The sequence below is a fragment of the Pleurodeles waltl genome, chromosome 10 (assembly GCF_031143425.1).
Source record: "Pleurodeles waltl isolate 20211129_DDA chromosome 10, aPleWal1.hap1.20221129, whole genome shotgun sequence".
NCBI lineage: Eukaryota > Metazoa > Chordata > Amphibia > Caudata > Salamandridae > Pleurodeles > Pleurodeles waltl.
In genome coordinates, this window is record NC_090449.1 from 842163009 (window position 1) to 842307187 (window position 144179).

The window sequence follows — 144179 nt, forward strand, 5'->3', positions numbered from 1 at the left end:
GTGCTTCTAATTGGGTGTGGTGACTCATCCACATGTGGAAACTCAACTGCTTTCCTGATTGGCTATAAATAGCAGAGTGAAGCATGACTCACTGCTTGGCTTTGTTTTGCTTCCTGATCTCAGCATCTGATTCGGCAGTCCAGCCCCTGCTGTCATCCTCTGTCAACACCAGAGCATTACGCACTCTATTGGCGACTAGAATGCAAAAACCCAGCACTCTCAAAACACCGTAATTTATGGATTTTGCTGATATGTTGTGGTTTAACCTTTTGCATTGCAGAGTTCAATTCTGAAGACTGATTTTGAATATGCTTACAAATACTGTTCCTTTGCAATGTATTGTTGCAGGTTTTCAAAGTGTGTTAGGGTGTGGTCCTTTCCATGGTCTTACAGAGACTTTCCCTGCAGCATGGCTGGGCGTGGTTGTGGGCTGGGCCAAGACTCTATAAAAGAAGAGCCAGCCCAAATCCCAGTGCTCACTATTCAGAGGTCCCGGTGCAGAACAGCAGCTATTTCCAGAGTTCCTATGCCTGGTGGCCTATTTGATTTTCCAGTCCTCTGCTTTTCATGCTTCATTGGTAAATCTTGTTCTTGGGCGGTAAGACGGTAGTTGGGTTTATTCCCAACACTATTTATTTTCAGAACTATCGTATTCTAGGGTCTAATTATTTATTTGATTAACATATTGCTTTGAGCTCAGAAAAAGTGCACTTGAGTCTTTTGTAGTGTTTACATGGGAGTTTGTGAATCGGCAAGACGCGCGATTCGTTTTGTGGAAGTTTGGAACTTGTGTTTCATTGCGCGCTGTCATTTTTTAGCATATACATGGACGCTTACGAATCGGCAAGAGGCGCGATTCGTTTTATGAAAATTTAGAACTTGTGTTTCATTACGCGCTACTATTTTTAACATGTACATGGACGTTTATAAATTGGCAAGACGCGCAATTCGTTTTATGAAGCTTTAAAACTTGTGTTTCATTACGCACTACCATCTATTGACATTTACATGGAGGCTACGAATCGGCAAGACGTGCAATTCGATTCAAGATAATTTTAAAGCTTGTTGTTTATTGTGCGCAACCATTTCTTGACATTTACATGAAGGTTTACGAATCGGAAAAACACACGATTTGTTTCATGATGATTTAAACCTTGTTGTTTATCACGCGCTACCATTTCTTGACATTTTGCATGGTGGCATTCGAGTCAGTAGGACGTGCGATTTTCTCCTCGAGTTTATTTTATGTTGTTCATTGTATACTACCATTCTAGGACATTTGTTTGGTGGTATTTCGAGTTGACAAGTGTGTAATTTATTTCTTGAACTCATATAGTATTAAGTCATTAAAACACAATTCTTCCATAGTGTTTACTATATACAAATATATATATATATCTGTAAAGTATGTAATCTGTGTTGAAAACATTTCAAGAAAACACAAAAAGGTCAGTGTTTCTAAATGTAATATTGTATGCTTCTATTATGCATGTTTTTTTCTGATTCATGCTTGAATAAGAAAGTTTTCATTTAATTCATCTTGATTCCATTACAGGTATCCAACCATCTTGAAACCTAGTCATTTTAAACTTCATTCTTAGATTGCTCATGTTTTCAGAATGACTATGCTTAAAATCTTAGTCTAGTGTTGATTTCAGGTCATATTGTGTGTTCTAACCTTTTTTCTTACTATAGGTCTCCCTCCCAGATGTTCCCTTCCTAATTCCCTCTTCCCCTCTTGAACTCTCTCAGCCTCTGTGATTTATCTATCAGAGTCTTGGAGCTGTTCAGTGGTGGACATGTTGGGAACGTGCACAGACCTCGAGGATCTGGTGACTCTGACATCCTCATATTTGGGACTTTTGAGGCAATTCTTTTCTTCGTTCCTGTACCAGCTGACACCAGGCATTCCTCCAGCACTCCCGAAAAGACTGCAGTTAAGTGACTAATATTCTCCAGGGAGTTTGTTCTTTGAGCGCTGCGCTTTCCTAGAACAGCTGGTGTATTTTAGACCTCGTATTTTGGAGTGCTTATCTTGAAGAGCCAAATGCATTTCTGAACATTCTACATTATTATTGTAGTTACTTGCCTAAATGTGCTTCAGGAAATCTGCTTGAGCTCAAGTACTACAAAAAGTGACAGTGCAATTTTAAAAGAGCATTTACGTGACTTTTCTTTCTCTAATAGCATAACTCTTGGATTTAAATTGTGTCATTCATGCCTGTGTTTCAGGTTTGAGGAATTTGCTTTTGACTGGCTTTTCCCACACACAGTGAAACCAAACCAAACTGTGCCACCCTAACTGTTTATACCCAGAGTGGACATCTGTATTTCTTGGATTGTTTTTGTTCCTTTTAGTTTAACCCTATGCATGCAGGAAAGTTATACGTGATATAATTAATGCCCGTGATTGTCTTTCTTGTGCGTGGTAAGTGCAACCACAGTTCTAATTGTAGTGTGCAACAGTGAATCTCTGTGAAGCCAGCCCTAGTGTCGCAGTACTTATTGTTATGGTACTCAGCTTGAGGTTTTGGTAATGCAGTGTTAGTAATTGTGCCAACAGTTATTATTATCCAAGAAAAGTGCTGGAGCATGCCGGTGTTCTTCTACCGCTCCCGTGCCCATATCAGAAAGAGAGATTCAGTTTCAAGGAAGCCCCCTCGAAGATACATAGTGCCTAGCTGGACTGGCCTAGCAGACGCCCTTGACTCCCTTCTCGGGCAGCCATGGATTGTGTGGTTATACAGACCCACTAAAGCAATCCCATCATCTCCAAATGAGACTTGAGCTCTACCACCTTCCAGGCAGTGTGCTCCAGGTTGTTGCCCAACAGACAATCAACAGGAATGGCAGGGCTCATAGAAACTTTCAGAGGACCTGAGACCTTAACCCATTCAAAGGGATCTAGAGCCATAAGTAGAAGGCTCTTGCGATTGTCGGATACTATGATTGGTTGAAATGAGTTCGGTAGGTCCTGCTCCGCAGACACCAGCTAACACGTAACAGTTGTTATGCTGGCTCCTGTGTCTCACAGAGCCTCCTACCATTGCCCATTAATGATGACCCAATGTCTTTACTTTGAAGTATTTGCAGATATGTGGGCCTTTGCCACTATTTCCCTATACCCAGGAAATCTAGAGTCATCTCTGTCTGTTCCTCCAAGCTAACTGGGACCACTTCCTCCCCGAATGTTACACTTGCCAACCCAGGTGTCTGCCCACCTGTGGGCAGCTGTGCCCTCTTGTGACATTTGGAGTCACCCTCACAGTGCCCATACTTGTAGCACGCAGTACATTGGGGTACAAACCTCCCTCTCTGGTGATCAAAGGACTCCTTCTTTTTAGGATCAGACTGGGACTGATTACCACTACTCCCTTAGAGTTATTTTGGGGGCCTTTTGAGAACTTCTTGTTTTTAAGCTTTTTTTCCCCGTCTTTCTTCTGTTGAGAATCTTGACCACCTTTATGGTTGCCCCCCAGATACCTATTTGGACACACTGGTGCAAGCCCACAGGTCTGCTTCCTCAGCAAGCATCCTAGGGTCAGTCAGCTTACTAGCAACTAGGTGCTGGTGCGCGCAGCTTTGTATGTGCTCTCTCATGATGAAATTGTATAACCCAACATAATAATTAACTTTGATGCCCCTCCCTCAACCATTCACTGTCTTACTGGGCAATCAATAAAACTTACCCAGCATTGGTTGGGGAACTTCTGTCTGTCCCTGAATGTGATACTTCTCAGGGGTGAGCCCAGGTTTGGCAAGTAAGATGTTTTTCATGGGGACATACCCCCCCCCCCTTTCAGAAGAGTATCACTCCCCACAGTAGGCATGTGTTTTCACAGACCCCCTCAACTCACAGTTCTCCTTGGGAACCTCGTTAACCCTCAGTGCAACTTCATACGCAGAAAACCACTTGTCAGTGTCATCTCTCACCACATAACTGGGCACCAAATCCTTGGGTATACAAACCCTTGTTTTTTATCAGGTACTGCATTTATGCTGCCACAACTGCTGGACTCTGATTGCGTTGCCCTCAGTTCCAGCTCTTTCTGGCTCCTCTCATAAGCCAACTTTTTCAAGGCATGTTTCTCTTCCAGCTTTAATTTTGCCATCTGCAACCTGAATTCTTGATTTGGGGACACACTCCGGGCCATCCATCTCCTCATCCTATCCTGGGGACAAAAAAAATGCCAATCAGGGAGAATTGAAAATAATTCAAACTGGTCCTAGATGTGGATGGGTAGTGTACACCACGTTAATGTATGGCACTGCACAAATACAATTCTGACCTCACCTCAGATCACCAATGACAGAGACTGGGTTTCTGGTTAGCAGAGGTATGCATCCGATCCAAGCAGGGACCACATTCCTAGGCAGGGGAAGTCCGATACACACCATAACTTAACCTGTGCTCACCCTCTGGTAGCTTGGCACAGAGCAGGCAGGCTTAACCCCTTCGCTGCCAGGCCTTTCCCCCCTCAGGTGCCATGCGTTTTTTTGGCTATTTGAGGCAGTTCGCGCTTAGGCCTTCATGACGTTTTGCCCACATAAGCTACGCATGCCAAATTTGTGTCCTTTGTTTCCCAACATCCTAGGGATTCTAGAGGTACCCAGAGTTTGTGGGTTCCCCTGCAGGGAGACCAAGAAATTAGCCAAAATACAGCGAAAATTATGTTTTTTTCAACAACAAAAAAAAGGGATAAAAGGGCTGCAGAAGAAGGCTTGTGGGTTTTTCCCTGAAAATGGCATCAACAAAGGGTTTGCGGTGCTAAAATCACCATCTTTCCAGCTTTCAGGAACAAGCAGACTTGAATCAGAAAACCCAATTTTTCAACACAATTTTGGCATTTTACTAGGACATACCCCATTTTTATGATTTTTTGTGCTTTCAGCATCCTTCCAGTTAGTGACAGAAATGGATCCCAGATAGCTAAATATTTCTGAAAAGTAGACAAAATTCTGTATTTAGCAAGTGGTAATTTGTGTAGATCCTACAAGGGTTTCCTATAGAAAATAACAGCTGAAATGAAAAAATATTGATATGGAGGTGCAAAAACAGCCATTTTTCTCCACGTTCTACTCTGTAACTTTTTCCTGCGATGTCAGATTTTTTAAAGCAATATACCGTTACGTCTGCTGGACTCTTCTGGTTGCAGGGATATATAGGGTTTGTAGGTTCATCAAGAACCCTAGGTACCCAGAGCCAATAAATGAGCTGCACCTTGCAATGGGTTTTCATTCTATACCGGGTACACAGCAATTCATTTGCTGAAATATAAAGAGTGAAAAATAGGTATCAAGAAAATCTTTGTATTTCCAAAATGGGCACATAATAAGGTGTTGAGAACCAGTAGTTATTTGCACATCTCTGAATTCTGGAATGCCCATACTAGCATGTGAATTACAGGCCATTTCTCAAATAGATGCCTTTTTTACACACTGTCTCACATTTGGAAGGCAAACATGTAGAGAAAGACAAGGGGCAATAACACTTGTTTTGCTATTCTGTCTTCCCCCGAGTCCCCTGATAAAAATGGTACCTCACTTGTTTGGGTAGGCCTAATGCTCGCGACAGGAAACTCAACGTGGACACATCACATTTTCCCAAAGAAAACAGAGCTGTTTTTTGCAAAGTGCCTAGCTGTGGATTTTAGCCTCTAGGTCATCCGGCAACTAGGGAAACCTACAAATTTTTGAAAACTAGACACCTAGGGGAAACCAAGATGGGGTGACTTGTGGGGCTCTCACCAGGTTCTGTTACCCAGAATCCTTTGCAAACCTCAACATTTGGCCCAAAAAACACTTTTTCCTCACATTTTGGTGACAGAAAGTTCTGGAATCTGAGAGGAGCCACAAATTTTCTTCCACCTAGCGGTCCTCCACGTCTCCCGATAAAAATGATACCTCACTTGTGCGGGTAGACCTAGTGCCTGTGACAGGAAATGCCCCAAAACACAACGTGGACACATCACATTTTCCCTAAGAAAACAGAGGTGTTTTTGCAAAGTTCCTACCTGTGGATTTTGGCCTCTACCTTAGCCGGCACCTAGGGAAACCTACCAAACCTGTGCATTTTTTAAAACTAGACACCTAGGGGAATCCAAGATGGGGTGACTTGTGGGGCTCTCACCAGGTTCTGTTACCCAGAATCCTTTGCAAACCTGAAAATGTGGCCAAAAAAACCAACACCTTTTCCTTACATTTCGGTGACAGAAACTTCTGGAATCTGAGAGGAGCCACAAATTTCCTTCCACCCAGCACTCCCCCAAGTCTCCCAATAAAATGATACCTCACTTGTTTTGGGAGCCCAGGTGCCTGCAACAGAAAAAGGCCAAAAACCTGTACCGATTGAGGGGATAGCACAGCAAGTTGATAAGCACATATTTTTCTTTTATACATCTTTCGGCTGACTCTGCTTTGGGGACCCACACAAGTGAGGTATCATTTTACCTGGGAGCCTGAGGGGAACACTGGGAGTAGGAATTTTGTGCCGGAGCGGTGATCCTACAAAGAAAAGTCAGTAACATATGCTTTTTTAAGCAAATTTTGAGGTTTGCAGAGGAGTCTGGGTAAGAAAATGTTGGGGGATCCATGCAAGCCACACCTCCCTGGACTCCTTGGGGTGCCTAGTTTTAAAAAATGTCAGGGATTGGTAGGTTTCCCTAGATGAAGGCCACATCTGGGACCAAAAACATTGATGCCGCCCCCCCCCAAACACACATGTAGTTTTGTAATACATCATTTTGATGTGTCCATGTACTTCTGTGATGTTCCAAACACTAAAATTGGGAAAAGAAACGCACTTTGGTTATGTTAAAAAGACCATTCACCCACCAACCAAGTTGGTGGCATGCTTCATCATCTGGGTCCCACCTGAGACACCTAGCGTGTCACAAGTGTGCTACGACACATGATTACAGCGAAGCAGGTTTTGTCATTTTTACCACACATACTGGTTGGATTTCGCATGAGGGTGAGTGATGGTTCAGTAGATCAAATTTTATTTACGAGATTTCACAAAAGTGAAATGCACTGTTAATAACTGAAAGGACAAAAAACGGAATCAATGACTCACTGCTCGTGAGCTGCAAAGCCGCGTCAAGGCACCAACCGTTTTAAAGTCCATTCACACACCTTTCATGCAGAAGACCATTCACGCCGCCAGCCACGGGCCCAGCACATTACAACACTCGCATCGACAGGCAGCGCCACTCAAGAGCCCATCACTTACATATGCCCACATGCCTGATACAGCAATCACACTAGCTGATGGGAGTGTGTGGACTGATATTTGGCTAGCACCGTCAGCCAAGCGCCACTCCACACACACTGCCAGCCAAGCGCCACCCCACAAACCCCCAGCCAAGCGCCACCCCACACACCGCCAACCAAGCGACACCCCACGCACACCGCCAGCCAAGTGCCACCCCACGCACACCGGCAGCCAATCGCCACCCCACGCACACCACCATCACTTTCTTTTTGTTTATAAACAAAGAAACCACTAATTCTAAAATAAGTACAAAACTACAAGCACAAAAACTCTAACTGAAAACATGAAAGAAATGTGAAACTGAACATCTGAAAATATAAAACAGGCAGTTTATGCTCACGGTATTTCCCCAAAAATGTTTTGGGTGTGGTAACTCGTGAATCAGCCAGCCACACACAGCCCAGGATTTAAAGGGCAATCAGGGCAGTACATCCGGCGCTCCCTCCGGATACCTCTTCGGGCACATACTCTACATTTCTTAGTGGGCAAGTCTTTTTTGGGAGTTGGAGGAATGTGATCTGGAAAGTGGCGATCTTTCAATCTAGCCACATCCTCCACCACTGCTACTCTAGAAACTCTTGCCTGTTCCACCACAATAAGGCTTCTATCACTAATTCCTGAAATTTACAAATTTCATCCTTGACCCAGGTGAACAATCCTTGAACACAATAAAAGCATTAAAAGTTGCCAAATTAAATAAAATGGCGCCAACTTTTTATACCACACGTAAGACTTACGAAGAGCAGTGTAAGGTTCCAACCTCTGATCTACTATATCAACCCCACCCATGTGCTTATTGTAGTCCAAAATGCACACAGGTTTGCGTACTTCGGCAATCTGATCCCAAACAGTCACAGGGGAAGTACTCTCATCATGGATGGTAGATAGCATGTACACATCCCTCCTGTCTGAAAACGTCAGAGCTAGCAGCTCATTATTCCGCAAGGCACTGCACTGTCCCCTCTTAAGTTTTTTGGATAGCCTTTCCGGTTAGAACGGATTGTGCCACAAGCAACAGTGTCCACTCTAAACAACTCCTTGAACAACTGCAGTCCAGTGTAGAAATTATCTACGTACAAATGGTGACCTTTGTTAAACAGTCGTCTACCAAGTTCCCACACAATTGTCTCGCTAACTCCAAAATTGGGCGGACAACCAGGGGGTCAAAACTGGAATCCCTACCAGTGTAGACCCAGAAATTATACACATATCCTGTACTACTTTCTGAAAGAATATACAATTTAATTCCATACCGTGTCCTCTTACTAGGAATGTACTGCTTAAAAACCAAAAGCCCCTTGAACAGGACCAAAGAGTCGTCCACACTTATCTCTTTGTCTGGAACATACACCTCTGAAAAATGATCTACAAAATGATCAAGGACAGGCCTAATCATAAAAAGATGGTCAGAATCAAGGTGATCTCGTGGCAAGGCTAAAGCACTGTCTACAAAATGCAGCATACGAAGAAGAATCAAATAGCGATTACGAGTCATAGTTGCAGGAAATAAAATCGTTGCCATCAAGGGACTAGTAGACCAACCAGAAGGCAGTGACGGCTTCCTTATTAACCCCATCCAAAAAGTCAAACCTAAAAACTTTTTCATCTCTTCCAGATATGTGGGAACCCACTCAGTGGCTCTAAACTGAGGCCTAAGTCTGGCAGTGTTGTCCCTCAAATATTGCTCCGCATACAAATTAGTCTGTTCAACAATCTCTTCTAAAAATACATCGTCCATAAACAAGAGAAAGAAATTGACAGGCAAAAAGTTTTCTGTATTGACTCTACACCCAGGGAGACCAGTAAATGCAGGTAACTGTGGCTGCTCCATGTTTGGGGCAATCCAGGTGTCAGGTCTTCTAATGGGAAACCGTTCAGCCCCAGGCTGCAGCACTCTTGGTGCATCAATGTCCTCTTCTAAAGCAGGCCCTTCTTCTTCACTGAGAGTGGCATCCTCATCAGAAGAATCCTCTTGGACAGAAAACTTGCTGCCAGAATCTCTCACTTCCTCCTCAGCTTCAGATGCAGAGTCAGTCTCATAATCATGGTCAGAAGACGACTCAAAAAGCATGCCAACAACCTGCTGAGCAGTCACTCTGCGGCTAGCCATGATCCTTTCTAACAAATGGATTGCCAACAACAACCAGCACTGTCTAAAATAAGTAATAAACAAAGTGTAGCTTAACCACTCACTTGCCTGAAAAAGCTACTCACCAGCAACTACTCTGCACAGACACAGCAATCACCAATGATATCCCACTAAAATGAAACAAAGAAAAGCAAATTAGAAATAAGACAACACAAATATCATTGTGCACAAATCTAAGGACAATTTCACACACAATCATGCATTTAATACACCACCTACAAACATGTCATTCATGCATGTCAACAATACTCCTTTGGAGTAAATTACTTTTACTTACCTAACTCATGCAACTATGCAAACCGCAGGACAACTACTGCCAAAACCACAAGGATCCACAGCAAAGGAAGCAAAAGATTTGAACTAGAACAAAAAGAAGAAATAAACTGTTATAATCACAAATACAAATACTTCGCCAATTGACAAACACCCCGCCACCAAGAACTTAGAAATTGTCCCTGGTGCCTAAGTGCTTCAACCCCCACACCCCCTGCCGGGGGCAGGTGGGCCTAAAAGAAAATAGGCTGATATACCCCCGAGGGGGACAGAAATGGCCAACAGCTCTGTGCCCCCTTTAGGGGGCGACCCTTGCCAAAGGGGCGAAAGGGGGTGCCTCCAGCACAAAAAAAACAAAGGGGAAAAAACAAAAATCCCTGGCGTATTGGTGGTTTCTTCCCTCCTTGGGGGAAGATGGGCCTAAAAGAAATAGGCCCAAGGGGGCAGAAATGGCCAACACTAATTGACCCTTGCCCACGGGGTGCCCCCAAGTCCCAAAACACACACACACAACACACAATCCCTGGGGCCTAGTGGGTTTCGACCTGAACCCCCCCCCCCCCCCCCCCCGGGACAAAATCGGACAAAAACATGGCCGAAACATATTTTTAAAAATTGCCCCCAGGGGTTTAAGGGTTCGCTGTCTGAAATCATCAAAAACATGTAGGGTTTCGACCACCCGGGGGCAGATCGGCCGAAAAAACAGCCGATCTGCCCCCAGGGAGGAGCGAAACACGGATTGTATATTGCGCACAGGGGAGGGACCCCAAAAAAACAAAACTAAGATCCCTGGTGCCTAGTGGAGGATTCCTGCTCCACGATCGCAGGCCCCACCTGCGATCGTGGAGCAGGAATCAATTGAAAACAGGCACAGGGGGAAAGGAAAAACTCTTTAGTTTCCCCCTGTGTCGGTTTCCACTCTCAAAACCCCCAAAAAGAAAAGGACTCACCTGTAGAGGGCCCTTTCTCTCCATGCGCTGGAAGCAAATAGCTTCCAGCGCATCCTTGGCAGCTTTTGATGATGTTGGCGCACTGGAACCGCAGGCCTGGGCGAGACCAGCTCGCCCGCGGCACCATAGGGGTTAACTTAAAAGGCAATCTGTAAAGTATTTGTGCAACACTTTAAACAGTAAAATAGTGGAAACACCACACAAAAAGGCCCCACACCTTTTTTTTTTAATAGAAAGCAGAGCTTTATTTTATGAGTAAACCAAGACTAAAAACGATGAAAATCAAAATAAGTAGAAGTCGAGATATTATTATTATTTTTTTGGTTTTAATCTTTTTATTGAAAATTGAGGGATGATACAGAATACGTTGTAGGGCATTGCCCATATGTTTTTTGACAAAGACTAATTCCTCGGTTAGCATACTAGTGAGTTTACCTGAAAGATAATATGAACAATAGGATATGGGGTCAGGAATAGAGAAGGGATAGGTAGAAGTGGAGAGGTGGGAGGGAGTATTGAGGAGGGGGTTGGGTGGGGGGGAGAGAAAGGGGGAGAAGAGGGGGAAGAACAGAAGGGGGGAGGGGGGAACAGAAGGGGGAGGGTTAGGTCAGCGTGCCAGGGTGGCTGGAAGAGTATATTGATGATTTCTTTCATAGAATGAACTATCATGTGGGGTTGTGTAGGAGTATGTATGTATTTACTTATGATGTGAGGCACAAGGGGGCGTGGCCAAGCCATTGTTAATGGCGGATGCGGGCTGAAGAAGCTCTGCGTCCCGCCCGGCTTATCCGGCGCCATTAGGGGGGTCCGGAGACCAGCGGCGCCCGGCCAGAGGAGGAGTGGCATCGATGGGGCCCCAGGCTGTGTCGGGGCAGAGTGCCGATCCTCCGGAGTGGCGTGCGGAGGATTTGTGCCGGGCCTACGTGGACCTGTGGCGCTCGGCCGGGCCGCGGGAGTGGACGTGCCACGGAGCGCTGGGCGCGCAGCGGCGGGGACCGGCCGCAGGAGCTGGCCTGGGGGGAATCCCCAAAGCAATCGGTGCCCTATCGGGGGCAAAGAAGAGCCCGTAAGGGCGATGGGCGCGTGGTTGGGGTGTCCGCCTGCCGTACCGGGCGCTTAGGCGCTGCGGGGGTGCCCCGCTTATCGCGTGGCCTGAATTGCAGGACTGTCTCCACCTTCAGTGCTTGCCTGGGGCCCCTGGGGGCTGGCATTGAGACCTGGTGACCTGGTGGCCGGCGGAAGGAAACAGGCCCTGGATCAGCTGGTGGCTGGGCTGCTCGTGCTGCCGCGCGGTGCTGGCTTGGACGCGCAGGCAAGCGGGCCCAGCTTGGTTCAAGGATTTGGCGCAGTGCCGAACGGATCGGCGTTGGAGGAGACTAAGTGGCGTAGTGGTTGCTGGCCACGAAGGTAACGGCGGGGAGCTGCCCCCCTTTGGTGCCTGGTGCAGAGGAGTCTGGTTAATGCGGTAACTCATGGTGTGGAGCTGGGGGGTGGACCCTGAGTGTCCATTTTGCTGCAGGACTGTCGTATCGGTCGCAGTGGACCCTTGGCCTGATATCTCTACGCCAGCTGCGTACATTAAAGGGCTCTGAGCTGCTGAAACTGTCACGAGTGGATGAGCTGACGCCGGTGGCGTCCCGTTTGGAGTCTGTGGTGGGGGATTCTTTGACACGTGTGGCGGAGCTGGAGCGCCGGGTGGAAGATGTGGAGGGGCGCACCAAGAGAAACAACATACTGGTGGTTGGATTGTCGGAAGGTGCAGAGGGCTGAGATGCAGTGGCATACTCTGAGAACTGGCTTCGGGGGCTGGTGCTGGTGGGCACACTAACACCCTTTTTTTCGGTGGAGCGGGCGCATTGAATCCCCACGCAGCCAAGGCCTCCAGGAAATGGCCCTCGTCCTTTAATAATTTGCCTACTCCACTATGCGGTCAGAGATATTATACTTAAAACTGAGATCCTCCCCGCCGCCTCGAGTGGACAGTGCGCAAATACTGCTGTTCCTGGACTACACGCTGGCGGTACAAAAGGACCTGGCCTCCTACATGCCCTTGAAGCGTAAACTCAGAGCTCTGGGCCTGGATTACTCTCCACTATTCCCCGCCAAACTCTGCATTGTGGCTGAGAATAAGTCGCACTTCTTCACCATGCCAGAAGCGGCATGGGAGTGGTTGGAGTCAACGGGCCGCGCCTCGGGTCGTGCAGTGGAGCGGAACGTGCCTGCATCGAAGGGCAGGCACAGTCGGACCAGACGTGGCCGCGGGGTGGTGATGCGCCCAGAGGCAACGACCCATGCTCCTGACCTGGACCAGCTCTTGCAGGAGTGGCGGGAGGCGATACACTCTGCTGCGCCCATTAGTGCCTCCCCGGCAGCGGAATCGGAAACTGAAATTTCACAGCCTCCCAGTGATCGGCCTGCCACGCCGGATAGGCTCTCGGAGTTGGGCTTTACGGAGTGCCCGCCTGTAATGCCGTCCACTGCGGACAAACTTTTCTAGGTGCTGCAGGAGTTGACCAGGCACTGTTGTGGCCATCTGGTGTATTGGGCTGCCTGAACTATAATGAGAATGTATTGCTTAGCATGTGCTGATGGCGGGCCTGGTTGCCGGGTGTTGGTTGCTCTCCTTGGCGGGCCGGGCGAGCCGTTGCTGGTATTGTAACAGTCTCCGATTGCTGTTAACCACTATAGCCAGCCGCTGCCCCCCCCGTTATCCACTACAGCCGGGTTGACTGGTTTTAGAAGGGTTTGTTTCCTTGTGTGATTGGCCTATCCCACTCTCCTACTAACGGAGAATTAGAATGTGTGATTGTGATGTTGAATGTTCAAGTTGTTGGGTTTGGGCGGAGACCAGTTGTTTATCTGCTCTGATGGTATTGGTTTTGTTTTGGTTATGCTGGAGGCTACATACATACATGGTAAATACGCCTGCTCGGGTGTTGGGAATCTGCTTCTGCTAGCGCAGCGCTACGCATGAGGGTGAGATGGGCGAGGGGTGGGTGTGCTAGGCTCTTGGCATCATGAATCCATACACCGCGATTACTTGGAGTGTGCATGGCATACATACGCCTAAGCGTAGGTACTCTATATATTCATATCTTAAAAGGCACTCAGTGCAACTAGCTTTTCTGCAGGAGACCCATTTGGCACACTCGGAGTTCCCACGACTGCAGAGGTGCTGGAGAGGGCAGCTATACGCAACAGGTCACTCCACTTACGCCAAGGGTGCCCTGATCTGGATTAGGGTGGGTGTCCCCTTTGTAGCAGAGGACCAGATCATAGACTCGCAGTGGAGATTTGCCCTAGTTCGCGGGAGGCTAGAGGGCCGGGCCATAGTGCTGGGCTCTATCTATGCCCCGAATGTACATCAAGCTTCCTTTCTGCATAGTTTGTCTCAGCGCCTGGCAGGTTGGAGTGACTTCCCTTGGTTACTGGGGGAGGATTTTAACAGTGTGCTAGACATTGACTTAGACCGTTCCTTCCCCCCACTGCGTATGTCCCCGGTTGTGGCAGCCGCGCGTGGTTTAGTGACTTGGATGCAGCACTGGCAGCTGATAGATGTATGGCGGCAACGGCATGCTGTGGACAGAGTTTACTCGTATTATTTTGCCCGCACTCCCTGCATGTGCACCTGGACAGGATGCTTTGCACGCGGAATCTGACCTCTGCGATCGTAGACATAGATTACCTGGGGCGTACGCATTCGGATCACAACCCGCAGCTTATGTGTCTGAGTTGGGACTCTTCTCCTCCAGCTGTCCCCACCTGGAAACGTAGGCCTGAGCTCTTAGAGGATGCTACCTTTAAGGCGTCACTGGACACGGCGATCCCAGATTTTTTTTAGCATAATGATGGTACTTCCTCAACGGGCTTGCTGGAGTGGGATGCCTTTAAGGTCTTCATTCGAGGGCATTGTTTGGGGACTCAGTGGAATTTGCGCCGCTCAATTGAACGTGACCTGACTCAGATAGAACTGGACTTGCTGCGACCGGAGAGGGAGGCTGCTAGAAGCCCCGCAGAGGAGGCATTGTTGTCCGAGGCCCGTGCCGAGCGTCTGTCGCTAATTGAACGGCTGCTCTGTCTGAATTATGCTGCACACTCAGCGAGAACGCATGCCTCAGCAGACAAGTCAGGCAGGCTATTGGCCTGGCTGGTCCGACGTGATTGCGAGAGTGGCCCGATTATGGAGGTTCGCTCGCGGGCTGGGGGTGTGTTGCATACACCTGGGGAAATACATTCGGAGTTTACGCTGCATTACCACGCGCTGTATGCCTCAAGAGCGCTTTCAGCTGAGCGGTCTTGTAGCGAGTTTCTCGCTGGAGTGGAACTCCCACGTCTGAAGGAGGAGCAGGTGAGGACGCTGGAGGAGCCTCTTGATCTTGATGAGATAAAGACCAGTATTCATGAGCTAGCGTCAGGCAAAACGCCGGGCCCAGACGGTCTACCAGCTGACTTTTACAAAGTTTTTACTTCAATTCTGGCACCCAGGTTACTCCGAGTTTATGAGGAGGCAGTTCAGAGGGGATGCTTGGCGACATCTCAGAGAGAGGCGTTGCTGGTGTCCCTTCCCAAGCCTGGTAAGGACCTGGTGGAGTTGGGCTCATACCGGCCACTGGTGATGCTTAATACAGACTATAAAATTCTGGCCAAAGCACTAGCAATGCGTCTTGCGCCGATAACGCCGGACCTGGTACACCCGGGTCAGAACGGGTGTTTGCCGGCAAGGGATACATCGCACAATATCAGACGGCTGTTTTGCGTCATGCAATATGCGAGACGGGACTGGCCGCGGGCAGGATGTCTTGTCCTGGATTTGGAGAAGGCCTTTGATTCCCCAGAATGGCCCTATCTGTTCAAGGTCTTACGGCGGTTTGGCGTTGGACCTCACTTCACTCGGATGATTAAGCTGTTATATACTAAACCACAGGTCCGGATTAATATGGGGGGGCATAGTATCAGAACCGGTTAGTGTATGCAGAGGTACGAGGCAGGGTTGCTCCCTTTCCCCGTTGCTGTTTTCCCTGGCCTTGGAGCCCCTGGCAGCGGCCCTGCGTGATAAGGGGGCTGAGTGGGGTATTACCCTGGGGGACGGCCTACATGTGGCATTGTTGTATGCTGATGATCTTTTGTTGTATTTTAGAGATGTTGCGCGGATCCCCCCAGAGGTTGGGACACTGTTGCAGCGATTTGCTTCGTTGTCTGGCCTCAGGGTCAATTGGTACAAATCATGCCTCTTCCCTTTTCACTCTACACTTCCGAACCCTGAGCTATGTCTTGCTGGGAGTATTGTCCCATGGCAGCTGCACACATTCCGGTATCTGGGTGTCCCTATTTATCACCGGGAGGGAGACCTAGTTGATGGCAACCTTAAGAGAGCGGTGTCTTTGATCAAATCCCAAATGGCTTTCTGGCAGACGCTGCCGCTGTTGGAGGCAGGTAGTATAGCGCTCCTAAAAATGATAGTCTTACTGCGCCTATTATATTACTTTTCCAACCTTCCGCACTATATCCCCCCCAGCTTTTTTATTAATCTGGAATAAACGTTGAGGGAATTTATTTTAAATGGGGGCCGCTGCAGAGTTGCGCTGAAAAAACTGTACTTGCCGTTGGAGAGAGGTGGCCTGGCGGTTCCTAATTTAGAGCATTACTACCTGGCCTCTCAGCTCCAATGGGTGTCCAAATGGCTGGCGGGCCTTCATCTCGCGGATACAGCGTCCACGCAGGGCTCTTGGTGCCTAATGCAGGAATTGCACTTATTTCATCCACTCGCATGCGTGACACCGCCGGAACAATTATTCCTCAAGGTGGCGTACAGCTGTTATCGCAGGTCCCGCCACCTCACTGGGGGGGGGGTGGGGGGGGGGGACTCCCCATTCGCTCCAGCCTTGGTGCTGTTGGGTACTCCGAGTGGCCCTAAGATCACGTCGGGCTCCGAGTTGCGCCCGTGGCATGAGGCGGAATTGTATACACTAGGTGAACGAGGATGGTAGGCTAATTCAGTTTTCTTGGCTTCAGTAGTCGGGGCTGCCTGCAGGGCAGTTTTTGCTATATAACTCGTTGTTGAGGGCCTTGATGTCCAGGTGGGGTGATGTGTTGGTGGCCCCTCCCACGCACTTGCTGATACAGTACATACAGGTGATGGGGCAGGGGCGGCACCCGATTAGATGGTTTACTGATGCACTGCGGGCGCACACAGTCCTAGAATGCGATGTGCTGCGTGCGGCCTGGGATGGGGATGCGGGCACCTCGGTTACGGATGCGCAGTGGAAGTTAGCCCTCTCTGGCCACACTAACATACCCCGCAACTCTAGATTTCATTTGATCCAATTTTATATCATTCACAGGGCCTACCTCACTCCGGCCCGAGTGAACAGATATTTTGCTCGTCAAGATACAGCTTGTCCCCGTTGCTCTTACATAAATGCAGACATGATACATATGCTATGGTCCTGCCCATCCTTGTGTTGCTTCTGGAGGGCAGTGGTGGGCAGCCTCTCAGAGTGTACGTCGAGACTGGTTCCGTTCACCTGGGAGGCGTGTGTGCTGGGCCTTTTTCCGAGAGGGGAGTGGCATAGAGCTGCAGTGCGATTCACGGACATGGGCATGATAACGGCTAAGCGCCTGATAACTCGTAGGTGGAAATCGACTGCCCCACCAGCTGAACAGGCCTGAAAATATTAATTTGAGGTGTGGGCAGGAGCGGAGGGAGTGGCGTTGAGAAGAGAAGACGCGTTGGGGCTGCGCAAATATCCGCTGTCGGATACCTGGGAAGAGATGTTGTTATGCCTGCGGAGTATGAGTGGGGGCCCAGCTGCAGAGGTACCAGTTTAACTGTTGAGGTGGATGTGCACCTGCTGAGGGAATGGAGCGGTGCGATGGGGGGGATGGTTGATGCCTGGTCGCTTGATTCGGTGCCTAGCTTGAAGTCGGAGTTAGAGGTTAAAAGGGTGATATGGATCTGTGGCCTGTATGAGCTCCCGTCCTCCACTGATATGATTGGATGATGCAGAGAGGTTCCCATGCCGATTGTAACGCGCCTGAATTGTAATCTACTGACTGTATAGATAGTACTCCAGCAGTTGTTACTGTTTGCACTGTTATTCACGATCGGTTTACGCTATATGCCTACCAGCCAGAAACAAAAACATTCAAATGTAGGTAGGAATGAGCTGATCCTCCGGAATGGTTTGCAGAGTTATGGAACTGTCTGTTATCCTTTTAAGGACTTGCAAGCTTCTAGCATATGAACCCTCTCTCGGTGACTAAGATGACATTTAATAATGAGCTGTGTGAGCTTGGGCAAACTATGGCTCAATATGTTGACTGGAGATGTGGTTATAACGCAATCTGACACCTACCTTTTTTTGAATGTGCGTATTCAAGTGAATTGTAATTGCACAAAGCTGTTATCCAGGTGCTGTTGATAGTTCAATGTTATGGTATGACAAAATAATAATAAACAGATTTGTGAGGAAAAAAAAAATGATGTGAGGCACAAGCTCCGTGATGTTAAGGGTGGAGTATGGGAGGGGGGTTCAAGGGATGTCTGCATAGGTGTCCTTAACAGTTTGAAACTCTTGGGGACGGGTCTAATAGTTCTGCACTGATCGAACTAATGTAAGTTGGATAGAGAGAGGAGGATTGGAAGGGAGGAGGGGGAGGGCATTGCAACCTGGGGGAGGAAGAAGGGGGCTATTGATTAAAGTTTTAAGCATTATGGGATTGAAGGGTTCTGTCCGGGATGGGTGATCTAGGAGTCGGGGAGAAAGGAAGAATAAGTTGGCGTGGGGATTAAGAATGGGAATGAGTAAAAGCAAAGTGTATGGTATAAGATATAAGAAGGGAACAGAAGGAGGAAAAGAGGAGGGGGAGGGACCTAGTTGGCATCTGTCAACTGTCCACCAGCTGGTATGAGGCAGGGGTGGTGTGAGTGGAAAAGGTGCTAAGTGTAGGGGTTGGGGGGTTGTCAATTATGGTCCTGTCAGAAAGGGACTCCAGACTTCTGTAAACAGGGCCGCCTGATCTTGTAGATTACCCGTTCATGAGTGGCAGTTTGTATCATACCAGTCATCCATTCTGTCGGTGTAGGGGTGGCGGTGGATCTCCAGTGCCGGAGTATGCAAATTTTGGCTGTGGCGATTGCCGTGTGTAGCAATCTCTGCTGTGATCGTGGCGGGGGGGTACGGGCGCATATCATGGAGAAGGATAAGTGATGGCGGGATCGGGTGCGGTATCTGAAGGGAGTCCACCAGGGTGTGGCGCACAGCGTCCCATAAGTTTTGTATCGATGGGCAGTGGCACAGGATGTGTAGTAAGTCACAGTGGGAATCTGTGCATCGCCAGCAATTCGCATGTGGTATCAGACCCGCTCTAAAGAGCCTCATAGGGTTCCAGTACCAGTCCCGGCAAAACTTCAGTCGGGCCTCGCGGGTGCCTCTCTCTCTCGAGGGCCTCCAGGATGTCCGACCAGTCCTCTTCGGTATATGTAGTCCCAAGCCGGTCTTGCCACTTGAAGCGTAAACTTTCAAGAAGGGGTTGTGAATAAAAGTGATCTGCTAGCACTCCGTATAAGCCTGCCATCAAACCTTTGTGGCGACCCCATGCCTGTAGATAAGCGATAATTGGCGAGGCCTTGACTTCCCGCGAAAGGGTTCCCAGTACTTTATGTAGACAATGCTTAAGCTGTAGGTATCACCATTTTTGGCTATTATGTATATCGAACTCTTCTCTTAAGTTGGCAAAAGGTCGGAGTCAGTAGCCATCAATGATTTGGGCTATGCAGCGGATGCCAGCATTGTTCCATTGGGGCCATTTTAGGGTACTTCCCCCTCTTTAAATGCTTTTGTTACCCTCTATAGGAGCTTGGGTGTGTAAAAAGGGGTGTACTCCTAGGAGACGATGAGCCCTAAGCCACGCCGCATTAGTTGCCGTAAGGACAGGATTAGGCAGTTGGGGGCGGTCAGTGTATATCCCTCCCAGGCCTTCACGCTGGTCCCGTAGGAGTTTCTCTGTGGCTACCCACTGTGGGGGGTCCGGAGTTCCGGGAAGTGAATATGCCAATTGCGATAGCTGTAGGGCTAGCGAGTAGTGTTCCACTAAGGGGAGACCTAAACCTCCACAGGATCATCGTGCCAGTATTTTTGCTGGCATCAGCCTCGGCATGTAGAGCCCCAAACAATATTGAGGCGTCAATCATCCGGAGCGAGGTAAGGGGCACATGCAGGGGAAGCATGCCCAGTATATACGTAAAGCGCGGGATGGTGACCATCCTGACCGCCTGCGTTCTGCCCCATATAAAAAGGCCCAATAATGACCATTTAGCGAAGTACTGTTTCATCCAGGATACATTGGGGTCTAGGTTATCCCTAACCATGTGCTCCAGGCCCCGGTTGACAAGTGTTCCCAGATATTTGAGGTGTGTCGGAGTCCATTTGAATGGGAGACCGTGCATTGCGGCCCTCGTCATTATTCGTGAAAGAGGCAGTGATTCGCTCTTGTCCCAGTTTACCCCGGTATCCAGATAAGGACGCAAAGTCCTCTATGATTGAAACAACGATGGCAGGGACCTTTCTAGATCAGACAGGGTTAGCAAAATATCATAACCATGAAGATAGATTTTGGAGGTGCTGCCTGTTAAAGGGATACCTTGTATCTGCTGGGAGTTTCGTATGGTAGCTGCCAGAGGTTCCATTGCTAGCAGGAACATGTGTGGTGACAAGGGGCAACCCTGTCTCGTGCCTCTTCCAATAGGGAACGGATCAGAAAGGAAACCCCTGCAGTTAACTTGCTCCGTAGGATGGTCATACAGTAAGCAAACTTTGGAAATAAATAGTTCTCCGAGGCCGAAGTGTTTCATAGTAGCAAACAGGTAGGGCCATTTGATGCGGTCGAACGCCTTCTCTGTATCGAGGGACAGGGCCAAGGCTTCCTCCGGCAAGTTTAATGATTCATATAGGGTATGACAGAGAGTGTGCATATGGTTTCTGGAGGTGCGGCCCAGTACGAACCCCACCTGGGTGTTATGGATCAAGGACGGTATCACTTTACGTAAGCGAGCCGCCAAGACACTGGGCAACAGTTTGACGTCTCCATTCAGGAGAGAAATAGGGCGATAGCTGCCGCAGAGTAGGGGGTCTCTTCCCGGTTTGGGTAGGACAGCGATCGTGGCCTTGTTGGGCAGTGTGCCTAAGGAGCCCTCTTGGCATGCCTCTGCGAGTGCCTCATGTTCAGCAGTGACTGCCTCTTCCCCTGCCCATCTGTAGAATTCAGCAGGGAAGCCGTCCTCGCCCGGGGATTTGTGGTAGGGGAGGTTCGTAATGGCTTGCACTATTTCTTCCCTGCTTATGTCGCCCTCTAGGAGAGCCTGGCCCACCTCTGAGAGGCGGGGTAGGTTGGCCGTAGTGAGAAAGGCCTCAATTTGTGCATTGTTGGCCGTTGCTTCAGGGGTATAAAAATGGTGGTAAAAGGCAGCAAATTTGTTTACGAGGTCTTGTGGGCGGGTTAGTACTGCTCCTGAGGGGGACGTTATGGCCGGGATGGCGGAGGCAGCTTCTCTCTGCCAGAGTTGTGCCGCCAAAAGTCGTCCTGCTTTCTCACCTTGTTCATATTGACGGCTGCGTAATCTTTGCAGTGCGTATTCCGCCTGCGAGGTGTAAAGCTCGTTGTGTGCCATTCGGGCTTGTTCGAGACAGCGGCGTAATGCGAGGGACTGTTGGGCGGTGTATTGTCTGGTGAGACTCTGGATGTCGTCTTCTAGGGCTCGTTGGCATGTCATCCTATCCTTATTAGCCAATGCTGCGTCACGCATCATATTACCTCTCAGGGTTGCCTTCGCCGCCGCCCAGAGAACTCGTTTGGAGGCCACAGTGCCGGTGTTGTCGGCCATGTATGTGGACACATGAGTCCTCAGTTGTTCTTTCCCTTGGAGGGAACAGTATCTATGCACCGCAAAGCGCCATGGTTTGCGACCAGGGGAAGCGAGGCCTGTTTGGATCTGGAGCAATATAGGGTAGTGGTCTGAAAGTCCGCTTTCAAGTATACTAGTATCTTGGAGTTGAGGGATCACGGTGTGCAACACAAAAAATAGTCTAGGCGAGATTGGGTGCCGTGGACAGGCGACAGGAATGTATATTCCTTGGCCTTTGGGTGTATCAGTCTCCAGTAATCAACCAAGCCTGCATTGGTGGTTAAGTCCGTCAGCAGTGCCCTGTTGTGATTGTTGCCCTTATCGATAGGGCCCGTCCTGTCTAATATGGCGTCTCGGGCAAGGTTCCAGTCTCCCCCTATGATGTAGCGGATGTCAGGAGGCGGTTTAATTTCCGGAAGAAAGATCGCTTAGTACCGGTCGGCGCATAGACTGAGCCCACACATAGAAAAGTGTTTCCTACATTCAGTTTTGCGAATACAAATCTCCCCTTCGGGTCGTTTCATGTTTTGATGATTATAACCAGAAGGGATTTACGCAGCAGTATCGCTACTCCGCATTTGCGGGGGGTGCCTCCTCTGGGTTCTTGGGCTGCTGGGCAGCAACTAAAGGAAACCCTTCCTACCCAGTCCCGACAGAGCTTGCTAGTCTCCGTACTGTCCAGATGGGTCTCCTGAATCAGAGCTATATCCGCTCTTTTAGATTGGAGATAGGATAGCACCTTTTTCGTGTGATGTAATTCATCATGCCGTGCACATTCCAGGAGATGATTCGTAGTGGGTGTGTCACGCAGAGGACAGCTCTCGGCATGCTGGATATAAGGGTAGGGTCTCAGCAATTCGAAGGGTAGTGTAGAGGGCTACCTCTATCGTTGGGGCAGGGGGAATGTCTTTGGCACCATAACGGCTAGCGGGGGAATAGCTGGTGGACGTCGAATGGTCCTTCAGAAGGGATGGAAGAAGAGGGTAGATAAGATTGAGAGAGGGATGGGAGGGTGGGTAGGGGGGAAGTGGGGAAAGGAAGGAAGAGGTGGTTAGCGTAGAGATATAGGGTAGAAGGCAAGGGGGGGAGATGCAGTCAGGAAAAGAGAGGGAGGAGAGGCGGGGAGGGGTGAGGATAGAAGAGCTAGGCTGGGAAAGCTAGGGGAACAATGTCCCCTGAGGGGGTAGATCTGTAGACTGCGGGTCCTTTTCCTATAGGAGCCCTCAGAGCCGTCGATCAGGTCCCGTTGCAGTGGGGGGGGGGGGGGGGGTTTAGAGGGGCAGGAGATATTAATTTTTAAAGATTAGGGGCCAGATGTAGGCCCTTTTTTTTTTTTTTTTTAGCAACTCGTAATTTGTGATCTTTTTGAGAATCACAAAATGCAAGTCGCAAAACAAAATGCACAACAGTGACACAAAGGACCTCCCTAATCAATATTCATGAGGTAGGTAGCAATTTGGAGCCCCACTGGGAATGGCAGCACTCACCGGGATGTGACTGCATTTTAAATAAAAGTTTTTTTTTATTTTTTTTATAATGCAGCCTGTTTTCCGTAAAGGAAAACCGGATGCATTACACAAAAACATGAAAAGTTTTCTTTTCATTTTTTCAGAGTAGGCAGTGGTCCATGGGACTGTTTGCAAATGGTTACCACCAACACGAAGTTAGTGGTAACTGTGAATGTTTTGCAACCATATTCATGGTCGCAAAACATTCATACATGCCAGTGCTATTCGGTTTTAGGAAGGGACTCCCTAAACACGCCCCTTCCTAATACCGAATTGCAAAAGCAAAATGTGATTACATAACCAGTTACTGAATCACGTTTTTGCCTTTTGTACATGGCAAAAAGCATTTTACTGGTCGCACCCAGACGGAAATTCAAAACTTCAGGAGGACCACAATGGAGCACAGGTCAGATACAGTCCCAACAAAGTTTCAACTTCTGAGAACTGAGCCAAGAGTCCCATTTGCGGGGAAGATGTTCGCTGGGAGCAAGGAGAGCATCGCTGGTAGTGGTCCGAAGGTGCGAAGTCAGTGCGTGTCGCAGACGGTCGGCCTGGAGCCTCTTGCTTGCTAGTGCCGATGCTCACTGTGTGAAGAGATGAACTTGCAGTGGCTCATGATTCTTCGTGCAAGCGGCACAGTTCCGGTGCGAATAGGCCTGTTTGCAGTCACAAAGAGACAAAAAGCTTGATTTCAGGAGACGCAAAAACACTTTTAAGGGCCCAGGACTAGAGGGGGGCCTGTTGGGGGGCAGGAGCTGGTTGAAGGCGGGTCCAGGAACTATAGCAGGAGTTTTGGAAGTCTTTTGTGTCCTTGAGACTTCAGAAAACAGGCGTCAAACCAGCAAGCTCCTAGAGTCACTTTGGTCCAGGGATGAAGAGTTGCAGGTCTAGTCCTTATCACTACCAGGAAAGAGAGTAGCAGTTCAGCTCAGCAAAGCAGGAGTCTAGCAGAGCAGCAGCTCAGCAGTCCTTGTAGCAGCATAAGCTCCCTTTTGTGTGTGGCTGTGTAGAGGGAATGCACAAGCCCATCTGTCATCCCACCCCAGACATGTATTGGAGAAGGCACCAAATGGTTAAAGTAAGAACATGCCAACTTTCTAGAAGTGGCATTTTCAGAACTGCAATTTAAAATAAGACTTCACCATAAGTTATGATTTTAAATTGTGAGTTCAGATGCACTAAACCTGACAAACGTATCTCTTCTATATTAGAAATTGTACTTATAAGATGTAATAAGGTAATCAGGTAATCCCAATGTTATCCCATGGGAAAGATAGGCCTGGCAATAGTGAAAAAACTATTTGGCAGTTTTTCACTACCATGGCACGTAAAACGTAAAAGTACATGTCCGGCCTTTTACATACATTGCAACCTACCCAGTGGGCCACATAGGGCCTACCTTAGGGGTGGCATATGTATGAAAAAAGAAGGTTTAGGCCTGGCAAGAGGTTTAACTTGCAAAGTCAGCATGGCAGTTTAAGATTGCACACAGGCTCTGTAATGGCACACCTGAGGCTTATGTAAGGGGCTAATCAAGTGGGTGGCACAATCAGTGCTGCAGGCTTATGGGTTACATTTAATTTACTTGACCTGGGCACATTTAGTGCACTTTACTAGTGACTTATAAATAAATTAAGTATGCTGAATGGGCATGAGCCAATGTTACCATGTTTATGGGGAGAGAGCTCAAGCACTTTATCACTGGTTAGCAGTGGTAAAGTGCACAGTTTTAAGGACAGCAAAAACAAGGTCAGAAGATAGGGGGAGGCAGGCAAAAAGTTGGGGGAAGACTACCATAAGGCTGTCAGGTCGAACAGTCCCCTGTTGCTTGAGTTACAAGATGGCTGCTCAGCCGGCCACAGAGGAGCTAGCAGTAAGAAGCCGAGTTTGAGCGAAGTCACCCCACTCCTTTGACGATTCAAGGCAGAGGCTGTGGGCCTCTCCAGAGTTATGCATAGCTGAGCCGGAGCGGTCAGCGTCCTCATTCCCACCCCACCCCCTGAATAGTCTCACTCTTCACGGCCTTACCCCACAAATTATTTCAGCAGCAGAGCCTTAGGGAGGGGGCTCCTTCAGATAAAGTCTCTGAAGGCTCACTCTATCTGGGACATGCTGGTCACCATAAAACCAACCAAAGCATTGGCCCAGAGGTTCTTGATGAAGCCTTATTGTGGGACAGATCTCTCCTCGCCTGTAACCACGGGGGTCATCCAATAGCTCCTTCAAGAAATGCGGAAGGACCTCCGTGCTATTTGTGCGGATTTCACAAAAGTGCTTACTGAACTAAATAAATCAGTAAGGGTGGGTCAAGTCCTGCCTGGATGTGGTGGAGGCGATGGTGGCACAGCAGTTCCAAGAGTATGTTGACTTTGCAGAGAGAGTGGCTGCTCTAGAGTTTCACCAACAAGTTCTGACAGATGCCCAGGAGGACTACGAAAATTGTTTCCACCACAATAATGTATGGATCAGAGGCATTAGCACTACAGTCCCTTATACCAGCTTTGAAAGCTGCGTGCAGGCTCTGTTCCGTCGCATCTTTCAGAATTCATGCAAGAGGGACCTAATTCTGGGCTACACTCATTGTATTGTCTCCTCTAACCAGCAAAAGAATCATCTCACGCCCTATGTGTTCACCAGGGTCCATTTGTATCAAGTCAAGGGAGAGATACTTAAGGGGGCCAGGAAGTTGAATTCCATCACCTTTCGGGGTGATAATATCACTCTCTTCCAAGACACGTAGACCCATATGCCAGCAAAACAAAGCAAATTCAAACATGCGCTGGCACACCTATGTGACTAATACATCCTCTATTGTTGGGGATTTCTGCTGAGCCTTATATTCACCATTGACAAACAAACAAGTTGTTGCTTTGACACCAAATGAGGCCCAGGTCCTGCTGCATATAGTCCCCCTATTGATGCGGACGCAGATCCGCCAAATGCACCAGGGTCTCCAAAGATAGCTAGATGTAAATGAGCCTCCACGCAGAAAACAAACAGGATATCCAAGAAAGCAGTAAGGGCACATTCAACGTTTTTAACTATCTTCAGTGGATAATGACTAATAAGACTGCAGGGAATCTCCTCCTTTGGGTCCTGCCCCTGGCCTACCTGCTCATTTACCAGTGAGCTGACCTGACTCCACATAGGGCTAAACTAGATATGCCCTCTCACCTTTGCTACAACAGACACTCGCTGACCTCCACAAACTTGTCTCCATAGGCTTTACAATGTTTGCCTGGTAGAAGGTTGAGGGCCCTGGAATAACCTTGCGAGCTAACCCTTTCCCAACGCTGATGGCTTCCACTCAGCCACTGTGTCCTGGTTATTTCTTTGTTCACGGTTATGTTCTTCCACCCTTATTAAGCTCTTGATCTGTTGCCGTTTTTTGTATTCCTTTCAATTTCCCAAGGTGTTCACCATTTATCCTAGTAGACGGGGCATGGGTGCTGAGCATCCTCAATCGGGCAACAGCCATAATGTTAAGTGGAGAGCTGGTCCATTCAACCAACATTTTTATCAAAGTATTAATAAAGACACCCCATCCAGTATTAAAAAGAAACCTCATCCATGCGTGAAGCACCAACTTAATATAGTATCCATAAATATTGAAGGGCTGAACTCACCGATGAAAAGGAAAGTGCTTCTGAAATGGCTTCATATTAAAGAGGTAGCTGTAACTATGATTCAAGAGACACGCCTCCGCTTGCCAGATGCCAAGTGGCTTTGCTTATATTAGTGTCTGCTCCAATTCCATGCTACCAGCTCTACCAAGACCAAAGGAGTAACCCTCATGTTCAACTGGGATCTGGCCATATCCTTACACCAGACATACAAAGATAGAGGTTAGGGTTGTGGGACTGAAACTAGTAGTACACGCAGTTACACTCTTCTGTATATACAGCGACAACGACAACTGGGAAGAGATCTATGGTTCACTGCTTGGGCTGATAGCGGAGTTCACCCGGGCTAATCTGATTATTGTGGGATACTTCAATATAGCCCTGAACTCCATAATTGATCATTCAGTAGCAGACAACAGTACATACCCAGTCCCCTCGACACTGACCCAGGGTAAGTGATCTAAACTTAATAGACATTTGGAGGGAAACCTATGGATGAGAAAGGGACTATACAGTTTATTCCAATGTTAACGACACACATGAGGAACATTTTTGATCCGCGATCTCTCCAACCATGAATCACAATGGCCTTGTTAGGTGCCGAAATATTATTCTATCATGCCTCGGTGTCTCTTCTGCTCGAAGTGAACACTCTTTTCCAGCGCCTTGCCCCCACGTGGTACATTAATGAAATTGCCTTCTGGGATCCAGCTCTGCAGGACTTGATACAAAAATCCTTAAAACAATATTTGAAAGAAAACTCCAGGTAAGTTTTTGGTGATACCCTGGGGGATACAGCTGAGGCTTCACTACATTAGATAAAACCAAGAAGATAGATCTCAAGGCCCGACTTTTTCGTCTAGAAGCTCAACATGAAGCCACAGGCTCCACCATAGCTTATAGGGAGGTACGATGAGTTAGGGGAGAGCGAGAACAGCTTTATATGCAGATGCAGCACGCAAGCTGCTGTACCTGAACCAAAATACTACGAGAAGGGAGATAAATCCAACAAACTGCTGCCATATAAACTGAGACAGAAAACAATGAGACCATATCTCCTCCATTAAGGATGATAAAGGTGCATCCTATATGTACACAACTGACTGATATCCTCAACTTCTTCATAGCCTACTACTCTGCAATTATCAGACCCATACTCCCATACTGTGATACCCAAGATCTATACCTACAAGGGTTCGCCTTCCCAAACTTAGACCTAATGCTAGTTAAAGGGTTTGAAGACCCCATCATGCAAGACGAAGTAAAGTCAGCCATTCACCAATTAAAAGCCAATAAAATCTCAGGGCTGGATGGGTTCTCCATCTCTCATGTCCTGCCCCTCTTACAGGCCCATCGCACTACTGAACTGTGAGGTCAAAGAGTCACTTCCATCTTACTCTCGCACCCGCACTCAATCTTGCATTGCTGTTGTCCTGCTGTTAATCCAGTATCAAACAATAGACAGCCTCAGGACAACTGGTGGTGAACACTGTTGACATGGTGGAGCAGACCAATTCCCTGGCTAGCCTTCTCTCGCTAGATGCAGAGGCCTTTGATCGAGTCGATTGGAAATTTCTCTGAGCTGTCCTCTCGAAAATGGGCCCAGGTCCCCAAAACAGCATATATGTTGGCCAACTATACCACTCCAAAGTCAACCTCCCCTCCCCCTCCCCTCTCCAATACCTCTATGTGAGGGCACAATTAAAGGGTCTCCCATCCCCTTTATTATTCACGCTTATGATGGAGCCCCTGGTTGACAGTCTAGTAACCAATTCTGAAGCCCTGGAGATAGTGTTTGACGGGAATCACTACAAATAAACTATAGTTGCTGGTAATTTACTGTGCTTCTCGACATGCCCTGAAACATTTGGCCCTTGTTAGCTAGATGAATTAAAGCAATTCAAAGCTGCCTCTTCATTTTTACATTAAGTATTCAAAGTCTACAGATATGGGAGTGGCAGGCCCACCATTTCCACACCTGGGCCACTGACAGTCAAGATACATTTCTCCTTAGGTGTAGTTAAACGAAATGCACTGTTTTAACCTGGATCACCCAGGAGCACAGAAGGCTGTCGTGGTAGAGTGATTCACGTTATTGATTTAATGTGGGAGACAATCTTTCAGCAAGTATGGGGATGGAAGGGCACTACCACTGTATGTATAGCAACATATCCCTTTCTCCAAAACCCTTCCCGCATATGCAATCTATGTTGCACACATACAGAAGATTTAGTGGCCCTTCTCTAAACTGCACACCAAGTTTCATGAGGGATCCCCTCTAAATTGCACACCAAGTTTCATGTAGGGTCTCCTTTCTCACATCTCTTTCCCGGTATGTTATATATTTATGTTTGGACTAGGTGCCCAATTCATGAACTGTAATGCCCTTGAGGTGTACATTACTTGGCAAAAAGGGATGCTAAATGGGTCAGATCTCCATTTACGTTTTCATTTGGTTGCATAGTTAACAACCCAATGTAATAACTGGGTGATTTGGAATTCAATAGGGCTAGTTTGTATTCTGCACCACTCAAAGTGATGCCTTTGATATCATGGTGAGCATTTAAGTACGAGATGTGAGAGGGCATCCTGGCTTCCTCAACGTTACTGGGATTTTAGCAGAGTATTCAATGTTGATCTTAATTTTGGTGGAGGGGTTTATATAAGGTGTCTGAATAAATGTTTACATTTTTTTGGCCCAATAATACCTTGTCTAGATTTTCATTTGGTATCCCAATCCACCATGTATAAGGCCTTCTCTGCTTGGACCAAGAGGACCATTGGTTGTTTAATTTGCTCGGCAAAGTCCTTTAGGGTAATAGCCAATTTTGTGTTGTCGCCGACTGTGTTTTTAATTAACCCAAACTGGTGCCTCACGATTAGCTTAGGCCACAGTGAGTGCAGCCTACCCACAAAGATGGAAGCAAATAACTTCACAATTTGAAAGTGGAAAGGGCAGTATGAGCCACAAGACTTTGGGGCCTTCACTGATTTTAGTAACTGGGTCACATTAGACACAAGCATGGTCTCTGTTACAGTTTTTGGCAAGAAACAGCTGAATACTTGTGTGTGCGGGGGGGGGGGGGGGGGTGGCAACAAGCAGATTCATATTTATAGTATGAGGTAGTGAAACCATACAGTCAAGGGGCCATATTATTAATGGACTCACAAAACCCATCTGTTTAGATATCTTCTTCTAGCTCTTTAAAGTCAAACCTAAATTCAAGAGGAGTATAACAAAGAAGGTAATCAACTTGTTGGGATGAGTTTAGCTCTAGGTTCTAGAAAAGGGAGGAATAGTAGGCGGAGAATACTGTGATTATTTCAGGGGTGTTTAAATATTGATTACCTTCATAAATGCGTAACTCTTAAATATGGTTACACATGTCAATTTAAACATGAGAATTTGATCAGCCTTTTCGGAGCAAAATTGTTTCACATAAAGAGGCTTCTTTCAATAGTTAATCAAATTCATCCCTTATTCTGTGTCGCTCCCTGAGGATCCTTACAGAACTGTTTAGTTTATGTTGAGCCTCTGCTAGTGAAAACTGCTTTTGCAAGTCTAATTTGGCAGCTAATATGTTTAAAATGTATCAGTGTGAGGTATAATCTCACCCCAAATGACCACCATCGCTGCTTCCCAAAATGCTAATTGGTTTACTACCCCATTCTCATTGACATATCGCTCTACAGTTTCTCTAATCTCTCAGACAACTGGAACTCTTAGAGCTATTTAATTTTTTTACTTTGGGTGAGGAAGGAACTGTGCGTTGGGAGGGGCTTATTTGTAACCGCACAGAAGCATCACCAGGTAGTGTTTTTATGCTAATCGTATAACCTAGAACTCTAGGTAGTGGCGTAGAGATAAGCAAGAAGTAAATTCTGGAATAGGTTTTACGTATATTGTATTTGACTGCCCTGTCCCTATCACATTTGTGCTGGTGACCCCGTATGTCTAACAGGTTAAAAATATGTAGTCCTTGGGCCAGAGTCTGTCATATGTGGATCTGGTGTAAAAAATAAAATAAATAAAAAAATAAAATAAAAAAAAATGGATCCAAAACGGTGTTAGTCACCTCCGATAAGCAGCTCTCAGGGTGAAAACTGGGCTGCTAGGAAGAAAAGGTGGCATAAAAGTGTCCCAACTGTTATTGGGGACATACATTGAGAACCAGAAGAGGGCAACTTGGCCTATTTTTCCTCCAGTTTCCATCACCCTTCCCTCTCTATGTATTTGTTTTTGTCTAAACAGTATTGCTACCCCTCTCCTTTTTGTGTAATAGTTGGAGTGGAATTGGAGGAAAACCAATAGGAGCATGTCTTTTGGAATAGTTTGTTAGATCAGTCTATATCCGCCTCTAAGTTTGAAGCACTGGAGCAGCACTCACGGTTTCACTAATTAGTGAGTTTTCACAGATAGTGGACGTCTAAATCTAACAGTCTGAATAAAACAATGTTTTCCAGAAACGCCAATTTATAGTCAACACCAAGCCCCAATATGCTGCTCCCTACCCCCAACCTTGTGCCCACCTCCCCCAATAGGATATGTAGCAGCTGAGCACCCTAAGTCATGGACATTTTTTTCATGGTGAGAGAGATTTCAATTTGAAATCTGCATATGTCAACAAGGCCAGGCCATCCATGTCTCATAAGACTGTACCAACATCCAGGCACAGGAAAAACAATGCAACCAAACTGCATTCTAAGACTATTCAATTTAGCACTTTTTTTTTTTTTTTTTAATATAGGTTTATGAAAATTTCTAACCTTAATAAGCCTTCTGATTCTGTAAAATATAAACGTTAATAAAATGCCTTTGAACATTCTTTATTTTGCTAGTTTATTCCACTAACTGCTTTAAACCTGGAATAATAATCTTTTCAAAGTTGTTTTGATTTGAAAGCCTTTTTGCAATCAGTTTCGAGCCTTTGATCTGCAACAACTAAATTTATGCCAATAACCTGATTTGTGAGTTTTTTTTTTTTTTAAGTCTACAAGATTTAAATACGGTTGCCTTTAGGAATGCAGTCCTGCCTTAATCTCCTAAAAGTTAATTTTGTTCCATTTATTCTTTGTCTCGAGTCTTAAACCCTGACTTGAGTGTGAAAAAGGTGAATCGGTTGTCTGAAATGCCAAATTCAGATTCCCAGAATCAGGATTTGGAGTTGCTTTTGTGACTGTAGAAAATGTGCAAGTAGTGTAAGTTAAGGTAGTTTTGTGGGGGAGGTGGCCATGCAATATGCTTAGAACATCCACACATATTGAACTCTGTGCCAATTCACAAACATTTTGTCCATCCTGACCCTGGGAACGCCTTCCTAAGAATATGGGGGCAAGATTGCAGGGTAGAAGAAAGTATGGAATACTCACGTTCCTTTGGCTTGCAGGGGAAAGGATATTTTTATCTGTAAATATTTTCTAGATGCCTGCCTCTCTGGACTTTCCTCCCCAAAGAATATAAAAATGTTTAGGGAAATGTAAGCATGGAAATCTGCAATCTGTGCAGATCACCATTCAAACTCTTGGAGGGGAGGGTGGGGTGGTGGGGGGGGGTTTAAAGAGTTGAGAATTCTGAAGAAGTCACAAATTGTCTTGCCTTTTGTCAGCGGATCAATCACACCAAATAAAGCACCACCGTCGAAAGCATGCATCAGTAGGAAGCTAAAAGCTGTAGAAAAGCCAAAGTGTTACCAGTCCTTATAAAAAAAGTATCAAATAGTTGTGAAGAGGAAGCAAGATGTGAGACACTACAGGAAGCATGTCAAAGTAATCATAGGTCCACATCCAACACGCTTTCTTAATGAGGGCTAGGTTAGTAAAAACAATCAAAAAGTGAGGCTATGAATGCAATACATACAGGTATCGGACGTTAGAACAACAGATTTGTTTTTCAATATACAAATAGCTCCAAAGAAAACAGAGTCACATCTTTTCCTTAAACATATTAAATTTAACACACCTAATTTAATATAGAAATCCACTTTAATATAAGACCACTTTTTCCATCAAGGACATGTGCCCCACATAATAACATTATGTTCCAATTATTAACTATAGCCTGATAGATAATATATTTCCTACTCTTACAGTAAAGAAATAAAATACTATGATGCAACAGTTTTCGGTTTAATTGGATAAGGAACACTAAGGGGTGACAGTAAAGTATTTCATCATCAAGCTACAAGCATTTCACAAGTGTAACGCGTGGAAAATAACTTTTATGAAAATACAGAAGAAAAAATTAAAGATATCTTAAAATAATTTTTAGATTGAGAGAAATACTTTCTTGGAACGACAGTGTTTACTACATAATTAGAGTGTATAGTCTGAATAGAAAACAATAAGTTAGATTCAGTTATACTCTGATAGATAGTGCAAATATAGACATACATTCTTTGGATCACTGTTTTAAACTATATCCTCTGACATAAAATCTCTTTGCCAAGTACCAAAATAGAATATTAACAAAGTATACATTTTTCTAGTAGCATTATTTTGGAGTAGAAGTTCAAATTAATAATATGTCACCACAATGGCTAACATACCGGAAATATTATTTCAACACCAATAAACCTCATCTGTAGTTGATAACATAGTAAACAATTTTAAATAATACATTTTCGAGGATGTAATATAAACTTACATTTTAGTGTGCCGAATATTACAATTTAACCTCACCGATATTACAAACTACAGCACTTTGTTTACTAGAAGACGTTAAAACACATGATTGTTTGCATACTATACGTGACTGGTACAAACTACCAATGAAAACCAGTACATACATACACAATGCATAACCTTGTAGTGGGAACTCGAACAAAAACATATTTCTTTTTGGAGGTGCATATGATAAAAAAAAAAGCCTGAAATAAAATGTACAGTAATGGATTCTCTGAAAAGCTATTTCCTGCTATCTAATGTTACTAGCTACTTGTATACGTTTACTTGTAGTGGCTGAAAGTATGTTCCCACTGGTGCTGTTGGTTGTATTAGTTGAAGGCCCATTTACTACATAGTCAACTTTGTTCTCCAGTTTCACAAGACGTAGTAAAATATCATCCAGGAGGACAGCTATAGTTCTTTTCAAATCAGCTGGAAGGAAGAAACAATGTTAATGTTAAACACTGAAAATAAAACTAAGTATTTTTGGGGGAAATTACACATTCAAAACAAACAAGGTTAATATACATTGCAATAAAGCTGAAAAGGGTAAACTGTCTTGTGCTTAAAGCTCAGAGGTGGATATTGCTAACAAAGCACAACCTGGACCATGTTCAAGCATAACTTTAACGTTTCACTCTTGATCTATAGCTTTCTCACTCGGTTGCCTTGTTGACTGTTCTAACATGTTTGGTTCACACAACGTATATATATTTAATTCTGTTACTGGGAGCTCCAAATCACCTTGTACGATGGAACACTTTGCCAGTAGTAAAGAAAAAAAGAGGAAAGTGCCCAAATACATAACTACACACACCAGTGATATAATTCCAATGGGTACAGTGGAACGTATGAGCTCAAATTGTATTAGACTATGGTGTTAAGGTTTAGGCACTATGTTTTAATTTAGAGCTTGGCCCAACAATTCCAGCTTCAGATGTCAGGACTTAATGAGAGGAACAATTTCCCTTGAACGTCTCTCCCTGCTAGGTCTTCTACACATGTTGCAGTCCTTCTCTTCACTGATTTGGTCTGCTGGGACCTTGCCTCTTGTGACCCACCTGTAAGTGAAACACTAATCAGATGTCATTGACAATTGTTTTGGGTATTCACTGTGCAAATTAGCCAGGTCATGTCACAGCTCAACTGAGATAATCTCTGGAAATAATCAAAGATACAGCTGCCTTTCATAGGCTGCTGACTTCTTCCTACTCACCTATCCTCTCTTATTCGGTGTACACTATGCATCCACGTCTCCCATAAAAGCTACTGGCCTTTAGCACACACTTCTAATTCTGCAAGCACCTTGATAAAGGGGTGAAAAGTCAACCCAAACCTCTACAATTACATCGGTCATATACCTCTTGTGTTCTTCATCCTTCAGTTTTGTAATGTCGTGCTGCATAAACAGTATAGTAGTAACAAATCTACTTTTGCATTCCCTTTAAGCCTCTGGCTTGTCAAAAGCCTTCTCAGATACATTTAACCACACATCACCTGAGTACCACAAATGTTGCTGAAGTTCTTCAGGAAGGTAGGGCTAGAAGGTAAACTCCAGCTTGTGTTGCATCTCCAACTGGTGCGGAGGTCAGTGCTCACAATTTAAACTCTAACAAACAACTTGAAAATTAGCTTATTTTTCTCTGTTTCCTCTGCCTATCCCTAACCTCTTGTGCTCCCTCACATTTCCATTACTCGCTGTCCTTGTGCTCATTCAACCTTGAGTCAGTCTCTGCGCCTTGTGCACTTCACACATTTTATAACATTCACAGATTAATACAACGTGAAAATAGGTCAATTACATAGCAAAAATATAAAGCTCAGTTAACCCCTTTGGTGCGTCCAACGGCCAATGGGCATCACATGCACACCCTCCCTGGTGCATCTGACAGCCACTGGCTATCACCAGGGGAGGCTTTAAAAAAAAAAAATCTGGTGGAAAGCACTGGAACATTTTTTTGTTGTTGTTTTAAAACCCTGGGGGACACGCGGAACAGCTTCTGCGCCTCTACACGCACCACTCCCGCCCATCTGTGATCGTGGTGCGCTGAAGTCACAATAGTTTTCCCCACTGGAGCAAAGACACATCAGGTAAGGCTGCTATCTAATCTGGTGGGGAAAAAATGGCCAACATGGCCTCCCCAGTTTTCAAGGAGACCTTGTTTGAAAGGGGAGAATTTCCCCTTTCAAACAAGGACTTCCTGAAATAATTTCCTGGCTGTGGATCGTGGCTGTGCTACGATCAACGACCATAAACTCCACTAGACACCTGGGATTTCATCTGGGGGGGTCAGTACTATTGGAAGTGGTTGTAATCGACCCCCAGGGAAACCACACATGAGAGAGAAACAGAGAGATCGGTCTCTCTGTCTATAGGAATATATATATCAGGCATATATAGCTTTCAGGCAGCAATAAAAATATCAAGATAACTCTTGTGATCATGTTCCTGCTAGACAGTGTGAGATGGAACTTTTGTCTAGAGGCAGCTTTGACACCATAAAGTTGTGCATAAGGATTATATGTCTGCTGCAAAGAACACAGCTGTCATTTATGCGAATAGCTGTATGGATTGGTAAAGCCAGAAGTTACCTGTGCTTTAAAACAAATTAAATGTATGTGCGAGAGGTGCCATGGAAAGATGATGGGCACTTTTGCTGGCTGGTAGTGAGGGAATGCAAGAAGGAGGTCATGAGAGGGGGAGGCGCCAAAAATTGTCACACTGGGCGCCACCAGTGCTAAAGGTGACAAGGTGAAGTAAAGCTGTATTTTTTTGTTTTTATAGCATCTTTGGAGAACCTGTTAATTGAGCGGAAAAAGACAGGGTAAGGTGACCAACATTATTTGCTGTTGCACACATCACACATGCACACATCACACACACATCACCCCGACCCACTGTTAGCAAACAACATACCTGCCTTCTACATAGGATAGTGTTTTAAAAGGACGATTTTAGCCAGCAGCAGAGATGGTGTCTCTTTGGATGACTGCTGCTCAAGCCTTTACTCATGTTATGGAGGACAACTCTGAGACCGGATTAGAGACTAAGACAACAAATACTAAGACAGAATTTGAGGGAGAGGACAGTGGAGCAGAATCTGGAAGTGATTTGCCAGTCGTTAGAGTCCCATCAGACGACTCCTCTTCCAGCGATTCTGAGGAAGACAATGAGGACAGTTGTGCTGTTCCTTCCCAAGCAGTCTGTGCAGAGGGACAACAGCAGCAGGTTAGACCAATCTAGAGAGCAGGCATATATGGCGGCAAGCACAGATAGAGTGCTCTTCTGGCAGCCCCCTAATTTAGTTCAGCCTCAAATTTTGCCTTTCACTGGCAACGCTGGATGTAAAAATCGATTCAGCCAACTTTTTAGCAATTGACTAAGTTCATCTCTTTTTAGATGTTGATTTCCTTGAGAAAACTGTATAGCAAACAAATTTGTGTGCCGAACAATTTCTGAGGTAGCATGGAGGCCCTATAGGGCCCTGTTCTAGGTGCACCAGTGGACTCTCACGTTACTGGAGGAGCTGAAGATATTTTTGGGCCTTACGCTCAAAATGGGGTTAGTGTAGAAACCAACCTTGAATTCCCCTAAGTCACCAGAGAAAATGCTGCCTCACTTGTGTTGGTGGGCCAAGCGCCCTTGACAGGAAAGACTTAAAATGTCTGTGGGACATCAAAATTATCTGTCACAAAACAACCTGATTTTGTAAGGGAAACAAGCAGTGCAATGCAGTGGGTCTCGTGTTTGCTGGAGTTAGAGTTATTAGCGTTGTAAATGCCTACCTGGACTTTTCTTGCCACATAAATTGTAAATGAAAAGTAAAACAGTTGACATAAGCAAGCCAATTCAAAGCACCACAAACGCCACGAGAGTGAAGGAGCGACACAAGAGGAAAGAGAAGTTTGCTTGCAGTCAAACGTATCCGCAAACATGCAATTATCCATGTAACTGGATCGATGGCCAAGGTGGTAACAAATCTGCCCCATGGAGGGATAAACCTAAAGCATTTACTGATAACAAAGGCTTTTTGAAAGGCAAGCTCATGAACGAGTGATAGTGATGGGCATGTTGTGGGTTTGATTAAAAGCCCACAGACAGATTACAATACGTCAAGAGCTTGCGTGCTCAACCTAAAAAGGTTCAGTGAAAAAATGTGATGCATCCATGTTGCGTTTTGGGCCATTTCCTGTTGCGGAAACTAGGTCTACACACACAAGTGAGGTACAATTTTTGTTGGGAGACATGGGGGAATGATGGATGGAAGGAAGTTTGAGGCTCCCCATAGATTCCCGAACTTTTCATCACAAAAATGTGAGGAAAATGTTTTTTTTTTTTTAGTCAAAGTTTGAGATTTGCAAGGGATTCTGGGTGATGGGCATGCAGTGGGTGTGGTTAAAAGCCACCAAATAGATCACAATACGTCAGAGCTTGCGTGCTCAACCTAAAAAGAATCAGTGAAAAAATGTGATGCGTCCATGTTGCATTTTGTGTTGTTCCCTGTTGCAGGCACTAGGCCTACCCACACAAGTGAGGCACCATTTGTATCAGGAGACTTGAGGGAGCATTGAACAGTAGAACATCAGTTACTACCTATTGGATTTTGCTGCATTTGTGCTTTTCAATGTAGGCTAGTGTATAAGAAAGATGACATTTTGAAAAATATCCTGTAAATCATACGCTAGTACAGCAGGGATGTGGAATTCCTATCGCCCGACGCCCGGGACATCTTGTTTGGGGTCAAGGGCAACAAGTTTTTATGTTTACTTTGTCCTTGGGACAAGTAGGCCCAACCCCCTGCAGCACAAACCCTTTGGCTGCCTGTTTACAGAGAGTTGAACTCTCTGCAGTTGAGGTAATGTGTTTCCAAAGGTTCATTATTTGAAAGCCTTCATTATTAGGGTGCGTGCTGTAAATAAATGTTTTAAGGTCACACTTCACTACTGACGTTGGTTCCAGTACAAAAAAAAAAAAAAAACGTGTACACACATGTTTGAAAAGTTGAGGCTAAGAGGCTAAGTATAATGCTCCCAGAATGCTCTCTGATTATATGCAAATGAAGTGTCATTTAGTAAAATGTGTTGATGCATGCTAGTATTTCCCAAAAATATTTCTAATGGAAAATCAGTGTAACCATTTTCAACACGATTATGGGAAGCATGAAAATAAACAAACACTGACAAAGCCAACTGATCTGACATATTTTTATAAGTCTTTTAGTTTCATCAATGCGTGTCTTGTTTTGACATGGCTTTTGTAACACTTTATTGTTGTGGGAGCTACCAGGCCCTCAACATTGTAACAAACATTGGCAAAACCCCCCCAAAAAGTTTTTGAACTCTTAAAGCACACGTTGCCACCAGCGGCATAACAAAGGCCCCGCAGCCGCCCTCCAGGGGGCCCCGTCAGCACAGCACCTGCCCTGAGTGAGTCTGGAGAGGGGGCTCCTCCATGTTCTTTGCAAAGGGGCACCCTCCAGTTTCGTTACGTCACTGATTGCCACTGTAGTTCCTGACACTGAACAAAACTACTTTGTGTGGCAATATGCTCCTTGTGGAAGAGCAGAATGCGATCACTCACAGTAAAGCCAGCCGAAAGAGAGAGAAATAGAAGTTTAATAAAAACAAAATGTCTTTGTTAACACCAGACCTAATTAGGGACCAAGACCCACATGTAGGTAGCTTTTTGCATGTCGCAAACAGCGACTTTCGCTGTTTGCGACGTGCAAAAAGCACATTGCGATGCACAAACCCAGTTTTGCGATTCAGTAACCTGGTTACCGAATCACAAAATGGGTTTGCGACTCGCAATTAGTAAGGGGTGTTCCCTTCCTAATTGCAACTCGCAGTGAAATGTAGGATTGTTTTGTGACCGCAAACGCGGGCGCAAACCAATCGCAGTTTGCACCCATTTCAAATGGGTGCTAACACTTTCGCAAAAGGGAAGGGATCCCCATAGGACCCCTTTCCCATTGTGAATGTCACTGTAAACATTTTTTCAGAGCAGGCAGTGGTCCTGCGGACCACTGCCTGCTCTGAAAAAATGAAACGAAAACGTTTCATTTTTCGTTTTTGTTATGCATCTCTTTTTCCTTTAAGGAAAACGGGCTGCATTACAAAAAAAAATGCTTTATTGAAAAGCAGTCACAGACATGGGGGTCTGCTGTCTCCAGCAGGCCACCATTCGTGAGTGGGTCGCAAATTGCGACCCACCTCATGATTATTCATGATGTGGGCATTTGCGAAGCCCTTGCGAATCACAGATGGTGTCAAGGACACCATCCTACTTTCGGATTTGCGACTCGCAATTTGCAGGTCACAAATCTGAACCTACCTACTTGTGGCCCCAAATTCTTAAAGAAAGTCACAAAAGTGCACCCATGGTATATGTCGTACCCCTATGAAATATTTGTGAACTGCATTTTAGCGTGGGTAAATACGATGTGTAGATTTGCTCATGTGAAAATCTATTGAGCATTTGCAAGTTCATTTTCCCTCCAGCCACTTTCTTCCCAACCCTGGAAGAAGTTCTAATTCTGCCACGGTCAGGAGTAAATGTCCAACCTTTCTTATTATGGGAAAATATTAGAGAGAAGCTGGTAAAAATCTTTAAAACATGCAGGTTAGTAGGTTTGCAGACTCAAAGGCATTCCAACCCTGGAACTATTGCTTACTGCTTCCTCCAGCCCCAGTATGCAGATCTGCAGAAAGGTGGCAAAATAAGGAAATTTCTACAGTAGGGATTGAAACTCCAAGTATTCAAGCCCTACTATGGTAGTAGCCCTGGCATAAATCAGAGAGGCTATTAATTGCTGCCATAATTTGTCGCCACACTACATGGCACCAAAGGGACAAGTAGATCTTTTTACAGGACAAGTAGATTTGAGAAGCAACCTGTCCCCTGGACAAGTAGATATTTTAATAAATTCCACACCCCTGTACAGGTACCCACAAATTCAGAGATGTAGAAATGACCACTGCTCCTAAACTCCATATCTTGGGCCAATTTCAGAAATACCCATGTTTCTTTGATACCCATGTTTCACTCCGCCTATTTCACTATAAGAATTGGTCTATACTTGGTACTCAATGAGAAACCATTGTAAGATGCAGCTCAGTTGTTGGCTCCGGGTAACTTGGGTTCTTGGAGAAACCTACAAACCTTATATGTCCCCACAACCACAAGGGTCTAGCAGACTTAACAGTATATTGCTTTTGTCAATCGGCCATTGTGATGAAAAGTTACAGTGAAAATGTTGTCGCAAATTCCCAATTTTTTCCTACTCATTTTCACTATACCTTTATTTCAACAATCCTTTTCCTTGACAGAACCGTGAAGGATCAACACATATGACTTCTTACTGAATTCTGAATTATTTCTACTTTTCAGAAATCTATAGCTTTTCTGGATCACCCACGGGTTTCAGACTGGTTTCCACCACAAACTGTAAGTAAGTTGAGAGCACAAAAAATAGGGAAAGCAGGCTACCTCTTGGAAAAATGCCAAAACTATGGTACAAAATTAGATTTTGCATGTTCCTGAAAGCTTGGAATATGGTGACTTTAGCACAGCAAACCATTTGTGGATGACACTCTTAGGGAAATAACACTTTTCCCTGCTTTTTTCAAAAACTCAAAATGTTGCTATATTTTGCCTATTTTCTCAGTCCCCTCCGGGGAAATTCACAAACCCTGGGTACCCTAAAAACCCTCACGATGTTGGATAAAAGGACGCACATTTTGCATGGATACCTTATGTGGGAAAAAGGTATGGAGCATAAGTGCAAACTACACAAAATAGCCAAAAATGGCTTGTCAATTTGAGAGGGGGCGGGGGGTGGGGGGGGATTGGCTGTGAAGGGAGGCCCACCAGATAAGGGGATAACAGATTTCTGTAAATACAAACAGTGCGTTATTAAAACATAACTATGTCAGCTCGTCAAGTTAGTACTATAATACACTTCAACAAATTGTCTGATATCCTAAATAGGCACACGTATTTGTCAGTACAGAATGTAATCTCAATACTTGGGCCAACTGCAGGGTCATATGCCTTAAGAATCTGGCTAACATCCAGACTATTATGTTGATGTACTACATTAAAATATATAATATTCCACGGTATGTTATTGATACTTATTTAGATAACGGGGTTAACGACTAATTATATAAACCATTGCAAACAACTGTACATCATGGTTTTCTTTGGCGCAGGTTCCTGTTAGTCCAGTCTACGAATCTAAGAGATCAATTTACGAATCTAAGAGATCAATTAAGTTATTAATGCGGACATTCGAAATAAAATGTACTGTATGTTATTTGTGTCTGTTCTACCTGAGGATTTCAAAGGCAGGTTTTGGCTAAAACTAGTTCAAGGCAGCATGTCTTCACAGCTGAAGAAATGACAGGACTTCTGGTCTAAGAAGGCGGAACTTGTAGTCGTGCAAGACTGGTGAAATTCAAGGTCCGTGCATGAAATCAATTAACTAAATGATAATTTCTGCATTTTGCAGACTTTCTCCCGTGATGACTTCTCTGAAACACAAGCTACACAGTGATTTCATCAACCGGGCAGATTCACCACTTGTGGTCTATTACAAATAAAAGGGAAACAATCTTCTACAAAGGATATGACATCATGAGATCATAACTGGAGATCAGAGTGGGTTTGCCTCTCTTTAATGTAGGTGCAACTGTCAAAAGCAAGGGGACTGGGAAACAGCCTTAGTGATCCTCCAATTTAACACAACCCCAGTATACAGTAAGTCATTACTGCCAAGTCTGTTGTATGGAGAACTTTGTCAAAGGATTTTACATCATACAGTGTCACCACTAATAAGTCTTGGCTTTGGTCAGTTTGATGAAGATTTGGAAAACCACTCAATCCTATCTTATCTGAAATGAGTGGTAATAAACATTTTACTAAAATCTGAACTAGTAAATTTCATCCAGATTAATAAGCAACAACAGCTTAGAAGACAAGTACATGTAAAGCTATTTACTTGGCTTCAATAAAAGGAAGACTACTGCCTCCAGAACGATTTGTGGCAGAACTCCCTTGCTGAAAACACTCATGTATTATCATACTAAGAAATGCAAGAATGCTCAATGGAACTCAACACTGAAGCAGCCAAGTCCCTTTGGCCTTATCTCAAAGAAGTCTTTCAGGACACATGCTATTACTTACTCCCAGATGGGTATACAGAATGCCTCTCCAATTGACGGTCTGTCCATGCTAGAGTGCTTTGGTTAAAATATAGTTTAACTTCCTCAAAATCATACATTAATACAGTAAGCCGATTTGTATTACTCCATGAAGACCAGGTTCATATCCTAGTTCACTGCATCATCATTCACTTAGAGCCCTTTGACAGAATGTGATCTTCCATCTAGAGTACTCCTGAAGGCCTGTCGTCACCACACCACCATCAACCTTGCAACAAATTCATTTTATTGCACGATGTGCAGCTGGTCTGACTGCATCCAAACGCTCAGATTCATGGGTCAACAGTTAACACAGAACAATGTTGAGATGTTTACCCCCCCACCTTTTGCCTGATATTGATGCTGACTTGACCGAGTGTGCTGGGATCCTGCTAACCAAGCCCCAGCACCAGTGTTCTTTCCCAAACTTGTACCTTTGTTAACACAATTGGCACACCCCAGGCACACAGCTAAGTCCCTTATAAAAGGTATCAGTGGCACAAAGGGCTCTCTGGCCAGGGAGAGTCTCTAGGGGCTGCAGCATGTATTGTGCCACCCTAAAGGACCCTCACCAAGTACATGCACAATGCCATTGCAACTAATGTGTGCTGGTGGGGAGAAAAAGGTAAAGTTGACATGGCTTCCCTCTTAGGGTGCCATGCCCATAACCCACTGCCTGCGGCATAGGTCAGTCACCCCTCTAGCAGGCCTTACAGTCCTAAGGCAGGGTACACTATACCACAGGTGAGGGCATAGCTGCCAGGGCAATACGCCCCTACAGTGTCTAAGTCCATTCTTAGATATAGTAAGTGCAGTGGGGCCCTAATGAATACATGGGCTGAGAGTATGTCATTACAAACTCCACAGCTCCATGATAGCTTCACTGAAGATTGGGAAGTTTGGTATCAAACGTCTCAGCACAATAAACCCACACTGATGCAAGTGTTGGATTTATTGTAAAATGCACTCAGAGGGCATCTTAGAGATGCCCCCTGTACCCCAACCAACCCTTTGGCGTTAGGCTGATCAGTCTGTGCCAGCCTGCCACTAACAGACGAGTTTCTGACCCCATGAGGTGAGGGCCTTTGTGCTCTCTGGGGTCAGAAACAAAGTCTGCTTTAGGTGGAGGTGCTTCACACCTCCCCCCTGCAGGAACTGTAACACTTGGCAGTGAACCTCAAAGGCTCAGGCCTCCTGTTACAGTGTCCAGGGGCACTCCAGCTAGGGGAGATGCCCGTCCCCAGACCTAGCCCCAGTTTTGGCAGCAGGTCCAGTGAGAAAATTAGGTAAATCAAGGAGGAGTGACCACTGCAGCCAGAACCACCCCAAAGGTGTCCAGAGCTGAAGTGACCCTGTCTCTGCAGAATCCTCCATCTTGGTTTGGAGGATAGGGACCAATAGGGATAGCGACAGGGATGTTCCTCCCCCCCCCCAACCTCCCCAAAGGGAGTTGGCACAAGGATGGATCGGCCACCCTCGGGTCTGCTGCCCTCTGACCCCTGTAACTCCCCTAAACCTAGTTGTTAGGGGAACCCTGAACCTTACTCACCAGATTCCTGGTGAGCTCAAGACAAGAAGAAAGAAGGACTGACATGGCATCAGCCCTATCCGCCTGTCTGGAACTTCAAGGACTCTGCAAAAAAAAAAAGGCGATGCAGCCTGCAGGACCAGCGACCTCTACAAACCCCACAGAGGACCAAGAACTCCAGAGGACAGCAGCCCTTTCCAGAAGAAACACCAACCAAGGACTCCAACAGTACCCTGGATCTATGAGCCCTGCCCACTCTGCGCCAGACACCCACGGCTTGAGTCCAGGAGGCCCACTGGTCCAGAGGAGGTCCCATCGCGATTCCGACCTCAAGTCCACCCTGGGTTGACTCCTCCTGGCCAACACGACGATGCATGCCGTCTAAATCTAGAGCCCTCCCCCGACCATGATAGAACTGGACGAAGCTACCTGACGCCCAAAGGTACCCCTGCCCCTACAGCCCCCTGTCCTTGGGGAATCCAGCAGGCGGTCCAGCAACATTCAGCATTCAACTCCTTGTCCAACATTTGGTTTTCCAGAACCAACCACTCTGGACCCGGACTGAAGCAGCTTTGTGACCCACAGGTCGTCTATTGAATAGCATTGGGAGCCCAACGCTGTGTTTGCACCCTGTACCCGACCGCCCCTGTGCCACTTAGGGTGTGTGTTTGATGCTACCCTGTGTCCCACTCAGTGTTCTCCTAAACCCCTCGGTCTGTCCTCCGAAGTCGCAGGTACTTACCTGCCAGCAGATCGGTTTCCGAGTGCCCCCAGTCTCCATAGATCCCATTCTAAATCCAACACCGACTTTCACCTCTGCACCCGGCTGGCCCAGTTTTGCTGGTGGTGCATGCTTGGGGTCATCTTGAACCTTGACCAGTGGACATCCAAACCCCCAGAGACTGGGACTGTAAGTCGAGTATTTACCTCAAAACTGCACTAACACTTTTCCTCCCCTAGGACTGTACTGAAAATTGCACTGTCAAGTTTTGAATGTGAAAAGTGTTACTTGCCTGTAAACTGTTTTATGTGCCAAACCCAAAACTAAGTACAACTGATACATATGTTGGATACTTACTTGCAAATATAATTACCTACCATAAGATTCTTTTGGTTCTAGAAATAAACAAAATATATTTTTGCTACATAAAAACATTGGCCTGGTGATGGTCATTCAGTGTGTGCCTCATTTCTTGACTGTGTGTGTACAACAAATGTTTTGCACTACCCTCTGATAACTGCTCGACCACACTACCACAAAAGAGAGCATTTGTATTCTCTACTTCAGCCTCTGTTAAGCTTCTGGGGAACCCCTGCACACTTACTAAGGGGGTCATTATGAACATGGCGGTAAATACCGTTCCCCGCCGTGGTGACGGTGAACAGAATCTCGCCATTGGGGGTGAACAGAAGCCTGCCATATAAAGATGCAAAAATCAGAATCCGTTAAATATTTTCCGGCCACCAGTCACCGCCAGGGCCTTGTCGGCGAAAAAGCTGCAAATCCCACCCTGCCACCGCCAAGCACACAAATTCCCCGCCCTCCAAATAATGATGTACAAATCACCGCGGCAGTCGGTGGAAGTCGAACGACCATTGGCAATACAGACCACCACTGCCAGCAAGAGAACCCAACAGAAAGAAATGCACACATTGGCAAGTTTGAAACCCACACACCTGACACACATCCACAACACTTTAAAACACTCACAGACACACCCCACAATCCTTTGCATTGCCAAGAGGAGAAGCCAGACGGACAACACAACAGGAAGACACTGAACGTCACATCACACGACACACACCCAACAGCACCTTCACCAAGATCCACACAACAAACCACCTACAATACACACCATGCCCCCCCAAGCACCCACGTTTCACAGAAAGGGAGCTAAGGACCTTGGTGGACGAGTTACTGAAGGTCGAGCCACCATTATTCGGGCCATAGGTCCAGCACATACCCATCGCCAGGAAGATGGAGTTATGGCAGACAATTGTCAACAAGGTCAACGCAGTGGGAAACCATCCACGCACGAGGGACGACATCTGCAAGAGATGGAACGACCTGCGCGGGAAGGTGAGGTCCATGGCATCCCGGCACAACATTACGGTCCAGAAGACTCGGGGGGGGGGGGGGGGGGGGACGACCTCCACCCACACCCCCCCGACTACACTGAGTGGGAGGAAAACGTACTGACCATCCTGCACCCTGAGGGCCTCACTGGAGGAATGGACTCGGGTAAGTCATCTACAATTACCCCATATCCATCACACCTGTAATGCATGCACCACCCCACCCCTCCAACAGCCACCTGAACCATTACCCCACCCAAGCCACGATCACTACATCCTGTCACCCTGCATGCCCACAAATCCACCAACAGGCCCACATCCCTCCCCCTGTGCACAGCCACCTACCCCTGCAAGGAATCACAGTGGCACTACAACAACCACAATGCACCTCCACATCCCAAGCAAAATGCAATGGCAACCTCACAAAAGCACCCTCCATGGCACAACAGTGGAAAGCCTACACAAAATAGCCTTGCCCGGTGCAACCCATCCGATTTTGCAATTGTAACATACATGTCCATTCCCCCGAACAGGCACCACCACCCATGACACCCTGATGGACAGGAGAAGGAGTGCAGTGCCCCACATGGAGACAGAGGCACCACTCAGGACGCTGGACAGGGAACTCTGAACAGTGAGGAATACCCTGGCCCGTCACACAGTTCTGGCCGGTCACCATCCAGCAGCCCCACCCAGGACACCACTGACACCCCTACCACCCAGCCACCAACATCAGCCCTGGGCAACCGGCTCCACACCTGTGTATCCAGGCCACAGACCGGTGGAACACAAGGACAGAGGCCACAGTCACTACCTACCAACAGGCAGGAAGACGATGGCCCCAGTATAAGTGGTACCACCAGACCTGTGCAGGGGACACAGGCACAGGAGGCTAGGCCCAGTGGGAGTGCATCAGTGGCCCGGGGGGGGGGGCCAAACGATGGATGCTGCAGCCCAGGAGGTGATCTCGGAGGTCCTGGGAGCATACCACTATACCCAGGACAGGATGGGCCAGATTGTGGCTACCCAGGAGCAGAGTCAAAGGCTGCAGATAGCACACCACCAAGAGGCCATGGAGCAGTGGAAACAGCTCAATACCACCATGGCCACCATAGCAGGTGCGCTGCTACACCACTTCCCAACCCAGCCGGAGACCCCCCACAGACCTAGAGACAGACCAGCTATCAACATCAGCAGCAGCAACCATCTGAGGACACACAGGAGACCAGCACCTCAACCCGTGCAGGCCAACACCAGGCACCAAAACGGTCCCTCAGGCCCAGAAATGGCACTGGAACACCTGCCAAGACCAAGGCACCCTCTAAGAAGTGACTAACAACAGCCGTCCCCCCCAAGTGTGCCACTGAACCACCATCCCCACCATGCAATAGTAACCCAAAAACGTATACAACATTGATGGATGTATTACCACTGCCAACAATCGCTGAGACCATGTACCCATTATGGACATCCACCAGTAGCCCACTCCCTATCACTGTAAAGAGCACCAATGCATCCCTGACAACAATTAAAACACATGTACACCAATTTCTATGTCCCCTGTCATTATGTTGAATCAATTTTAAGTGTGAATGCATTTGCCAGTTAAATTAAAATTCAGACCTTTTTGAAGGAATGGCACCCCATGCACAACATTGTGTGGAGTAGACAGAAATGTACACCATGTTGGTTATCATGTCACATGGCACCTGAAATTCATGTAACAGTGTCAATGACTACAGACCCCTCATCCCCATTGAGAATAAGCCAAGCTGACATTATGCAGTGCAGACAACATCATCAGTGAACAGTACCTCATAGCCACTGGAAGTATAGTTGGATCAGTTGGTTCCTGGAGTGAACATATTCCCCCTCTTCATCATCCCCATCACTCTCAAACCCTCTCAGAGGAAGCTGGTCTGGATATACAGCACCCTCCTCCTCCAGTAGGGGAATAGATTTCCTCACAGCCACGTTGTGCAGCATGCAGCAGGCCACCACTATTCTACACACCTTCTCAGGGCCATAGCACAGGGATCCCCGAGAGAGATGGAGGCAACGGAATCTAGCCTTCAGGAGACCTATAGTGCGCTCTATCACCTTCCTAGTACGTCCATGGGCCTCATTGTAATTCCTCTCAGAATGTGTCCTAGGATTCCTCACTGGTGTCAGGAGCCAATGCATGTTGGTGTAGCCAGAATCACCTGCAAAAGTGGGCAAAACAGGACTGTAACTCTCAACCCTCAGTTGCAGACAGCCTTGCTGTCAGCTATGTACCAAAAAAGTGTCAGACACACTTACCTATGATCTATCCTCTGTCCCCTTGTAGTTGTCCCATCATGTGTGGCACACTGCTGTTCCTCAGCCCAAAGGAATCATGGACTGATCCAGGGAACATGGCATTCACATGTGAAATGTACTGGTCTGCAGTACTCACAAACTGAATGTTCATGGAGTGAAAGTTCTTCCTTTTTCTGTACACCTGTTCACTTAGTCTTGGGGGGATGAGAGCTATGTGGGTGCCATCATTGGCACCTATCAGATATCAGATGGGGAATGTTGGCAAAGGCATAAAAGTCAGACTAAATGGCAGGGAGTTCAGCACTGTGTGGAAACCTCACATAGGACTGCAGGTGTTGTACAAATGCATTCAGGAATCTGGACAGTATGAGGCTAAACATTGGCTGTGAAAAACCTGCACCCATACCACAGTCACCTGAAATGAGCCCATGGCCAGGAAATGGAGTGCAGAGAGCACTTGCACTTCAGTAGGGATGGCATGCTGATTCTGATTAGCCGTCTCAGTGCTGGATCCAGTAATGCACAAAGTTCATGAATAGTAGCACAAGTGAATCTGTAATTGATAATGATTTTATGCTCCACCACGGTCTCCAAATCAACAAGTGGTCTGTACACCGAAGGGGTCCTCCTTCGCCACATGGGTCTGTATCTAGGAGGAGTGGAGAACACATGTGAGGGACACATACATCTGCTCAACATGTTGTTTGCCAGCAGTGCTGAATATTCAAGTCGATGACACATATGCATATTAGGATGTTAAACTGGAGTGACCTCCTCTATGATACATCTGGACTGTTGTGGTGAGTAAATGTATTTTTGTTCATGTGTTTGGGGGCTGGGGTCCATAGGGCCTGTATAGGGCCAATGAGAAATTAATAAATGCATAGTAGTATGCAAAATGTCTGCCCCCTGTAATCCAGATATGTAGCAGTGGAAGTGCCCTCATACCGCTGGAAGTTGTCATAATTGCGTAAGGCAGTGTTCACCGCAGTGTAACGATTCATTGGTTAACATGGTTGTCAATGGGGAATATGGGCCTATCATGATCGCCGCCGCCAGTGATGGTGCACACCGCCGCGGAGCGTACGCCATCTCGTAACCCCAACTTCACTTGACTCCCAGATTACGTGCATGCAGGTACTCCACTGAATGTGCTGCTGTGTCCTGACTCTGGTCCTGGAAATGGCAGGGGAAAGGGGCCTGGCCATCACCACGGAGGAACTGGAGAAGCTGGTGGACAGGGTCCTTCCCCTGTACGCCAAGCTATATGGTCGACCAGAGGTACAGGATGAGTAGGCGGATTGGGGTGCATGGACGTGTGTAATGGTGGTAGATGGCAGTAAACGTGTGCACGATTTGACACTTCACAGTCGTGGAATTCATGACATGCTGCATGTGTGAGGTGCTGTTAAGCTGTTTAAGTGTCTGTCCCATAGGGGGCCTATAGCCAGCTGTATCAAATGGGCATTGTCTGACCTCTGTGTTACTTTTTCTGTGTGCCCCCTACAGGTCCCATCAGAAGAGGGGACTATGGCAGGCCATTGCCAGGGAGGTGCAGACCCTGGGGGTCTAGAACCGGTGGAGCAACCACTGGAAGAAGTGGTAGGAGGACCTGCAGCGCTGGGCCAGGAAGACCTACGAGGCCCAGCTGGGGGAAGTCCTCCCAACGAGGAAGGGGTGCCCGTTGAGCACTGAACCCCACTAATGCGCTGCATTCTGGCGGTGGCGTATCCAGACCTGGATGGGCGCTTAAGGGCTGCACAGCAGACACAAGGGGGTGAGTACAGAGACCATTGTATGCCTCGTTGATGGATGTCTGATGGTGCTGTAGTATGTATGCTGTCTAGTGGCAGGGACTCTGACAGATGTCATTTGGCATTTTGGCCCCCATGGGCGGTTAGATGATAAGGGACAGGTCTGCAGTTCTTCAGGTCCTTCTGTGATGTATGTATACCAGGGTTGTGGCGACTAGTCAGGGGCATAGCCGTGAGTATAGCTGTAGGTGTTCCATGGTGGTATATTTGCAGGGTGGGAGTATGTGTGAACCAGTTTTGTACCTCCATTCAGCTATTTACAATTGTCTCTCCTGTTTGGTCTCCCCATCGCTGTTCTCTTGTGTGGTCTGTGTACATCAGCATCATCTGGTGAAGGAGCAGTGGCACCGGCGAGTGGGGATGCAGCAGCCCACGGTTCCAAGGAGGCAGAGTTGAGCGGCGCCAAGGGGACCAGTGGGTTGGAGGGCGAGGGGAGTACCACGGGGGAGGCAACTACCACTGGAGGTAGTGATTCTGACACCTCCTACGATGGGAGCTCTCCGTTGGTGGCGGACCCTAGTGGGGGAACCCAATCATTGTCATCTTCCGCCACCCCCCATACCATCACAGCCCTCCCAGTTGCTCCCCACCCAGTTGCTCGTGCCCGCTCACCCAGAAGGGTGGGTGTCTCCTTTGCCCCACGCACCTCATCCCCTGCCCCAGTCAGCCCTGCCGCCCTCATGGAGGAGGCTATTGACCACCTGAGGACCATCTCTGTAGGGCAGACAACCATTGTCAATGCCATCCAGAGGCTAGCATCCCAGGTGCAGCAGACCAATGCATACCTGGATGGCATTCACCGTGCTGAGTCTGTCCTACAGAGATCTTTTCAGGCTCTGGCCTCCTCTTTGACGGCAGCCAGTGTCCCTGGTCATTCCGTCCCCCCTCCAACTACCTCTACCCCTTCCAGCACCCCACTCCCTTCACCCGTCCCAAGCACACATTCTGACAGCCATGCACACACCTCAACACACAAGAAGCACACTGAAAAACACAAGCACCACGCTTCCCACCACAGGCATACACACAGCCAACATACAAAGGCACACACAACACCATCCACTTCCCCCACTGTGTCCACCTCATCCACCTCCCTGTCTGTCACCTCTACATGCACACTCACAAGCACTGCACCATCATTCACTGTTGCTGACCCCATTGTTGCAGTCACGACAACATCAGACATCAGGTCATACACCCCAGACACCACACCTGCACTCACCACAACGACTTTGAGTAACACTTGCAGCACACTCACCAAACTTGCAGACACCCAGACAACATCCATTTACACTGGCAGCCTGTCTTGTCCCACTGTGTCCACCCCCCTCCTCTCAAGACACTCAAACGTTCCCAGTCACCCACCCAACACACATCCACCACACCTCAGCATACTGTAGTCACCTGCATCCACGTCACGCACACTTACACCAGTTATGACCACTCACTCTACCTCCACTCCCACACCTTCCTCTGGGTCCACCACGAATGCCCCAAAGAAACTTTTCCTATCCCGTGTAGACCTTTTTGAACCCACTGGCCCACCCCATCCCTAAACGGGCCCACCTCCTTGCCTTGTCCACTCCTCCCACATCACAGCCCGCCCCTGTCTGCCCTTCCCATTCCTGTGCAACTTCCCCTGTGAGCAAGAGACCCCTCGCTGGCCCAGTTACATCGGCTGCACCCCAGTCCAAGGCCACTCCCCCACCTTCCAAGGCAAAATCCAAGCCCCCTCCACCTCCCAAACGTAAACCCAAGTCCTGCCTCCCAGACAGAAGTCCCAACTCCCGCCACCCCTGCCCCTGAGGTGCCTGGCTGCCCCATTGATGCCCTTTATGGTGGAGTACCATGTGCACTTGTGGAAGTCAAGTCGGGGGAATTTGGGCAAATCAGCCTTTTAGCTATGGAATGGCCATTGGCCTACTGTTGAAATGATGTTGCTCCTGGAGCTTTATTAAAGTTTGTGTGGCCAGTGTTGGTGTTGGCACACACTAAATCCGTGGTTCCTCGTTTCACTGTTGGGGGTTGTTGTGCACATGTGGGTACTTTGGGCAGGTTGTTTTGGCCTTGTGTCGGTTAAGTACCTCTTCCTCAGGTGTGTATGGTTTGTGCGGTTGTGAGGGGTTGTGGGTGCGTTGCGGGGTGGGTATGTAACTGTGCCCTTTCTTCCCTTGTTTTAGTAAGTTGAGGTACTTACCGTCATCGTCGGCGGTCTCGGTCGTGGAGGTATATGGCAAAAAGCAGGACTGGCATGATTTACAACTCTCTCTTCATGTCTGCTTCGGCGTGTTGTGTGAGCCTCCAGTGAGTGTTTCCTTTTATTTGGTTTGTTTCCGCCTGGCTTTGTATGGTGGTGGTTCCCGCCCCGGAACTGACGGCAGTCTAGTGCTTCATTATTTGATGGGCAGGTAGGGCCTTTCCATCGGCCTGTGGGCGGCCTCTTCGGTCGTTGTTGGCACTCCTCTGCTGGAGGTGAGTGGTATTCAGACTCCCTGTTTTTCATGTGCTTCATTATTTGGCGGCCCAGAATGCTTGACTGCTGGCGGTAGTTACTGCCACCGCCGACAGTGTGGTCTCTCCCGCCGTGTTCATAATGAGGGCCTATATCTCATTTTGGTATAGCATATACAGAGCCAGCTTCCTACAGTTCCTACTTAGCCTCCATTTCTTCCAATTGTCTCTCAAGTCTGTCTATGTCTTGATGCTGGCTTTTTGAGATGCCTTAGATGATCACTCTAAAGATATGTCTACCAACAACCTAACACTGTGGAGTTTTGCCCTGTATGGTATATCTCATTGCAGCACTTAATGTGGAGCAATTTTAAAACCACCATATGATTGGTGGGACTGTTTAGTGCAGAGGTGCGCCACCACAGTAGCTAGAGCCTTGAAATGACATCAGTATATGCAGCTTATATGTACATGCCTTACAATGTGAACAGATTGTCTCTTTCGGAAGATGCATAGTGGACAGTAAGGTATTGCATTCACAGAGGTTAAATAATTGTTTAGAAGGATTTGCTGCTGACTTCCAGAAAAGTAGAATTTCATTACTTCCTTATTTTTTAGCTTACAATCTGTGAATTTGATTGTGCATATTGCTTTTGCATTTAAGGAGTATGCCATCTTCCACACCGCTTAGTTCTTTGAATGTCTAACATGCAGATACTTACTTTGCATGCACTTGGTTTAGAGATAACATTTGCATACTTCAAAGTTAACCATGGAGCCAATTTAAAACATTTGCTAACAAGACCATCATTCAGTGCATATACAAAAGCTGGTGGATCGATACATTTGAATCGGCCTTCATTCAATTTCAGGTGCACTGTCAGACCTATAAGGCCAAGGGTCAATGCTTGGGCCTCCAAGTATAATGGCCATCAGACGTTCCTTGTACTTGGAAGAGTGGACAGATGCTCAGGGATCTGACTTTAGTAAAAGGTACCAGTCCTTCAAGCAAACGCTCTGTGACCACCTTCATTGAACAGCTAGTAGGTGTAACCCCACATTTCAGCAACTACAGATATGTTTAACAAACTCTGTTTAGCTTTCATAAAGCCCAGCTTCAGACCATCCAGGCTTACGAAGTGAATCATAGATCAGGCAGATAATGGCTAAGCACTGGACGGTAACAAAGATACAAATATCACATCAAATGTCTCTGGTACCAACATATCCAGTAACTTTCATAGGGATCCATCCAATAAGCCTTTCATGATATCCACTGAGCCAAAACAAAAGGATAGTGCATGGTATTAAGACAGGATACCTAGTCACTGTCGCACACATCTCACAGGTGCACACACCCACTAACTGATTTAGAACCATTCTGCCTTCTCCGTCGGCCAGTGTTTGAGAAGGAACGTTTTAGACAGTCAGAGATGGTGTTGCTGTGGATGACTGCTGCCCAGGCCCTAACTTGAGTTATGGAGGAGTGATCAGAGGAAGGATCAGAACCTGACAGCATCGGAGGGAGAAGAAAATTAAGCAAAATTCTGGAAGTTTCCATTACAGACATTTAAAGAAAATGTGTAGTTATAAGCAAAGTTTGAGATTTGCAAGGAACTGTTGGTAAGAAACCCTTGTGGGATCCACAAAAGTCTCTAGCCCATTCACAGAAGTAGGGTACCACTGTTATCAGTGGATGTGTGGGAACTCAGGCTGGTAATACATTTGTCGCTCTCCACAGATTCTAGAACTTTCTGTCACATACATGGGAGGGAAGTGTGTGTTTTTAGCCAAGATTTTGATTTGTAAGAGCTTCTGGGTAACATTACCTGGTAAGAACAAGTCATGCCACCCTGAACTCTCCCAGGTGTCTATTTTTCAGAAATGTTTGGGTTTGGTAGGTTTTTCTGGGTGGTGGGCGAGTTAGAGCCAAAAATACAGAGCCACCCACCTTTAACAAAAGCACAGAATCTGTTGAGTAAAACAGGATACCTCCTGTTCACGTTTTCAGGTGTATTGTGTCGTAGGAGCTGGGCCCAACCACTCAAGTGGGGTACTATTATTTTGCATTTCTTTGCAACCGTGCCTTGCAAATGAAACCCAGTGTGTAAGAAACAAGACATTTCGCAAAATGCTCTTTGAATCACATGCAATTATGGGTACCCACAAATTCAGAGATGTACAAATAACCACTGTTCCTTAACTTAGCACCTGGTTTACATTTCAGAAAGACATAGGTTTACTTCATGCCCATTTTCACTCCAAGTTTTACCATATGAATTGCTCTATACTCTGTACACAATGAAAAACCATTGAAAGGTTGCTGCTCAGATATTGGCTCTAGGTATCTCAGGTTTTTGGACAACCTAGCATATAAATAATACCACTAGAAGAGTCTAGCAGACGTACTGATGTATTGCTTTTGTAAAAATCGGCCATCGTGATAAGAAGTTACAGAGGAAAATGTTGTCACAAATGGCCTTTTCCTACCCATTTTTCATATTATTATTTTTTTTGCAAGTTACCTTATTTGGGAAAACCTGGAGGGATCTACACAAATGAAAATATTCTTAATCCAAAACTTAAGAAATTAAAATAAGGGATTGTGCTTCAGCAATTGTATGTGCTTTAGTGGAACCTTAATCAGCAAATTAAAATACACGAATGTGGTTTCAAAATGGATTTACTACATCCTATCTTCTATTTTAAAAGCATAATGCATGATGTCCACAGTGCAAGCACAATGCTTGAAAGGTTTAATCAACTATTAAACTACATATTTACCATCTCTATCATATCTTCACAAGCTTGATGCAAGTGTCTGAGAAGATATTGTTTCACAAAAGGGTACTTTTGTGTTCTGTTTACTTTAAAGAACCTGCAGAAACACTGCTGAAGGTTAATAGCTTTGTGATCACAGCAACTTAAAGACTATCTCTGGACATGTAGTTTCTTCACTTTGCTTGTGACAGTATGGGATTTGATAGGGATCTCACAGTCTGTAACTGGTGTTCTCCAATATCATTTTAAATTATTCACTTCATTGGATCTTGTGTATTAATATGTGACGTGTTTTGGGAAGAAAAAAAACCTTTTAACATCTGCCCATTTTACTTTTTTGTAATGATTTTAATTAGCTGTACAAGTAAACTACTTACATTACAAAAGACCCTGAAAGTGTATGTGGGACTACCAAAGGATCTTATGCATGATCTATTTCTGCTTAAATAGGCAAAGTGGGTACTTTGACAGTAATCTTTATTGTATGATTACAAAAACAAAACCATTGCAATACAGTGCAGTACATAATAAAATACTATAAAGACATCATGTAAAGATTCAATTAAATGAAAGACACAGAAAGACCTTCATCCAGTGACCTCGTTCTGGTAAAGTGCATGGTGTATTTTCCTCACAAAGTGCAGTTGCAACAGTCCGAACGTTTTAAAGGCCTAACGTAATCCTAAGAAGACACAGTCAACCCCTCATCCAGGGATATTCTAATAAAGTGCATGGTGTATGGTAACAAAAAGTGCTGGTGCAGCAGACCGGGCATCTAAAAGGCTTAGCATATAATGAGGTACAAAGCATATTGTAACTCGGGTGCGGAGACACTCATGTGCCGGGCAATAAATCATTGACAGAAAAGCAATAAAAACAACATGTTAAAATTCAATCGCACGAAAATTGCCGGCCAGCCGGGGTATCTAAGTAGCTTAATATATAACATAATGCAAGAGATGTCACAGAAAGTACTAGACGCTCAGGAGCCAACATATACCTGTTCGATGGGTATAATCGTCCCCTGAGGGCATTAAAGTAAGTAAGACGTCAGATGACCATTAAAACCTTGTGTTAAAATTCAGTCATATGGGAGACCCAGGTAAGCCTTTATCCAAAGACATTCTAGTAAGGTGCTAAGTGTGATGTCGCAGAAAGTGCTGATACAGCAACCAGGGCATCTAAAAAGGGTTGACATGTAAAAAAAATGAAAGAAGCATTGCCACAAAGAGTGCTAAAACACTCATTGGCCAGCGCGTGCCTTAAGAAACTAAGAAAGGTCTGCAATACAATTTGCAAACAGCAAGCAGAGAGGCAAAGAAAGTTAGAGTAAAGCTCCCAGAGGCAAAGGGCCCTTGTTAGGACAAGAAAAGCCCAAAATATCTGGGAGGGAAGCAGTACGACCTATAGTCACCCCGAACCCTTTCTACCTTGTGGAAGAGAATCTCTGAAAAAACTGCACCAGATCACAGTGGAGCATAGTGTCGGATGACTCCAAGCATACTATCACTGCCTCCCTGCAAGGACTGATGCCACGTGCGTTCCATGGTTGCCGGAGAAGCTCACATCGATCCTCCAAGAGAGCAGGACACAGGCAGAGTACGTGAACAATGTCTTCTTGACTCTGTGCGCATACCCGGCATGGCTCATCCGCCCCGATTTTTTACATGCTGGCAAGTGATTTGGGATTAGCAGTGGACCCACCTGTACTTCATAAACTGGGCGTTGGTCCAGTCATTAAAAGATTAATTTCGATACCTTTGGGTTTTACCCTTGTGTAGTTTTGGAGCGTCATCCAACCATAGCATTGGAGGGACAGAGAGTCCCGATCAGCTACCAAAGATAGCAAGTGAGAGCTTGCTTTTGCCAGGTTTTTAAATTGCTGATGGCTTATAGGTAAAACCCATGCGTTTGTTAGGCTAAGAGTGTTCAGAGCATGGCACAGGAAGACACTGGCAGGGAAGCGGGTGTTTGTATCCAATTTAGACCAAAGGAAGTGACTGAGTGAGCTTTCCTTTGCCAGTTTTAGCTTTTCGCTTACGGCAGCATATTGCAAAGGCCGCCATTCGCACGAATGACTGCTTAGCAATGTCAAACTCCAGTCTGATTTGCGCAGGGGAAGAAAATATGTCTATACATTTTAAGTAGCATTTTGTCCAGCATACTACTGTCTCGCCCCCTTAAGGCCTCGCTTCCATAGCCTAGAGTCGAAAGAACCTTTGCTTTTGTTACTTGCAGGTCAGTGTAAGCCTTTTAATTTTGTGTGGAGGCACTGCAGCCCATATGCCACGGCGAGACCCTTTTTCTTAATTTCCTCCATTTGGTCCCAAAATATCCCATTCTCACTAAATAGAACGCCAAGATACTTAAAGCATTTGGTGACCCCTATCTTTTCTTGGTTTAAAGCCCACATAGTTTATGTTGCCTAGGGCGATATACTACTAGGATCTTGGTCTTCTTACTGTGAATTATTAGCCTGTTCCTGGCTGATTAGACTGAGATCGCATCCAAAAGGCGCTGTAAGCCAACCTTAGTTCTACTGATCAAGACCAAGGTGTCTGCAAACAGATTTGACAGTTAGAAACCCCCCAGCTTGGAAGGATACAAATTCACTGTGTTTAAAGCTGGGGCCAGGTCGGACAGAAACAAGTCAAATATGGTTGAAGCATAAACAGCCCTGCTTGAGGCCTTGAGTAGTGTTAATGGGCCTGGACAGGCATGAGCCGTCCCCAATTTTAATTCTCACCTATGCGCCATTGTGTAACAATTCCAGGGCTCTTAGGAGATCACAGGGATGTTGAAAGCAGCCAGTTTGCACCAGAGCTTCCCCCTATTTACCTTGTCAAATGTGGACTTCTAGTCGAAGAAGTCCAAGTATACTAGGTGATTATTGAACTTGGTTTAACCAAAGAGCAACAGTGTCATAATGTTAGCAGAGGTGCCAACAAACTTTGTGAACCCAGTTTGGTTTGAGGGAATAGTGCGATTGGACTCAGCCCAATGTTGCCGCTTATCCAGTATGACCCCTGCAAAGTATTTGGTCTCGTGGTAGATTAAGGCTATCAACCTGTAGTTCCTATGAGCCCTTCTCTCTCCACCCTTGAATATTGATGCGAGAATCAAACTGTGGCATGCATTCGGAATGCAATTTTGATGCAAGATGTTGGGAAAGAGTGGAGTCAAGTATGTGGTCCACAAAGATGGATCTTCCTTATATATCGCAGAAGGAAATCCTCCCGGTCCTGGCTCCGCATCGCAACATCCCTTGGTGGTTTGTTTCTGAACTATGTTAATAGAACATATGGCCAAAAAATGAGCCGCAATCGCTGCTCCCCTGCTGGGCTAGCGGGGGTGCCAAAAAAGCTGGGCCATCATCCTTAGAGGAGGACCTGGTTAGAGGAGCCTGTGTGTTAAAGTGGGCAGACAAACAGTGATGCCAGGTTAACTCGGAGATATAGGAAGAGGCCACATTAGGGAGGGGTCACCCAACCGCATTTATGGTCTGCCTGATGTAGAGTATTTTCGCTCATAAAGTGTTCCGTCTCTCCTGCTGGAGGTTCTTTTGCTACTTATTTAGATGCCTTAAGGCCTCTCTTAGCTTTTCTAGAGTTATAGGATTCATTGAGGATTTTCTGAAGGCTCGTCACAGCAAATTAATCCTTTTTGTCATCCTTATTGGATGAGTTGTTCTTTGTGCTATCGGCCTATTGTTGGTGGAGACAGGCCTAGCGTGCAGTCTTGCAAATTCTGCTGTACACCTTGCCCATGATGACAGTGGATTTTTCAGCTGTTGTGCTGATGGATTCTACCAGCTGTTTGGCGTCGTTGGCAAGCCCCAACAGGGAGGCCAGGGTGTACATATCTGTTTCAGGTTGATTGAACATCCTTGGTGCCCACAATCAGCGGCGTGTGCATGTTCACCCGGGGTGATGTCTAGCATTATCTCTTGTGGATGGGGGTCACTGACCCTTTTCTCCCCAAAACCAAATGAGGCGGTCACGTCCATTAGCGGAAGGCTGATGAAAGTATATTCAATTAAGGATGCCCCAAAAGAACGTAAATATGAGATGCTGGCGAGTTTATCTGGAGAGACATGACCATTTAACACTCTGAGGCCAAGTTGTTCCAGTCTGCCTTGTAGGAACTGTCCTCTTCTATCTGCTTTGTGCCACCGTGGAGGATGCTGAGGGGGGACCAGTCAATAACCATCATGTGCCTCTGTAATCTCAATTGCAGGGAGGACACTCATTAGCCACATATGAAAATCTAATACAATGAGGCTTGCTCTCCGCGAACTCAGACTTGTTAAGATGTCAATCAGCTTATCAAAGGACACAGACCTTACTGTACCATTTGGATTGATGTAGACATTCACTAAAGTAATTTTTCTGGATCTGCCGCCTGATACTTAAAAGTGACAAATCGACAACCTGCGGACCATCTTTGTCACTGTATTTAGCCCCGGACTCGATTGTGCAGGTGACGGATACGTGGATAGCAAGACCACCCTTAAACCACAGGTACTTATGTTGCCTAGTTGCAAGTATAAAATGGTTTATATATCGCTCCTGTGACCAGGTCTCTTGGAGGAGCACTATTTGGAAGGACCATAGATATTGTTGGATTTCTTGGTCTTCCAACTTGCTTGCCAATCCGTTGATGTTCCAAGAATATGCCCTTAGTGAACATTCCAGGTGAGCAATTTTGTTGTTGTTCCGTCAATGTAACAGTCTTTTTGAGTTTAGGGTTTGAGAGCCAGCCCCAGTTTTCTTGATTCTTTGGACCTGCGTGCAGGTTTAACAACTGTTATGTCCTTGTGCTGGCTTCAAGGGGGTTGGAGACTTATTGAGGGTGTTTCCTACACAGGCTAGACTGTTTTTTGTCGAACCATTACAGGGGCTTCTTCAGATAAGTGCTCTAAAACATGTGGGCATCCTGAATCTCTTTAGGGGATAATTGTAATGCCCCCACTGCCTTAAGATGCCTGCATTCCCCAGGACCTTTTAAACCAGATCTGCTGATCTCCAGGTTATCTTAGTTATCCTGTTGCTCTGAATGGGCCCTGGATGAATGATTTCAATAGAGAGAATTTCTGGTGATGAGCTTTTGCCAAGGGAACCCAGAGAACGTAGGAGTTTTAGAATGTTACCACGGATTAGGATATCAAAAGGGCCCTTGCATGTGTAAAGTATCGCACAGGCTGTGGTGCTTAAAGGTCTTGAACCATTCAGAAGAGCAGGGCAGGATTCTAACGTTTTTTTAGCTCTCCGGCACTGCAGAACAGCTGCAGCACAGTATGTTGACCATTTAAGCCCAGACTTGTCATTGGGTCCCTGGGAGTTCCCTGGTGACTGGTATGGTGGAACTGGACTTATTCGGTGCACTCTTATAGTATAAGGCCAACATGTTCTCCCATTCCTTGGTGTGGGGATACAATAGGTCTTTTTACAGTGCTACAAGATCATACTCAGTATAGATAGATTTGTGTCATTATCATGAATGTGTCCCCCCCCCCCAATGGCCTACCACAGACCCTATTTAAACAGTGTGCATCAGGATGGGCGGCTTTTTTCGCTATAATGTTTAATTGTATTTTAGTAACAGGTTCCGCCCCAGACAATTGGACAGGCACCTACAGACCATACACGCAGCCTACGCAGCATCCTCAACAGTGAACTGACGATGAAACGAAAAAACAACGCAAGTCGCCTCTTTCTGCATCCCCACCCATTGCATGCTCCGAAGAATCTTCAGATGGATCCCAGGCAACACCAGAAAAGCAGACACTCAAGCCCTTGTCACCAGCCGCCTCAACTACAGCAAAGCTCTCTATGCCTGCATCTCCACCCAGCTCCTCAAAAGACACCAGACCATATGGAATACTGCAGCCAGACTCATCCTGGACCTCCCAAACAGACCCACATTACCCCTCCACCCCAGAAACCTCCACCGGCTCCCCATCCAAGAGAGATGCCAGTTCCAAACCCTCATGCACGCCTACAAAGCTTTGCATGATCAAGGACCCACCTACATCAACCATGGACTGAACTTCCACCTACCGCAAGACACATGCACTCCTCCTCAGTAGCTCCTGCGCAGCTGCAGCAGGGAAGGGGGTAGGGGAGGGGAAAAAAGAAAACGCGCCTTCTACTTCATCACCACCAACACCTGGAAGAACTACCCCTCCATTTTCCAACAGCACTCTCCCTGGCCGATTTCTGGAAGAAACTCAAGATGTCGCACCCACAGTGCCCAGATACCCCTACAGGTGACACTGCTGCACTATACAAATACTGATGTGATCAATCTGTGGATGATTCATGCATTTTTTTAAAAATAACTACAACATGGTAATTTAAGGTGGAAGACAAGATAAAAGACAGACCAAGCACACAGTGTAATCACAACAGAAATCACCAGGACATAGTAAAAGATACATTACAGCACATCAGTTACTAATAAAGTTATAATAAGATAATCAGTTCTCCCAAATTTTCCAGTGTTTAAGTGTGTAGTACCTTGCTTTGTAAAACAGTTCCTCCAATTTGGCACACCAATCCATTGCAGTCTTCCACTATGCCAAAGGCAGGGACTTAAAGGACTGCCAATATTCAGCAATGTCTTGTTTGGCTATTGTTCCACTGCCCACCAGGGTATGCTCCCTTCCAAGATCACCCACATCAGAGCAATATGGAGAGAACAGCCAACCGCCAGTTCCAGTATTCCAGAAGGTGCGTAGAAAATATTGGACCAGTAGCACCCCATTATAGGGCATACCAATACCATGTGAAAGAAGACACTCATCACTGGAGCACGCAGTTGGTTACTACTAAGATAACATATATCCAAGTACTTCAACTGTATAAGGTGCGAATAGGTGGGGATGACTAGTTCGCCCAAGGCCATCCTGCCATCCCTCCAGTCACTCATCTAGGGCGCCCACCCAACCTTCTCACACCTTCCTCTCAGAGCAATAAAAGAATGTAGCACATTTATTATCAGGGACTTCTAGAGGCACAAGAAGCATCTCCTGCCCAACAGGATTGGAATAATTTTAGAATATAGTAGATTATATTCTGGTGGGTCAAACAGTACAGACTGACAATCTGTTGGGGTGTGACACAGCTGTAAATTTTACATTTTGGAGTGTGAGCTCCTCCTGCTGTGCCTGAAAATGTTTCACCTGTGTGCAGTCCCCAAACCACTCAATTTGGAGATACCAATGACATTCCACCATTCACTTATGTGGCTGGGCCTAGTGCCAGCGACAGGAACGGATCCAACCAAGGTCAACAGGTGTCTCCACGCAAGCGCTCCCATTGTCCTTGGTTTTATCCGTTCCTTTTGCGGCACTAGGCCTAGCCACACAGGCGGAGGAGCGTTTTAATTGGCACAAGTGGGGCCATGCTGGGTGGTAGGAATTTTGTTGATTCCTACAGAAGTTTCCATCACAGATATGTAAGGAAAATGAGTAATTTCAGGAAATGTGTGAATTTTGCAGGGCATTGTGGGAAAGAAACCTATTGGGAACCACGCAAGTCACACCGTCCTGGATTCCCCTAGGGTTCGCTAGGTGCCAGCTGATGTATGATCCAAAACCTAAAGTTACCCACATCGGAAAAAGAGGGTCAGTTTTCGCTGGAAAATGTGCTGTATACATGTTGTGTTTTAGGCTGTTTCCTGTTGCGGGTACTAGGTCTACCCACACAAGTGAGGTACCATTTTTATAAGGAGACTTGGGGAAATGCCAGGTAGAAGGAATTATCTGGCTCCCCACATTTTCCAAAACTTCCAATCACAGAAATGTGAGGAAAATGTGTTTTTCTTTCCTCACTGTTAGAGGTCTGAAAGGGATTCTGGCAAAAAACAAAAAAAAAGGGAGAGACACTGCATCCCACCCCTAGGTGTCTAGTTTTCACTGCAAATATGAAAATGGTCCATCTCCCATTAAGGGTTTCTAATTCAAGTACGTCTGTACCTGAAAGCTGGGAAGATGGTGCACTGCAAATCCTTTACTGATGCAATCTGCAGGGGAAAAAAGATGCTTTTCTGCAACACTTTTTTCACATTTTCCCCAACCCCTCCCATATTTTATCTGTATTTTGGCTAATAGCTCAGTCCTATCCAGGGGAATCCACAAACTCTGTGTACCTTTAGAATCCCCAGGATGTTGGAAAAAAGGTAGTAAATTTGGCTTGGTATGTGGACAAAAAATTAAGGGGGGGGGGGGGGCGCCTAAGCGCAAACTACCCCAAATAACTTTCATTTTTGGATGTAGACAGAGGAAGAAGATAAATGGAAGTGATTTAATTATATGCAGGGCCGCTTGAATTATGGGGAAGGATAATACCAAATTAAATCTACCATGTTAAGTCCAACAGAGTACCACTTTCACCACCATACCATCCGAGTTGCTGGCTGGCTAACACCCCCCCTCCAAAAAAACAAGACAGCCAAGGAGAAGCAACAAGAGAAATAAACTAGAAGGGCCACCCAAATATAGAAAGAGTGTTCAGTCATTGTGTAATAAGGATGTTAAGTTGGCCTGAATCATGATCATAATTCCAAAAAAGAGAGATCAACAAAACATACACAATTGTCATAAAAAAAAACCCAAAAACCTTTACCAGAAGTAAACTTTTGGCACTGGACTGTAATGCTCAGAACAGACCCTAGAGAACACCACCAACAAAATAGCATTTGTAGGAAACATGGTCATGTAACCATATAGCTAGCCCCCAGAGGGCATAACCACATGAAAACAGAATGACAGAAAGTAATGCACTGCAATGCAACCATAGGTTTAGCCTATAGAGGACGCAGTGCATTACACATTTTCAGAGCTAGCACGCCTACAGGAAAATTATTACAAACAAGGCTGTTAAAACACAAAACACACTACTATCAGCTGCAAAACAAAAGTTTCAGCCATAAAAGAGCTCAAAAAAAGGTGGGAGGGATTATTTTGTGGTTCCCACTAACCTAGTGTAGGGGATTCGGAGATGACAGAAAGAGTATGTTGTGCTGCACCTTTTGGTGGTAGTCCCACTGTCCAAGGACCACCACAGGCCGAGTCGTGAGCAAGGCAAAAACAACAAGTGATGGACGGAATGCTGAACATTGTCAAACACTCACCCCCAGTCATAGATCTGGGTTTAATCCATCGTTCTTTTGCTCACCATGCCACCCCAGTTTGGACCCAGCCATATGCAAATCAGTCTTGACCCTGTTCCTCATGGGAACAGTCCAGACCGAACCGCCAAGCCAGGTCCTCACTGGACCGGAAACAAGCATCCTGGGACCGGTTTCGGGGTTTCACCCCTCATCAGCCAGGCTAGCTTGAATCCAGTGGCATGGGAAGCACGGGACCCACGTCTGGGCATACCCTTCCCACTTAGGGCGACAAAGCAAAAACAACAAGTGATGGACGGAATGCTGAACATTGTCAAACACTCACCCCCAGTCATAGATCTGGGTTTAATCCATCGTTCTTTTGCTCACCATGCCACCCAAGTTTGGACCCAGCCATATGCAAATCAGTCTTGACCCTGTTCCTCATGGGAACAGTCCAGACCGAACCGCCAAGCCAGGTCCTCACTGGACCGGAAACAAGCATCCTGGGACGGGTTTCACCCCTCATCAGCCAGGCTAGCTTGAATCCAGTGGCATGGAAAGCACGGGACCCACGTCTGGGCATACCCTTCCCACTTAGGGCGACAAAGCAAAAACAACAAGTGAGCAAAACATTTTTGAAAAAGGAATGCCCTGCAAACCATTATGGGACGAGTTTCTGAGTGCAGCGCATTTTGTATATCTTAACTGTAATGCTCAGAACAGCCCCTAGAGGACATCCCAATAGAAATAGCATTTGTAAGGAACATGGTCATGTAATCATATAGTTAGCCCATGGAGGACATAACCACATGAAAAGGGAATGGCAGACAGTATTGCAGTTTAACTATAGCTTTAGCCCCTAGAGGGCACAGTACCTTAAACATTTTCAGGCCTAGCAGGCCTACTTCAATACTATCACAAACAAGGCCCTTAGAACACAAACTACTCTAGGCTGTAAAACAAAAGTTCCAGCCTTGAAAGCGATTATATAAAAATAAAAATAAATAGTGGGAGGGGTTATTATTTTGGGGTCCCCACAAACCTAGTGTGGAACCCAGAGACGACCTAAATAGGAAGAGTGTGTTGTGCTGAACGTTTCTAGTAGTGGTCCCATTGTCCTAGGACCACCACAGACTGGGTCATGGGCAAAAATGTTTTAAAAAAGAAGGCTTGCAAAGCATTATGGGGCGAGTTTCCACAAGTACAGTGAATATTGCAGTATCGGCTCTACCGCTGTGTCAGGAGAGACGCTTTGAGGATTTCTGTATTTTTTTTACCTAAGGCATTTACCAATTACAAGTTTTAGTGAAAGATATGGAGCGTCAAGGGGAGAGCCAAAAGAAAGGACTCTGATTAGGTAACAGTGTGAACAATGTGATCAGTGCTTCAATACAGCCGATGGAGTTCGCACCTGTCTGCTGCAAGTGCCATGTCCACCATGGAGCACGAAGGGAAGAAACAAAAGGGGGGGAAAAAATAAAATTAAAAAAATAACACTTTCACTCACACAGTTTGTCAGCAATCATGCAATAATTCATGTAACAGGATCAGTCTGCAAGGCGGTAACGGAACCACCCCAATGCAGGACAAACGTAAAGCATTTACCAATAAAAACAAGGTAAGCCCACGAACGAGTGAAAGTGATGGACGAGAGATGGATGTGGTTAAAAGCCCAGAGAGATAACAGGTCGAAAAGCACTTGCGCGCTCAACCTAAAAAAAAAAGGCTTAGCAGCGTAGGGGGTAATGGTTGCATGTGGGCCATAAAATCTTACTGTAAAGAGGACTGCTAGGCAAGTACCTTCCACTACTGGACAGGGTTTGAATGGGTGTGAAAGAACACATGCCTGTTTTTAAGAAAGGGAAATACTTCTATAGGTCCAATTATAGAAAAAGAAAAAAAAAGTTGACATAGTCAGTCCCCTATGTCAAGCAATGTCAATTCTGACTGGTGCCACAGTAGGGTCGTCATTTTATGTCAGCACTTCAGAGCACGTAGAGTAATAATGATACAGGCAGTATGTAAAACAGGTGATTGGCCAAAATCTTTGTCCGAGCAAGCCAATTTGAAATTTCTCTATAATCTCAAGCAACCTAGTGATAAAAATGATCAACGTATCAGGAAATAAAGGTTAAATAATGTGGGCATCACCTGAGCATTCTTGCACAAACATTGTAATTAAGCTGCCTATTAGAGTATACAATTGCATTTTGAAGAACGTTTTAAAAGCTATGGTTTTCTGGCTGTAATGGACTCAAAATTAAACTCCACATTGTCAACTGGGGGAGCTGCATCCAACTGACACCATCCTCTGCAAAAAGACTACAATATTTAGCAAAATTTCCATTGCAGAAGGCAAAATTAAGTTGAATACTTTAAACAAAAACTGAAAGATCAAGGGAAAAAGTAAGTAGAGGCCCACATTAAATCTTGATGAATCCAACAATCAAGAATCTCCCCCCCCCCCCCCAAAAAAAAAAAACAGGCAGTGTTAAGACCTAACCACTTAAATGGTTTTTGAGTGAATGGATCTTAATAGTTTATAGATATTCTAGTGTAGCATGCAAAGCGAAACATGCAAAACATTGTATGTAGAAGGTTTTACCATATCCTGCCATGGAGCCTCCATTTCCACCATCAACTATGTCTTTATTTTCCTCTGCCAGTGCTCGCACGTACTTCTTACTCAAGTCCAGTATTTGTTCACGCAACTCTGAACTGCTTTGGTGCCTTGGATGCTGAAATGTATATCGCAGTAACATGACACCCCACATTAATCCAAAAGCAAGCAACAAAAGGCTCAGCTTTTGAGACATGTTTTTTCTACAAAATGATAGAAACATTGTACTTCAGAAGAAGGCGTCTGTTAGATTGTTCAGAGACCTGCAACGATTTTTGGTCACTACATGGTAGTTAAATAAAGAGACCTACTGCCATCCGGATTCCTCATGTAATACCACGTTGATATTCAAGAAGCAATGGTCAAATACTGTAAAATTATAAAATAAATAGAAACAATTAGTGTTTTTTTTCAAAATGAACACAAAAAATTAATTAGAAGTATTCGATTTTAATGGGTTAATTACAATGCATGAAATTAGTATATACGGGTAACAGCCAGTTCTGATCATAATATTCTGACGAATCTACAGATTAATATTTAGCTGATGAGTTGCATGGCTATATAACTGTGAAACCTATTAATTTTCTTTGTTCAAATATTTTAATAAATATCAAAGGAAAAGAGATGTAATTACTTGGTATTATAACTATCTGCAAATAGGTGAGCGCATTTACCAGCATATTTCAGTGCAAAGTCACACTCACTGTGGAACAGTACAAAACAAGCACTGGCAAAGCTAATAGTTCCTGCCTTTGAAAGTAGTTGGCTGAACTTTCAGCTCTGCCAATGCGGCCTCAGCAAATAAGCAAAAAAGTCAAAATGGTTGCCTGCAGTGTGATGACATCTATCACTACTCATGCGCAGGAATAAATCATGAGGCTGCTGTGGTCAATTTTTCTCCTTTATACATTTACTTTACTGGTAAAGGATGGCAAATTCAAATCTTTGAATGGACAATTAAAAAATAAATAATAACATTTATAGAGAAAAACAAACTGTTGCAAATTGCTACAAGGTCATTTGAAAAAAGAAAGTAATAGAAATAATAATGGAACAGGGAGGGGTGAACAAACAATTAATTGTAGAGACTGGTAGAGAGTGCCGAGCAACTCTACAGTGAGCAGGCAAAATGAGGGGGGGGGGGGGGGGGGGGGAAAGAGTTGAGGAGGAGACATGTTTAAACAAATCTGAAAGAAAACAGAGCATGCCGCGCAATGGATGAGCTTGGAAAAAGGACACACAGCATGGGTTGTGCAGGGAAGCAAAAAACATGCAAGCTCCCACAGAGTGCTGAAAGAAAAACAAGAAAGGGATCCCCTAAATGTAAGCAATGAAAAGATACAGCTCATCCAATCAAAACACAGAGACTGAAATACACCTAGGTTGGACAATCACAAGAGTAGGGAGGAAACATATTGAATCTAGAGTACGGAAGTGAGGTAAACAATACCGAAAAAGGAGCTGACAAATTAATTCCATTATGCATTGTATGGCATTGTTAATAACAAACAGGTCGTCAAGATACTCATATAAAAGCAGACTATAGGTGTAACCTACAAAAACAACAGTGTTCCGTCCCAACACAATACCAAATGGACTTCAAGATAGGGGAAGTGAAGGATGCAGTAGGCTCTCAACAAGGCTTCAATAACAGAGGTCTACAATAATTGTAACAAATACAGAACAACTCCGAGCTCTGTCGATCTGATTGTACGGTTACGAAGATTTTTCCACCACTTGGAGTGTGCAGTATCGGTGCAGCTATTTTATTCCTGTCCACCACTGCCATAAAATGCAAAAGGTTTTGGAAAAAAATAATTTAAAAAATCTGTGGTAGATCTTGTAAGCAGAATAATATTTACACTATGAAAGGAAGTGGACATATCGTCACATTTACAGTTTTGCACCAGTGCAGTGCAAGAGCAAACGCTGCCTGCATCGCAACAATGTAGAACCGGAAAGCACAAAGGATTGCTGTATTAAATAAAAAAGGCGGGGCGTACACAGAGTCCTATTACAGAAGCCGGGGTAGTGCCAACTGCATCTTTCACTTCGATGACTGTTTCAAGGTTAAGCAGAAGAAAGTTTATTCTGGAGTCTGTGTTGTTTTTCAAGTTTCTATTCAGAGTGTGGAACTATTTTCAGCAGACATTTATTTCATCTTCAAATTGCTCTAAATCATACCTTCAGTATTAATTCAAAAGACTTTGAAATCAAAGTCACCATCGAAGTCTGTTATTTTCTTTTAAAAATATTTGTATCGATCAATAAAGTGACAGTTTACAATAATTAAATCGACAGTTTACAATAATTCAATTAATGCTCTTAGAAAAATGAAATAAATACCCACCCTCCCCTTCGAATAAAGGTGGATCCAATGCATCACGGAACACAGTAGTGCATATTATGTACTTATTCTTTGTTTACAGAGTTTTTTATGCAAGGATTAGATCTCATGGCGTCACAGCACTAAGAAGCAATTTAGACAATCTCCATTGAAGAATGACAAGTGGGTAACACTGTAAAGGATCACATAGGGGATTTGGGAGAGCCAACAGTCATGCCAACACTGTGACTGATATCAGTCAGCACTGAGGGCTTGTTTCGGGAACGTGTCAAAAGAAACGAACGCTGTAAATCCAGTAAAGTCAGTGGGTGTCAAACAGCCTACAGGTAAAGGGTGGACAGGCCTCGAAAAAATTATAAAAATGTTACCAGACCTACAGGTCTAGTGACTTAAATAATCTACTCAACCCAACTGTAATGCTCTTGACCCATAAACTGGTTTCAAATTATGTAATCCTAGGCAAATATTTTAATTCAGTGAACCGCCATTTTCTTCATTATCACATGGTAGCAGCTTTAAATATGTTAGTGCAGCATGTCTGCTGTACAAAAACTCTTGGTTAATAGACTAAATGATTGCTCTATATATAATACAAATTTAGCTGCATATAGGCTATACATGACCCCCCGCCGACTTGCCTCTTAGGAGTGCTTGGAATTTATCTGTTTTGCCTCTTAGTCAGGGCCACTGTAATTATAAGATTGTGCGACTGGGCCAATTTTTGCATAGATCTAGATTTGCAGCATTTGCCACATAATCCATCATACGTTGCATAATCTGAATAGTTTAACAACAAAATGTGTCTCTAGTGCAAAAGTTACTAAATATACGACGGCACGTTTTGCTGCGAGGTGAAAGGCCCTTTGCACAGCTGAACTGGTCATATTTATGTTGCTTATTGCTATAGTTGGAAGTTAAATTGGTACCAATGAGGTGCACCCAATGCCCAGAGAGAGTTGCCTAGTTTAAAAAGGACAAAATAATGAAGTAATATTATTGCAAAATGTGCTGCACTATGCAGCATAATTTGGCTTTTATTGCTGCATAACGTACTCAACCCTGATGCATAATTTGGACCTCTCCTGCTGCATGATTCCAGTGGCCCTTCTCTTAGTTCATTAACAGCATTGTCATCGGGGCAGTGGAAGAATGTTTCTCTAATCATGGTTTATAACTAGTACTTTTAATGAATATGTAACTAAAGCATGAAGTGGTAGTGTACTGTCATTTCCAATCAGCACATTTTACATTGAAATAGCCCCAAAAGTTCCAAGTGACATGCAGTTTTACTGATACAACTGTATAGTGTACAAACAGTAATGTTGGGAAATCGAGTTTCTGCCAATATTTGTAATTTGGACATCACCAAGTAAAGTCTTCTAATTTGTTTTGCTCATATTTAAATCTTTGCTTCACAATTATGAATTACCAAAAAAGTGAATTTTTAATTCCTGATATACTTTGAAATATTTGTACTGTTTATTTAGAAATGTTTGTTAGAACAAAAACTGACATCCTACAGCCGTGTTTCACATGGATCAGGAGACAGCTCACTTTACAAAATCTTGTGAAGCAGCTACTCTTATAAGGTGTGCATTAGCTAAAAATCCTTAAACACGACCTACCTGGTAGTTTATAAGATACAAGTATTCTAGAAGTAACTGACTCAAGTCCTAGCCCTTCTACCACGTTCTAAACAGAGCATGATCAAACAACAAGAGTTTGGTTTCCATTCAACAAACTTAGGTAATGACACACCAAAGTTGAAAGTAAACTCTATTTGAGTGCGTTTTCTTTAGAAGGTTAGTAGGCAGTGCTTAATTTGTAAATAAAAACGTGCCAATGCCCAAAGCTCTCCTTTCAAACATGCAACTCCTACTATTTAGTCCATTTGCCACCACTCCCTCTCCATCCACCACACTATGGCAGAGTGTATTTTCTTTAGAAGGCTGGTAGGGCTGGGGTTCATTCAGTTCAATTTCAAACATATAATGACCAGTTACAGTGAAGCAGCTACTCTTTAGAGCGTGCCTTAAATAAAATAGTTTATAAATAACTGACACTTCCAATACTAACAGCCTTTCCAAACCAAAGCACAATCAAAGAACTGGAGTTTTATTTTAAAATCGGTAAGCTGAGGTAATTACATACCGTATATATTTGCGCAAAATCTGTCAGTTTTCAAACACAGCTGTAAACAAACAAACACAGTTTGTAAATAATTTAAGAATGTTTGCAGAGGAAAAAACATCACATGACCGAGTTTATATCATAATACTAAAAATAACAACAAACCTCAAATTACAGAAACAAGCTTAAAGAACAAAATGCAATCCCAAAAAACTCCTTTTAATCGGAAGGCAATCCTTAAACACAACCTAAATGGTAGTTTATAAGCTAAAGGATTTTAGAAGTAACTGACTCAATCACAGGACCAATTGCATTGCAAACACATTCCTATGGACAATCAAAAAAGAACACTAAGGCTTCAATGGCCAGATGGGAGGAGAGGAGGGACCATCACACGTTGTAACAGGAGGAAGAGTAAACATAGTCTGATGGCCAACAAAAATGTTCTCAGTAAAATCACCTGGGAGGGAACTAAGCACAAAAAGGAGGGACATTTAGAAAAATGCCCCAATAAAAAGGAAGCATTTAAGACAAGCACAGCAAAGAACGAATGGCAAAAGTGGGCGTGGTTAAAAGCCCATAGACTTAATACAACATGCCTTTCAAACAGCGCTGACCGCTGCCTAGGCTCGACCTAAAAAGTAAATACAATTTCTGAGGATAAGTTAAGCAGTACTTAGTAAAAAGACACACTGGCATTTGACCACTGTCCTTGAACAGACAGCAGGTGTGTCAAGATAAAACACGATTTAAAGGCATCTTTATTGCTCATGCATTTTCTGAATTAAAACAATACCTGTTCAAGTTCACTCGCCAGAACGGACCAGTAGGTCCTTAAAATAACTCACCATAGTGAGTGGGAGAGAAGACTTTGAGGCTATTTATTTTACAATCTGCACATGGAGGTTGGTGATTTGTAGACTAGTTGAAAGTTCTATCCTCTAGCTATCATAGACACTTCTTCTCCATCTCACTCAAAGAGGCATGAAATCTGGATCCACGTCGAAGCGGTTAAGGAATGTTGTTAGAGTGCTAGCCTTTGTGAGCCCAGCTTGTGTGCATATTCATGTCAACATAACAGGATTTGTATAGAGGGTCATAGTTCTCAACTGCTTGGGTAGTTATAGAGTGCCACGAAAGAGCAAACTAGGGCTAACAAACTACTGCTTGATTGACAAAAAAATACTATTTCCCAAATGCTTGTGTTCAAACCTTGATAAATGAAGGTATGGCTAGCAGATAGTACTGTTTTTCCATCAGGTCAAGCTGACCCCCTCTTTCACTGGGTGCCATACATCCCTGGGGATTTGTGGCAGTTTTCTTCCTCATCTGAACTGTGAGAGCAGGACTTCTTTATGCTGATGATATGGTTATGTTGTAACTTCGGTGGTGTTGCATAGGATACTAGATGCTTTTGACAAATATCACCAGGAGTACAAATTCACAATTTAAAGAAAACAAATACCTTTGTTATAGAGAAGGATTATAAGCATTTCTATTTTGGGAGATAGGGGGGTTTGGAGGACCAAAATCGGTGATGTTTTGGTGAACAAGGTTTCATCATATAAATATACAGGGGTATTGTTTAATACAGTGATACCCATAGTGCAGGCCTCCTGACCTTTACATGCGGCAGCTCGTCAACAGCAGCACTAGGAAGCTGTTTACTTGACTCAGCACTAACATTAAAAAGATGTTGTTATCTCAACAGGCAAGTATTAATTAAAAGGTTAATTGAAGTTAGAGGAAGGAAGTACTAGGGTGTCCGGCGTTGCTTAACTTTAGGAACACATTCATTTTTAAAGATAAGTTGAAGCAAATGCATAAACTATGATTAAATATTTTCTAAATTCAAAAAGCGTGTTTAATTTAATTAATATGCAGAACCGTTTCACCTTAGTATATCAAATTATATCAATGCTTTGATATACATATATATATATATATATATATTTTTTTTTTATGTGGACGTTTTCAAGCTAGAATTTAGAAGCATAAATTCCACCCTCTGCCCGGAGAACAATGCCAATAGGGAACTAAAAGGCAAGTCAGTTGTTACGTGCACTCTTGTTGTTTATGTATAATAGGAACTCAGGCTACCCAAACAACATTATGGTTTATTAAATCAGACGTAGATGAAGGTTTTGTAAAGCACACATCTTCAAGCCATGTATTTTGAGGTTCTCTCATATGTGATAGTGAAGAAAAAGGAGGGAAAGTGATATAAAACAAGTGCCTAGGGTCACACAAAGTGGTAAACTGGAAAAGTCAGGAATAATCCCAAGTTTTCTGGTTTCACACTGTGCAATTCAGCCACTAGATGAATATGCTTCTCTTTGCCTACACCCACTTCACTGACAAGTCCCCCCCCCCCCCAAAACCCCCAAAGCCTCCTTCCCACCACCCTACTGGCATCAATACGGCCCTCGGTCAAATCACAGACCCAACATTTGGCTCCTGGGAAAATGTTTGTGAGCACCCAAGGTGTAATAGTAAATTACAAAGAAGCATCTTGGGAGTGCTGAAAACGAGGGCGTTCGCCATAGTAGGAGGGGTGAGAAAATAAAAAAATAAAAAAGGATTTTTCAGTGGACCCTCTTTAGAACCAGTCATCGCAGCGTACAAGGCAATTGGTCAGTACCCCTGCCCCACTCCCCTAACTGGTATGGAGCAGAGCTCCTTGGCCTTGGTTATGGGCATGAGTGGGAGTGTCCTTAAAAACTCCTTGATCTTCCTTTGTGCTCCATGATTCAGAGTATCCGACTGGAAATAAAGCTAAATTCATGGAACATTACTTTCCTAACCCTGTGCCTGCGTTTCTGGCATAAACTGATGGGAGCTGCGTGCCAAAGAAATATGGATCAACAAGCTAAGCTGGCGAGGCTGGTAAAAGACCAGATGGTAAAACACGAATGCTTGTTTAAAATACAGAGCTATAAAGTGAAGGAACCATTGCCTCTTTCAAAAAGGGGTCTAGGTGACACAGAGGTTAAGTGTTTACTTACTAAGGAGTAAACTGGTTACTTGAGGGACTTTTGGGTTCTTCAATCAGCCTTTCTTTCTAGTTTACCCAACCTAGTTATGTGCTCTGCAGTGTTAATATTTTGGGTGGGGTTAAATCCTGTTTACTTTGGACATTTGAGAGTGTTAATGTTATGGGTTGAGGAAGAGATTTTTAACTGTGGGTTAGGGATGCGTTGTCTATCATTCATATTTTAATGGACTCTATACACTTTTTATCCTTAGATGTTGTGCTTTAAAACCTCCTTTTACAAAATATGGGACTGTCACACAGCACGAAGGAATGAGTCATGTATTTCACACAAATTTTTAGGATGTAACGTGTGCTGTGGATAGCCAGTGAGGGATAGGGGCTTTTAAGTGTTTTTTATTTTTATTTTATTTTTTAACTAATATATATTGTACTTACAGTATAGTTCAACAAACCACTGGTTTAAATAAACTTAATTTTCCTACTACTTCATCTGAGATGCGAGAGACAGGACTGTGGCCACTTGAACTCCTCTTAAGGGGCAAAAGAGTGTTTGGAAAAAATAAAGTAACCAAGTGAGAATTATTATTCTCACTTCTGTAGTCCAATACAACTATGAGATATAGACATCCCTCTGCTTTACATTTCCTGAACTGAGTTCCGTAAATAAAGTTAGTCATCTTTGTAAACTGGACCTATGTTATTTGTCAGATTAAAAATCAAGTACTCAAATCTCCCTTCTGCCAAATAGAAGTTGATGTCTTGCTGATAGACTTCTGGTCAATTTTAGATTATGTTAGATTGAGGTTTTCCTACTTGGTCAAATTCACTTCAATTCCACAGAGCCCTGAGAAGTGCTAACAGTTGTGGGAAAGTCCAATGGATCAGAGATATCCCAGGGTGAGAACACAAGTATGGGTGCACAAGTGCACCCTTCGGTGAGCCCGTAGTGGACAGATCCTCTTTTGGTCTTCTGAAATCATAGTCTAGAAGGGGTTTGTCCGCTCAACCCACCATCTCGCCACAGGATCTGGTTGGCGGAGGAAGATTACAGGATTTTGGGGTGCAGCTTCTGCACAAAGCCAACTGGCCTCTCCATGTAAATTAACACTGGTGCTCAGAGGCAGATGGTGCCTCTTTGTCTTGTTTAATGTTCATAAGTGTTTCAAATATTTGTGACCATTATAAATACATTTTTGCCACAGTGATGGCGAATACTGCATAAGTGCACAGATATTTCTTGGACACTAGCAATACACCTTCTGTTATTGTTTTGCAGACTGCTAACATTTATGTTTTTGCGTTGTGATTGCAAGATAGAAGATGGATCCTGCCCCCAAAAGAGTACTAAGGCCTGCTTATCCTTCATTTTCTCTTCCTCTTTCTAATACCTTTTTGAAGGGAATAAACTTAGTTTTCCTCAGCGTAGACACCTTTAGCTTACGTTGGTCTTAGTATGGCCAACACATACAGACAGTGGACACCACAATGCAATTTTCAGTGAAGGGAAAAAGTGCCTTTCTCAGCAGCCCCTAAAAATAGAGAAAGTCTGCTCCAACTTGGTTGATTGGATATATGAACCGTGTGAAATTCCCAGGCACTGCGTGGCAGAGTCTGGTTATGCTGCCCCAAGCCCCCCCCAACCCCCACCCCTACCAAGTACCAGGATGAGGAAATATAAAGGCGGAGCTTGTCTCCAGCAGATAAGATATCTTCTTAGGTACAGACATGCATGGGCCCCATAGCTGTTGGTACTTTCAGGACATAAGAGTGCAGTCTGTTTCTTTTGGTTGGGAAAAAGCTTAAACGCTAGACTGAAGCTCTTTCGACTGGCTTTGCTGCTGCTTCGAACCATCCCTTGTGGAAACCCTCAGCTTAAGGACCAAAAGAAGCTGGCAAAGCAATTTTGACCCCATTCTACCCCTTACCAGAGACTGGAAGAGGACTGCTTCAAGAAACTGCTTCTGGAAGTACAGGTGAACTGGGTTGTCAATCAGGATGTCAAGCACACCCCCTCCTATGACCATTTTCTGTTAATGTGGTCAGAAGAGGACAAGCAATATGGAAGCTGGGTGACCGGCTGCGATACCTCATCTGCATCTGGTATCTGCTTGTGAATGGACTCTGTGGGGGTGTGCAGCCTAAAGCTCTCCAGAGGGGAGCACTGTCAGGTTAACAAAATTTGAGACCAAACAGCTTCACTGTGCCTAACAACAACAGCTAGATACGTCTGAATGGGATATCTGCTTTGTCTGGGAGACACACCTACTCCTCGGAGGCTGGTACAGCCTCAAATCCACTTGGTTTCCTGGGTAATAGTTTTTTTTAATTGGGCCCGCTAAAAAGGAGGGAGCGGGTGTTCTGATGTCCCGCAGGCTACTGGTGGTGGTTAGGGCCAGGGTAATGAAGCAGAAGGGAAAGCTATTGGCCTTCCAGATGCATCTGTGGAAGGAGTTGTCACGTTCCAACTGAGAAATTGACTGGGTCAGGAAGTGTGTTTAACAGTGACTTTATTCATCTTGACGAACACCACCATGGTGAACTCCAGCTCCAGGCATCTGTCGGAAAAATCAACTGACTCGCGTGGAACCTTCACAGGTGTCCGTCTAACACAAACACATTCTGCCCACGAGCAAATAATACAAAAACCATGCACTCGGTAGACATAACACATCTTCCGCCTTATACATAACCACATAAAGTTGTGTCCTCAGAACAAACATGCTAACTCCCATACTAACACTACTAATGCAAAACCTGTGGAAAGAAATGAAATAAAATACATAATCAATACCAGACTATGGAGAACATAACTTTCTTCTGCAAAACCAGTGAAAAAAATGAAACTAATCCAACACATTTATATACTTTGGTGGACGTATCCTTCTATTCTCACCTGCAGGCACCAAAACTTCACCCTCAGCATCTGCCTGAAGACTTTCAATCTCAATAACCCTACTCCCATTACTCATGTCACCTGAACCTGAGAGCGATGGTGAAGGTTCCTCCATTTGCATTTCTCTAGTATCTTCATGGACACTTTGCTCAACAAACCACCATCCCAGAGCAGGAGAATCTAGCTTGTCTTAATGTTTAACCACCAACTCATCATCCACCAATACCACAGTTCTCTTGCGCAACCATTTTCTACTAGGACAGAATGTTTAGAAACCTTGATGATTTGTGTTTTAAGAAAGAATTTGGAGATGCTCTTCTTGGTACCCATGGGTCTTTTAATCTTGACAACATCCCCCACCTGAAAATGTACTTCTTTCACTTTCTTATCTTTGTCATATCTCACTTTGGCTTTCCGCTGGGGCTTTCCACCTTGTCGCGCACTTGTTCTAAATCAGGTAACCTGTTAGAACACTTGGTGCTTTCCAAAACCCATCTGGGGCTCAACTTTCAAGAATCATGTCTACCTTTTAATACCTTAGTGAGAGAATGTGGGGTATTGTGTTAACTCCAAATGTTCTCTTGGACAGTATCTAAAACATTCACACCTGCTGTAATAGCCAATTGAATTGTTTCTTTCAACATTCTGTTCACTCTTTCTACCAGGTCATTCCCTTGTGTGCTATACAGAGCTACTGTTAGGTGTTTAACATCAAACAATTTCAAGAATGAGTGCATGATTTATGACTTAAACTGGACACCATTGTCCGTTACAAGAGTATGGGGAACTACTTCCCGACAAAATATTTCCTTCAAAAACTTCACAACGGCTGATGTATATGGTTCAGGAAGACATTTGCACTCTACTCACTTTGAATAATAATCCAGTAATACCAAAGCATATCTCATCCCTGCCTGCAGATTGTACATAGGACCAATAAAACCAATCCCTAACTTTTCCCATGGACCATTGGGAAATTTTCCAAGATGAAGAGGGGTGTTGCGCATACTGTTTATCTGCTTCACAACAAGTTACACACATACCTATATACATTTCAATGTCAGCATCCATGCCTAGCCACCAATAATACATACATAGGCGCTTATTAGTTCCTGTCATACCAAGATGTCCTTGATGGGCTAGAGCAATTAATCTATATGTCAATACTTAGAATTTCAATCACTAGTATAGCAATTTCCTTTTTTTGCCACCTTTCTGCAGATCTACATACTGGGGATGGAGGAAGCAGTAAGCAACAGTTCCACGGCTGGAATGCCTTTGAGTCTGCAAACCTACTAACTTGCATGTTTTAAGGATTTTCACCAGCTTTTCTCTAATCTTTTCCCATTATGAGAAAAGGTTGAAAATTTACTCCTGACAATGGCAGAAGTAGAAGTCCTTCCAGGGTTGGAGGGAAAGTGAACTTGTAAACGCTCAATAGATTTTCACATGACCAAATCTACACATGCATATTTGCTCGTGTTAAAATACAGTTCACAAATATTTTCTAGGAATATGATTTCCTGGTCAACTTCTGTAAGTTCTTGTGAATTAATGAAAGCCACTAATTCAGACATATACAAATATACCATGGGTGCACTTCTGTGACTTTCTTTAAGAATTGGGTTCGAAATTAGGTCTGGAATTAACAATGACATTTTGTTTTTATTAAACTTCTATATCTCTCTCTATCGGCTGGCTTTACTGTGAGAGATTGCAATGTGTGCTTTTTGAGACCAAAATCTTTTTTTTTTTTGCCAGCGTTTGTTACACTGGTGAGGGCCAGGCAGCTCCAACAACAATAAAGTGTTGCAAAAGCCATGTCAAAAGAAGACAAGCATTGACGAAACCAAAAGACTCAAAAAATGTTGTATTTTTTGGCTTTGCCTGTGCTTGTTTATTTTCATGCTTCCCATAATCTTGTTGAAAATGGTTACACTGATTTTCCATTAGGAATATTTTTGGGAAATACTAGCATGCATCAACACATTTTACTAAATGATGCTTCAAAGCAATAGCACCTAAAATGTCATAGTGGTAAACCGTTTTGTTCCTACTTGCATTCTTTCCGAACATTTTATTTTGAAAGCAAAGAATAATTACTCTTGCTTACAAGCTTCTGCAAATATTTGCATCTAATCAAAGCATTGTGGGAGCATTATACTTAGCCTCATATTGTTTTTTTTTTTTTTTTTTTTTTTTTACTGGAACCACTGTCAGTAATGCAGTGTGACTTAAAATGTGTATTTACAGTGCTCACCCTAACAATGAAGGCTTTCCATAAATGAACCATATATACAGTTTCGAACAGCATTAACATATGGACATACACGTTACCTCAACTGCAGACAGTTTCCTTCCCTGTACACTGACAGCCAAAGGGTTTCTACGGTGACTATGCATGTTATATCATCTCTGAAAGCTTGCAACATAGGTGCCCTTACAATAAGATCTTTCAAGTTCTTGAATGCTGATGCTTCAGATTCCTCCCAAACAAATTGTTCACCCTTCTGCAACAATTTTCTAAGGGACTCCATCTAGAGTGCAAAATTGTCAATAAATCTTGAATAATATTCACAGAGTCCTAGAAACGACCTAACTTGATCCTTGTTCTCAGGTCTAGGACAATTCAGAATGTCATCTACCAAATCTGCCAATTCCAGTCGACAGTATGCCGCTCTTAAGTGTATGCACGAAAATACCTTGGTATCCCCTAGCTGTGCTAACATTTCCTGTATTTTAGGTAATGGGAAACATTTAATTAGAATGTTCTTGTTGAGTGCCCTCAAATCAACACAGTCTGATGTCTCCAGTTTTTTTTTTTTTTTTTTAGTGACAACGATCAATTAAATCCATTGTGAGGAGTCGATAGGTTTGATAACGTTCTCTGTGCACAATTTTTCCAAATGCTGCTGTAGATTGTTACGGACGCTAAAGGGTACATTGCGCACTTTCTGAATCACAGGTATAGCATCTTTTTTAGTATAATTTTATGTTTGTAGTCTCGCACTGTGCCCAAGTGATCCTCAAATAGGGATGCACGTTTACTCAGTAAGTGCTGAAAAGCTCCTTCTGGTGTAGGTACAAGTGAAATGGGACACAACGTGCCTGGTCTTAAAATCATACCAAATTTGCCTTGGTCTTTCCAGCATAGAATATTGTCACCTCTCTTCGCTAAATACACTTCCTCAGATATGGATATATCTATATAACGTATAGTGTCATTAAAGTAACCCAGCATGTCTATGCCGTGTCTACCAAATACAATTGTGCGGACGTCAGGTGGTGACAACTAAACGGAATTCCAATTCTTGTAATATAATTCACCAGTTATAAATGTGATAGTCGCATCTGGTTGCTTCAGATAGGTGATCAAAAATACGTTGGCCTTCCGCTCCCAGGCAATTGTAAAGAAGTGCTAATTTTCTTGTTGGTTCAAATTTTGAGCCATCAACTGCTATTAAATAACTTTCAAATCCCTTGAACCATTGTTTCCATTTTGTTTTTAGTAGTCCTGTCTCTGCTAGAAAAAGTGTAGGACAATTTATAGTTTGCATGGTGAAGATAAGAAGCGGTTTGAAAAAAACAGGCAAATATGAGGGCAAAATAAACACATTTTTTCAAAAGTATCCCAGAAGAAGATTGGTGTCCTATGCTTCCCCCTTTTTTACAGCAGTACCCACAAAAGAAGGTTGGTGTTCTCTGCTTCCTCGTGTAGTAGCCAATGAGACGGAGTTTCCTATGCATCACCTTTCCATAAACTACTGGGCTGATACCAGAGAGGAAACTCAAGTTTGCAGTACGATCGTGATTGGCAGGGTGGACCGACAGAATAACACCTGAAGAAAATGTGGGTAAGCTTGCACAAGCAGGTCTAACGTCAAAATGAGGGTCAGAGATAAAGGAAACTATAAATTAACTACAGCTGCCGCTTGCGTAGCAGAGTGAATGTCGTAATATTAAAACCTTGCAGAAAAGAAGAAAAAGTTCTGCCAACCGTAAAGGGTGCTGTTTGAAGGCCCAAGCTTGTTGCCAAAATATGTCACGTTGCAACAGACAAACCGACTGGTCAGGAAGTATGTTTAACGGTGACTTTATTCATCTTGACAAACACCACCACGGCGAACCCCCCCACTCCGGCTCCAGGCATCTGTCGGAAAATCAACGGACTCGTCTGGAACCTTCACAGGGGTCCGCCTACTACTAAACATTTTCTGCACACATGCAGGTAATACAAAAACCTCGCGCTCACACTAGACATAACAGGAGTACTTCATAGTGGCAAACATATGGACCAAACAAGGGAGTCTTCGAAACGCAATTATCGATTTTGAAACTAATAAACTGTTTAATCAGCCAGGCATCACCCAGTTCTTAGATGAAAACGAAACACGGGAGAGCAATCGGAGTACATTATAGGATACACTAAAGATAGTCATTAGGGGTCAGTTAACAGCCATTTAACCCAATGACAATGCTAGAAGGAAGAAAGGAGTAGGGGTGGTCTAGAAAACACAGTAAAGGAACTAGAAGCGATCCACAAACGAACGGAGGCTTATAAAGTTCTGCAGGCATTAGGGGCCGCACAAGTCCAACAGCGGATACTTGACATTGACGGGGCAGAATACGCCCTGCTCAAAAACAAGCACTTTATAGGCAGCGACATAGGCAGCGACAAAAGCAGCAAACTACCAGCCTGCCTGGTGAAAATAAATAAGGTGAGGGTGGAACGCTTGACTGATAAACAGGGAAATATCATTAAGAGGGGACAAGTGGATTGTGGCAGAATGCAGAACTTTGAAAAACCGTTTAATCCACACAGGGGCTGCCCACCACCAACATCTCTACCTATCCAGCATAGACTAGCTTACCCACACGGACCACCTAGCAAGCTGATCTGGTCAAGCCCATTGCACTGCTAGAGCTGTTTTTTTCCAATTGCTACATTAAAACTGAACAAAGCTTCAGCACTAATGAGAGACCTGTATGAGTTTTGTGCTTTGCAAGAAATTCTGCCTGTGCGCAACATGTGGTTATACAAAGACCCAGAGCTGACATCACAGGTATCGCCATCGGTTGGAAACTCACACAATTAGCATGGACAGAGACTATGTAATCTTCCTATCACAGACACTGTTCGCTCCCTTTCAGCTACAGTGGAGGAGAAACACCGTTTCGGGGAGGTTTACAGCTTTAAATTAAATTTGCAGAAGTCGGAGATCCTTAGCCTCGCAATCCCACCACAATAACAAGATGTGTACTGTTCCTTGTTCCGAATAATCTGTGTGCCTAAACAAACTCTCTATTTGGAAAAACAGTTGGTTAATGCATTACCTGTGACATCAACAAATTATTGGGCTCTTCAGCAACAGATCTGAGGGGAGCTACAGGTTTGGTCGGGACACTAGCTCAACTGGCTGAGCAGAATCACAGCTGTGAAAATTACCACCTTCCTCAAGATTATATTCAGGTCCCTTGCACTGCAAAAAATCCCAAACATCCTGAAAGCATCACAATGAGAACTAAATACAGTAGTATGGGGGAGGAAGTTTGTAAGACCCAATGTCTCTCAAACTCTCCTACAGACAACAACAGGAGGGAGGGCTGGGCGTACCCAAACGACCAGGTTTAGATATCTGGTGGAGTTCAGTATAGGTATGTCAGAAAAGCTCTTGTGTTTCATAGATCAGACAATAGCCAGCACTCACATACAGGGAGTGCAGAATTATTAGGCAAATGAGTATTTTGACCACATCATCCTCTTTATGCATGTTGTCTTACTCCAAGCTGTATAGGCTCGAAAGCCTACTACCAATTAAGCATATTAGGTGATGTGCATCTCTGTAATGAGAAGGGGTGTGGTCTAATGACATCAACACCCTATATCAGGTGTGCATAATTATTAGGCAACTTCCTTTCCTTTGGCAAAATGGGTCAAAAGAAGGACTTGACAGGCTCAGTAAAGTCAAAAATAGTGAGATATCTTGCAGAGGGATGCAGCACTCTTAAAATTGCAAAGCTTCTGAAGCGTGATCATTGAACAATCAAGCGTTTCATTCAAAATAGTCAACAGGGTCGCAAGAAGCGTGTGGAAAAACCAAGGCGCAAAATAACTGCCCATGAACTGAGAAAAGTCAAGCGTGCAGCTGCCACGATGCCACTTGCCACCAGTTTGGCCATATTTCAGAGCTGCAACATCACTGGAGTGCCCAAAAGCACAAGGTGTGCAATACTCAGAGACATGGCCAAGGTAAGAAAGGCTGAAAGACGACCACCACTGAACAAGACACACAAGCTGAAACGTCAAGACTGGGCCAAGAAATATCTCAAGACTGATTTTTCTAAGGTTTTATGGACTGATGAAATGAGAGTGAGTCTTGATGGGCCAGATGGATGGGCCCGTGGCTGGATTGGTAAAGGGCAGAGAGCTCCAGTCCGACTCAGACGCCAGCAAGGTGGAGGTGGAGTAGTGGTTTGGGCTGGTATCATCAAAGATGAGCTTGTGGGGCCTTTTCGGGTTGAGGATGGAGTCAAGCTCAACTCCCAGTCCTACTGCCAGTTCCTGGAAGACACCTTCTTCAAGCAGTGGTACAGGAAGAAGTCTGCATCCTTCAAGAAAAACATGATTTTCATGCAGGACAATGCTCCATCACACGCGTCCAAGTACTCCACAGCGTGGCTGGCAAGAAAGGGTATAAAAGAAGGACATCTAATGACATGGCCTCCTTGTTCACCTAATCTGAACCCCATTGAGAACCTGTGGTCCATCATCAAATGTGAGATTTACAAGGAGGGAAAACAGTACACCTCTCTGAACAGTGTCTGGGAGGCTGTGGTTGCTGCTGCACGCAATGTTGATGGTGAACAGATCAAAACACTGACAGAATCCATGGATGGCAGGCTTTTGAGTGTCCTTGCAAAGAAAGGTGGCTATATTGGTCACTGATTTGTTTTTGTTTTGTTTTTGAATGTCAGAAATGTATATTTGAGAATGTTGAGATGTTATATTGGTTTCACTGGTAATAATAAATAATTGAAATGGGTATATATATTTTTTTGTTAAGTTGCCTAATAATTATGCACAGTGATAGTCACCTGCACACACAGATATCCCCCTAACATAGCTAAAACTAAAAACAAACTAAAAACTACTTCCAAAAATATTCAGCTTTGATATTAATGAGTTTTTTGGGTTCATTGAGAACATGGTTGTTGTTCAATAATAAAATTAATCCTCAAAAATACAACTTGCCTAATAATTCTGCACTCCCTGTATAGAAGGTTTCCTGGATGTACAATAGCCACAGAGCCTGGTCATTAGATCTACATTAGCAGTATGGGACACACTGGCCGAGGAAACTGGGCCTCACAATGGTCCTCACTCCCCTCATACCAATAATTTCCAATTTAGAATTCACTCTGGCACCAACTAGGGAGCAATTTAAGGAGTGGCAAACTGGAAGTGCGCAGGAGACATGTTTAACCCCTTTGCTGCCAGGCCTTTTCCCCCTCAGGTGCCAGGACTTTTTTGGCTATTTGGGGCAGTTCTGACTTAGGCACTCATAACTTTTTGTCCACATAAGCTACCCACACCAAATTTGAGTACTTTTCCCCCCCCCCAACATCCTAGGGATTCTAGATGTACCCAGAGTTTGTGGGTTCCCCTGGAGGAGACCAAGAAATTAGTCAAAACACAGCAAAACAATTGTCTTTTAAAAAAACAAAATGGGGAAAAGGGGCTGCAGAAAAAGGTTTGTGGTTTTTTCCCTGAAAATGGCATCAACAAAAGGTTTGCAGTGCTAAAATCACCATTTGCTCAGCTTTCAGGAACAGGCAGACTTGAATCAGAAAACCACATTAATCAACACAATTTTGGCATTTTATTGGGCCATACCTCATTTTTACAATTTTTTTGTGCTTTTTGCTTGCTTCCTGTTAGTGACAGAAATGGGTGCGAAATCAATGCTGGATCCCAAAAAGCTAACCATTTCTGAAAAGTAGACAAAATTCTGAATTTAGCATGGGGTCATTGTGTAGATCCTACAAGGTTTTCCTACAGAAAATAACAGCTGAAATAAACAAATCTTGAAATTGAGGTAATAAAACAGCCATTTTTCTCCATGTTTTACTCTAACTTTTTCCTGCGATGTCAGATTTTTGGAAGCAATATACTGTTACATCTGCTGGACTCTTCTGGTTGCGGGGATGTATAGGGCTTGTGGGCACATTAAGAACCCTAGGAACCCAGAGCCAATAAAGGAGCTGCACCTTGCAATGGGTTTTTATTGTATACCGGGTATACAGCAATTCATTTGGTGAAATATGAAGAGTGAAAAATAGGTATCAAGGAAATCTTTGTATTTCCAAAATGGGCACAAGATAAGGTGTTGAGAAGCAATAGTTACTTACACAACTCTGAATTGTGGGGTCCCGATACTAGCATGTGAATTACAGGACATTTCTCAAATAGATGTCTTTTTTTTTTTTTTTTTTTACACACTGTCTTATATTTGGAAGGAAAAAATGTAGAGAAAGACAAGGAGCAATAACACTTGTTCTTCTATTATGTGTTCCCCCAAGTCTCCCAATTAAAATGGTACCTCACTTGTGTGGGGAGGTCTAGTGCCCGCGACAGAAAACGCAACATGGACACATCACATTTTTACATTGAAATCTGATGTGTTTTTTTGCAAAGTGCCTAGCTGTGGATTTTGGCCTCTAGCTCAGCTGGCACCTAGGAAAACCTACCAAACCTCTGCATTTTTTAAAACTAGACACCTAGGGGAATCCAGGATGGGGTAACTTGTGGAGCTCTCACCATGTTCTGTTACCCAGAATTCTTTGCAAACCTCAAAATTTGGGCAAAAAAACACTTTCCTCACATTTCGGTGCTAGAAAGTTCTGGAATCTGAAAGGAATCACAAATTTCCTTCCACCCAAAACCCCCCCCAAGTCTCCCGATAAAAATGGTACTTCACTTGTGTGGGTAGGCTTAGTGCCCGCAGCAGAAAACGCCTCAAAACGCAAGATAGACACATCACATTTTTACATTGACAACTGACGTGTTTTTTGGAAAGTGCCTAGCTATGGATTTTGGCCTCTAGCTTATCCTGCACCAGCTAGCAAACCTGGACATTTCTAAAAACTAGACACCTAGGGGAACCCAGGATAGGGTAACTTGTGGTGCTCACACCAGGTTCTGTTACCCAGAATCCTTTGCAAACCTCAAAATGTTGCACACACAAAAAAAAAAACCTTTTACTCACATTTCGGTGCTGCAAAGTTCTGGAATCTGAGGGGAGCCACAAACTTCCTTCTACCCAGCGTCCCCCCAGGTCTTCAGCTAAAAATGGAACCTCACTTGTGAGGGTAGGCCTAATGCCCGTGACAGGAAATGCCCCAAAGCACTATTAAAATGATCAAATACAAAACTACCTGTTTTTGTATGGGGTGGGCGGAACTGCGTTTTTGGTCCTGGCTCAGCAGCCATCTAGGGAAACCTACCTAACCCAAACATTTCTGAAAACTAGACACCCGAGGGAGTCAAGGGAGGTGTGACTTGCGTGGGCCCCCCAGTGTTTACCCAGAATCCTCTGCAAACCTCAAATTTAGCTTAAAGAAACAATTGACATTTTCCCCACATTTCTGTGAGGGACCACCCCACCGGGACAATTTCCTACCACCCAGCATTTCCCTCAGTGTCCCGGTAAAATGATACCTCACTTGTGTAGGTGGGCCAAGTGCCTGTGACAGGGAAGAACCAAAAAAATGTTGAAAATGAGGGGGAACCAAAACGAGTCCAAGAAGCCAGTTCGAAAAAAAAGTTTAGGCTGACAAGTGGGGCTACATTTTGATCCGTATAGATGTGATAATGCTGGGTGCTAGGAATTTTGTGGATTCCTGCAAATTCCGGAATGTTTCAGCACAAAAATGTGGGAAACGTGTGATTTCAAGCAAAGTTGGGAGGTTTGCAGGGCATTGGGGGTAAGAAAATAGTGCTAGGTACATGTGAAGAACTCCGCCCTGGACTCACCCAGATGTTTACTTTTCAGATGTGTCTAGAACTCGTAGATTTTCCTAGATGGCAACGTCCCAAAGTCCAAAAAGTTCAGTCCTCACCATTCCTAGTGGAACGATTTTGAGAGTTAGACAAGCTCTCATTGCCCAAATGTAAAACCAAGACCCAAAATAATCAAATGTACTCTTGCTTGCTGTGGGATAAGATGTTTTAGTGTGCAGGGGGAGAGCTGAAAGACTGTTACCCCCTTCAGTTGGGGTGGGGGGGGGGGGGGGGGGGAACCATGTCTATACTGGTTGGTAGCCACCAACCCACTATTTTTTTTTTTTTTATTCCCTGGCATCTAGTAAGCTTTCTGCCTCCCTGCTCCCCCACCCACCCCCCAGGGAGTGGATCAGGGCTAATTGCCCCATCTGCACACCGGTGGGCAGAACAACTTTGTCCCCATTATATATATACCCTCACCCTCTTTATTTGAAAAAAAATCTTCCCTGGTCTCTGGTGGGCTTTCTGCCCCCCTTGGAGGGAGATCGGCCTTAAACAAATAGGCCCATCTGCCCCCAAGGGGGGCAGAAATAGCCAACAGTAATGTGCCCCCATGGGGAGCGACCCTTACCAAAGGGGCTGTACCCCCAAACAAAACACACACATACCAATTCCTGGTGCCTAAGTGGTTTCTGCCACCCCCTCGGAGGCAGATCGGCCTAATAGAAATAGGCCTATCTTCCCCCAGTGGGGGCAGAAATGGCAGTGGCGGGGAAGCAATACCCCTTCCATCCCTGACGGGGATTGTGTGCGCTGAGAACCGTGGCCGAGGACTAAACCACCTCACTCCAGGCACCCTGAAGGGTTTAAGGGGGGGGAGAGAGTTCATACTCTTTGACCAATTAAAGAAAGATTACGAGTTCTCCAAGCAGACAGTTTACGCTACTTGCACATCAGGCACTGAGCATCCAACAAGTTAATAAAGATACAGCTAGTAGACCGTTTAAGTCATTTGAAATATGGATTCTGTCCAAAACTGCTGACGGACATCTACTCTGTGAAATGTATGATATCCTGTCCACAGCTACAAAGTGCACTAAGTACTCAGGTCAGATGATGTGAAAGAGAAAGTTGGGCCGGACTTTCATGGCCAAAGAACAGGATAATGTGTTTCACATGGAATGTACAACTACAAATTCTGCAGGAGGAAGGCAAATCATGATGAAAATAGTGATATACTGCTACTACAAAACGGTACCCCCAGAGTTCAGAGAGATGCTGGAAAGGATGTAGTGGAGCTGGAATGTTGATTAACCCCCCTTTTACAGTCACAAATGGACATACTAGTGGGGAAAGGTTGTAGGCAATATAGACGGAACAGCAGAGGTGGAGATGCCGCAATTGTAGATACTCTGTGATTGGCTGCCAATGCAGGGCCCGTGATCCCTTGTGATTGCCTGCCAATGCATGGACTGAGGGCTGCAAGGCAGAGCAGATCTCCGTTCTTGCATTTGATCTGCAAAACAGGACATTTTTTTAAAAGTCTGAGTCGATTAACAACACAGGTGTTAGTTCTGAGAAAATAAAAAACAGTTTACCATTTTGGAAGATTTTAGAGGGGGGGGAGCAGGCAGTTGTCCACAGCTCTCCTCGAGGCTACTGGTGTGATTCAAGAGGTAGGTGTCCCAAGGAGACATTTCCCCTTGCTTATCAGTTACCACACCAAATCGGGGGTCGGTAACTAATCAACAGCCGCAATTATAGTCAAATACCACTGACACGTTCCGTTCAGAATCGTAAATAGGAGGGGGTGCCATTTCTCACCTCCTCTTATTTGGGATTCAGTAACGACTGCAAAAAGAACATTTACAGATCAAAAACAATTTTCTGACTTGTAAAAGGACCTTTGAACGTCAAGAAAAGCCAATTAAAGTAGCTACGCCCGATTTTGCCAATCACGGGGTTGGCGGCCACAAAAGGGCTCTGTACATATGCCTCTGTGCAAGTCAGAGCACTCCCAAAGAAACTGATAATGATTGTGGCAGTGAAACCTCTATTTTCTCCACTGAATGGGAGACCAACTACCAGGCTGGCCAAGTTCCTTGGCATGCATCAGGTCCAAGAGCAGTGGCTGGTAAAGAAGTAAACGAAGAAATTGAAGTTCTTTGCTCCTTGTGTGTGATTGGGACAATGAGGCAAATGATTAATTTAAGTCTGGGTACAGCAACTGCGTAGTGAACGGATCACCAATATAAAGAGAACAGGGGCAGGGTGAATCTGAGAAATCAAGTGTTCCATGACCAGTAGGAATAATTTTCCCACTGGCAGGCCAAGCACTGAGTGTGCACGCAGGCTGCACTCATCTTACTATCTGAAATGTTATTTTCTCAGTAGAATGCCTAAAGTTTAAGGTCCTCACTTAGTGGGTTTTTTTTGTAGGGGGTGGGGGTATAGTGCATTCGCCAAAAGGCGATAGATGACCTGTCCATCTTATTAAGAAAGTAATGGAATCTATACATTCTAAATAGAACGGAGTCAACATCAGCCAAACTCTGAACCAAGCCCTAAGCCGGTACCGCTCTAACTCCAATGAAGCATCCATCCACCTTTGCATTACTGTAACCACTTGCTACTTACAAAAAGCGCTGGTAAATTCAGACTCATGTCAGTCGCCCGGAGTGCTCTTCTAACGGATGTTATTTTTCTGTAAATAGTTGTATTTCCGGGTTATATAACAACCAATCCCAGGGTAGAACACATGGCGAGCGTCATCAGGGAGTGGGCGGTATTTCTAGTATGGAAGGTGGCCTACGATGGGCGGATTGGGGTAACGCCTCCTCCCTTCCAGCTAATCCTACTGCGCTATACGGAAGTGCTGGTTGGTGCGGAGTTGCAAGTGTCTTGGTTTGATTCCCTCCTCTTTACAATCGGCGGGTGCGGTTGTTCATTTAGACTCTAAAGGAACTATTCTTGACTTTTAACTGAGGCATGGCTCTTAGTGTCCCAGTAGGGTGACCAGACGTCCCGGATTTCCCCGGACAGTCCCGGTTTTTAGAGGACTGTCCCGACGCTTCTCTTCATTTTAAATAAATGTCCCGGTTTTTGGGACAAAGGTCAGATCATTACACAAATGTCCCGGTTTCTGGGACAACGTTCAGATTATCTAGGGAAGCATATTTCAAGTTATGCTTTCCTTTAACAGACGCCTACAAAGTATGTAATAATTAAAGTAATGAATCTGTTACTGTCAGGCAACACAGTCCCCTGTCTGCTCCCAGCAGAGAGATGGAGTGGGGAGCAGAGAGAAGTGGGTTGGGGCTGGTTGGGCTGCAGGGTGGGAGGCCGAGCCATAGCTAATTTTATATGTGTAGTCTTGTAAATGTGTGTGTGTATATATATATATATATATATGTGTGTAAACACACATGTATAGGCACACATTCACAAAGCTACGCAAAAAAACGGGGCAGGCCAGATATAAAAGTGAGTGTAAAGTCGTTAGTCCTTCTTTTATGTCTGACATGTCCCAGTTTTTGCGCCTCAAAATCTAGTCAAACTACAGTGGGGCCAAGCCAAATTGCTGATGCCTACTGTTCTGGTTAGGATGAAGGGAGGGGATCAGAGCTGAGTAGGCTTCCTGGTGGCGTCAGAGTAATGATTACAGTAGACGCTGTTACGGTCTGTTTATTTATGGACAGCTGGGTAAACCAAACCTTTTGGTCTTGCCGGCGCTGAGCAGTGGCAATTTCAACAAGCATTGGCAATGCAACAGGTCTCCCATTTCTCCGAGTTAGAGCTATTAGCAGTTGTAAACTCGCAACCGGACTTTTCTTGCCACATTAAATGGGAAAAAAGAGCGCAATTGCGCTGCTACAGTTCACTCGTGAAACCTATCGGCAAAAGTGCAATTATCTACTTAAGCGGCAAAAGTGCAATTAACTATGTAACATAGTCAATGTCATGCAAAGCGCTCGACTTCTGCCAAGCAAGATCGTGCTGCGAAAAAAGATTAAAAAGTAGCCCACAAACCGGATGGAAAACAGTGCGCCTTGTATATTTTCAGTATTTGGTCGCTGCACTTGAGGGGGGCTAACCACTGGAAAAGGCATGACGTATGCATGCCTTCCACTAATGAAAGCAAGCTCACGAACCAATGAAAGACACTGATGTGACATGGACGGGGCTCTGAGCCCTTTTCTAACTACTAAAGCGTCTCGCAAGCGGTACGGATGCGCAAGCGCAGGCTCAACCCTAAAAAGCGGGCCTAGCAATACCAACTGATGGACAGGATTAGCAAATTTGCCTCATGCTCTGTGATTGACACGTATCACCTGTCAGTCCAACTTCCACCTGCGTCACAACACGAGCAAATTAAATTAAAATGGAATAAGAAGGGCCCAGGATGTTTTTTAAGGCATCATGGACGCCCATGCCTCCTTTCGCTGCTTGATTCGAGCATCCTGGCTCTAGTAACTCTGGAGTCTCTTGAAGCTGCCCAGCTTGATGTCCTGACCTTTGTTGCTTGATAAAACTTCCATGGTCAGACGACGCACGTAGGTGAGCTACGAATGGCACTTGGTCGCAACTGGCCTACTTTTAAGTAATGATTCAAGACCAAGCATTTCCCCTTTTGTCACACTTTTTGCCTCCTACTCAATACCTTGTATAGGCGGATCACTTTTTTTTTAGTTGCAGAGACACTATTCCGAGATGGATGCATATATCTATCTTGTAGGTAACCACTCCCAGGGTCACAGTAGTCAGTAAACAAATACAGTAGCAGTTTAACCTCTGCGGTGATGTGGAGCCCTGCTGACGTAAATGGTAAACTGCACCAACTTTAAGTTAAAGAAAACATGTTATGCAAGGCATGGGCTTAGATTTATCAATTTACGTGGCATGGAGAAGACGTGTGGGCATTCATTGGCAACATGTCATGTTCATTCATTCATTGACTGGCACTACCATTGCTCAAAGGCGGATAAGTATGCTTTGAGAGTGCCATGTGCCCCACCACACACACATAGAAGAGATGGGTGGCTTGCCTTCAACACACTGACCCACTATGCCATTTATTCCATTACATAAGATGTTAAGGAAATATCAGGATTTAAAGTGCTCGAGCTGGGTAAGCTTCCCCTTGGGAGCTGCCTTATCTGCTGCGTGCATGTATCCACGTCCCCCAGTGGCGATGTGTACTGTTTACCTCCTGTGGTCAGGATTAGAATGTACGTCCAAATTGTGCATCATGTTTGAATTTGACAAACTGTCTTCAGAATTAACGAAAGCGTATTTCTTTAACACAGAGTGTTTTCCCTTAGTGTATCACATTATATCCCAGCATTGAGAGACTTATTAAAAGTGAGTTTCTAAGCATGCACTGACATTCTTGCCCCGCTCTGATGACAATGGTATTAGTGAACTAAGATGCATGTCAGTGCATCCTATATTTGGCATCAGTAATTGCACATGTGTAGGAAAGTGCCCTTTTTGACATGGTCACCCCCACTTTTAGTTACTGGTACTCAGGTTTTTTTGACTGAAGGTGCACTGGGTTCCTGCTAAGCAGATCCCCAGTGCCAGTGGTCTTTCCCTAAAACAAGGTAACCTTATCTAATTGTGTACAATTGGAACACACTTTAGTATCCCTGTAAGTTCCTAGTAAATGGTACCCCTAGTACCAAGGGCATGGGTATTAAAGAGATTCTCTAAGGGCTACAGCATGCATATTGCCACCCTTAGGGACTACCCCCTACAAATTGCATGTAGACTGTGTAACACGGTGCAAACCATGAGTGAAAACACAACATGGCACACTCCTTGTGTGCCATGCCAGAATCACTGCATATATGTAAGTCACCCCTACCACAGGTCTTAGAGCCCTAAGGCAGGTTGCATTGTATTTGATGTGAGGACACATCTCTATGAGCAGATATGCCCCTGTGATATTTTGTTTGATTACTAGATATCACAAGTCACAGGGAAGCCATCTTAAGGTGTGTACTGGGAATGGTCATTACGAGTTACCCAGCTACTTAATGGTTTCATTAAAACCTTTGGTGTTTGGGATCAACCACCTCGTCTTCATAAATCCATACTGCTGCCAGTATTGAATTTATTATGACCTGCACCCAGAGGGCACCTTAGAGGTGTTCCCTGAAAACCTTCTAGCCCCTTAGTGTGCTGGCTGACTGGTATCAACCAGCCTGTCACCACAGACACGTTTCTGACCCCCTTGAGGTGAAAGCCAGTGCTTCCAGAGGCCAGAAACAATGCCTGCTCTGGAGAAATGTGTTAACACCCCTCCAGCAGGATGGCTAGTGAATTTGCATAACAAGGCCAGGGACTTCAAAGTCCCTGCTGCCTACAATATGCAACCCTGGCATCCCCTAGACATGAGAGATGCCACTTCCTGCCCAGAGGCCCATTTGGCACCAGGACAGGTGGGGAATTAGCTATGCAAGTAGGCGTGTTGCACTGCCAAGCTAGTCACACTCCCATGGTGGTCTGCCTGATGTGCTCCACAAATGAATGGTTCCACTATCTTCTTTTTGGTGGAACTAGGAACTCAGTGGCAGGGTTATGCCCACTCCCCACAGGAAGTGGTCATGTAGGTGGTGTACTCACCCCGGGGTAAGTAGCACATTGGCTACTACCCTACACTCCCCTAAATGCTCCTTAATTGAGTATTCAGGTAGTCCCTGACACCAGGAACTTAGACTTGACTGACTAAAGAATACGAAGGACAAAGAAGACCCAACCAGCGCCAGAACTGTAGACGAGCTGAGGACTAATGGTGCCAAACCCTGCCTACCTGCTCCTGGCCCAACAATCGCAAGAACCCGACTCGTCCTACAGCTGTGCATCTTCCAAAAACCCTGGAGGGCTGCCAGCACTTCACCATCTATCCAGCATCTCCTTTGGAGTGGAGTAGCCACTTCCCTGCATCTGCAGGCATCGGCCGCACTTGCCCGGTACTATGGTTTGCTGGCCATTGTGCCCACTAAGGGGACAACTCGCCAGTACGAGGCCGTTGTGTGACCAGGAAACCAGCTCTGCTGCTTCTACCAAGCCTAGAGGCGCTTCCCTCTTTAGAAACCTCACAGCACCAATACCTGGTACACCAGAGAATTATCTGCAAACAAGGCTTATTGTGTGTCTAGTCCAGAAACCACCACTGCCCAAACCAACCTGCTTCGCTAGTGGCGATGGAATCAACAAGGCTGACCACAGGAGTGGCCCTGTTGTTTGTTTTTCTGCCCTCTCTGTAGGTCTGACCAAGAACTGTGAGCGCCTTCGATGCACAGGAACAGCCAACCAAAAACCTCTGCGCCCAAGCTCCATGGCCTAGGACCACAAACATCGACTGTGGCCTCTAGCTCCTAGAACCCTCGCAAACTGAGACCCCATTGGGAGTTCCCAGACTTATCCCTGAGTCCCCCTTTGCAGCCTGTTTCTACGTGACATGCCCCCCTTCATCACCAACTGTGCAGTGCGCAAGGCTACCAACCCTACCAGCACGTCTGCACCTAGACACTCCAGGGCAGGTAGACCTGAAATGCGGTGGCTCACTTGACTTTGTCCCTCTAGCACTGCAAGTCCAAAAGGGGACCCCTGGAATACGTTTGCAAATACCTTTATGCAGTACATGTTTCTTTCCCTACAGGAAAGCATTACAGCATAAACGGGCATTTGTGTGACATTTTTGCCTAGCTGTAAAAATTGATAACGATCAGTACTTACCTAAGTCTGAAGATTTTGGTGTCTAAAATAATATAAAAATCAATACTTTTTTCCTAAATTAGTCTCAAGTTTCTTCTTGAGCGTGTGTCTCATTTATTGATTGTGTGTTAAACAAATGTTTAACATTACCCTCTGATTAGCCTATACTGCTCACCTACACTACCACAGAAGAGAGCATTTAGGGTTATCACTTTAACCTCTGTAAGCCAATAAGGGTCATCTGTACTATCTGCATGGTGTACCCCTAAATTTGGTACACTGCATAGATAGCCAGCTTCCTACAAAATGGAGCAACATGAAATGCTTTTAAAACAGACACAAAAGCAGATTTTGTACAGTGCACCTTCTGATTTAGGCTGCACCGCTAATTGTGTATGCTTATTTAGGACTATTGCCCTGCCCCCTTGACTTTTCTAAAGCGTTTTATAGCTTTTAAATATGTTTACTCACCGTGTCCCCATTACTTCTACTGGAAGTTGCATTAGGCAAAATATGCAAAAAGGGTTTTGTATGAAAAACATCTCACAAATATTGCAGACTGCTTTGGGAGTCAAATCTGTCTTTAGACAGACCTATTGTCTCACCCGGCTGTAAAGCTCCCCTCTCTTGCTCTCTTACCTCATTTTAGTTTCTCTCCTGTACCATTCACATGAAAGGCTCACATACCCCTGTGGCTGTAGCGTAGAAGCTCCTTGGGAGCAGAGGAAGAGCATATGTAGGCCTTGACACTACTAATGTTTATAGAAGCACATTAGGCGCACATTTGCCACCTCAGAACCAAGGGTGCAATGCTGCCTTTGAAATCGTCTTCTGTTTCCATCCTAAACTGCAAGCTTGTGAGAGCTGCTGTGGAATTTGGCAATTTGTAGGTGAATTCTGTGTTTCCCTGTTAAATGTTGCAGTTATTCCGATGTGTTGCTCAAACATGTGGGTAGGGTTTAATTTTATTTGTGAAGTTTGGCTGCTGTTCAAATCCTCTGTGGTTTGCTCTTTTTATTTGTAATCCCGTGGAAGCTTTTGCTAAATAGCCCAATCCACTCGTGTTTACTTAGCACATTGTTCTGTATGTAAAGGGTAATAATTTCCTTTACAGCATGCATGCTATATAGCTATTGCATAGTTGTTCTTTAGATAAGTATTTCATTGTGCTTTTTGGCATTAAGAAGCCCTTGTAATGCTTTCTTGTCCTATCATAGTTTACTAATTTGCAGCCGGGCTAATGCTGGAGAATGGACTTCTCTCATTTCACTAGTGCTACTATTGGAGTCATGAAGATGACCACAGCAGTAGGACTGAGGATGAGGGGATTTCACCTTTTAAGTTTTAACTGCTATATGCTACTGTTTCAGTTTTGCTTTTACAATTTCTGTCTCATGTCAACCTTTCTCCGTTCAGTTCGCTTTTTTGGTTTTCAGTTTGCTCAAAGCTGTCATTTTTAGACACATAAATAGCTAATCAAGTTTGTTTTATGTTCTTTTTAGGCCAGTTAACTGACTGCTAAAGGAAATATCTTTTCAATTTAAAATGTGAACTATAAAGCTATATTTTGTCTGGGACAGTGTCAAACATAAAAAAGATCAGTGTCACATCTGACATTTTTATTCTTGTGATGGTCTTTTTTTTATCTGTATGGGTCTATACAAACCATTTTGTCTAGTGAAGTGTGCCTAGAAGTGTAAGGTTGTTAGTCCACACTTAACTATGGCATGCTACGCACACTTTATAATCTAATGGTCAGTGTGATTTTTAGTTGAAAGTTGCCACAATTATAATACGTTATTGCCTTTCTAAAATAGCTTTTTGTAGGTATTTCATCGACTAGGCTGTGGCATACTTGCTTTTGTGTGCAGAAAGTGAGCCAATCCATGCACAGGCAGATGTGTAAACTATTTCTGCAGGTGAAATCACCATTTCAGAGTCGGACTTGCAAGTGCCGATGGCTGCAGATATCCGTGAATCACTGGTGCCTTTGAATATAATGGTAATGTTTTTTCCACATGCTAAGCATTAACCAAAGCACCGAGATTATTTCTGGTAATGGAAACCTGTTAACACCTTAGGCTAGTCTCATGTCTGCAGAATCACCCATTAAGGAGACTGCTAACAAGCTTCTTTCCTGCCCATGGCTATCACTGTGAGAAATCCTGTCCCGTAAAGACAACTTATACAACTTACACAAGAGCATGATGACTTCCCATAGAAGCGAACGATGAATCACATACAGTCTCTCAAATGTCAGATGATGTTTTCATGTTATAGACAATTTTATGACAAGACCGGAGGCTCCTATTATGCGTTTCTTTTCTTGCTTTAATTAAACAGCAGCAAGTGAAGAAAACTACAAATCCCAGAAGCGAAGAGAAAAAGAGCCAATGGGAAACAAGTTGTAGTACATTTACAACAACCAATCAACACCAATGTATGCTATTAGAGCTGTGGCTCTACCCGGATTCTGCATCCTGAGGGCTTCGCAGGAGTAGATGGAGGAATGGACTCTGGTAAGTCAAATCTTAACTATTACATCCCCCACCCTACCTGCATGCCATCACATACCCCCACCCTTACCCTCACCCCCATCACTACTACTCCTCACAAATGTTCCACTATCGCAACCCACACATCCCAACACCAAGCCCTGCATGCAACAACAAAGCATGGACACCCATCACCAAAGCATGCCCACTGCACATACCCATACACCCCCCTAAACCATCATCACACAAGGTCCTACACAGGAATGCAAGCACTGGGGTACACGGGCACCCACCCATTGCACACCATGGCACACACATATGTAATAAACATCCTGTTATACCCCTGAAGGACCCCTACCCAACGTCACCGGACAGAAGGGTCCACACATGTCCACACCACCAACAGAAGAGGCCCACAGTGATGACAGCAGCTCTGTCCAACTGGATCTTGATGACCAGCCCGGCCCATCGGGGTCCTCTGGACAGTCGGTTCCCCTGACACAGTCACAGGCCACCACAGAGCTTCCCCCCTCTGGAAACACCAGCACAGCACCCACCCAGCGGGCCCATACCTCTGTCCCCAGGACACGTCAAGCAGCAGTGTGTCCACCACTACAGGGAACCCAGGCTAACCCACCACCCCAACAACAACAGGGACCTGGGGGCAGTTGTAGTGGGCACACAGTCCAGGGGACGGAGGCCCAGGAACACAGGGGAACTGGGAGGGCTGCTGTGCGACAGGGGTAGGACAGGCCCAGGGAACCCACTCTCCACGTGGCCCTTTCCTCCATCATGGGAGCCTACCACCACTCCCAGGAGATGATGGCAACGGTATTGGCCAAGTTTCAGGAGACCCAGCGCCTGCAGGAGGAACAGTATTTCGGCTTCAGGGAGGAACTCAGAACCATCAATTCCACCCTGGGCACCATCGTAGGGGTGCTGAAGGAAGTACTCAACACCATGAGGGACACTGTGGCACTACAAGGGGCCCCTGACACTAGCATGGATGATGAACTGCCCACCACCTCCGCCGGGGCTAGTGGACAGGAGGCACGGCCACAGGACCACCACACCAGCACCCCACCCCCTGCAGAGGGAGAACCACCCTGCAAACGGTCCCTGAGATCCAGGACAAAGACAGAGAACAATGCCAAGACCCCCGCCAAGAAATGAGACCACCCTGAATGTCATCCCTATGTCTCACTTTGTCACCCTGTCCATCCTAAAACTGCCCCAGCTCCACTTCCTATGCACATTTGGGCAATGCACCTGTGAGACTAATAGAGTGGACTCTGCCATGGACAGTCCTCCACCATCAACCCTCACCATTTTGCAACCCCCTCCAATATTGAGCACTTAAATAAACACCCTTGAAGCACAAAACAATCTGGAGTCAGTCTGTGATTTCGGAATAGTGTATTAGCAATTACTGTGGCAAAATGCTCTTACAATTGTAATGTCAACATACCTATGTCACACAGCTCTAGTCCATGAGGAATCAAAGCAGATGTCACACAGAGGGACCCACATCTGTGAAATCGTAAGGGAAAGTGACAACTCAGTGACCATACACTGGGTGAAAACGACAGACAGTAGAGAGGTAGTAGTGTTAAAGTACATGTAGTAGGCAGGTTTGTACTCTTACCTGTGTCTCACTGGAAATATTGCAGGATCACCGAGTTCCTGTTGTCCATGTCCTCTTCTTCTTCTTCCTCGTCCTCACTGTCTACAGGCTCTACACCTGCAACAACACCGCCATCTGGACCATCCTCCTGCAGAAAAGGCACCTGTCGTCGCAACGCTAAGTTGTGAAGCATACAGCAGGCCACGATGATCTGGCACACCTTCTTTGGTGAGTAGAATAGGGATCCACCTGTCATATGTAGGCACCTGAACCTGGCCTTCAGGAGGCCGAAGGTCCGCTCTATTATCCGCCTTGTTCGCCCATGGGCCTCATTGTAGCGTTCCTCTGCCCTTGTCCTGGGATGCCTCACTGGGGTCAGTAGCCATGACAGGTTGGGGTAACCAGAGTCTCCTGCAAATGGCGAGGGACAACTGTTAGACACACACTAACCTGGAGTGATATCCCCAGACCCAGACAACCATTCCCGCTGACTTGCTTCCTGGTGCTCACCTAATAGCCACACACGTTGCCTCTGGAGTTGACCCATCACATAAGGGATGCTGCTATTCCGCAGGATGTAAGCGTCATGCACTGAGCCAGGGAATTTGGCATTCACATGGGAGATGTACTGGTCTGCCAACACACCATCTGCACATTCATGGAATGATAACTCTTCCGGTTTCTGTACACCTGTTCACTCCTGCGGTGGGGGACCAAACACTCTGGACAACACGTTGGAAAACATAGGCTGGGACATCCCTGATGCTATGGCCACTGTTGTTTGAAATGAACCACTTGTAAGAAAATGGAGTACTGACAGCACCTGCACTTGAGGGAGGATTCCTGTGGGATGGCGGATAGCTGACATCAGGTCTGGCTCCAACTGTTCACACAGTTCCTGGATTGTGGCACGTTCAAGCCTGTAGGTGATGATCACATGTCTTTCCTCCATTGTCGACAGATCCACCAGCGGTCTGTACACAGGAGGATGCCGCCATATCCTCACATGTCCCAGCGGACGGTGCCTATGAAGGACAAAAGCAAGCACAGAGTCAACCAACTCAGAGGTACGTACCCACAGCTTACACAGAACACGGATCCTAATCCGAAAAGTGGCCTGTATGTGTGTTGAGTCTAGGCCTAGGTATGTGTGACGCAGTTAAAAATTAAGCCATGTGGGCCCCTGAAATGGCGGCTGCCTGACCTCAAAAGTGGGACAATGGGATGTGAGGTAACTGCGCTGGCGTTGTACACCGTCGCGGTAGGCGGTCGAAGACCACGGCGCAATGCTTCATTGGTTAACATTGGACCCTATGGGTCCCAGGAGCCAATGACGATGTACGCCGGTGGTGACGGTACGCACCGCCGCGGACGTGACTGCCATTTTCTATCTGTTCAATCACTCGATACCTGATCTTCGACAGGAGAGGACCTACACTGCTAGTGCTGCTGTGACCTCGGTCTGGAAGAGACAATGGCTCGAGTGTCTGGGGAAAGGGCCCCTGCCTTCACATCGGAGGAGTTGGAGAAACTTGTGGATGGGGTCCTCCCCCAGTACACGCTACTCTACGGTCCTCCAGGCAAACAGGTAAGTACACTGGGAGCATGCTGTATGGGCTATGCCTGAGTGGAGTGGGGTGGATGAAAGATGGGGGGGGGGAGATAGAGGCGTGCATGAAACGACGATGAATGCATGTGCCACATGGCAAGGGTAGGGATGGGGGCCAATGACTGTGATGGTGCAGTTGGTAATAAAGTTTCTCTTCCCCCTGTACAATTCATGTAGGTCAGCGCCCACCAGAAAAAAGATATTTGGCGTGCCATCGCCAAGGACGTCCGGACCCTGGGGTTCTACCACAGACGGAGCACCCACTGCCGGAAAAGATGGGAGGACATTTGCACTGGAGCAAGAAGACGGCGGAGGCTCAGCTGGGGATGGCCTCCCAACGTGGGAGGGGTGCCCGTCGCACCATGACCCCCCTGATGTTCAGGATCCTGGTGGTGGCGTACCCGGAGTTGGATGGGCGCTTGAGGGTATCACAACAGCCACAAGGCGGTGAGTACACTCTCATTCTGCTGATTTTGCGCGCAGTGGAGGTGTCTGGGTGGGGGAGGTGGGCTGTGGGTTTCCCTAGGCCAGGGTGAGTTCCGTAGGCAAGGTCCCTCCGTAAGGCAGGCCATGTGGCACCCCACCCCACCTCTGTAAAGTGCCAAGTACACCTAGTCATGCCCCTGTGTCATCCATGTGTGCAGATGTCGTCCATAGCCTAGTAGGCCATTTCCCAGGAATTGAACAGTGGAGCCCAAGAACGCGGCGTAGTGCAGGGGGCTTGTGTGTCTGTCATGTCCGCCAACGGTAGTGGTAATGCATGCACTCAACATGTCTTTCTTCTGTCGTCCCCCCCCTTTTTGTGGTCTATCTGTTCTTGTGTGCATTAGCATCATGAGGCGGAGGAGCAGTGGCACCGGAGCACGAGGGAGCTGCATCCCACATGGCCCTGGAGGGCGACACTACAGACTCGGAGTTCACCAGTGGGACGGAGGGTGAGGGGAGCTCCACGGCGGGGACAAGAGCTGACACCGGCGGCACAGACTCGTCCTCTAATGGGAGCTCCCTTGTGGTGGTGGCAACATCTGTGCCCCCCGCATCTACAGGTACGGCCGCCACCCCCCCTACCAGCACCGCCCTCCCAGCAGCCCCTCAGCCTTTGCCCCGTGCCCGCTCACCCAGGAGGGTGGGCATCACCTTCGCCCCAGGCACCTCAGGCCCTGCCCCAGTCACACCTGCTGCCCTCAGTGAGGAGGCCATTGACCTCCTCAGGTCCCTCACTGTTGGGCAGTCTACCATTTTGAATGCCATCCAGGGTGTAGAAAGGCAGTTGCAACAAACAAATGCATTCCTGGAGGGCATTCATTCTGGTCAGGCGGCCCTTCCGCAGCTTTTCAAACTCTGTGCTCAGCACTGATGGCAGCCATTGTCCCTGTTTCTAGCCTCCCCCCTCCAACTTCCTCCACCCAGACCCAATCCCCTGTACCCCAGCCTATCCCAAGCATACCTTCAGACCAGCATGCACACACGTCAACACACAAGGGAAGCTCAGGCAAACATAAGCACCACACATCCTACAGGCACTCACGCAAACATCACACACATGCAGACACACCAACATCCACTGCCTCCACTGTGTCCCCCTCCTCCTCGTCTCCCTCCTCCCTCCCAGTCTCGTCTACACTCAGACCTGCATGTACTACATCTACAGCCACTACTGCCATCACCAGCACACACACCACCATACCCCGCTCACGTGCAGTCACCACCCCCACTACTATTCACACGTCCCCAGTGTCCTCTCCCAGTGTGTCTGTGACGCCACCTCCCAAGATACACAAACGCAGGCACACTCCCACCCAACAGCCATCCACCTCACGACAGCCTCCAGCACATGCACCTTCACCCAAAGTCACCAAACAAACACCTCCTACAACCACAACCTCTTCCTCCACTCCCAAACACCCTCCAGCTTCCCGTCCCAGTGTCCCCCAAAAACTTTTTCTGTCCAACCTTGACCTCTTTCCCTCACCTCCCCCACCCCGTCCGTCTCCTAGGGCCCGACTCTCCAGGTCCCAACCTAGCACCTCAGCCACAACATCTCCGGGACCAGTGGTGCCTGTAGTCACCGGAATCTGGAGTGCACCGGCCACCAGGGCAGCCAGTGTGGCACGGAGCCACAGCACGGACAGTCCCCCACCTGTCAAGCATCAAAAGTTGGCCAGTGCCCGGCGGGAGAGGGGGAAGACTCCAGCCACCAAAGCCGCTCCCAGGGGTCCTGGTGGGAGTGTGGAGTCAGCTGCGACACCTTCCAAAGTGGGGAAGGGCCACAAGAAACCCGGCAAGTCTGGGAAGAGCAGCATGGCGGATCATCATCCCCGCTGCCCAGGACGCCACCGCCAGCACCTGCTCTGCTGCCCAGGAGGCCACTGCCATCATCCCCCCTGCCCAGGAGGCCACCGCCATCATCCCCGCTGCCCAGGAGGCCACTGCCATCATCCCCGCTGCCCAGGAGGCCACCGCCAGCACAAGCCCCGCTGGGCTTGAGAGGACCGCCAGCACAAGCCCCGCTGGGCTAGAGAGGACCGCCAGTACAAGCCCTGCTGGGCTAGAGAGGACCGCCAGCACAAGCCCCGCTGGGCTAGAGAGGACTGCCAGCGCAAGCCCCGCTGGGCTAGAGAGGAGTGCCAGCACAAGCCCCACTGGGCTAGAGAGGACTGCCAGCGCAAGCCCCGCTGGGCTAGATAGGAGTGCCAGCACAAGCCCCGCTGGGCTAGAGAGGACTGCCAGCGCAAGCCCCGATGGGCTAGAGAGGATCGCCAGCATAAGCCCAGCTGGGCTAGAGAGGACAACCAGCACAAGCCCCGCTGGGCTAGAGAGGACCGCCAGCACAAGCCCCGCTGGGCTAGAGAGGACCGCCAGCACAAGCCCCGCTGGGCTAGAGAGGACCGCCAGCACAAGCCCCGCTGGGTCACTGCAAAGGAGCCCGCCGCCTCAAGCACCACTGAACAGGGCACCGCCGCCTCAAGCACCGCTGAACAGGGCACCGCCGCCTCAAGCACCGCTGAACAGGGCACTGCCGAACAGGGCCCTGCCGCCTCAAGCACCGCTGAACAGGGCACCGCCGTCTCAAGCACGTCTGAACAGGGCACTGCCGCCTCAAGCACCGCTGAACAAGGCACTGCCGCTGCAAGCACCGCTGAACAGGGCACCGCCGCCTCAAGCACCACTGAACAGGGCACCGGCGCTACAAGCACCGCTGAACAGGGCACCGCCACCTCAAGCGCTGCTGAACAGGGCACGCCACCTCAAGCGCTGCTGAACAGGGCACCGCCGCTACAAGCACCGCTGAACAGGGCACCGCCGCCTCAAGCACAGCTGAACAGGGCACCACCACCTCAAGCACCGCTGAACAGGGCACCGCCGCTACAAGCACCGCTGGCCCATGAGCGGCAAGGGCACTGACGCTACTGAGTCCGTAACGAGCAGGATGAAGCACTCTGGGCACAGAGCCCCCTCCAGAACCAGTGGAGACTGCCATCCACTACCTCTGTCCTTAGCAGGATGAAGCACTCTGGGCACCGCGCCCTCCAGAACCAGTGGAGACTGTCATCCACTACCTCTGTCCTTAGCAGGATGAAGCACTCTGGGCACCATGCCCCCTCCAGAACCAGTGGAGACTGTTATCCACTTGAGAGATTGTGGCTTTGCACTCCCCAGGATTGAACAGTGGGAAACCCACCCACTGTATAGACTTGAGAGACTGTGACTTTGCACTCCCCAGGATGGAACAGTGGGCAACCCACCCACTGTATAGACTTGAGAGACTGTGGCTTTGCATTCCCCAGGATGGAACAGTGGGCAACCCACCCACTGTATAGACTTGAGAGACTGTGGCTTTGCACTCCCCGGGATGGAACAGTGGGCAACCCACCCACTGTGTGGCTTTGCACTCCCCAGGATTGAACAGTGGGCATGTGGCCCTCTTGTGGATTTGGCGTTGTGCACTCAACCGGCTGAGGTGCCCCCCCTTTCTCTCCCCCTGAGGTGCCTGTTTTCTTGCTCTCTGATGCCCCTGCAGTGTTCTCTCCGTCATGGTCGGGGATCTTGTGTGGGCCTCGCCCATACCGTGTGGGCCCAGTGTTCCACGGACTTCATTGGAGCACTACCTGGACTACTAAGCTTTGTGTATGTTTTGTTTATGGTGTAAATATATCTTTTTGCGTACTTGATTTTAATATATTACAATGGTTACACTCATTTCCTTTTGTCTTTGCATTCTTCTGGGGGGGTTGGGGGTTGTAACTGTAATGTATCATGCTGTATTTGTGTGTGTGTTGTCGTGGGTGAGGGTGGGGGTGTTGCGTGTGTGTGTGTGTCCCTGTTTTTTCCCTCCCCCCACCCCTGTGTCGTAGGTGCAGTACTCACCGTTGTCTTCGCCGCCGGCGTTCGTGCTCCTGGTAGAGGAGCAAGAAGATAAGGGCTGGCAGGATGTGCAGCTCTGGTTCCATGGCGTCCGGATTCCTCTTGGGGTGTGTAGAGGTGAGCGTTTTCCCTGCGAGATCCTGTTTCCTCCTTGTTTTTGTCCGCGGTGAATCCGCCTCGGAAAAGGTGGTGGATTGGTAGGTTGTGATACTGTGGGCGGTACTTTGTCTTCCGCCTTTCTGTTGGCGGTGACCGCCAAGCTGTTTGTCTATACCGCCGTGGCGGTCGGGGTGTTGGCGGTTTCCGCCACGGTCATAATTCAATTTTTTTTACCGCCAGCCTGTTGGCGGTCTTAGCGCTGCTTTAACACCGTCCGCCAGGGTTGTAATGACCACCTATGTCTCCTTTGATCATTTATTCCATACCAGACACTGACGATGATATGCCTGAAGCAGATTCAGATGCTGACCCCTCTGACCACAATGATTTTTGTTCTTCTCCTATTTCAAAGAAACCTAAATTATCCTCCCCTGAGTCTTACACTCCCAAACCGCTTCTAGATTGCGAGGGTTTACCGATGTTTGATCCCTCCTTCATTTTAAATCCCAATTCAACTGAACGGTTTCCAGCCGCTCACGTGGGTGATTATGTGTCTGCCAAGCTGTTCTGTCTGTTGGATAAACAAACACGAGCCAAGCTCAAATCGGAGTGCCCACGCCCTTCTCTTCCACACAAATCTTCCATTACGCCTTCCATCGACCAATCCATTTTAACATTCTTCACGAATTTAGGCAAAGGTCCTCGGAAAGGAATTGATAAAGCCTGGTCCTCCTGCCAGGATAAATTGTTAGATGTCATTGGCCCACTCACCCGTATTTTTGATATTGCTGAGTCCGCCAGAAATGATGGCTCTTTTATTGATCCTGAAGAACTTTCCTTATGGGTCCAGAGGACTGTCTGCCTTCTCGGAAATGCTAAAGCTGCTCTTTCACAGGAAAGGCGCAAAGGACTTTTGCTCAAATTAGACCCAAAACTTGTCAATCTGGCAACAGTTCAACCCCAAGTTAAAACAGAAGGTTTACTCTTTGGGGACACCTTTGTCAAAGAGCTGGGCAAATACATAGCCACTTTTACCTCTCTGGATAAGGCTCAACAGTCCTTAAAGAAAATGTTCAATCAGCAGGTTTTTGCCAGGGCCGGCAGAGGCAGGAGCCGCTTTGCCGGCCGCGCATACTACAATCAAGGCTTCCGTGGCGCCTACAACACATCATATCAGGAATTCAGGCCGCAGTTTTATCCACAGGGGGCCAGAGGCTTTCGCTCCAGAGGCTACAGGAATTCCAGGAATCCCAATCAAACAGGTAAATCCATCCTTTTGTCATGTCGACGGTCGTCTTTGTCATTTTTTCCCAAATTGGTTATCAATCACCTCAGATCCTTGGGTTCTGAACACAATTCAAGGCTATATGATAGATTCTACTCAACCCCAATTCAAGCTCTTATTCCCCCTCCTCCACGTTTCTCTGCAGATATGTCCGCTCTTATTTCTTCAGAAGTTAAATCCCTTCTGCAAAAACAAGCCATAGCAGTTACTCATCTAGATCCTTCAGGTTTCACCAGCTCCATTTTCTTGGTTCAAAAGAAGAACAAGAAAATGCGGTTGGTTATCAACCTCACGTTCTTCAACCAGTTCGTTGTCTACCGTCACTTCAAGATGGAAACTATCCTCCACCCCAGGGACTCTCTTCTCCAGAACGACTGGATGGTTCGGTTGGATTCACAGGACGCTTGTCCCAATCCACCCAGAACACAGGAAGTTCCTCCAATTCCAGTGGCTCGACCAATTCTTTCACTTTACATCTCTACCTTTCGGTCTCTCATCAGCTCCATGGTGTTTCACCAAGCTCATGAAACCAGTGGTAGCGCGCCTCAGGGCTCAGGGCATAAGACTTCTCATTTATCTGGATGATATTCTCCTGATGAGCCAATCGCCGCAATCACTTATAACTCATCTAAATTTAACCTGTTCTCTTCTATCAGACTTGGGTTTCATCATCAACAGAGAAAAATCTCTTCTTCTTCCTGCCCAAATGATAGAATTCTTAGGTTTCCAAATCAATTCGGTTTCGGCCACTCTGCTACTTACTTCCGCAAAAATAAAATCTATAAAGTCGGAGATTCTTCAAGTATTACGTCACTCTTCCATTTCCCTAAGAACCCTCGCCCGCGTCGTCGGTCTTCTTTCCTCTTCCATACAGGCCATATTTCCAGGTCCCTTACATTACTGGGCCCTTCACCGTTTAAAGATTCAACATTTACGCAAAGGGCTTTCGTACGCAGACACTATTCCTCTAAATCACGATTCTCGTACAGAACTACAATGGTGGATAGACCATTTAGATGCCTGGAACGGAAGAACTATCTTTGCATCAGCCCCAGATCTTGTAGTAGAGTCAGATGCAAGCCTAAGAGGCTGGGGGGCCCGTTGCGGTCCAATCTCGACCGGAGGTACATGGTTGTTATCAATTGTTTAGAGATGCTTGCAGGCTCCTTTGGAATCAGAAGCCTCGCAAAGAACAAAGTCCGTTGTGCTATCCTTCTCAGGATGGACAATATTTCTGCAGTTCGCTACATAAATCATCTCGGAGGCACAAGATCCAAACCACTAGCAGAATTAGCAAAAGGTTTTTGGGAATTCTGCCTTGCAAACCAAATTTCGGTTCATGCAGAGTATCATCCAGGAACCCTCAACTCCATCGCCGACTGGCACTCTCGTCATCTCCGCGACTCAAGCGACTGGAAACTCCATCCTGCGATCTTTCAATTACTACAGAACAAATGGGGCCCCTTGACGATTGATTTGTTCGCGTCTCGCCTCAATTCGCAGCTTCCTCAATTTTACAGTTGTCGTCCGGATCCTTTGGCATTGGCCTCCGATGCATTTCTTCAAGATTGATCCAAGTCCCTCTCTTGCGCTTTTCCCCCCTTCGTTATGATCTGCAGGGTGCTAGCACAAGTTCGACGTCAACAAGCCACTTTAATTCTTATTGCTCCATTCTGCCAATCCCAAATTTGGTTTCCGACGCTTCTGGAACTTGCCATAGATTTTCCTTTCCTCATTCCTCCTTTCCCAGATCTCCTCTAGGACCCTCTACAACATCCTCACAACCTTGTTTTGGACAACCTTCTTTCTCTTTCAGCATGGAAAATTTCGGGAATTCCCAATTTTTACCTCTCATTTCATCACAAGCTTCTGAATATATCAGACAGTCCTGGGCTCCTGGGACAAGAAAGGCCTACAGGTCAGCTTGGGCTCTATGGCATAGCTGGTGTCTGGGAAAACTCATTGATTCCCTTTCAGCAGATGTCACCTTTATCGCAAGTTTTCTTGCCGCCAATGCTAGCAAGGGCAAAGCTTTTCGTACTATTAATTTGTACAGATCAGCCATCTCTTACATTCATGAGTTCGTCAACGGAAAACTGGTGGTTAAACACCCTCTTATTTGCCGACTTTTAAAGGGAGTAAAAGTTTCTAATCCACCGTTACCTAAATATAGATTTTTGTGGGATGTTAATGTAGTTTTAAATTTCTTTCTCTCATGGCCCGGCAATTCTTCCCTTACTTTGAAGATGTTATCAGCCAAACTCACTATGCTGTTGTGTCTTATTTCTATTAAACGTCTTTCCGATGTCAAAGCTTTAGATATTTCCTCTAGACAGTTTACTCCTTCTGGTGTGTTATTTACTGTGTCTCGTAGTACAAAAACAAATTTACAATCTGTTTTTTACCCATATTTTCCGGATCACCCCAAACTATGTGTCGCACAATGTTTGAAAGTTTATGAGCAGATGACTGCTCATTTAAGAACGTCCTCAACTCCCCAACTCCTTATTTCTTTCAGGAAGCCCTATAAGCCTGTGTCCTCGGCTACTTTAGCCCGCTGGGTTAAATGGATTATGTCACTGGCAGGAATTGACACCTCCAGATTTGGAGCACACTCTTCCAGAGGTGCTATGGCATCTAAAGCCTTTTGGACGGATTCCCGCCTTGAGGACATTCTTAGATCCGCAGATTGGTCTAATGATAATGTGTTTAGAATTTTTTATTGTAAACCTGTTGATAATGTTTCTATGAATGTCATTAATTTGCTTTGAACAAGCATAATAGGAGCCTCCGGTCTTGTCATAAAATGTAGATTTTCCTAGTTTTAATGACGGAAAGTCTTAATTTTATTAAAGACACGGAGGCGAGTATTATCCCACCTCTTATATTAGTAACTATTGTCTGTTTTCTTTTTCTCCGATCCCTTCAGTGCTAACATCGTCTGTTCAACCAGCCACCTAAAACATCGCCTCATGTTTTGGATGCTCCATCAATGTCTCGCCTTTCTCCTTCTCCACTCCTTGGTTTGGCGGACCATCAGTGTGCTTCTCTTCATCTACAGTTTCCTGGACTTATGAACTTTTGTTCCGACTTGTTATCCTTTATTATGGCAGTTCTTATTTTGGTTTCTATTTTTCCTTTATTTCGTACTAGCTGATTCTTAAGCGCAAGAAAAGAGGGCTGTTCGCAGTCAAGTTACGTCATAATAGCATACGTTGGTGTTGATTGGTTGTTGTAAATGTACTACAACTTGTTTCCCATTGGCTCTTTTTCTCTTCGCTTCTGGGATTTGTAGTTTTCTTCAGTTGCTGCTGTTTAATTAAAGCAAGAAAAGAAACACATAATACTTGCCTCTGTGTCTTTAATAAAATTAAGACTTTCCATCATTAAAACTAGGAAAATCTACATTCACCATCAATAATGGCTATCCTTCCACCAACCAGTAGGCATAATTTGAACAATACATTCTAACGAGAATTCCCCACATCAATGACTCAATGCTCATAGAACTAATGCTTAACATTCTAAAGGTTCACCTGGCAGCCTAATGACACGTTTTTAACCATCTCTAAGAACCCACGTAAACACATAAGAATGAATTATTACATCCCCTTTTGTACCAGCACAAGACAATTCTGTACAAAAATAAAACATAATAAGCATCAATGTATGTATACGCGTGGGACTAAGTTAAAGTTTTTTAGGAAAAAAAGCAAAAGGAATAAGAATAAAATAATTGGAAAACATGACCCCAAGACTTAGGTGAAATTTTGCTGCAGAAGAAAATCTTTTACCTTGAACATTTTTTTCTCATTCAGCCCTTTTTAATCACTTGTTTACTGTGCAGCCGCCATATTGGGCACAGGTTTGGTTGGTATGCTTAGAGCAGCACCATTGAGTGTCAGTCAGCACAGTAGACGCACCAAAGGCAAACCTGTCTGTGCCCAAACGCTGTCAGCCTTGCTGCCTTTTACACCTTTCACCCGCACCAGTGTGGTAAACATTCATGTAAAAAAAACTTCCTCCTAAATTTTTGCGCTTTTACCAAATATCATCCAATTACTTAAGGGGAAAATAGTTATCAGTCACTTACCTTCTTGGAAATCTCCTCGGCTTGCTTACTTTAGAAATTTAAGAGCTGTGGTCTGTAAAGTGTGTTTGACATCCAAACACTGCTTTGAGATTTCCTTTTTTCCCCTAATATTGTTTATTAATGTTAACCCATATACAAAGTACGAGCTTGAACTCGAACATAGCTTTTGAAGTTTGACCAAATTACATAATGGAAGATTCAACACAAAAAAAATCTTGCAGAGAAAAAACAGAAAGTACTTCATACATTGAAATCATAGTTAACCCAGTTACCCGATTCAAGAACACACACAATATGGTTAGATAGAGAGCAGACATATTTCATTCCATTCGGCCAACTAGCTCCCCCAAATCCTAGCTTTCCTAGTCATCGAGCTGTGCATAAATTATGACAATGTTATTGTGAGTTAGAGCATTAGGAAGCCCAGCTGTGCCAATCCAATAAGGGTGTTCACATTTGTTTCCTCCTCTGGTTGGCTTCAGTACCCCTTTTTTCATATAAGGCTATTTCCAAATTGAAAATTGCCATAAGGCGGTTGAACCACTGTTGAAACATCGAGGGGCCTTTTCCAATCAGGATGAGGCAATACACAGCTGGGCTACAGCGTTGGCAATAAACACAAACCTCTGGGCAGGACTGGGAACCTTATCCCCATGAACCCCCAGCTGAGCAGTAATGACCACACTCCTACTGTAGTGAAAATATAGGTTTGACCACTGACTTTGTGTTTCACCCCTGTGCATATTATTCAATGTTCACCAGTTGCAGATTACATTTTGTATTCAGTTTAGCTGCATATTGGCTTTATCATGGCGTTAGACATTGCAGTTGAGACATTGCAGATGAGCTGTGTTTTTCCACATGGTAAACTAAGATTGTTCTTTCTTATTTTCTCTTACCGAACACAATAGCATGATAAGAAAGCACATTTTTTTTTGTTTTTCTTCAGTGCAGGGAACAGGTTGGCCTTGGAAGGGGAGCCTTGAAAAGTTGGCCAATTTTCAATGTTTTTCTTCTAACTCTGACCTACAGTAGCCAGCATGTTTTGAATATTTCTATCTGAGAGGGTAGGGCCTTTCAGAAGGCTTTTTCCATGATTGTTAAGCTATAAAGAGGTGGCCCTGCTCAGTATTGAGGGGAATTTCCGAGACCTCGGTCAGGATTGGATGCCAAATGCCTGACACAGACACTTTTCCGTGAAGGTAGATATCTTTTTCTCGCAGTTGAACAGGGGTCATCAACTTGCTGGCATGAGAAAGATGAATAGCTTGGCAGGCCCTACGGTGATGAATTTTGACTTTATCCTTTGTTTTTCAATTATGCTATAATGTAATTACATATATGTGCTGTGTACATTGCAGTTGAGAATCACTTTGATATATTTTCCTTTCATTGCGGTGACTATTTTTAAACATGTGCCTTCGACCTACCAATGTCCTTCATTTTTTAAGGAACATCGTGGTGGAATAATAATAAATGTCTTCTTTAAACTAACAAGTGCATTCCAGAGATTTTTGTCAGCTCGGTCATTAGTGAAAGCAAAACACCTGCCCAGGCAGATGCCAAGCAGTTTAGTAATCTCGTTCCAATAAGGGGTCCAGGAGGGACAACTACTAAACATGTGGACCAAATCAGCCTTGATAGAGCAGCAGTACGGGCAAGTGATGCCTACTGTCCCTCCCTACCTGGCAGTTTTCTGAGGAGTATGATAAAGATTGAACAGGGTTTTGTAATGCTGAGCTTGTAGATTGTCCGAGAGTAAAGTTCTACTAGCTAGTTCCAGTGACTCCAAAACAGGGACAATCAATTGACCCCGACCTCAGCCTATTCTTGCATTTTTCTAGATGTCGTTCAAGATCATCACATGTCAACACATTCATTTCCCTATATAGTTGGCTAATCATGCAGGGGTCTCCCCCGTCAACTTATCAAAATAAGGCTGTTTCCCAAAAACCTAAGGCCCCTCAACCTTTTTTAGTTAGCAAATCCAGAATTTGTAAATACTTGAAAAACTCCTTCAAAGATACATCAAATTTCTCCCACTGCTCTTTGTATGATAATATTCCCTTCTGCCTAACAAAGGGGGTCATTCTGACCCTGGCGGTCATTGACCGCCAGGGTCAGCGACCGCGGGAGCACCACCAATAGGCTGGCGGTGCTCCCAAGGGCATTCTGACCGCGGCGGTATGGCCGCGGTCAGAAACGGAAAACCGGCGGTCTCCCGCCGGTTTTCCGCTGCCGATTCCGACCCCCTCACCGCCATCCTGTTCCTGGTGGTTGTGACCGCCAGGAACAGGATGGCGGTGAGGGGTGTCGTGGGGCCCCCGTAAGAGGGCCCCTAAAAGATTTTCAGTGTCTGCCATGCAGACACTGAAAATCGCGACGGGTGCTACTGCACCCGTCGCACCCTTCCCACTTCGCCGGCTCCATTCGGAGCCGGCTTCCTCGTGGGAAGGGGTTTCCCGCTGGGCTGGCGGGCGGCCTTCTGGCGGTCGCCCGCCAGCCCAGCGGGAAACACAGAATAACCGCGGCGGTCTTCTGACCGCGTAGCGGTATTCTGTTGGGGGAACTTTGGCGGGCGGGGTCTCCAAGTCTCACAATCCCACCAACCTCCCACTCCTGAACTATAGGCGCTTTAAAAATGTCTGGCAATAACGGATTTCGATGTATGGGGGGAAAATAGTGAAGCTGTCCCAACCCAAACTTCTTGCATAACAAGGCCCAGATTCTATACGCACCATCCAATGTCTTGAACCGGGTTTTCTTAAAGTAGCCAGGTTCTACTTGTCTCAAAAGGCAGCCACATACTTTGTTCCTGAGCAAGATCTCATAAATAGAGGGGGTTCTGCCCATCATACCATTCTTATCCTCATCCCTAAATAATGGGCACATAAATTGGAGAGCTGCTACCCAGTAATACATTTTCAGATTAGGTACAGCCCAGCCCCCTCTATCCCTAGGAATAGTCAAATACTTGAACACCCTTCTAAACTTGGAGTATGCCAATACGAACCTTGTACTCATCCCATTCATGGCCTTGAGCCAAAAGTTGTTAAACTCCAGAGGGATATCCCTAAACAAATACAGCACTTTTGATTAAAAAATCATTTTATGATATTGCTCCGATCCACAATAGACAAATGCAAATTATTCCATCTTTAAAAATCATTCTTAGCATTCCCAATTACGGGGGGCTGAGTTACATTCAGCCAGTTGGCCCAAGTCAGCTACTATTGTAAAGCCCAGATGCACCACACTGTCAACAAATCTGTTGTCTCTCCCTTATAAATATCTGTTTCCAACTACTTGAGTTTTACTGTGATTAATAAATAACCATAGAAATGTCCAAATGCCTGTGCTTCTTGTTCTATTCACTCTAAAGCTGAGACGGGGTTGGGTGTTACTATTGCCACATCGTCCACATATGTGAGCACTTTAGTATCCCAGCCCAGATTTTGCATTGGCTTTAACAACAAATTCTGCTCTATTCTCCAGATAAGCGGATTAATATAAAGCGCAAATAGCAGAAGAGTGCAGAGGCATCCCTGCATCGTACCTCTGAATATTTGGATCTCGCCAGATTGCCCCCCCATTAGTTTCAATCTAACAGTTGGATTATAATATACTGCCCTCCTGCTTTAATATATCCAGGTCCTACACCGAATCGACCCATAGCTTCCCACAGAAATGCCCAAGACACCCTGTCAAAGGCCTTTTCAGCATCAGAGACCACATTGCCCTGTTGATCTCTTACCCTCCTTATTTCAGACTGGGTGCATTTACATCTGGCCCGGACCACCAACATATGCCCCACCGGCTCACTATATTCATAACACTCCCTTTTCCAAATTGCATACTTCAGCTTTCTTACCCAATATTTCAGTGATCGCGGCTCTAGCCAGTGCTACCTTTATCTGAGCCCCCTCTACATCCTCACCTTCTGATACTGCTACAATTAACTAAGATTCAGCATCCTCCAGAGCCTTATACAGTCCTGTAAGTTGCTGGTTTTATTTTTTGGGCGGTTCCAGCTCAAGCCTTTTCCACGCACACCCGTCTTAAAAGCATCTCGTACGGACGCTACTGAGGCACTCCCTCTGTTGATCTCCAGAAAGTCTATGATCCATCCCTTCATATGGTCTATATAATTCCTGTCCAGCAAAAGTGCCTGAACAAAGGTCCAATTCTGTACTACCAGCCTCAGATCCTTCCCCTTTGCCTCCAGGACCAGGGGATTATGGTTGGACATGCCCCTGGGAGATTTCTCTATCCTAGCTCCATGCAAAAGGATGTGTGACACAAACGTATAGTCCAGACAAGCATGGGACTGGTGTGGCACAGTGTAATAAGTATACCCTTGATCTGGAGATTTTAGCGTATCCCAAGTATTGATCAACCCAGTGATTTGTACCCAATTAATTCAGAGAGTATAAAACTCTTGGCTTTCGACCCGTAAATTGGCGGGACCCTTTCTCTAACCAGCTCCCACATCCATTAAAATTAAAGTCCCCACATATCACTATCAGTGTGGGCCAGAGTGCAAGTTCGAGGTTCAACCACTCAAACATAGATAGATTGTCCAATACCAACCCATATTCCCGTGCCAGAGTAAATTGGCCACATAGACGTGTACAATTGATTATCACCCATCTTCCAAACCTATCTGATTTTGTATGTGCAAATCTCCAAAAATCTCCCTAGCCAGGATAGCGAAACTCTCTGGTTCAACCCCCCTATGTTGTAGACCCCACCAGCTTGAACCCAGTAGATTCCAGTAAGTTTCCTAGCTTCTTCTATGTGTGTCTCCTGTAAACATAATATGTTGGCCTGCAAAATATTCAAGTCATACGCCACTCTTGGCAGAGTCATTCAGACCACAGATGTTGATGGATGCTATACATATCTTACCCCTAGACATTACTTTGGTTACAAAACAGCAAAACAAATCTCATGCAATTTACCTTATGCCGTACTCTCTGACGAAAAACTGTCATGATGAGTACAGTGTTAGCTCCCTCCTTAAGTGCTTTTCCTGTCTTGCCACCCCTTCCACCTACTCCACCAGACCCACTCCCAACATCCCTCCATCAAACCCATCCCAGAACCCCCAACCCACGCCCCCTTACACCCCCAGAGCCTGAGTGATGACTATCGAAGCACCCATCTCGCCCTCCCCTCGGCTCCCGGATACTGTCCTTTGCTAGGAAACCGTATGCTTATCCTCCCAAAACCCCCTTTGCAGGCCACCACCAACCTCCAAATCCCTTCCCTCTCATTACTGTGACGTCTCTTGCGGGAGTTCTATACCAAGCCATTGCTAGTTAGAAAATGCCCCAATCTACGTAAGAGGACCTTCCACCCTGTATAATGCAGCGGCTTGAGATACTCATGCAGGTTAAGCATCTGGCACCCCTTGAGGAGCTTTCCCACTCCCTGGGGAGAGACTTTCAAAATAATCTGAAGCGTTTATCTCTGAAGTAAATATTTGTATTTTGTCATCAAAAACAATCTTCAGACGACCAGGTTCAACAAGAAGGCTTCCCCTCCTAGATCTTGTGTAGTCTTAATGAGTTGCCTCAGCTGCCACGTCTCTCCACCGTTGCATGACATGACAGAAGTCAGGGCGAGCAAAAAAGGAATGACCGTCATTTCACAGTTTGGCATCTGGGCATACCTTCTCAAAAATTGTCTGCCACAGCAAAATATTTCCAAAATAAACCAGCATGGCTATAGGCCCAACCACTTCTCTAGACCGTTGATTCCTAAGCATCCGAGGAAAGCGGTGCACCCACTGCACTTCCAGATCTCCATTCCATATAGTTCAGAGAAAGCTTCTCTCAGAAGACCCACCTTAATGGCCCTAAAGTAGTTGCCTTCCATTCCTTCTGCGAGACCCCACAATCTTAAGTTATTTATGCGCTCTCCATTTTTAAAGTCCTCCATTTTCCACATCAGGTCAGACATCTGGGCTTGCTGTGATTCATCTTGGTCGTGTAGCATCATAACAGCTTGTTCAAGTATCGCCACTGTGGCCGCTGCTGTTGAGACCTTCAGATTTAGAATACCCTTGGTTGTGCTTCCGATGCGTACCAGGTTCTCCTTCTTGCCTGCTCTTTCATACATAGTGTCCAAGCCCCAGTCTGAGGTAAACTTTGTGTCACTTTCTTGTGCGTCGCCCACCATCTGCATTTGTGTCAGTATCCTCTTACTTCCTGGCTTCTAGTGCTGTCTCTGCCTCCCCCTCTCTTGCCGCTGAAGCTGGCGAAAAATAGCCTGCAATAGTCTGTTTCCCGGCTTAGCCCTTTATCTCCTGTTGACACACCTTGCTACTGTCAGGTTTTTTACTCACTGACTGGGCAACACTTTAGTTGTTAACGGCAATGAATGCAGCTTTCCTGACCCCAAGTGCAGCACACTTCTTTCTCAGGAGTATTTGCCCCACGCTGCGTGGCACTTCCACTTTCCTACATGGGAATTTTCCAATCCTTGGTGGCATGCTTCGTATCCTGCAACGCCGGAGCAGAGCACCAAAAACACCTGCCAACCGCATCATGGACCAGAGCTCCGACACCAACGCCACGAGCCGGGTTCGGTTTCTACTGCCTGGGCTACTCGCAAAGCCCTCACCGGACTCTATGGGGGCTCCGAACTGCAAGGAGGTAGTTCACAATACAGGTAGGACAGCATCCCCTTCCTACTAGCAATTCTCCAGATTGAATTTCCCTGCCATATTCATACTTTCACAAATCAGCCAGTAGCCGGGGGAGGTGGGGGCCGGGGGGGGGAGTGGGGGTATAGCTCCAAGATGGTCGTACTACTCAATTGCCATCTTGACTCTCAAGCTGCTTTGAGATTTCTGACCCTTTTTTCTCTCTATGATGTTTAATTAATGTTTCTTACTGAGCATTGGTTATCTCTGGAAAGTCTTGCAGTCATCGATTGTTTAGTACTAGATAGCTTCAAAATCTACCTACATAATACAAGCGGTAGGAAAGGTGGATCGCTTGCAGTTATTACACACTAAGAGCTCAATCCAATTAAGCTGTTCGAGTCCGAGCTCTGGCTGTGATTATTTGTCAGTAATGCTAAAGGTTTGTATGAAAAAGTTATTTTTATCTTACTCCATAGACCACCTGACTCCTCCTATAGCAGTCTCTCCACTTTGGCAGAGGAAATTGCAGTGTTCACCGTTCAGAAAGAAAATCTTATATTCTTAGCAAATTTTAACTCATGGTTCGATTCTCCTATGGTCCCTACCCAAAACTGTCTTAACGATCTGACTTTTTTAAATCTGAAAACTCAGACTGCCGATACCACTCCTATAGTTGGCCACCCTTTGGAATCTATTCTTGTAGTAACCAATCTTATTAAGACCCATACTCCAATTTCTGTAACATCGGCAGACCATCTGCCGATAGTGTTTACCATTCATGTTCCTGTTAATTAAAAATCTGAGGTAGCCTGTTGAGTGGTTCTCAAACATAACTGGAAGAATTACAAGTATTACATTTTAGACACTGCTTTAGCCAATTTATCCAGTAATATTCTTACAACACTCAGTGTGAACTCTATTGAGCTACTGGTCGATATTAAAACTGCTCTATCCAGAGTGGTGGAATGTTAGCTACTCTTTGAGAAACACAAACAGCCTATCTATAAAAAGAAAAAGAATCCTTCATTCTTTTAAGAACTTAAAAATCTTAATAGTGTTTGAAGAGCAGAAAAACATGGCGGAAAAAATATAATTCCAACCTTGGAACCATGTATAAAGAAGAAACAAAACATAAAAAAGGAAATTGTCTTTTTCTCTGAACTACTTAGCTCAGCTCGCAAAAGAACTCTTCCATGTAGCTCAAAAAGCACACCAATTGTGTGAAGATACAGCCTGCTTTTCCAAAACTAAAATCCTTGCAACTAGACTATTTCTAAAGAGAATATTCCCACATTGATTCTGTAGTAGGGGCCACTGAAATTATACAGCTGACAAGGACTACATTTTGTGGCAGGATTTACTCAATTATGAGTCTAGAAGAGGGAAAGTATGCAGAACATTTTGTGATAGTATTACCTCATTATTTTGTCTTTTTTATTCATTGTAGCACTGTCTCAGCAAGGATCTAAACATTTTAGTACCTATTTAACAAGCAAATGTAGAAATAAGCAACTGAAAATTGACTAGTCTATTTTTGCAAAGGGCCTTCCACTTAGTTTTTAGTAACTTTTCATCTGAGCTAGAAAGAAAATGTGTTTTTATTAAAAACTGTAGATTATTTTTCAGTAGCTGATGATGAGTTATCTGGCAAATCTATATTTATGTAGAAAACGCTGTGGCCGCAGAATTACATAATTCCTATAGCCCTGACTATAGCCTTATCCCACAACAGGCAATAGACAAGCCTTGTATGAGCAACTTTACCGCCATTGCACACAAACAGATTTTAATAATAAACAAAATCACTACTAACCATTGCAAACCTGCATCACTAATTGGTACCATCTTGTTTTTCAAATCAAATCTACTAAAAAATGGGGTGTTGCCTCATGCTTATTGAAGCCAAAGGCTCACTGATATTCCTCCGTCCACTCAAACTGAATCCCTTTTCTTAATCAAACTTCACGGAGGACCAACAGTATTTGCAAAGACACTGACAGACCTTGCGTAATACGGTGCAAGGCTCAAAATTGATTGTTTCTCTTTAGTATAAGGCCAGTCCCATGTTCATTCTTAGTTTTATCCCCTCTCCACCTGTTTGTTAAAATTATTCATGTAAGCATACTCAAACTGACATTTCTCTACCTTTAGAGTCAGGCCACACACATCTAGTCTTCTTGGAACATTTGTCAGAAGTGCATCGTGCTCCTCCACCCTGTCACTGTAAACTAAAATGTAAAGTATGAAGAACATTACATTGTCTAACAGCCAACACATTTTTCATTTAATGCTGAAAACACAGCAAGAGAGGAGGGGGAGGAGGAGAGAGTGCACCTAAGTGCGCATGTGTGTTTGGCCTGCTCTCTCAGGCCGGCCCAGCACACATGTGCACTTCGGTTTCTCCAGCCCAGCAATATTAAACAGCTGGGCTGGAGTAACTGCACAGATCCCAGTGTTGTGTCATTGCGCAGGAGGCTGTAGAACATTCACTAGTGTCAAGAAGAAGCTGCCATCTCTAAAAGTTAAATTTACCATGTGGTATCGGGGTTCGATTCAGGTTCACCTTGAATGGCAAAGGAGATCTACAGTTGGCAGCCTTTTTTCTCAGAAAATTGTTTGTCCCCTCACATGACAGACTCCGTGACGGATAAGAGCATGCATAACAGTCATTGATGTTCTTTCATATTTAATTATGTTGTACTCATATGCTGCTTGCTTGCATGTTTGATACCCTAGTTGCTTAGTTCTTTGGCTTAGTGTCTAGCTGTGGGTTGGATTGCTGGTGGGATGTTGATACTGCTGGCGACTGTAGTAGCGTTGGTATCCTGGGGTCCTACTATGGGCTGCATTATTTCTTCTGACAATTTAGTGTTCAATATAGTACTTTTGCTTGAGTTCCCTTGTGGTGATGGTGATGGGGTAATATTTTACTTTCCATAAATCTATACTGATCTCAAGTCACTATATAAAGGTATTACGCCCTGGACCATGATAAGAGGTGGATATTTTAACATTATTCCTAGTACTGATTTGAGCAGTTTTGGAGGTGCTGCCAGGGAACCAGGGGCTTACTCCAGATAGCTGCTCAGGATAATTTAGTTAGAATTTGGAGATTTGAGCCTTGTGGGACTTTGGGCTTTACATTTTATTCATCTGTTAGCTGTATGTACTACAGCATCGACTTCTGGCTTGTGATACAAGATGTTATGGGATGTGTTTAAGGTTTGAATTTGGGGCGTTTGTATTGCCGAGCACCAAATCTTCCATAAATGGAACCGTGCTGGTCTGGCTCACTAGTAAACTGAGATCCGGGGGCTGGAGTTAAACCATGCCTCTATGAGTGATGAAGGGACTTTGTGGTTTTATTAACTTAAAGCCTCAGGAATTCCGCTGAACATGATGTCAGATACTTGAAGAAGTATTCAGTGGCCAGGGCTTATGGTGAGGGTGAGCAGTGGGAAGGATGCTGGCAAGGATGTTGATACTAACCGACTGCTGTTTACATCACAGCTTTTGAATCTGCTGATAAAATTATGCTGTATGATATTCCTAATATTTTGGCCCAGTTAAGAGAATACTGTGAATACATCTGTTCTTCACATTTGATCCACTTCAATAACCAAGTATCAGGATATTCTGACAGATTGACCATGGAGTGGCTTGACTGAGGATAGGGAACAGTTTCTGTTACAGAGGATGGTGGACAAAATTAAAGAAGCTGTCACTGAGATGCTGGTTTGCCCTGCCCCAGGTCTAACGGTCTCTTTGCAGATTTTTCAAAAGAATACATTGATGTCCTGACCCCACAAATTCAAGCCATGTTTGACTAAGCACAAATGGTGGCTTTCTCTGCTGCCTCTTAGTGAACCAGTGATCACTACAATTTTGAAACCAAATAAAGTGGATAGTTTCTGTGCGTCTTTATACAGACACTAAACTCTTAACAAAGATTATAGCTAATCTTCCCCTTTATACCCAGACTTGCTCTGCTTCACCAAGCTGGTTTCATTCCTGGCTGGTTCACTAAGTAGAATCTGTGCACATTTTTTTACTTCTGTGGATCAGTTGAATTGGACATCAAGGTGCTGCCCATGGCACAAGTCTCAAAAAAAGAAGTAGAGGGTCTAACCAAGTTAGGCTGTATGCAAGTGACATCACAGCACGTAATATCACAGCATGTAACATTTCATATGGAATCACAGGAAGTGGCATCACAACCCATGACCTCACAGGAACTGACATCATAAGAAGTGACATCAGTTTTTAAGACCTCACACATATGTTTAGCAGGTCTATCATGACTAGATTTGAGTGCTTTACAATATTTATCAGTTGAGATTTTGCATCACGGTTGTGTCAAAAAAGTGATGCAACCTCGATGCATAATCTGAGCCTCAACTTTTACATTTATTTTAGAAATTGGCAACAAGGAGAAACATGGTAGTAAATCTGTTCTGCTGAATTGGTTGCAAAGGCTGCTTTTTAAAATATCTTATGCATCCTCTGGAGTTGAGGTAGATGTTGCAGACATGTACTGGTACAGAGGCACATGAACATAATGTGTCTGATTTGACTGTTTCATTACCATACTGTTGCATAGTTCACAATTATATCAACATTATAGTTCTGCAATAAAAAGGTTTGGTTTGTTTGACTACACAACTGGGCTATGTGTGTCTGACATTAGTGAGTGTGGTCACTGTTGCCACGTGCCTGCCAAAGTAGTGGGTTGCAATGTGGTTCCGTCTCTGTCTGCCCTCATTTGCGATGCTTCTATCCCCAGGCTGTTGGAGTGGTAGCTCTTGCTCCTCATCTTCCGTATCTGTGTCTTCAGGGGTGAGATATAGCCCACATCTGGTGGCAATGTTGTGTAGGATGGCACAGGTGGCAACTATCTTGTACGCTGTTTCTGGGGCATACTGGAGTGCTCCTCCACTTTTGTGGAGGCATCGGAATCTTGACTTTAACAAGCCAAACGTCCTCTCGACTACAGTTCTGGTCCGCCGATGTGCAATGTTGTATCACCTCTCATTCTGATTGCCAGGTGTTAGGTATGGGGTGAGTATCCATGGTCTCAGGGCATATGCACTGTCACCTGTTTAACAAAAGAGGCAAATTTAGCAGGGCATCACAGTGACCTGTATGTAAGGCTTCAGAGTGTATTCACCAATACCTAGTAAATATCCTTCTCCAAACTCCCCACGTTCTAGGCGTTGGTGTATCCCACTGTGCCTTAATATGTATGAGTCATGTGTACTCCCTGGATATTTAGCCACAATGTCAGTAATTACATTATGGGCGTCACATACCACCTGGATGTTTAGTGAGTGGGTACATTTCCTATTGCGGAACACATATTCCAGATTTGCTGGTGGGCAAATTTGTATATGTGTCCCATCCACACACCCTATTACATGGGGAAAGTTGGCCATTCTGTAGAAGTCCAACTTGGTGCTGTTCATTTCTGCCTCATTTCTGGGTAGGTATAAATATCTGGTCATGTGTGTGAGTATGTCATCTAGGAAACATCTAAAGAATCATGAGAGTGCACTTTGGGATACCCCACCTGCCACAGCAATCACCCCCTGATAGCTACCCGAGGCCAAGAGGTGCAGTGAGCATAGCACTTGCACATGTGTGGGGATGACGCTCCCGCGCATTGTATGTCGTTCAAGCTGAGATTTCAACAGTTCTATAATCTCTAAAATAACAGCACTGCTCAGTCTGTATTTGTCATAAATCTCCTCCTCAGTTTGTTGAAATAGTGTCTGCCTGGTTCGGTATATCCTCTCCTGTCTCTGCCTCCTCCTCCTCTGCTGGGCAGCCTGGACTCTCCTCCTCCATGCAATCACGTATAGTGCAGCCATTTTGAGTCGCCCAGATGCCTTCTGGGTCTCCTTTTATACTTTGGTTCTGGTTACCGCCTGCTCTGAATCAGTGGTAATCTGGGTGTGCAAAACGGGCTTTTTGCGACTATTCGCAATTTGCGACTGGCTTTTGCATACGGTTTGCGACGCACAATTTGCGACTTCCTGATTGCGGGTCGCAAAATCAGGTTGCAAATTTTGCGAGTCGGTAATGGGTCGCATCGCTATTTGGTGATCAGAAATGGGACTTTTACATCCCATTTCGTATTTTGCGGGGCCGCAAATAGCGATGCGAGCCGCTTGCGACTCGCAATCCTTTGCTACATCTGGCTCTAAGCTTAGACTACTTTCACTTTAGGTTTATTTGACAGTTTTACTACACACCTGCCAAACTGCTGGCATTTAGGCTGATGGAGGCAGTTGTGTATGTTCGATTTTTCTGTGATGGAGCTAGATGTATTCATTTGGCTTGGTGGCACCCTTGGATTCAGGCTTTCTGGAGTGATATTTTTATTGAGATTCTGAAAATGCCACAATTTAGTTTTAACCGCTCCACATTACAGGGTTTACTTGGGTTGTAAAAGAGATCCGATCCTCTGTGAGACTGCTGGTTGCACTATGGCTTTTTTAGGCCCAGCAGAAGGTTACAATGCATTGTAAGGGATCCACTACCGAAGGTAGAGGATATAAGGTTTTGAAATTCTGCAAAGATGTGTTCGCCACTTATGTCACACACTTCTACGCACTTCCAGGCCCAGGGACATTTCAGAAAAGATTTTATAATGCAAAATCCTAACAAATAACTCTATTTGGCTACTGCTCTTTACCAAATCACTGCAGATGATGATGAGTTTTCTGATCGCCTTTTTAGGGTCGAGCCTGCGTTGCATGCGCTCGCGCATGCGTATCGCAGCAAGACTCTTTAGTATTCAGAAAAGGGCTCGGAGCCCTGTCAACGTCACATCAGTGTTTTTTATTGGTTTGTGGGCTTGCCTAATAAAATCTGCTTGCTTTCATTAGTCGAAGGGATGCATAAGTCATGCCTTTTCTGGTGGCTAGCCCTCCTCGAGCGCAGCGACCAAGTACAGAAAACATGCGAGGCTCGCTGTTTTCCATCGGGCTCGTGGACTTCTTTTTCTCTAATTTACAAGCGCGATCTCGCTTGGCAGAAGTCGAGCGCTTTACATAGTTAATTGCACTTTTTCGGGTTACGTATATAAATGCACTTTTGCCTGATAGGTGAAAAGTCGGGTTAGGAGTTTACAACGCTATCAGCTCTAACATGAGCAAACCCGAGACCCGTTGCATTGCAAATGCTTGTTTGTCTTTGCTATGTCTGTTTTCTTCATAGCTGATGTCCACCAGAAATGCCTTCGTGTGGATGATGTTTTCTTTACTATGCATATTATTTACTTAGATTCTATTTATGCATATATGACACCCGTTTTCTCTCTTTGAAAGTCCTCTGATACAATAATAAAGATTTAAAACTGCATCCAAACTGTTATTTCGTAAACATCACGTGGTTATCCATTACTGCTTTCTTCAGGTACCAGCATATGTTACAAACCAGGAATGAAAAATCTTCTTCCGTTGTAGCTAACATAACAGTGATTCAACACAAAAACACAGATGGCTACCACATGTTCCCACTGCCACCTAATACATTAAAAAAATCTACCTTAACAAGCCAAACTAAAAAGTTTAAATAAAAATTAAAGTTTCAATTTCCTTTACTTTAGTAAACAGAAGGTCATATAATATTGATAGGTCAAAACAGCATCACCACTGGATGTATGCATTTATAGATATACCAGACCGTTAATATTTTATAGCTTTTCCACAAACCTTTAAATAGGTCGGATTGGTAGGACCAAGGCCTAACAGGCGAGAGGGGAAGGAAAAGGTCAAAATGGAAAAGAGAGGAAGAAAGGGAATAAACCACTTCAGAAATCAAATGTTTAAGCTAAAGGGGACCCCCTTCCAAACAATCACAAGAAAGATAAACACACACAATTTTCCCACTCTGTAGAAATTTGTAACATTCAGTAGTACGCCATGCTTGTTTAGATTTCTTCTGTACTGCTTCATGATTTAGATGCGTTGGGCCTTAAAACAAAGTCTTCCCCCTCCAAGCACAGTCTGTTTGGGGTAAAGGCAGTTGTTGAGATTCTCTTAGCTAGTAATTCTCTATGTGTCTTAGTGAGGTGACATCTTCTCTTAGGACACCAGACTTACATCTGTGAATACAAGTATTCTGTGGTTCTCGTGTTGAAAGTCGAGTTTAAAGCAGCAGCTCTCTTCAGAATAGACACTCCAGCTTGGGTCTGATTTTGCCATCACAACAGTGCCACAAGAAGGTTCACCGACGACTTAGTCTTATAATATTACAATTGAAAGTCCACCTTCTTCAGAGGTGGGCTAGAGTATCCTTCACTGTCTGGAGTGTCTCCTTGCCACAAGAAAGTCTCCAAATCTAATCCTCTGCCTTCAAGAAAGCTTCCAAGACCCAGTATTGCCCTCCCAGAGTAACCATTCCGGCTGTAGGTACCCTTCACCTTCAGCCCCACCCCTCAATGTCCGGGCTGTCTGCTATCTTCAATTCAGCTGGGTCCCGGTTATACAGGTCTTCTCCACAGCTCTTGAGTAGGTGGACAAGGACCCCTTCAGCCAAGCTTCGCATGGACCTTTCCCAAGCTGCAAACATGGCACCTCGAACAGAGAGCAAGGGTGAATTATTCCACATCCACAATTAGTTTGCTCACGTGGTCTCCAGGTGCTGAGGTAGGATTGGCTGACTCCTCGCAGCTTCCAACAATCATCAGCTCTCCCCATGAGCCTTGAGCAAGCAAGGGAGAAATTTGTTGCAGCTTGGAAGCTCAGTAGAGCGCTGACATTTTGCTTTATCTGGCTCCGCATCTCTGCTCCCCACTCCCCAAAATAAAAAAATATTAATAAATGTAGTGGTTCTTCTCCTTTATAAGAAGCACTATACGTGGCCAAATAGGAATTTGGTATTACAGACATCTTTATAGCTCTGGGCTAGAAACACCTTTAGTAGTTTCTTTTGAGTGTTCGTAAACAATGAATAATATAATAATACTTGGTGGGGATTTGGGGCCAGATGTACGACCTTTTGTTTTGCGACTATCAATTTGCGATCCGTTTGGGAATCACTAATTGCGAGTCGCAAAATAAAATGTACAATAGTGTTATGTACACTGTTTGCGATTCCCAATGGGGTCGCAAATGAGCTACCTCATCAATATTCATGAGGTAGGTTGCAATTTGCAACCCCATTGGGAATGGCCACACTCACAGGGATGGTGGCCTGATGGGGACAGCAGACCACCAGGTCTGTGTCTGCTTTTTAAATAAAGCAGTTTTTTTTTTTAAAACGCAGCTCGTTTTCCTTAACCTGTTAGCTGCTGGGACTTTCCCCCCCCCCCAGTGCTGAGCCCTTTTTTGGCTATTTGGGGTAGTTCGCGCTTAGGCCTTCATAACTTTTTTGTCCACATAAGCTATCCACACCAAATTTGCATGCTTTTTTTCCAACATCCTAGGGATTCTAATGGTACCCAGAGTTTGTGGTTTCCCCTGGAGGAGACCAAGAAATTAGCCAAAATACAGTGAAAATTTCGTTTTTCCCAAAAAATGGGAAAAAAGGGCTGCCGAAAAAGGCTTGTGGTTTTTTCCCTGAAAATGCCATCAACAAAGGGTTTCTGGTGCTAAAATCACCATCTTCCCACCTTTCAGGAACGGGCAGACTTGAATCAGAAAACCACATTTTTCAACACAAATTTGGCATTTTACTGGGACATACCCCATTTTTACTATTTTTGGTGCTTTCAGCCTCCTTCCAGTTAGTGACAGGAATGGGTGTGAAACCAATGCTGGATCCCGGAAAGCTAAACATTTCTGAAAACTAGACAAAATTCTGAATTCAGCAAAGGGTCATTTGTGTAGATCCTACAAGGTTTTCCTACAGAAAATAACAGCTGAAATAAAAAAATATTGAAATTGAGCTGAAAACAACAGCCATTTTTCTTTATGTTTTACTCTGTAACTTTTTCCTGCAATGTCAGATTTTTGAAAGCAATATACCGTTATGTCTGCTGGGCTCTTCTGGTTGCGGGGATATAAAGGGATTGTAGGTTCATCAAGAACTCTAAGTACCCAGAGCCAATAAATGAGCTGCACCCTGCAGTTGGTTTTCATTCTATACTGGGTATACAGCAATTCATTTGCAGAAATATGAAGTGAAAAATAGGTATCAAGAAAACCTTTGCATTTCCAAAATGGGCTCAAGATAAGGTTTTGAGGAGCAGTGGTTATTTGCACATCTCTGAATTCCGGGGTGCCCATACTAGCATGTGAATTGCAGGGCATTTCTCAAATAGACGTCTTTTTTACACACTCTCTTATATTTGGAAGGAAAAAATGTAGAGAAAGATAAGGGGCAATAACACTTGTTTTGCTATTCTATGTTCCCCCAAGTCTCCCGATAAAAATGATACCTCACTTGTGTGGGTAGGCCTAGCGCCCGCGACAGGAAATGCCCCAAAACACAATGTGGACACATCCCATTTTTTGACAGAAAACAGAGCTGTTTTTTGCAAAGTGCCTACCTGTAGATTTTGGCCTCTAGCTCAGCCGGCACATAGGGAAACCTACCAAACCTGTGCATTTCTGAAAACTAGAGACCTAGGGGAATCCAAGATGGGGTGACTTGTGGGGCTCTGACCAGGTTCTGTTACCCAGAATCCTTTGCAATCCTCAAAACGTGGCTAAAAAAACACGTTTTCCTCACATTTCGGTGACAGAAAGTTCTGGAATCTGAGAGGAGCCACAAATTTCCTTCCACCCATGTTCCGCCAAGTCTCCCGATAAAAATGATACCTCACTTGTGTGGGTAGGCCTAGTGCCCGCAACAGGAAATGCCCCAAACACAACGTGGACACATCCCATTTTTTGACAGAAAACAGAGCTTTTTTTGCAAAGTTCCTACCTGTAGATTTTGGCCTCTAGCTCAGCCGGCACCTAGGGCAACCTACCAAACCTGTGCATTTTTGAAAACTAGAGACCTAGGGGAATCCAAGATGGGGTGACTTGTGGGGCTCTGACCAGGTTCTGTTACCCAGAATCCTTTGCAAACCTCAAAATGTGGCTAAAAAAACACGTTTTCCTCTCATTTTGGTGACAGAAAGTTCTGGAATCTGAGAGGAGCCACAAATTTCCTTCAACCCAGCGTTCCCCCAAGTCTCCCGATAAAAATGATACCTCACTTGTGTGGGTAGGCCTAGCGCCCGCAACAGGAAATGCCCCAAAACACAACGTGGACACATCCCATTTTCCAAGTCTCCCGATAAAAATTATACCTCACTTGTGTGGGAAGGCCTAGCGCCCGCAACAGGAAATGCCCCAAAACACAACGTGGACACATCAAATTTTTTCATAGAAAACAGTGCCTACCTGTGGATTTTGGCCTCTAGCTCAGCCGGCACCTGGGGAAACCTAGCAAACCAGCGCATTTTTGAAATCTAGAAACCCAGGGGAATCCAAGATGGGGTGACTTGTGGGGCTCTGACCAGGTTCTGTTACCCAGAATCCTTTGCAAACATCAAAATTTGGCCCAAAAAACACTTTTTCCTCTCATTTCGGTGACAGAAAGTTCTTGAATCTGAGAGGAGCCACACATTTCCTTCCACCCAGCATTCCCCCAAGTCTCCCGATAAAAATGGTACCTCACTTGTGTGGGTAGGCCTGGTGCCCGCGACAGGAATAGATCACACAACGGTCAATGTTGGTCCTTACATGAGGCAGCTGTTGACCCTGGGGTAATCCATTCCTGACACAGACACTAGGTGTAGGCACTCAAGTGGGGTAGTGTTTTTATCAGGACAGGTGAGGAATCACTGGGTGGTAGGAATTTTGTGGATCCCAGCATATTCCTGTAGTTTGACAGAAATGTGAGAAAAATAGAGTTTTTATTCAACATTTTAGCTTTGCAGGGTATTCTGGGTAAGACAACTTTGGGGAATCCACACAAGTCACACCTCTGTGGACTCCCCCAAATGTCTAGTTTCCAGAAATGTTTGGGTTTAGTGTGTTTCTCTATATGGCCGCCGAACCCAGGACCAAAAACACAGGTGCCTGCCTTACAAAACCAGTTTGTTTTGCAATAGATAATTTTGATGTCTCCACAATATGATTTGGGCGGTGGAATTTGGGGCTGAACTAAACTGGGGAGCTCCCAAGAGAGCACTCTCTCTCTCTCAGTTGCCGCCGCATTCACCTGCTCTCTGGGTTGGGCTAACCCACTATTACCCAGTTGCACAGACTGCTTGCGAAGGGACAGCAGGACTGTCCTCATCACCTCCCTCATAATGTACTGGAAGAGGAGTTATCAAAAGGGACTCCTCTAACTGAAAAATCACTCCCAGAGTCTGCGCCATTGTCCTATCCCTTAGATGCTGTCGCAGTATCTGATGTCTCAGTCTCTGATCCTATGTCAGAGCTGTCCTCTATAACCCGAGTGCCGGCAGCAGTCATCCATCAAGATTCCATCTCTGCTATTGGCTAAACTGTTGCTCTAAAACACTAGCCTACGTAGACAGTCACAAAATCGATGGTGTGTGTGAGATTCGTGCAACAGTAGAGGCCACCTTACCTGCGCTTCTTCCCTCAATCAGCACGTTCTTTCAAGACACTCAAAAAACACCTTGTCACATACCATTCGTCACAGTCTTTAGCACCTCCTGCGCCCAGTCCAACAATCATTATTGGTGCTCCCACTCCCTCCTCCTCAGATTCCCTCATTACCACCCAGCAAAAGTGCCCTTCATCTCTCCATAGCCGCCCGCACATACATTTCATTTGTATTATAGCGCAGGTAATGGCTGACTTTACTAATGTACTCAGCTATTGACACAAAATACAGATTTGCTCTTTGCAGTAGGCATATAAACCTTCTGCGCTTCCTTATGGCACTAAAACTGCCAATAGACAAAAGTCTGATCCTTTCGTAGCAGAAACATAATCACAATACTTACTTGACTTTTTTATTGCTGCCTAAAAGCTACAGGTGAAATGCGTCAGTTGAAGTATGTGCATTGCTTTGAAGACGCAAGCTGTAACTGCAAGACAACTGGTGGCAAATCTATATATAAATAAATAAATATATATATATATATATATATATATATATATATATATATATATATATCACTTTTATATGTGGGTCTGGTTTTCCTGGGGGCTGATCGCAGCCCCCAGGGAAACCACACACATATTGACAAAAGTGATATATATATATATATATATATATATATAGCTATCTACATAGATATATCTATAGATAGATCTATAGATCTATAGATCTATATATATATCTATAGATAGATCTATAAATATATCTATAGATCTATCCATAGATATATCCATGTACATAGATATATCTACATATATAGATCTCTATATATATGACTTTAATAAATCTGGATTGCACGCAAGAGGAAGAGCCGATTAGCGAATCACAGGCGATAATACCATTAGGCGCAGGCCTAACTAATAAAAGACCTAGGTCCAAGTTTTGCCCAGCATTACCAGCAGGAAATAAAATTGATTTATTTGCTGAAATTGTTGTTGATGACTTGTATAAAACAGAATGGATTTGTGGCAAAAACAACTTGACAAAAACTGAAGTACAAATTTTGTGTGATTTACAAAAAGATGAAACTTTAATAATAAAACCCGCAGACAAAGGCGGGAATATTGTAATTCAAGATAAAAACAGATATGTACAGGAGGCAATGCGACAACTATCAGATGCAACTTATTATCAACCCATAAATAGCAATTCTACGAAACATGTGGCAGTTCAGATTCAAACATATTTACACAATTGGATAGAACATGGCCTCATTAATCAAGAGGAGGCTAAATACCTGACAGTTGAACATCCGGTCACTCCCACAATTTATTTTCTTCCCAAAATTCACAAAGATCTAAAAAATCCACCTGGGAGGCCAATAGTTTCAGCGAATCAATCTCTATTGGAACCTATATCAAATTATATTGATTTCTTTTTAGCACCAGTGGCGTGTAACTTAAATTCATATTTGAAAGACACAGGGGATTTATTGAGACATTTGGATGGCATTCCGTGGCAGGACTCATATAAGTTGATAACAATGGATGTCATTTCACTATACACCAATATTGAACATCAGATTGGCATCCAGGCATGTAGGCACTTTCTGAGCCAAAGAAATATTCAATTTGCCCAACATAATGAAATGCTTTTAGAAATGATCCATCTCTGCCTTACCAATAATTTCTTTCAGTTTGACCAGCAGTTATTTTTACAGATAAAAGGAACAGCCATGGGCTTTTCCTTCTCTCCTAATTTTGCGAACTTAACAATGGGCTGGTTTGAACAGAGAATAGCATGGGCAGAAGAAAAAGAAAGATTCCAGCAGAAAGTCATGAGCTGGTTAAGATTCATTGATGATTTATTTCTAATTTGTGATGGCACAGAAATTGAATTTAAAGAATATTTTAACGTTCTGAACAATACTGTTGCCAAACTGCAATTCACTTATGAAATCAGTGACACACGAGTGACGTTCCTGGACACAGAAATCTATATAAGAGAAGGAGAGATACATACCACATTACACAGAAAATCTACTGCCACAAATTCAGTGTTACATGCCAATAGTTTTCACCCACCTAATACTAAATGGAACATACCATATGGTGAATTCTTACGGATAAAAAGAATTTGTTCAGAATCTGGAGAATTTGCTAAACATATAAAGGCCTCAGAAGAAAGATTTATCTCCAGACAATACCCCAGGAAATGTATTAATAAGGCAAAACAGCGAGTGGAAAAGATTTTGAGAACAGAATTAATTCATAAAAAACTTCTGTGTTGGAAGGCCAATCGGAGGATCCTATACGTTTCATCACAACATACTCCAATAATGTCTCCCAGTTACGGAAGATTCTAACCAAACACTGGTCTATTCTCCAATTGGATCCTATAGTAAAGGAGATTATGGGAGACTTTCCTCGAATGACTTTTAGAAGAGCACCAAATTTGCGGGACAGAATCACGAAAAGTCACTTTAGCTCTCAGAAAAGGGGCAACTGGCTCAAAAAACCAGGTTTTTGGAAATGTGGCAATTGCAAGGCTTGCAAAATTGCGAAAAACACCAAGGAATACACCATTGGTAATGGTGTTACAAAAAGCATTAAACAACATATCACTTGTAAGAGCCGGTTCACAGTATATGTTATTGAATGCCCCTGCGGTTTAAAGTATGTTGGGAGCACCATATGTGAAACAAAGAAAAGGATCCTTGAACATATTCGTGCCATCGTCAACACAGATAGAAGTTACGCCATGGCTAAGCATATGGAGTTGGCACATGATAGCCAATGGGAAACAATGACTTTTTATGCGATTGACCATGTCCCCATAAGTGAACGAGGAGGGGACAGAGAAAAGAGACTACGACAATTGGAGTCTAAACACATCTTGGAGATTCGAACCTTGACCCCTATGGGGATGAATCAGGATGAGGAGTTATTTGTACATTTGTAATTTTACATGGCAGCCATTGCAAATAATCATAAAACACAGTTTTTTCTATTTTCTATTTTCTATTCTGCAGCACTTGCAGCTAATATTCAGTTTGGTTAATATTTTAGTTTTTTTATTATGGGTGGAGACATGGACAGTATGTCACATACGCACATTTATGAGGTGTATCAACAGATTGGTTAAATTGGTTTTGTTTTGCAGTAACTACAACTCCCAGAATGCAGCATTATAAGTTTATAGTGCACCAGTTAATAATTGGATTTATTTGGAAATTATGGGAGCGTTTTAGTTGTGTAGACCGCAGTTATTAAACTTAACAAGCAGAGAGTAGTATTTTCTAAGTGCATTTAGAAATATGTTGAGTCTTAATGAATTGTTATCTGTAGATATAAATGTGGAAACAGAAACCCCCTACCGGAAATGCCTGTGATCAAGGTCTCTCAGACCGAAACGCGTAGGGCAGGTGATTGTTGAGCAGTAGATGAAGTTAACTGAGCCTGAATAAATGAAATTTGTGAAACAAGAGATCCCGGAGTGCGTCGTTCATGAAGTATTTCATGAATGTTGTTGATAAATTACGGAGTGTCCTGCCGTCACCAGCACCACCGCTGAATTAAGTGCGCTAGTACATGCCAAAACAGGGACAATCTTTGAAATGCTTGCAGACAAATCGGCGTGAGCAGCCACCATTCCAAGTAAGCACATTTTGATTAACTACCAGAGTTGTATAAACACCGAAGGAAAGCATTTCCTTGAATGAAAAGCGGTGAATATTTGCTTTATACTTGGCATGGTTTTAAAGCGGCACTGTGAAACTAAATGGTTACAATATTTGATCAAATAGTTTCCTTCGGTCCGAGAATCTCACTGCAATAGAACAGAAAAACGGCGTTTAATGGCACAGGAAGCTTTCAAGGACATTGCAACTAATTCCAAAACTGATAATGGGGGCACAGGTCAAGGCCCTTCAAATGTGAAAGCTAAATTACATGAATGGGAGAAACTGTCTCGGAAGGAAATAAATAAATGGTGGGAAGTGGTGACTTTGAAAAAATACATTGAAGTAAAACGTATACCTAGAGGTTTGAGAATAAGAATTATGCCAAGCTACCAAGATGCCAGCAGTGCCCTATTGGAAGAATGGGGAACATATATTTTGGAGTCATCGAGAGGTTTGGTTGAATCCTTATCAAGCATGCAGAGATAGCATTGGATAAAATTCAAAATGAGCTAAAAAATCTTGAACAAGATTTGGACTCTCTAACTCTGACTGAGGAAGAAAAGAAAATTAAAAATGATTTAAGTTTGAAAGTACAGCAACATGAGGAAACTGTTATAGCGCGCAAGCAATTTAAATTTCAGAGAGATAAACAGGATTATGCAGAAGGAAAAATATTCACATTTCCGCGCAAATTTCAGAGTGCACAACATGGAGCTCAACTTGATTCGCCACAATCTCAAAGATCGGAAAATTCAAGTACTGAATCTCTTTCTGTGCATAGTGACACCAGCGCAAGTGAGGATGGAAGTGCAACATCACATGAATCGCATCCGACACTTTTAAACGAAATGCGCCTCTCCCTCCAACAACAATCCAAGGACCAACAGAGCAGCAGACGTGGAAAAGGACGAGGACGGGGAGAAAGAAAAACAAACGCACAAGAAGGGGACAGAGGGGGAATTCAAAGAAACACCAGAGCGAAAACCGCAGCATTATTCAAGAATTAAATGTGATAAATCTCTCTGATAGAGTAATGTCATCACAAGAAGAGTCCTTATTGAAAAAAGGCCTCAATTTTTGTCCTGCCATCGACATTGACTTAGTACAGACACGGATTGACTTATACAAATATATACGGAAAATCAAATTGGCAAAGTTTCACAGAGATGCAAATCTCATTAGTAAAACGAGTATCACCACGCCAATTTATGAATTAACAGTACAAGATAAAGATACCTTAATGACTTTAATAAATCTGGATTGCACGCAAGAGGAAGAGCCGATTAGCGAATCACAGGCGATAATACCATTAGGCGCAGGCCTAACTAATAAAAGACCTAGGTCCAAGTTTTGCCCAGCATTACCAGCAGGAAATAAAATTGATTTATTTGCTGAAATTGTTGTTGATGACTTGTATAAAACAGAATGGATTTGTGGCAAAAACAACATGACAAAAACTGAAGTACAAATTTTGTGTGATTTACAAAAAGATGAAACTTTAATAATAAAACCCGCAGACAAAGGCGGGAATATTGTAATTCAAGATAAAAACAGATATGTACAGGAGGCAATGCGACAACTATCAGATGCAACTTATTATCAACCCATAAATAGCAATCCTACGAAACATGTGGCAGTTCAGATTCAAACATATTTACAAAATTGGATAGAACATGGCCTCATTAATCAAGAGGAGGCTAAATACCTGACAGTTGAACATCCGGTCACTCCCACAATTTATTTTCTTCCCAAAATTCACAAAGATCTAAAAAATCCACCTGGGAGGCCAATAGTTTCAGCGAATCAATCTCTATTGGAACCTATATCAAATTATATTGATTTCTTTTTAGCACCAGTGGCGTGTATCTTAAATTCATATTTGAAAGACACAGGGGATTTATTGAGACATTTGGATGGCATTCCGTGGCAGGACTCATATAAGTTGATAACAATGGATGTCATTTCACTATACACCAATATTGAACATCAGATTGGCATCCAGGCATGTAGGCACTTTCTGAGCCAAATAAATATTCAATTTGCCCAACATAATGAAATGCTTTTAGAAATGATCCATCTCTGCCTTACCAATAATTTCTTTCAGTTTGACCAGCAGTTATTTTTACAGATAAAAGGAACAGCCATGGGCTTTTCCTTCTCTCCTAATTTTGCGAACTTAACAATGGGCTGGTTTGAACAGAGAATAGCATGGGCAGAAGAAAATGAAAGATTCCAGCAGAAAGTCATTAGCTGGTTAAGATTCATTGATGATTTATTTCTAATTTGGGATGGCACAGAAATTGAATTTAAAGAATATTTTAACGTTCTGAACAATACTGTTGCCAAACTGCAATTCACTTATGAAATCAGTGACACACGAGTGACGTTCCTGGGCACAGAAATCTATATAAGAGAAGGAGAGATACATACCACATTACACAGAAAATCTACTGCCACAAATTCAGTGTTACATGCCAATAGTTTTCACCCACCTAATACTAAATGGAACATACCATATGGTGAATTCTTACGGATAAAAAGAATTTGTTCAGAATCTGGAGAATTTGCTAAACATATAAAGGCCTCAGAAGAAAGATTTATCTCCAGACAATACCCCAGGAAATGTATTAATAAGGCAAAACAGCGAGTGGAAAAGATTTCGAGAACAGAATTAGTTCATAAAAAAACTTCTGTGTTGGAAGGCCAATCGGAGGATCCTATACGTTTCATCACAACATACTCCAATAATGTCTCCCCGTTACGGAAGATTCTAACCAAACACTGGTCTATTCTCCAATTGGATCCTATAGTAAAGGAGATTATGGGAGACTTTCCTCAAATGACTTTTAGAAGAGCACCAAATTTGCGGGACAGAATCACGAAAAGTCACTTTAGCTCTCAGAAAAGGGGCAACTGGCTCAAAAAACCAGGTTTTTTTGGAAATGTGGCAATTGCAAGGCTTGCAAAATTGCGAAAAACACCAAGGAATACACCATTGGTAATGGTGTTACAAAAAGCATTAAACAACATTATCACTTGTAAGAGCCGGTTCACAGTATATGTTATTGAATGCCCCTGCGGTTTAAAGTATGTTCGGAGCACCATATGTAAAACAAAGAAAAGGATCCTTGAACATATTCGTGCCATCGTCAACACAGATGGAAGTTACGCCACGGCTAAGCATATGGAGTTGGCACATGATAGCCAATGGGAAACAATGACTTTTTATGCGATTGACCATGTCCCCATAAGTGAACGAGGAGGGGACAGAGAAAATAGACTACGACAATTGGAGTCTAAACACATCTTGGAGATTCGAACCTTGACCCCTATGGGGATGAATCAGGATGAGGAGTTATTTGTACATTTGTAATTTTACATGGCAGCCATTGCAAATAATCATAAAACACAGTTTTTTCTATTTTCTATTTTCTATTCTGCAGCACTTGCAGCTAATATTCAGTTTGGTTTATATTTTAGTTTTTTTATTATGGGGGGAGACATGGACAGTATGTCACATACGCACATTTATGAGGTGTATCAACAGATTGGTTAAATTGGTTTTGTTTTGCGGTAACTACAACTCCCAGAATGCAGCATTATAAGTTTATAGTGCACCAGTTAATAATTGGATTTATTTGGAAATTATGGGAGAGTTTTAGTTGTGTAGACCGCAGTTATTAAACTTAACAAGCAGAGAGTAGTATTTTCTAAGTGCATTTAGAAATATGTTGAGTCTTAATGAATTGGTATCTGTAGATATAAATGTGGAAACAGAAACCCCCTACCGGAAATGCCTGTGATCAAGGTCTCTCAGACCGAAACGCGTAGGGCAGGTGATTGTTGAGCTGTAGACGAAGTTAACTGAGCCTGAATAAATGAAATTTGTGAAACAAGAGATCCCGGAGTGCGGTCGTTCGTGAAGTATTTCATGAATGTTGTTGATATATATATATATATATATATATATATATATATATATATATATATCAATTTTTTGTTGTTGTTGTATGGTTTCCTTGGGGGCCAAAATGGCCCCCAGGGAAACCCTACAACAACAACAAAAAATATTGCCCCCACAGGCGACCCCCTGTCCATTTATTTTATTTTATTTATTTATTTTTGAAAAAAAAAATGTTGCCCCCATTGTGCCCCCCCCAGGGGGAACCTACTTTAAAAAATAAAAAAAAATGCCCCGGGGGGGGGGGGGTAGGGTGGCCCGTTTTCCGAGGGGGCCGACCCCCCCAAGTGAAATCCCTGGCGTCTAGTGGTGTTTCCTGGCCCCCGGTCGCAGCTGTGCTGCGAGCGGGGGCCAGGGAACACTTTCAGGAAGGCCTCGTAAGAAAGCCTTTCTTATGCGGCCTTCCCTTTCTTATGAGGCCGACACCCGCAGTGAAGGGGTTAAAGGAAAATGGGATGCACTTCAAAAAGGAAAATTTAAAAGTTTTCTCTGTGGGACAATTGCCTGCTCTGAAAAAATATTTTCGCTACCGTTCACCAAGGGGAAAGGGTCCCTTTGTGAATGGGTTAACACAAATTTCAAATTGGTGTAAACTGCAATTGTTTTGCGACCGCATCCACAATCGCAAAACAATCATACATACTATTCAGATTCAGTATTTGGCATGGACGCCAATACTTCCTAATACTAAATCGCTTTGTCCTCAACACATGAGCACCTGGGCTGAGGACAAAACCGTTCCGTCCTCAGAACAGAAGGGATTAAAGGAAAACAGGATGTGTTTAAAACAAAAAAAGAAACAATTTGCAACCATTTTAAAGGTGAGGTAGTGGTCCATGGGAACACTGTCTAGACTTAAAACATGTTTTTGTCAACATTTGCAAGGGGAAAGGGGTCTTTGGGGTACACCTTCACATTTATGAATGTCTTACTACTGCCTTTGAGCTATCTGTAAAACGTTAATGATTTTGCGACCGCATTTCGGTCACAAAACATTAATAGATACCATTCCAAATCGGTATTTGGAAGGGACGCGGTAAACGCTCTCCTTCCAAATACTGATTTTATATGTAGTTGCAAATCCATAACGTATTACTGAATCACAATTTAGGTTTCTTACATACTGAAAATACTTTTTTTGGTTGCAAATGACCAATTCTGCGAATCAGACTTTATGTGACTGCAAAAAACCTTTGTACATATGGGCCTTGGTCCCCTGTGCTCTTCCTCCACCTACTTCCTCTGCTCTGCCAGCCATCCTTTTTTGCGACCCCCGATACTCTCTACAACTTAATATTTATTTTAGCTTTATTTTATTTTAGAAACCCTCAGGAGCCTGGCTGCCTGCCTAGCAACATATCTTTAAGCCCATTCGGATAAGCAAAGAAACTTGGGAAGGAACCATGTTTGCTTTTAAAGTAAATGGGTGGATTGAGGAGTTGCAACTTAATAAGCTAACCCCTGAAACATATGAAACTATGTGAATAAGGCTTTTAACATCTACAGTGAATTAGACTTGAACCAACAGGAGAGAGACCCCAAAGCCTTTAATGCAACTCTGACCCTCCAGTAATCACCAGATTGACGTAATGCCTTGTCTCTCCCCTGCCTCTACTCCATCTGTATTCCTCTGTTATGTTGTGTTATCCCTTAATCTATTAGATTTCTTAATCTGATGCATGACATATACTGTAGCTGTGGACCAGGTTCAGATAGGTACATAGAATTGATTGAAGCAGTACGTAAGCCTGAATTGAGCCAATGAACGGATGGCAGCACCTATGATCCCCGAGGACACTTCATTGCCTGAGAAAGGGATTTATAATAATACATTAGGGTTGGCCTTCTCCTTTAAATAATCTCCTACATAATATTTCAGCCTCGGTGTTCTTTATGCACAGGTAATGTGACTTTTAAAATGTGTGCTTATGTTACTTTTAAATAAGCAGTGCTTTGTTAGATACAGTTGTGTTAAAACCTTGGGACTCCCTTTGCTCTGTCCTTTATACTAGAACTCAGTTTATGTGATCAGCTCTCATCTCTGGCTTTCTCATGCTGTATGTCTGATTTATGTTTATCTGTCGCCTTTGAGGGGGAAAGCAGTTCGAAAAGAAGAGTTTGCCTCAACCAGGTCTTTTATTTCCTTCTGTTTTTGTATGACAATTTTCTAGTCAAAGAATTCCCCTTCAACAGGAAAGTTAGTGAACGATATAGTGATAAGGAGGTTTTTGTTTTGTTTGTAGGTGGAGTGTGAAATTGCAGAATATTCCTCTACTAACAATACTGCTCAACATTACCTGATAGTGTTCGCAATTCACCCAGAACTGCAGCAGCTGCTTCCAGGAGATACAGCGTAAGCCAGCTAAGGCAGTGTAGTTTTGGATAATTGATGCAGTTAGATACTGTTCGACTGGCTGCCTAAACAAAATGTTCTGCCTAGCTTACCAATGCGTGCCTGACAGACGAATAGGCCTGCATTACAGTGTAGGGAATTTCTTCCTGAGGGAAGGGTCATTACAGCTTGCTATTGTCTGTTCTTGGAGTTTTCCTCCAAGTAACTAAGGGGGTCATTCCAACCCTGGCGGTCGGTGTTAAAGCGGCGGCTAACCCGCCAACAGGCTGGCGGTTAAAAAAATGGAATTCTGACTCTGGTGGAAACCGCCAACAGAGACCGCCACATTAACACTCCGACCGCCACGGCGGGACAAACAAACAGCGCGGCGGTCACCGCCAACAGACAGGCGGGAGTCAATGTACCGCCCACCCTATCACAACCCACCAATCCGCCACCTTTTCCGTGGCGGTAGCCCCGCCGATAAAAACACGGCGGAAACAGACATTTCAAACGGAAAACGCTCACCTCCATACACCCCACGAGGAATCTGGACAGCATGGAACCCGAACTACACATCCTACCAGCTATTGTCTTCCTGCTCCTCTACCAGGAGCACGAACGCCGGCGCAGAAGACTACGGTGAGTACTGCACCTACGACACAGAGGAGGGGGGAGGAGAAAATATTACGGGCACACATACGCTACACACCCACCACCACCCTCACCCACTACAACACACACATCAATGCATAGCAATACATCACTGTTACAACCCCCAAACCCCCCGGAAGAATGCAAAGACAAAATGAAATGATCATAAACAGTCGAATATATTGTATTATCGGCATATAAAAATATCACACATTTAAAACTAATATATACATAAATATTTAAAGTCCGATACTTTTAGCAGTCATTGTCCTTGGACCACTGGGCCCAAATCACATGGGCAAGGCCCACACAGGATACCTGACACCAACGGAGAGAACACTGCAGGGGCATCAGATAGAAAAACTACAAGCACCTCAGGGGGAAGGGAAGGGGGGGCACCTCAGCCACATGAGTACACGACGCAAGATCCACGAGGGGCCTCCATGGCCACTGTCCCATCCTGGGGAGTGCAAAGCCACAGTCTCTCAAGTCCATACAGTGGGTGGTTTGCCCACTGTCCCATCCTGGGGAGTGCAAAGCCACAGTCTCTCAAGTCCATACAGTGGGTGGTTTGCCCACTGTCCCATCCTGGGGAGTGCAAAGCCACAGTCTCTCAAGTCCATACAGTGGGTGGCTTGCCCACTGTCCCATCCTTGGGAGTGCAAAGCCACAGTCTCTCAAGTCTCTACAGTGGGTGGTTTGCCCACTATACCATCCTGGGGAGTGCAAAGCCACAGTCTCTCAAGTCTCTACAGTGGGTGGTTTGCCCACTGTTACATCTTGGGGAGTGCAAAGCCACAGTCTCTCAAGTGGATGACAGTGTCCACTGGTTCTGGAGGGGGACTGGTGCCCAAAGTGCTTCGTGCAGCCCTGCCCGACACAGATGCGGCACTGCCCCTTCCGCCAATGGGCCAGCGGTGCTTGAGATGAAGGGCCCAGTTCAGCGGTTCTTGAGACGGCGGTGCCCAGCGGAGCGGTGCTTGAGATGAAGGGCCCAGCGGAGCGGTGCTTGAGATGAAGGGCCCAATGCAGCGGTGCTTGAGATGAAGGGCCCAGTGCAGCGGTGCTTGAGACGGCGGTGCCCAGCGGAGCGGTGCTTGAGATAAAGGGCCCAGTTCAGCGGTTCTTGAGACGGCGGTGCCCAGCGGAGCGGTGCTTGAGATGAAGGGCCCAGTTCAGCGGTTCTTGAGACGGCGGTGCCCAGAGGAGCGGTGCTTGAGATGAAGGGCCCAGTGCAGCGGTGCTTGAGACGGCGGTGCCCAGCGGAGCGGTGCTTGAGATGAAGGGCCCAGTGCAGCGGTGCTTGAGATGAAGGGCCCAGTTCAGCGGTTCTTGAGATGGCGGTGCCCAGCGGAGCGGTGCTTGAGATGAAGGGCCCAGTTCAGCGGTTCTTGAGACGGCGGTGCCCAGCGGAGCGGTGCTTGAGATGAAGGGCCCAGTGCAGCGGTGCTTGAGACGGCGGTGCCCAGCGGAGGGGTGCTTGAGATGAAGGGCCCAGTGCAGCGGTGCTTGAGATGAAGGGCCCAGTGCAGCGGTGCTTGAGACGGCGGTACCCAGCGGAGCAGTGCTTGAGATGAAGGGCCCTGTTCAGCGGTCCTTGCCCTGTTCAGCGGTGCTTGCCCTGTTCAGCGGTGCTTGCCTTGGCGGTCCTTGCCCTGTTCAGCGGTGCTTGCCTTGGCGGTCCTTGCCATGTTCAGCGGTGCTTGCCTTGGCAGTCCTTGCCATGTTCAGCGGTGCTTGAGTTGGCGCTCCTTCATTGCCCAGCTGGGCTGTGGCTGGCGCTCCTTCATTGCCCAGCTGGGCTGTGGCTGGCGGGGCCCACCTGGGCAGCTGGGCTGTCCTCCTGGGCAGCTGGGCTGTGGCTGGCGGGGCCCTCCTGGGCTGCCGTACCAGGCCTCTGGGTGTCCTCCTGCACACCTGGGATGGGGCTGGTGGGGCCCTCCTGGGCAGCTGGCCTGCTGCCGGACTTGTCGGGCGTGCTGCCCTTCCCACCCTTTCCTGGTCGTCTGTGGCCCTTTCCCACCTTTGGCGGTGTGCCAGGTGGCACCCCACTTCCAGCCGGAGCCAGGGTAGGGATTTTGGTCCCTGGTGTCCTTGGCCTTTCGCGCCGGGCACTGGTAATTTTGGGGTGTTTTTCCGGGGGTGGGCTGGCCGTGCCTTGGCTCCTAGCAGAACTAGTTGCCCTTGAGGATGGGGGACTCCACAGTCCCTGGACAACAGTCCTGATCGGTCCTGGTTTGGTGGTGGCTGAGGTACTGATTGCAGTCTTATGAGATGGACGGGGTGGGGGAGTTGTTGGAAAGAGGTCAAGTTTGGAAAGGAAAATCAATTTGGAAAGAGAGGGACGGCTAGGTGTAGTGGGTATGGGAGTGGAGGAAGAGGATGTGGTTGTAGGAGTGTAAAGTCTGGTGTCTTTGGGTGCAGGTGCTTGGGCTGGAGGCTGTCGTGAGGTGGATGGCTGTTGGGTGGGCGGCTGCCTGCGTTTGTGTGGTTTGGAAGAGGGGGTGACAGACACACTGGGAGAGGACACGGGGACGTGTAAATGGTAGTGGGGGTGGTGACTGCACGTGTGCGGAGTGTTCTGGTGGGTGTGCTGGTGATGGACGTAGTGGCTGAAGATGTTGTGCATGCAAGTGTGAGTGGAGGGAGGAGGGAGACGAGGAGGAGGGGGACACAGTGGAGGCAGTGGGTGTTGCTGTGTCTGCATGTGGATGTTGCTTGTGTGAATGCTTGTATGATGTGTGGTGCTTCTGTCTGGATGAGCTTCCCTTGGGTGTTGAGGTGTGTGCAGGCTGGTCTGTAGGTGTGTCTGGGATAGGCAGAGGTACAGGGGATTGGGTCTGGGTGGAGGAAGTTGGAGGGGGGAGGCTAGAGACAGGGACAATTGCTGCCGTCAGGGCTGAGGCCAGAGCGTTGAACGATCGCTGATGGGCAGCCTGACCCAAATGAATGCCCTCCAGGTATGCATTACTCCGGTGCACCTCCCTTTCTACACCCTGGATGGCATTCAAAAGGGTAGACTGCCCAACAATGATGGTCCTCAGGAGGTCAATGACCTCCTCACTGAGGGCAGCAGGGGTGACAGGGGCAGGGCCTGAGGTGCCTGGGGCGAAGGAGATGCCCCCCTTCCTGGGTGAGCGGGCACGGGGCAAACGCTGAGGGGCTGCTGGGAGGGCGGTGCTGGTGCGCTGGGTGGCACGGATGTTGCCGCCACCACAAGGGAGCGAGTCAGAGGACGAGTCGCTGCCACTGACATCAGCACGAGTCCCCGCTGTGGAGCTCCCCTCGCCCTCCGTCTCACTGGTGAAATCCGAGTCAGTTGCATGGCCCGCAATGGCCATGTGAGATGCAGCTCCCTCGTGCTCCGATGCCACTTCTCCTCCGCCTGATGATGCTAATGCACACATGAACAGGAAGACCACAAAAAAGGGGGGAGGAGAAATAAAGACATGTTGAGTGCATGGGTTACCGCTACCGTTGGCGGACAA

The 144179-nt window shown here is 45.2% G+C and overlaps 1 protein-coding gene across 8 annotated transcripts; it reads right to left on the reverse strand.

Annotated features, from left to right (window-relative positions):
- Window positions 1-32642: 32642 nt before the first annotated feature.
- On the reverse strand, window positions 32643-90360 carry CCDC126 (coiled-coil domain containing 126). 8 transcript variants are annotated; one of them, XM_069211520.1, is made up of 6 exons: window positions 90240-90323; window positions 85494-85589; window positions 71733-71772; window positions 67543-67600; window positions 67217-67434; window positions 32643-33774 (listed from the first exon to the last, which is right to left on the reverse strand). In XM_069211520.1, the coding sequence occupies exons 1-6, from the start codon at window positions 90264-90266 to the stop codon at window positions 33593-33595; spliced, it is 621 nt and encodes a 206-aa protein (XP_069067621.1). In that variant the 5' UTR covers window positions 90267-90323; the 3' UTR covers window positions 32643-33592. The 8 variants fall into 8 exon arrangements, with proteins under 8 accessions (XP_069067621.1, XP_069067622.1, XP_069067626.1 ...); XM_069211521.1 differs by lacking the exon at window positions 85494-85589 and having other exon boundaries at window positions 90240-90344; XM_069211525.1 differs by lacking the exon at window positions 85494-85589 and having other exon boundaries at window positions 67217-67349; window positions 90240-90264.
- Window positions 90361-144179: the final 53819 nt, after the last annotated feature.

What these genes read in the sequence shown, in the direction of transcription:
- CCDC126 (XM_069211520.1), bottom strand. Translation starts at nt 90,266, where the DNA reads ATGAGTCTGAATTTACCAGCGCTTTTT. An exon ending in CATGAGGAATCCGGATGGCA is followed by an intron (nt 67,435 to 67,542) that starts GTAGGTCTCTTT and finishes ATCATTTTGTAG; the next exon opens with AAAAAACATGTCTCAAAAGC. An exon ending in AGGCTCCATGGCAGGATATG is followed by an intron (nt 33,775 to 67,216) that starts GTAAAACCTTCT and finishes TCTTCCTTCCAG; the next exon opens with CTGATTTGAAAAGAACTATA.